The sequence below is a fragment of the Phyllostomus hastatus genome, unplaced genomic scaffold (genome assembly GCF_019186645.2).
Source record: "Phyllostomus hastatus isolate PE091 unplaced genomic scaffold, TTU_PhHast_1.1 phas_contig_5, whole genome shotgun sequence".
In the NCBI taxonomy this organism is placed as follows: domain Eukaryota; kingdom Metazoa; phylum Chordata; class Mammalia; order Chiroptera; family Phyllostomidae; genus Phyllostomus; species Phyllostomus hastatus.
This window is the reverse complement of record NW_025333897.1, coordinates 731,196-836,029: the sequence shown is the minus strand read 5'-3', so window position 1 is coordinate 836,029 and position 104,834 is coordinate 731,196. Positions and strand designations below refer to the sequence as shown.

The following is a 104,834-nucleotide window of genomic DNA, read 5'->3' as shown; positions in this document are numbered from 1 at the left end:
GTGAAGTGATATAATACAGAGTCCAGGACAAATAACACTCTTTTTATTACAAAATCTTTTATTACAAAATCATAAGCATGTAATTCTGTAACATAACAATAGCACGCTCAAGCATACCACATGACATTTTAGGTGAAATATTCTAATTAAAACTATAAATTTTTACACCCATATCATTACCCTACCAACCACACTCAAGGCAGGCCTTACTTCTGTTGCATCCTGTGTAACAGCTGGGGGTTGTTTCAAAATTACTCCACAGAACAGCTGAGTCACAGAGGGAAGAACTTGGGTCCCTGGACCACCAACTGTCAACCTGGATCATCTCACCTCTGGAGTACCCTATGAGAGTCAACTTTTTAATTAACTCATCATATTTTGAAGGCTCTTTGTTATAGCGACTTAACTTATATCCAGAATATAAAACAGATTGCTGGGCCCCACTCCCAGAAAGTCTGAAGAAGGGCCAGAGAACTTGTATTTCAAGTAAGTTCCCAGGGGCAACCGCTACTGCTGCTGATCTGGGAGCCACACTCTGTGAAGCACTGTCCTAAGTGATACAGGTCCTTACCACGTGTTGTTTCAGATGCCTGGCACTCATTCTTTCTCTTTGGAAAAATAGCCTTCTTCACTTTGAGTCGGGGGGCTAACCCCAGTGGTAGACTCCACACCTGGCCTATGAAGGAAGGGTCCCTTCCCTTGTGCCTTTGCTATTGGTTCAGGGATGGGCATTTCCTAGAAGCTGGATGAATGAGAGTCAGCCCTGGGACTGTTGCTGGACTGGATTCCTAGGCTTGCTGTACTGGAGGAAAAGTTATACTATAAATTAGAACATTATTGGACCAATGACAAAACTGGAATACAATGGTAGATCAGGAAAATTTTGTGTATTAATATTAAATTTACTAGAGTCAGTCACTGTACTGTGGTTACGTAAGAGAATATCTCTATCAGATTTCATTTTATATTTTTAATTTACTGATTTGAGAGAGAGAGAAACATCAATGTATTATTGTTTCACCCATTTATGCATTCATTGGTTGATACTTGTGTGTGCCCTGACCAGAGATGGAACCTGCAACCTTGACGTATCAGTACGATACTCTAACCAACTGAGCTACCCAGCCAGGGTGAGACTATCCTGATTCTCAAGAAATACACGGTAAAGAATTGAGGAGTAAAGCGCCACAGTGTGTGTAGCTTAGCCTCAAATGGTACAGGAGAAAACAAGGGGAGGAGGGAGAAAATGAAAAAGTAAAGGTGGTAAAATTGTTAACAATCGAATTTGAGTAAAAAGTGTGTATGTTCTTTGTACTATCTTAGTGTTGTGGGGGTTTTGTAAATCTGAAGTTATCTCCAAATAAAAAGCTAATTTGTTTTTTTAAAGAATCAAGAGTTGTAAAATTCTGGACAACAATCTCAACAAAAATAGAACCAGGGAGATAAGGATAAAGTGTTCTTTGATCCAGGTAGTGTTCCATATTCAACTGTAGATTAAACTTCACACCTGATTTTTAAAAGAGCATGTGGTAAAATTTCAAGGATTACTACGAAAAGAAAAAATATGGTGCATGGATCTCAAACCAGTAAAAGAAAGAGAAAGAGAAAGAAAACATAAGACACACCCTGGCTGGTATGGCCAAGTTGGATTGAGTGCTGGCTTGTGAACCAAAAGTTCACCAGTTCGATTCCCAGTCAGGGCACATGCTTGGGTTGCAGGCCAGGTCCCCAGTAGGGAGCACTCGAGAGGCAACCACACATTGGTGCTTCTCTCCCTCCCTTCCCCTCTCTCTAAAAATAAAAAAATAAAATCTTAAAAAAAAAAGAAAAGAAAACACAAGACAAAACAAAAAATGTTAGGGAGAAAAGCATAGGAAAAATGGGGATAACAGAATCGTGAAGTAAGACGATGAAAATAAATTCAGCCCTAGCTAGTATAGCTCAGTGGATTGAGTGCTGGCCTGCAGACTGAATGGTCACCTGGCCACATGCCTTCATAGGCCAGGGTGCTGGCCATGTCCCAGTTGGGGGCGTGTAAGAGGCAGCCAATTGATGTATCTCTCATACATTGATGCTTCTCTCCTCCTCTTTCTCCCTCCCTTCCTGTCTCTCTAAAGTAAATGAATAAAATATAAACCACCCTGTCTCCTCCTGCCCATACCCCCCCACACCCCCAGGGTCTCTTCCCTCCCACAACTAGAAAGACTCAGAATACCCAAGTCATTTCCAGTCCCCCCCTCCCTGCTCAGAAACCTCCTGTGTCTTCATCTCACTCACAGTACATGTCAGAGTCCCCTATTTGGCCCATGAGACTCTGCACCATCTTCTTCTTGTAACCCCCCTTTCTCATCTCCCCCATCTCCCCATGTGCATTGTTCCTCTCCAGCCACATGAGTGCCCTTGTGCCAGACATGTTCCCACCTCAGGACCTTTGCACTTGCTGTTCCCTCTTTCCACTTGGCTGATTTCCTGACCACCAACAGAGAATGGATAAGTACATTGTGTATAGTCACACAATGGAATCATGCATTGCCATGGGAATAACCTATAACTACACATGATAACAGGAACAAATTATACTATGTTGAGTGGAGAAGGCCAGACACCAAAGAGAATACATTTTCTGATTCCATTTGTACAAAATTCAAGACGGGAAAAACCAATCTGTGCAGCCAGAAGTCAGAATGATAGTGACTTTGAGTGGGGGCAAGGGAGGGGGTGCCTGATAAATGGCAGGAGCCACAAAGGGGCTTTCAGGGGGGCTACAAGTGTTTTCTGGTCTGGGAGTGGGTGGCACAGATGTGCTCAGTTGGTGAAAATTCACCACGCTATACACTTGTGGTTTGTACTGGTTTGCATGTACATCTACTTCAAGCATCAGTTTAGCAGAAAGACAAGCCCTGGCCAGTGTGGCTCAGTTGGTTGGGCGTCATTCTGCAAAACAGGAGATTGCTGGTTTGATTCCAGTCAGAGCACGTGCCTGGGTTGCAGGTTCAGTTCCCAAGGCAACTGATCAATATTTCTCTTTCACATGGATGTTTCTCTTCTCTTCCCCCTCTCAAAATAAATAAAGTATTTTGTTTTTAAGTTTTAAAACTCCATGATTCTACCTACCCAGCTTAAGAAACAGGACATTTCCAGAGCTCAGGCCTTTCTCTCCCGTCACAATGTGTTTTTACAACTGCAGGCACCGCCGCCGCCCCCCCAGCTCCTTCCCTCGGCTTACACGCAGTTCCAGACAGACCTCACAGGTTCCAGCAGAGAACTCAGACGGCCAGTGCGGGGGCGGGGCAGGAGGGACTGCCCCATAGAGCCCTTGCCCTAAATCCCGATGGGGCGCTTTGTAGGGGGCTCCCAAAGTGTTCAGGGCCCAGCGGTCTGCAGGTGGGACTCAGTGCCCAGCCTTCCCGTGAAGCAACCGTTGGCAATACAACCTGCTGGCGTGCGCGCGCGCTCTGTCTCTGTCTCTCTCCCTGCCTCCCTGCCAACCAACCTCTCTCTCCTCAAGAAGAAAAAAAAAAACTCGAAATTATTTACATAACGTTTTGTTACATCAGACTGAAACTGAAGGATCCAAGTTCAAACTTTGAATCTTTCAATAAACTTTGAATAAATAGTAGTGCATTTTTTTCTTTTTTTGGTACTGTAATGTGTATTTTTAAATTCTTTTTCTTTTTTTTTGGCTGGCATGATTTCACATATACAAGGTTCAAGAAAAGAAAATGTTCACTGTTTGCATTTCTTTTCTGGCCATTAATATTGTTCATTTCATTTCCTGATTGGTACTGGAGATAATTTTGTCAAATAGGGAATGGAGGGGGCGGGGCTTGGCCGGCCTCTGTGATGCCTGCAGAACATGCGAAGGTCAGGAAGGGGTGGTGAGATTTAGGAAGCCCATCCGGTGGCTGAAGGGGAGTGGGTCCCAGAGAAAGGCCCAGGCCAGGCAGAGGGGCGCAAGTGGGACAGACCCTGCAGACTCTGGATTGGGGGAGGGGGCACTGAAGGTAGAAACCACAGAACTTAGTGTGGGGTTGGCTGTGAAGGAGAGAGAGGGAAGGAGACACGGAGTGCTGGCTGGTCTGTGTGGCCTGGTGCCTGGACAAGGAGATGACTCAGCCTGGGGGACGGGGGTTGTAAACAAAGAAGAAAGAGCAGGTCAGACTGACCTCTGTGATGGAGAGCTTCCTGGACACCCTTCCTAACTCACTGGGTCCTCACAGCACCCATCTCACAGATGAGGAAATTGAGGCTCAGAGAGAGGAGGCCCCAGGAAGGAGTGCAGGACTAGAGCCCAGGTCTTCTACCTGACCCTATGTTTCCCGATCTTAACAAACTTCAGAGCTTAAACCACCTCTGATGATTGATTTTCCTCCCATTAGAAAACAAATACAGAAACATAAAAACCAAACACACTTGACTACAAAGGCTGAGGGACCTTTTGGAGCGGTAGAGCTGCCACGAATCCTGCTCCAGGTAGCTCTGCACGGCTCCATGCGTTTGTCAAAACCCAGAGCTGTGCACACGCCCGTAGCTTCTACTGTCCGCAAAGGAGAACAACAACCCCCAAACAAGGCAATGATCCCAGTTCAAACACAACAACTGTAAAAAGATGTGTTTGAGACACTGGGGAAAATTTGAATATGGTCTGGGTGTTAGGTGATATTAAAGTATTTGTTAATTTTGTCGATGTGATAAGGCATCGATGTGGTTAGGAAGGCACCTCCACCCCCCGTTTAGATGCTCAGTTAGTATGTGAGAACTCGCTCCATGCCCATCACTTGTATTCTGCTTCAGGTTTAGAAAAACGGGGAAGGAAAAGACAATGAAACGGCAAAATGTTGGTGGCTATTGAAGGTGGGCATTGGGTCCATGTGGGTTTGTTGTCTCTCTGCTTTCTGTATCTGTTTGGAAGTGTTCATGATCTAAGTGAAAAGTTCTGAAAATAAAATAAACAAGAAGAGTTTGTGTTTGTTAAGCACAATTTGGAAAATACAGAAAACTAGAAAGACAATACCTCTTTCTCCCCCTACGCAGCCCTCCCAGACCTACATCACTATTGTAGTTAACATTCTGACGTATTTCCATTCAGCCTTCTCTATTTTACCCAGGCTTTTAAAAGTGTGTGTGTGTTTTATATAATTGTGTGAGCAAATTATTTATACAGTCCCGCTTTTTTCCTTCTTACATCGTAAGCTGTTCCCCGTTCCCCTGCCCTCTCTGTGTAAACACGATGTCCAGTGTTTGCACGATGTTTACTCAGCGGGGCAGTGTTGCCAGACGTCCAAGCTGTTTTCAATTTCCTCCCATTATAAATAATGCCTTGATGCACATCCTTGTGCGTCCCAGAGGTGGGATTCCTGGGCCAAAGGGTGTGGACCCTTTGGCAACTCACGGTCCAAATTGCCTTAGTTTCTGCCTGACCCAAAGCTGAAATGACCTCATACAGTTAAAGTGAGATTTCACTGCTATTTGCTATTTCCTAAAGGTTTAATTTATGACTCACATTTATGAGAGGATGTCTTTTTTTTCCTCTCGCAGGAAACAGAGATCCATTCACACTAGCTCATGTTAAACGGGGGTTGAATCGGTCACGAGTGAAGCTGACATTCGGCCTGGACAAGCTATCTAGTTATGTCAGTTGTTGAAATACTCCAACATTTCTGTGTTGGTTGGTAAATCATGCTGCCTCAAGGGCCGCAACTGTCCCTTGCTGTGACGACTCCAACTGCTCTGGCCCTCCCAGGCCATCCCAGCACGCAGCAAGGAAAGTGTTGATGGGCCACAGTGGTGAACCTTTCTGACTGCTCAGGCCCAAAGTACAGGCTGTTACATATTTTCTTGAGTCTTTGATGCAAATCACAGCAAAACTGACTAAACTTGCTTAAACTTGAAAGGCAATTTGTAACTAGAAAACAACAGTTTGGCAATTGTCACCAAGGTCCCCGTTATTTTTCATCCTTCTGTCAACCTTAAAAATAAAATAGCCAGTTATAGTTATTTTACCAGCAAAAATTAGCTTATTTGGGAATAGCAGAAAAATTGCGATTCAGAACATGCAAACTATGGTGGACCACAGGCAAGTCTGGAGAACCAAAGAGAGGAGCAACATTTTATTGAGACCAAGGAGAAAGTTGGGAGGAGGGGGTTTATGAACAAAAGTCCAATGAAGGAGGCAAGGAGAGAGAGGGAGTGGGAGGGGAGAGGGGGAGGAAGGGAGAGGAGGAAAGGGAGGCGAGAGTGTTCAGGGTGGCAGTGGCTTTTCTTTATGAACCTCACCAGAGGACATTTTTTCACTGCTTTTTACACACACACACACACAGAGAGAGAGAGAGAGAGAGAGAGAGAGGAGGGTAAGAGAAAGACAGAGAGGAAAGGAGAGAGAGAAACATCCATGTGAGAGAGAAGCATCATGGGTTGCCTCTGGTATCCGGCTGGACTGTATGTGCTGTGCCCGGGGGTCGACCTGCAAACTAGGTACGTGCCCTGACGGAAGGAACCTTCAACCTTCAGGTTACAGGAGCAGGTTCCAACCAACTGAGCCATGCCTGTCAGGGCGACAGTGGCTTTTCATTGACTATGTGTGGTGGTTTCTCATCGGCTGGGATGTTGCTAGGCATGAAGAAAATCCTCCTTCCTCCTGCTGGGGTAGTTAAGTAAGCTTCCTGCACTTATTTGTAAATTAAGCTGACAGGAGTAGTATGTGAGAGACAGCTCCCCCTTCAGAGCTCCCCAACTCCACTTTGAAAGAGGGTTTTTTTTCACACCTCCGTTTCTTTTTTTCCAGTGGTATTTCCCAAGACGGCTGCCATCAAGCCTTGCATTTATCACAGGTGAATGAAGAGAACTTTTGTCTCCTTTTCCTGCCAAAGTAATGAGGCTGACTCCGATTGTCCAACTGATGTCACATGCCAGTGCCAGCCAATCACTGGCCTGGGGAAGGGGACTCAAGTGTCCTGATTGGCTGAGCCAAGTCACATGTTCCTCAATGGTAAGGTGAGTGATTACAATCTGGGGCTGAAGCCCCGGGGCCTCAATGGCCTGGAAACCAAAAGGTAACCGATTGGATTCCCAGTCAGGACACATACCTGGGTTGCGGGCTAGGTACCCAGGTCGGGGCGTGTGAGAAGCAACCAATTGATGTTTCTCTCGCACACCCATGTTTCTCCCTCTCTTTCGCCCTCCCTTCCCCTCTCTCTATAAATAAATGAATAATTTTTTTTAAAGCTAGCGGCTGAAGCCAAAACCGGGTTCAAATTCCACTCTTAGCCGATACTGTGGTCCTCTCTTCTGTTTCCCATCTGTAAGACAGAGATAATGATGACACACCTCCTGGGGTCTCTGTGAGGACTGAGCGAGTTTGCTCATTCCAGGCCCTCAGAATGGCGCGCATACGTAAGAAGCGGGTAAAGATCAGCGGCTCCCGCTGTCCCTATACGGTCTTCCCGTGTTCTCGAGGCTGTGGTTCTGCGCAGGCTCCGTATTTTTTGCACTCTGTCTTCTTTCCGGGTAGTGTTGCTGGACCACAGACCACTGCAAAACACAGTGGCCTATTTTCCAGCAATGGTGGGCCTATTATCTCTCACCATTCCTGTGGTCACATTTTTGGGAAGGGTCTGGGGTCAGTGGTTGCAGTCAGCTGGTGGCTGAAGTGGGGACAGTGAAGCAGTCATTTCAGGGCTTCTCCCCGTGGTCTCCCCACGTGGACTTGTTCGGGGTTCCTCCCAGAGTGGCCGCCTCTGGGCAGCGGGCCTTGCGTGGCAGCTCAACGTTTCATAATAGGAAGGGGCAGCCTCTCTTCTGAATCTAGTCTTGGGAGTCCTGCAGCCTCACTTCTGCCACCTGCTGTTAGTTACTAGCCATTCACCAGCCCGCCCAGATGCAAAGAGAGGGTGCACAAAGCCCACTTCTCAATGGGAGGGGTGTCAAGGTTCTAGAAAAATGTATGGGAGGGGAAACGTGATGGGAAATACGTGGGATGGGAAACAAAGAAGGGAAGCCATCTTTGGAAATCCCAGTCTGACTCCTCTTGGAACTACCGTGTGCTCCACCTGTGCATAGGCCGTGCCCTGCAAGGTCTGCCGGGGGCGTGGCCTGCAGGCCCCAGTTCTAAATGAAAATAATTTATTGACGAGTCTCAATTCCTTGGGATTTAAACATAACACAGCAGTCCCTATTTTCCAAAGTTTTCATTTCCATTGTTTTGGCTACCCGTGGTCAACTGCAATCCAAAAATATTAAATGGAAAATTCCTGAAATAAGCAACTCCTGTTTCTAAATAATGTGATGAGGTCTCTTGCCATTTGGATCTCTCCCACCCGGCACGTGAACCACCCCTTTGCCCAGGGTCTTCACACTGCACACACTAGTCACTTAGCAGCCCTCCTGGTGGCAGCTTGACTGTCGCTGACATCCCACTGATTCACAAGGGTCCTTGGGTTCAAGGAACCCTTACGTCACCTAATGGTGGCCCCAAAGCATGCGAGTCTGGATGCTGGCAATTCAAATAGGCCGAAAAGAAGCCATAAAGTGCTTCCTTTAAGTGAAAAGACGTGTATGTTTTTATGTGTGGGAGAAAGGGGGCCACAGGCTAACCCGACAAGCTCAGGGGAGGCCTGCGTGACGGCCGCACAAACTCAGAGACCAAAGCAGCCACACAGGATTCTCTGAAATTAAAACTTTCCAACTAAAAGCAGTCACGGGGGAGCAGTCATGTGCTAGGCCAGAATCTTCCCTAGCAAAAGTCAGTCTTTACGTTAATTGAGCCTGTCTGTTGTCTTTTTTGCATCCGTGATAACATACCTTTGGAATGTCAGAGTGATTTCCTACTTCTGGATCCCTCCCCACGACCACTGACCAGGACCGAGGCCACAAGTCTCCTCACTGTCACTGTCACCATGTTAATTGTGGACTGTCAATTGCTGTGTACCAATTGCTGATGTACAATAAGTGTGTGTCTTTCATTTGACTTTTCATCCAAACCCAGAGGGCCCCCCCAGGCTTTGCTTGCTCCTGCCTCCCCACTCTATCACCGGGAGGTTTCATGTAGCCCCTTATGCCTCCACCTTTGATTAGAATGCATAAAATAAGGTGCAAAACGGACATTTTGGGGAGCATTTGCTCAATCTGCTGAGGTTTTTGTTTCCCAGCAATTGTCAGTTTGGCTCAAATAAACTCATAAAAATTCTCTGTGGGTCTGAATGTTTCTTACATTGACATATGTATGTATATATGTCTAGGAAAAAACATAGGGAATATGTTTAGGGTTTGGTACTATCCACGTTTTAGGCATTCACTGAGGGTCCTGGCTTTTCCCCTGCAAAAGCCAGGACCCTCAGGTCCTGGGAGGGCTACTCCCAGGGAGGGCTACTTTCCCCTGTGGATAAGGAGGGGGTAGTTTCATTCTGTTTTTCAGTGACTGCTCCTCCCTGCTATCTATGCTAATTATATTTTTCCTTCTGGATCAAAGCTGAGAGAGGCCAGTAAGCCAGGACAGGTAGACTAGGAAAACCTAGAGAGAGCTGAATAAACTGGCTGAAGTTTACAGCCAGATCCGAAGGATTACCTCCCGAGAGAGATGACCTCCAGGCCCCAGTTGTGTTTCAGCTCCAGGCCCAGAAAAGCAGCAGAGCCAGGTAGGCTATGCCAGGACCAGCTGCAATGACTAACGACCCCCTGCCATGTCGCTGACCAAGAGTGGAGACCCTGACCCTGAAAGGGGACACCTGGAAAACTGATGAATATTCTACCGAAACCCTCCCCTGAGATTCCCACCTGTAAGAGAGAGATAAAAGCCTCAAGACCAAGGACCCAACAGGCTCTCTCTCTGGGGAGCAACCAGCGCCCTTCCCTTTGCCCTCTTCTTCCCCACAGGCACGCACCTCCTAAACTGACCAGGGGAGCAGTGGGCAGCGGCAGCTGGTCCCAGGCTGATCCCATGAACCTGTCTGCACAGCCCTCTCTTCTCTGACTTCCCAGTGAGCTCAGGCAGCCCAGCCCAGGCTCTCCTGCTGCTGCTTCTATGCTAGGCCCTTCCTGGTCTCACTGTCCCCAGCTTTAATAAATGTACCCTCACCCTGGCTGGCGTGGTTCAGTGGATGGAGCGCTGGCCTTCAAACCAGGGGGTCACAGGTTTAATCCCTAGTTAGGGCACATGCCTGGGTTGCAGGTCAGGTCCCCATTTGGGGGCACACAAGAGGCAACCACACATTGATGTTTCTCTCCCTCTCTTTCTCCTTCCCTTCCCCTCTGTCTAAAAATAAGTAAAATAAAATAAATTATTAAATAAACGTACCCTCATAGTCTTGTGCAATCTTTCCTGCACGATGTCAAGAACCCACACACTACTGGCTGGCCCTGGGCAGACCTGCTCAGGGTCAGGCTCACTGTCTGGTAACAAGGTTACAGGGAACCTTAGTGACAATTTTCACCAGATTCTCATTTTCGTTCATTCTAAAGTGCGGTCTTGGACACCAGATCATCTTTGGAAGTGATTGCTACTGTTCTTAGATGTGATGACGGTGTTTTGGGTGAGAAGATGGTCTCGTTCTTAGAGGACATGTGCTGCAGGATTTGGTAGCCAAGACTCGGGATGACTCAGCAGATGCTGGGTCCCGCGTGTGGGTGTGTGTTCGAGCATGAGTGCGGGTTCAGCGACAGAGAAAACAAATAGCATGAAGTGTAACAACCACTGGTTCTAGGCGGAGGGTATGTGGAGTTTATCATACTAGTCTCTCAACTTTTCCATAGATTTATACTCTTCACAAGAAATATTTGAGGGGGAAAAACTGCTGACACCTCACTCCAAGTTCACAGGGGAGAGAAAGGTCTCTTCTCTTGAGAACTCTACCCTCTGGCATTTGCTTTCTCCGCCCCATCCTTCTCTGAGGGAGGATGGGGTGGGTGGTGGAAGCTGGGCCAGCCCTGGGTTCTTGCAGTGAGTTCTTTGGTTAGGTGGCTGGTTCCTGTCCCTGTGACCTCAAACTTAGGCTATGGGGTAGTTGGCCACTTTTGTCCTTGGCTTTGGCCCTAGAAGCAATTCTGTAAGGTCCTGAAAAATTCCAATTTGACATCATATTACAGAAGTCTGAAGGGCCGAGACTCCTGTTGGCTCCCAGAAGCTGATGGCCATGATTCTCACCTAGGGTCAGGGCCTGCGAGACCTTTGGAAATGTGTGTGGAATGTTTTGTCATTGTCACAGTAACTTGGGAAAGGGCTGCTTTGGGCAGCTGTTCTATAACTTTTTGACTTCATCTCCGACTGCCTTCCCCAGCTCTCCAGCCCTCCATTGACAGTGTGCGCTTACCTCAGGGCCTTTGCTGGGAACACGTTCTCTCAGATCAGGTTGTGACTCCTGCATGTTGGCCAGGTCTCTGGTCAAATGCTCTCCTCTCAGAGAGGTGCTCTCTGGCTGTCCCCAGATCCCACTCATCACACTCTCCCCCTTCCTCTAGAAAGGAGAGTGTTGTTTTTTCCCCCTGCAAAATACTTATCATCACAACCAGCCATTGTATCACACATCTTCTTGTTTATCTTTTTTATCTTCTTCTTACGATATCAACTCCAGCAGAGCAGAACTTTTGCCCCTCTTTTCCCCTACTGCTACATCCCTACATCCTAGAATAGTGCCTGGCACATGGGAAGCGCTCAATTAGTATCAATGCATATTTCAATGTTCATATGTTCAATGCTCAATAGTATCAATGAATGACTGACTGGACAGATTTCCCGTCAGACAAAGCCCCTACCAGACTTGGAGCTCCCTGAGAGCAGGGCGGGTGTGTCACCGCATCCTCAGCACTCAATAACTGATGACAGAAGCCAGCACTCAGAACGTGCGTATAAATGGAGGAAAAGAATCCGCGTGTTGGGAAGGAGATCAGTGGTTGCCTGAGGCCTGGGTGGGAAAAGGAAGTGACTGCAAGTGAGCACCAGAGGTCTTTTTAGGGCGATGGCAATGTTCTGAAGTTGGATTGTAGTGATGGTTGCAGTCTGTAAAATCACTGTAAATCGTTAAAGCACTTAAAACAGGTGAATTTTACATGTGTATTATACTTCAATAAAACTATTAAATAAAACAAGGCAGAATATGGGTTGAGAGAGAGAATGCTCCGTAAGAGGTGCCCTGCAGGTCGTCTGAACCCTACTCTGTGTCCACTCTGGGCGATCCTGGGGACACAGTGGTGACCAAGACAGCCCTTGTCCCTGCCCTCATAGGCCCACAGTGACGGCCCAGAGGGTGGGGCCGGGATGGGGGAAACTGGCAGAAGGGTCAGGGTTGGGGCGGGGAAGCACCGTTGGACCGCAGGACTGGAGGAGTCAGGGAGGACCTCCTAGAGGAGCAAAATCCTGAGCCAGCGCCTGAAGGAGAATGTTGTTCATGACTGAGACTCCAATTTTTAAAAGACTTTTTCTGCGTTAGCCTCGGTCTGGCTGGGCTCTCGTTCGGAGCCGGTAGAATGAGGCCCCGCTGAGTTCCCGAGGGAAGGGCCACAAGGGGGCGCTGTTGTACCGCGCCCCTGTAGGATTGACCCGTGTAGCTCAGTGGGGGGGGCGGGGCGGGGCTAGGAGATTTTTTGTGCGGGGGAGACCTCGACCAAGGGAGCAGCGAGTGGCCCTGAGGCGGGAGGAAGGAGCAGCTGAACCGGAAAGGGGGCGCCGAACCAGCCTGATCTGCACGTCCATTCCAAAATGACCTCCAAGAAGGGGTTGGGGTGCAGCACTTTGCGTTAGTGGGATGAGGTCACCGGTAGGGCAGGGATGTCAACGCGGTTGTCCCTATGTCTATTTTGAGTCCAAGCCTGGGGGAAGTACAGGGTGGGAGGTTAGTCCCACATCTATGGTGTCTGTGGAGGGAGAAGCACCTGGAAGAGGGTGTTGCCATCGGGCGTGGGAGGGAAGATGGGGAAATTGGCTCAGGAGAGCCTGTGGAGGTCCCGGGGAGCCTGGATCTCCACACACGGGAACGTCTGCGTCTCCCGGACTGGTGTGTGGGGGGGTGGGGGACGGGGTGAGGGCTCTGAGAAAGCCTGCTCTGGTCACAGGGAAGGTTTTGGGTAAACATAGCCCTTGGCAGAGAAGAGGAGCTTGACTATGTCCCTGACTTTGTGCACCACGTGGCCTCACTTTCCCCATCTGTCCAGTAGTTGGAATCATCCCTGTCCAAGTCAGGCCTTTCTGCCCCTCTCATGCACCATGTGCAGAAGTGAATTGCTGAGCTTGATGCTTCTGTGCCCAGCCCTGCGCTGGCACACTGAGGTGACCAAGGGCACCCCAGACCCACCCCTCACTCAATGCAATGGGGCACCAGATAGCGGCAAGCCCCGCTGGATCAGAGCCAGGTTAGGGAAACAGAGGCAGAGATGTCAGGGCCCTGTAGGATCCAGGTTCGGGGGCAGTGCTCCCTACTCAGACTGAAGGGTCAAAGGTTTTTAAAAACTTTCTAAGGCCCTGGCTGATGTGGCTCAGTGGTTGAGTGCTGGCCTAGGAATCAAAGGGTCACTGGTTTGATTCCCAGTCAGGGCACATGCCTGGGTTGTGGGCCATGTCCCCAGTAGGGGGCGCATGAGGGGCAACCACACATTGGTCTTTCCCTCCCTTCCCCTCTCTGAAAAATAAAATCTTAAAAAAAAAAAAAAAAACCCTTTCTAGGGATTGTATGGGAGGTGTGGGGGGACAGGGTCTCGGAAGTGTCCACTTATAAGAGGCTTGAAGAATGAGTGGAATTTCTCTGGGAGAAGGTAGTGTCAAGTAGGGGTGTCCTTGGCAGAGGGAGTGACATCTGCAAAGGCTTGGAGATGATAAAGTGTGGCTCATCTCCAGCAGAGTCCTTTGCTCCCTCCCTGGTATCCTGGCAGAGTCACCTGTCATATGTCCCCGAGTCCAGGATCCACAGCTGAGTAATGGGCTGTAGTGAAAACTCCCCAGGTCAGTCCCTGGGCCCGTCTGCCTTGCAGCCTGGTGGACTGACTGGCCTTGAGGTCGGTGTGAATCCAGGCTCCCCACTAATCAGGTGTGTGACCTCGGGTGAATGACCCCCACTCCCCCACCCATCAAATGGGGACATGACACTGGGTCTCACCAAATCAACCACCTCATTTTAAAGAGCGATAAAGGATTAAGTATATAATTTACATATTAGATATTTAAAAATATATAACTTGTAGATTAACCCAAGGGGCCCAAGAAACAAGACAGACGTAAAAACATGCTGCCCCATCAAACGGCCCTTCGGCCTACGTCACAGAGCAAAAACTGACGATACAAGAATTTGCCAGCTCAAAGATATGCTATTCCAAACTTCATTATGTGAAGGGATTTTAATACTGAACTTATTAGCAGCAGATTATTGTTTTAATTCCTTGGTCAGAATCTGTAGAATCAGAAGTGGGGTAACTAATTTTGGGCACCCTTTACTACTCACCTCTCCAGCGCCAGGGCGGCTGCCACCTGCTGCTATGCTCTGACCCAGGTTATTAGGCTGGGAGACCCTCCTGTTTGAGGGGGTGACTCAGGAAGAAGGGCTGTGCGACCTCACCCCGCCCCGACACACACCCCCGCCTTCCTGAGGGGCACCATTATACTCTTCCTTTATTGGCTGTCCTGGTATAATACAAATCTGCAAGTTTAGATACAAAAAAAATCTGGAAATAAAAGATAGAAAAGTACCCGCCAGGCACCACTCCCCTTTCCTCTGGACCCCTCCCCAGCGGGCACCGACGTGAGGTAACTGAGCATCTCCTTTCCCTTCCCTCTACCCCATTTCCTGGGCCCCTAACTCGGCCCCTGCCCCCACGAGACCTTGGTCCAAGGAAGACGTGGGCCGTGGAGTGGGGGAGGGGGTAACAGGGGTGAGCACAGCATTGGCAGTGAGTGCAGTGGGCGGGCAGAGGGAAGCCCTTTGCTTGTGCTGTGCATGGGCGGGGGCAACCTGTGTGGGGCCCAGGCGAGCCCCTAAGTGGGCACCCCTCCAGCTCCCCATCCAACATGGAAGGGGGAAGGTTAACAACAGAAACTGGAAAATGTAGTTTGAACCGAGGGCACTCGGTGGGACTGTGGCTGTCCCCTGTGTCTGGGGCGAGGGCAAAAGGGCATCGCCAGCCTGAGTCTGGCAGTGAAATGGGTCCCTTAGCCAGGCTGGGTCCATCCCTGAATTCCATCCTGTCACAACCTGGGCATCACACTGTTGGTTCTGTCGTGGGTGCGGGGGCAGTGGAGAGGAGAGGTTAGAGGGGATGTTGAGGGGTGCACCCCAGGGAGCAGGATGAGGGGAGAGGTGGGGCCTCCACTCCCAGGCGTGGGGCACCTGGAGATAGTGGGGTGGACGGGGCAGCTCAGGCTACAGTTCAATCTCTGTCTTCTGCAGGTCGCCCGAGAAGGGGTTAGAAGGCTTCTCTACAGCGGGTTTGCCTTCTAATGCTGCCCACTGGGCCTCAAAGGGGTCCAACTCGGGGGCCAGGGCAGGTGCTGGCTCCGGGGGCCAGGGTGCCCCACTGGGGCGGGGATGAGCCTGGGCCCCAGGGGCACTGGGTGCAGCTGGGGGCGGGAAGGCCCCGGCTTTCCCGAGCAGCGTGGCGGGCTGGGGCTGGAGCTGGGCGGCCGAGCAGAAGGCATTGGCCACCATCTGTGAGGGTGTGATGCCCACCACGGGCACGCGGGGCATGGGCGGGTAGCCCAAGCTGGGGTAGGTGGGCACGAAATGGGGCTGCATGTGTGGGGGAGGCAGAAACAGGGCCACCTGGGCAGGCGCAGCATCGAAGGGCCCCACGGGGGCAGGGAAGGGCTGGAGGGGCGGGGGCACGGCGGGCGTTGAGGACAATGGTGGCGGAGGCTGCTGCTGCTGCTGCTGCTGTGCTCTGGCCGCCTGGGACACCTCTTCTAGCCACCGCTCGGCCTCCGACGGCGTCCGCCTGTGCCCGGGCTGGAAGGCGGCTGCCGGGGACATGGGCGGCTCACCCCAGGCGGAAGTCCCTGGACAGAGGAGAGAGGCAAATGAGGGCAGGTGCTGCATCGGAAAGAACCGGAGGCTTGGAGCAGATGCTGGGGCCTGGCCGAACCCTTCCTGGACCAAATGACGGTTTGGCAGTGCTAAGAAAACTCAGTTCTCCCTGGCTGGCGTAGCTCAGTGGATTGAGTGTGGGCTGCTAACCAAAGTGTCACAGGTTCGATTCCCAGTCAGGGCACATGCCTGGGTTGCCGGCCACGGCCCCCAGCAACTGCACATTGATGTTTCTCTCTCTCTCTCTTTCTCCCTCCCTTCCCTCTCTAAAAATAAATAAAAATAAAATCTTAAAAAAAAAAAAACTCAGTTCTGAGACGCTAAGTCCCCAGATGTACAAGTACAGGCCAGACAGACACGCGCCCAGGCCAGCTTCACTTCTCGTGGGTCAGAACCAAATCTGTAACTTCACTGTTTTCAGCATCACCCTTGGTTCCAGTATTTTGAGAATGTTTTGTTTTATGAGGCTAAGATTCTAAGACTCCATGAATCTTTCTCGGACTGTACCACTTGACACAATGAGTAAGGGTCCATGGTGTTAAGTTTGTGTTTTCTAAGATTCTAGGGGTTTAAATTTACATTGTTTGCCATTTGAAGGTGCTCCCTCAGTTCTAAGACAAGTGTTCGTTCCTGAGGTGATTCCCTGGTGCTGCTTCTCAGAGAGCACTCTTCCAAAGCTGTGAGATGCCAAGGTTTCATGGTTCCAGATCTGCTAGATCTGAATATCCTGTGATTCTAAGGCTCTAGGTTTCTAAATGCTATTACTTTAAGGCAGGAAGGTTTAAGAATGATCCCACGGGTGTAAGGTGATCCTGCAGCCCTCAGATGACCCATGGGTCTGAGCCTGTGGGATTCCAAGATTCCTGGAGGCCCTGAGGAAGCCCTGAATGGAGCAGGAGAGTGCAGGAGGCCCCGAGGCGCCCTCCCCAGGAGAAGGGTCAGGCTTACCTGTGGCAGCTGGCGGGGGCCCAGGGGCTGGCGCTCCTGCACGGGCAAAGGACGAGCTGATCTGTGTGCACAGAGCGTTGATGCTGTCACTGTCGCTGGCACCAGGAGGCTCCACCTCAGGCACTGGGGAGTCAGGGGAAGGTGGAGGTCAGTGACCAGGCCCACTCCCTGTCCCTGGCCCCTGGCCCTCCAGGGGCCCTCTCACAAGGTATGTGGGCTGGTGGGTCCATTCCACAGTAACTAAGTGGCCACAGCCACAAAAATGGCAACTCTGCGTATGTGAATGTGACATGTGAGTGGTACAAGTAGTGTGTGATGCTGGCGTAGAGGAGAGACCATTCCTTGACGTGGCCACTACTGGACCCATGAGCTAAACCAGGGCCAGAACAAAGACTGCGTCCTGTAAATCCCCGAGGAGACCGTCTGATCAGCCCCTGTCCTTTGTGGGGACCTGAGCTGCTTTCCCTCCTCCAGGGCAGGTCACGCCCCAGCACCCCTGTCTTATATAAACCCTTAGTGCTTGTCACATGGCTCGGGGAATGTCCATGTTGTCTTGCTGCTGCCCAAGATGCGCCTCATACGTAGGTTCCCTTAATATACTCTTGATGTGGTGACAGAGCTGTCACTCCCCCCCGATTGCTCAGCCCCAGGAAACTTCCCGAAAAACTGGATGGTGACAGTCAAAGGGACCTCAGATCAGGGAGGACCTCAGGAAGCACCTGTCTGCAGCCACACACCAGAAGAAATATTTGAAATGTTTACCATATATTAATTTAAAAAATAGGTTTAACCATGTCCGTAGCAAGAGCACAGACTAGTCAGAATGGATGTTGGCCACACTGTTGTCCACTGGCTGGGGATCATTTGTCCCACTTTGGGCGGCAGAGTGGGGCCCGGTCCACCCACCCGACCAGCCCGTGTGTCACGAGGGCAGAGATGTGTGGGTGCTGGGAAGACACCGAACAGGAGTAGTGGCCTCACAAGCCCCTGGACGAGCCAGGGTACCACCCGAGTACACGACAGACAACACAGGACCGCCAGGCGTGGTGTGCGGCAAGTGCCTGAGACGGCTCAGCAAGCGTGTGTCTCTAAGGGCACACGCGTGGGGCTCCAGTGAACAGGAGGAAAATTGACTGAGAGTCAGCAGGTGCGACATGGGGGTGCACAGGTGGGGGTGTTAGGTTTCCAGGTCAATTATATGATGGCTGTGTGTGTTAGTGCAAATGAGTGTGCATCTTCTGAGGATGTGGCATCTGAGAGTGACTGAAATCCAGGAGTGTGGCCACTTGACTGACTCCCAAGTGTGAGCCAATCTGCCTGTGTGAAGTATGAGTGTGTTCGCAAACTTGCACGAATCTGCATGTGTGACTTATGAGTTTGCATGAATCGGGTGTGTGGTTTGTGAGTGTAACTTGGGTATGTGATTTCTGGGTCTGTGCTTTCTAAATGTGTGTAACTACAACATCTGACTGTGCAACTTCCAATTGTGTGTGATAACGGTGTGCACGTGACTGTGTGACCACGAAATGTGTGTGACACCTGCGGCAAACTGTGAGGTCTGTGTGTGTCTGTGAGATTTGTGTGGGGCGAGTCACAGCCACACCAGTGAGCAAATGGCTGCAGGAGCAAGGCTTCCAAACACAGCCTCAGGAGCCGCCACCTCTCAGGGAGCCTGTGTGACAGCCCTGGGGGGGTGTGCTTAACGTCAGGTGGCAAAGGGACAGCCAAAAAGGCTTGCTACAGGACACGGAGTGAGCGCGCCTCATTCTCAACAAGCACGGGCATCTGCTCGGCAGTCACCTTCTGTAGCAGCCCAGCTCCTAGATACAGATGAACACCTCCCACACCAGTCCCCGCAGCCTTGAGGGGCGCACGTCTCCGGCTTGGTCTGAAGGCAGGAGAGCGGGCCAGACCGCAGGACTTTGCTGACAGCAGGAGCAAAGACAGCCCGCCTGCGTGTCTCCCTCAGGCAAGGCATGGCGCCACCTCTCCTCTCCTCTCCCTGCCCCACAGCAGATGTTGGTAATCAAAGACAATGCTTTAGTTCCCCACTGAACTCTGTGCTCACCTCACCCCTCACTTGGCCAGACCTCATGGCTCTCCTGGCAAAACAGGAAGACAGGACTGGTCCTCATAACTCCATCTTCCCTCCAAGCAAAACAGGACACTGTGGTCTCTCTCCTGGCACCAGCCATGGCAGACACTGCTGAGCAGTGACAGTGAGCACTGCCCTGGCCAGTCCTTCGCCCACAAGTGACATCACAAACCCATCACCGGGCTCCCTGACCTCACGATTCCAGTGCTCGCTCCTGCCTTTCACTGAATGGTTCCTCTGGCCGAATTCTGGCAGTCTGCCCTTGGGTGAAACATAACACTCCTATTGCCCTCTCTTTCTCCCCTGCCCACAGAAAACTCTGCTAATTACTCATGTGGTGTGCCACCTGCCCCTTCTTTTTCTGCTCGTGGCAGACAGTGTTCCAGGACTGTGATGTAAGCTGTCACCCTAGTCTCCATGCCTTAGACAGACATTGTTAATCGATCACAATCCTCCATTACTCCCTGCCTGAATTCTTCACTGGGCTGATCTCATGGCTCTACTGGCTATGACTTGAAGGGAGCACTAGCCTGTGGTGCCCGGGTTTCCTCCTGAACAAATGCAAGGCCTGGGTGCGGCTGCCCTCCTCCCCTTGCCCATGGCTGATCAATCCCGCACGCCACCCACTCTAGCCTTTCCCTACCTGCACAGACATCACTAATCCAGCATGACTTGTGCCATCTTCTTTATCCTTCGTCCATAGCAGACGTGGCTGATCCATCATGACTTTTCCTACCTCTCTACTCCCCCCGCCAGGGACAGAAACAGCTAACCACTCACAGTGTGCTCCACCTCCTCACCTTCGCGCACGGCAGATAGTGCTAACCAGTTTTGGCCCCCGCCACCTGTTCTATGACTCCTGTGCACACAGACAGCAGCATCGACCCCAGAGTCCCTGTTCCCTGAGCCCGGGGCTCACCTGTGCTCTTCACCTGGAAGTCAGTGCGGCGCTGCAGTGTGGATGGCAGCTCATTCAGCCGTAGGCTCAGCTGCCGTTTGAAGGGCGAGTTCTTCTGGCTGAGCGCCGGAAATCCGCGGAAGGAGCCCTGGCGAACCAGCTGCTCCAGGGGGGCGTGGCGACGGGGGATGGCAGCCGCTGGAGTGCCTGCAGCCACTGGGGTGCCTGCCTCAACCTTCTCGCCAGGGGATGTGGTGGCTGGTGTCGGGGACACGTGCCCGGGCTGGGCAGGCCCAGGAGCCGCAGTGGGGGCAGCTGCTGCCTCTGCTGGAGACATGGGGGACACAGGTGGTTAGACAGCTCGCCTTGGCATTTGAGGCCCCTCCCACCTGATCCCCGCGATCGCCCCCACACCCCCAGGCTGCCTTCCTCACCCAATGTATCATGCCTCAAGACAGGCTGGTCACGGCCTTCAATGTCCCTCACCCCCACCCAAGTCAAGACCACTTTCCCCAGGGTGCCCTTGAGGAAATGTCCCCCAACCTGACTGTCTGTGTTTCTTTAGCTTTCTACCAGCACCCTGTTTTCCGCTGCTGTTTCTCCTGTTTTTCCCCGAGACCTTCTGTCTCTTTTTCAGGCTAATTTATAGACACTTATTTGGTGCATGACCAATGTACCAGGGCTTGTTCCAAGTGCTTTGCAATTATTAACTCATTCCACCTTTACAACCACCCAATGAAGTCAATACCGCCAGTATCCCCATTTTACAGATGTGGAAACTGAGCCCCACCAACGGTAAATGACTTGCCTGAGCCAGGGCTAGCAAGAAGCGGGCTGACTCTGGAGTTGGTGGTCCAAACAATTAACCTAACCTGTCTCTCCTGGTTTGGTCTTTCCACCTCATGCTGTCTTTGCCTGTCGTCCTGTGTGCTCTTCTCTCTGTCTCTCTATGTCCCACTAGTCTTCCCACCTCAAGTACCTCCTCTCCTCCTCCGGTTGCTACCCATCCTTCCAGACCCAGCTTGGCCACTTCTTCCTCCGGAGAGCTTTCAAGTCTCCCCAGCCCCTCAGCCTGGCCTCCCTCCACTCTGGGACTGTTCTCTGAGAGACGCCTGTCCTCCTACTTGGCACCAGGTGTGCTCTTCAATGGCAGGGTCCCCTCACCCCTGCCAGTGCACAAATACCCACCCACCCTCCAATTAGCATCTCACCCAAGCTGCAGCCTGAGTGCCAAAGCAATTAGACTCAGGCTCAGAGAGGGCAGGGAAGTCACCCAGTGTCTCTTCCCCATCCTCCGCATTGAGGTGGTGATGCTCTCAGCCAGGCCTGGCCGAGGCCAGTGGAAACAGCCTGGGACAGGTTGGAATCAGGAAACTTCCCCTGCCCGCCGCCCCTCCCGCACAATCCCTTCACTGTGTGACCTCAGGGAGTCCCCTCCAGTTTCCCAACAGTAAACCTGAGATAAACATCCCTCTGCTGCGCCCCTCAGCCCCACCCCGTGCCTCCTCAGAGGGTCAGCTGGGGCAGTACACGTTCCACGCTTCATAATCCGACAAAAGCTCGCACACACTCTGTGGAGCGCGCACTGCTCTGCTCCCAAACGGGAAGAGGTCCCTGCACAAGTGCAGCGCCTGCACCCCACGAATGCGCCAAGGGTGGAACGCGGCCAGATGTGCTTGGCAGGTCAGAACGCACTCTGCGCTCTCATTTTGCTGTGCGCAGCTGTGGAGTGCTCTCTACAGTGCAAAGTACCTGGAAACTCTAATATCCTCTGGACACAGCAAAACTCTTTGCTACCTCTAAACCATATGACCAGTCTTTGTAAATTCTGGTTTCCTATATTAACAGTAAGGAAGTATCTGCATGCTGGGAAGGACCACGTTGGTACTCTGTGTGTTCCTTGTGAATAATAAAGCACCTATGGACCAGGCCCTTTGCCAAGTTCACTTTGCAATATGCTTTGCCAATGATAAACTCTTAGGATTCTGATAATTTGAACAGTAAAACACTTTGTAAGTTGTGCAGAACTGTGCGTTTGCAAAGAGCTTTACAAATGGTCATGTAGCTTATACATAAAAACATCCTTCGTAAACTCTAATATCCTAGTAAGTGATAAAAATTTCTGTTTTCCTAACTTTTTAGTTAGAAATTTTAAATGCACAGAAAAGAGGTAATAGAACAACGAGCACACAGATTCTCTTAACCAACGGCACCCAGCATCCACAAGTTACCATATTTGCTCTCTCTCTCCTTCCATAATTTTTTCTACCATTTAAGAGTAACATGCAGTCACCTTCACCCAAAGTCCTTCAGCATGCCTCTCCTAAAAACGAGGCCCATCTCCTACAGAACACAGGGTCATTTCTCACTTGAGGAATTTAACACGAATAACACTATTAGTACCGTTTCCCCAATGGTCCCAACTGTGTCCTTTATAGATATTCATACATATATATGTACATATTTATATACATAATTCGGCATCCAATTCAGGACCACCAACTGCATTTATCGATATCTGTCAAATATGTTTATCTCCTTTAATCTGGAACAGTTCTCAATGGTAAATTCTTTGTAAATATTAAGCAATGTTTTCCAAAAATTTAAAAACTAGAATCCACAAGAAAAAAAAATAAATTACATCATAATACTCGAGTTTATCAGTATTTTTCAGACTTTCTTGATGGCAACCCAGAGTAAAAAACACCTTTTACATGGCAGCCCACTCCACACACACACATGCACACACACACATGCAAATATACACCATGTTTTGCCATGTGTGATGTGCACTCAAGTTTTGGGCCCAAACTTTCAGGGAAAAAAGAAATCTTTTGTTTTAATTTTTAATCCAATTATTTATTTATTTATATTTAGAAACAAAACAGATCATCGTACTCCAGGGTATTATTTTTGCATATGGATATCGTTATTGCTTTCTAGAGTTACACTTTTAGTGCGTAAGTATAAATAAAAGAATTAAAAACATTTATGTAGATATGGAATTAGTACTACCCATGTATAATGCCCATCCTTATTTTCCCCTCAGAAATTTGGGCAGAAAGGTGCACATCAATCATGGCAAAATACAGAGTATACTGAAATAAAACTGTCTCTAAACTATACTTACCCTAAGTACATTCGATTATTCTAGCGTTTTCTCTTTTATTATTTATTTATTATTGTTGTTCACGTGCGGTTGTCCCATTTCTCCCCCACCACTCCCCCCTACCCTAGCCGTTCTACTTCCCACCCATTACTCTGGTGTTTTCTATTTCATTTTTCCCCACACAGTTTGAAAAGCCTGGGACCTCCCTGAGTTGGCAGGTACTGAAGCACTTGGTGAGCTTGGCTGGGATTTGTGGCCTATAGAATATTGCCCAAAGAACTCCTTCCACTGAAGCGAGCTTTGTAAACTGTAACCGAACATGGTGCTTGGTGCTCTGCTTTGTAAACTGTTGAGTCCCTGTGCCTCTAAAGCTTTCCCTGTAAACCGGACCCGGGCCCCACCTGGGCCCACTCTGCCCTGCTTTGCCCTCTGCTCAGCACCCACCTTTCTTTTTGTCCGGTGCCTCTCGCTCAGCGGGCCGCCCACCACCAGACAGGCGGAAGGAGCCCTCCCGGGCGAAGCTGGTGCGGCTGGCATCGAAGGTGGCCGTGACCCCACATTCCTTCTCCCGCCGCTGTTTCCGCTCCAGGCAGGCGGCAAAAGCACAGCCCACAGCGTGACTCAGCCTCTCGCCCTGTGGGAGGAGGTTGGGGCGGGGGTTAGAGACGCTGAATTGTGTGGACTGGACATCGCGGGCCCTGGGCTCCAGCAGTTAGGTGCTGGGTGACCCGGGCAGTACCTGTACCTCTCTGGGCCTCAGTGGATACCTGCACGGAGAGGGGTACGAATGACAGCCCCAAGTGAAAAAAGCCAGAAACAAGAGTTCAATAATATGGAGATTCCTCAAAAAAATAAAAATACAGTTGCCATACGACCCAGCAATCCCACTTCTGGCTATTTATCTGAAGAAAACAAATACTAACTCAAAAACACATATGCACCCCTGTGATCATTGCAGCACTGTTGACAGTAGCCAAAGTAAGGGAGGACCCAGGTGTTCAGCAACACAGATAAGAAGATGTGGTACATAGATACGGTGGAATGTTCCTCGACCACAAAACAGAATGAAATCTTGCCATTTGCAACAACATGGAAGAAACTAGAGGGAATTATGTTAAGTGAAATAAGACTGTCAGAGAAAGAAAACAACGATTTCACCTATCTGTGGAATCTAAAGAACAAAATAAATGAGCAAACAAAACAGAAACAGACAACGAGCTGGTTTTGCCAAAGGGAGCAGGGGGTGGGGAGATGGGAATGCAAAAAGAAAACAAGGGCAATGCTGTAAGCCTCCATTTATATTAAGTTCTTTTTTTATATTTTATTGGTGATGCTATTACACTTGTCCTATTTTCCCACCTTTATTCCCCTCCGCCCTGCACACCCCCTCCCACCCACATTCTCCCCCTTTAGTTCATGTCTATGGGTCATACACGTAAGTTCTTTAGCTTCGACATTTCCTGTACTATTCTTAACCTCCCCGTCTATTTTCTACCTACCATCTATGCTACTTATTCTCTGAACCTTTTCCCCCTTTCGCCCCCTCCCACTCCCCTGTTGCTAACCCTCCGTGTTATCTCCATTTCTGTGGTTCTGGTCCTGTTCTAGTTGTTTGCTTAGTTTGTTTTTGTTTCTGTTTTAGGTTCAGTTGTTAATAACTGTGAGTTTGTTGTCATTCTACTGTTCATATTTTTTATCTTCTTTTTCTGAGATAAGTCCTTTTAACATTTCATATAATAAGGGCTTGGTGATGATGAACTCCTTTAACTTTACCTTATCTGGGAAGTACCTTATCTGCCCTTCCATTCTAAATGATAGCTTGGCTGGACAGAGCAATCTTGGATGGAGATCCTTGCCTTTCATGACTTTGAATACTTCTTTCCAGTCCCTTCTTGCCTGCAAGCTTTCTTTGGAAAAATCAGCTGACAGTCGTATGGGAACTCCTTTGTAGGCAACTGTCTCCTCTTCTGTTGCTGCTTTAAGATTCTCTCCTTACCTTTAATCTTCGCTTATGTAATAATGATATGCCTTGGTGTGTTCCTCCTTGGGTCCAACTTCTTTTGGAGTCTCCGAGTTTCCTGGAACTCTGTTTCCTTTGCCAGATTGGGGAAGTTCTTCTTCATTATTTGTTCAAATAACTTTTCAATTTCTTGGTCTTCCTCTTTCCCTTCTGGCACCCCTATGATTTGGACATTGGAATATTTAAAGATGTCCTGGAGTTTCCTAAGCCTCTCCTCATTTTTTGAATTCTTTTTTCTTCATTCTGTTCTGGTTCAATGTTTATTTCTTCCTTCTGGTCCACACTGTTGATTTGAGTCCTGGTTTCCTTCCCATCACTGTTGGTTCCCTGTACATTTTCCTTTATTTCACTTAGCATAGCCTTCATTTTTTCCTATAATTTGTGACCATATTCAACCAAGTCTGTGAGCATCATCTGATAGGTTGTCTATCTCTTTGTCACTTAGTTGTATTTTTTCAAGAGCTTTGATCTGTTCTTTCAGTTGGGCCATTTGTTTTTTTTGCTTGTTTGTTTTTGTAATGGCGTGCTTATTACATAGTAAGGGGCGAAGCCTTAGGTGTTCACCAGGGCTGGGTAACCCATGTTGCTGTGTTGTGATGCTGTATGTGGGGGAGAAGTCCGAGAGGGAACAGTGCCACTTGCTCTGCTCTCTATGGGTTTTCAGTTACGTCCCTGACTACCCACAATCAAATTGGGCCCTTCTGGTGCTGATTCCTGGGTGGCTGGGTTTGTGTAACTTCTAGGACCCTGTGGGTCTCTCCAACAAATTCTCCTGTGAGGCTAGGAGTTTCTGCTGGCTCCTCAAGCCCCACAGGTGTTTTCGGTCAGAGGCTTTGAGGCTTTATTTCCCTGAGCTGGAACCCTGCGTTGCGTGCTCTGTCTCACTTCCCAGTTGTTCCTCCTGGTTTATCTGCACATGAATGTGGGATCGCCCAGTCCACAAGCCATCACCTCACCAGCTCCATCAGCTGCCGCCTTGCCTACCTTGGTCCTGAAGCCACTGCCTTGTCTTGAGTCCTCTTTGCCCCACTGCCCGCCTCCATCCCTCCTACCAGTCTGGATGAATATTTCTTCTTTAACTCCTTGGTTGTTGGACTTCCATACAGTTCGATTTTCTGTCAGTTCTGGTTGGTTTTTGTTTTTAAATTTGTTGTTGTTCTTCTTTTGGTTGTGTGAGGGGGCACAGTGTATCTACCTATGCCTCCATCTTGGCCAGAAATCCAGAAAGCCCCATTTACATAAAGTTCCAAAACAGGCAAAATTCATCTACTATGGAAAAAGTCAGAATAGTGGCTGTTTCTGGGGGGATGGGGAGGGGACCCACTGGGAAGGGGCAGGGAGGACGGATGGGTGGTCGTGTTCTAAAGTGCGATAGGGGTTGAGGTTCCAAAGGTGTATGCTGTTGCCAAAACTCAGCAAAGGTGTAACTGTGGTTTGTGGATGGTATGTGCTTTTTTCAAAATAAGAAGAGCTGGGGGGCTGCTCCCCTGGGCTGGTATCCCTCAAGGTCTGACTGTGCGCTCAGCTCAGCTCCACAGGGATAACCACGAGGCCAATGTGATCCCAAGAACAATGGCCAGATCAGGGGGTTCAATCAAGTCTTCAGGCTCAACAATCCAAGGTCAATTACCTGAATCAACCAAGGCCCACCTGGGAAGAAGTAAAAGAAAGGCTCCAAGGCACTGATTGAATTTGAAGAAAAAAATGAGTGAGAACTGGAGGAAAGACTTAGAAAAACACAGGGAGAAATTATTAGGTGGGAGTGGGAGCTCATCCAAAAAGCAGACAAAAGAAAAAAAGAAAAAGGCAAGAAATCTGGTAGGTATTTATCTTTTCCTCCAAGTTCTATTCTCCCAGCAGTTCTCCAGATTCTGTAGATGTGGATAAGAAACAAGGAAAAATGAAAAGAAGAAACCATTTACATAAATCTGCAGAAAGCTCCATGTCAGAGATTGAATCAGACAGTAAGGAGAGTTTTAAAAAAGGAAGAGAAATCAAAAGGTGCAAATGATACAGACTGATGCAGCCACTGTGGAAAACAGGATGGAATTTCCTCAGAAAAAAATTAAAGATGGAACTGCCTTTTAATCTAGTGATCCCACTGATTGTGCCCTAAGGATCCTGAAACACTCATTCAAAAGAACCCATGCACCCCAATGTTTATAGCAGCACAATTTACAACAGCCAAGTGCTGGAAGCAGCTGAAGTGACCATCGGTAAATGGATCAAAACAATTATGCATGACAAGAAGCTGTATAAATAGTTATTTTATTTTAAAAAGTGCTGAAAAAATATGAAATTGACTTAATGGTATGCATGCTGAAGTGTTTGGAAAAGTATTCTGGTATCTGCAATGGGGAAATGTATCAAAACTGAGATGGACAGGTAAGTAACAGAGTGAGCACAGACAGGTGTGAATGGCAGGAACTGGGTGGTATGTGTACAGGTGACTGGTTACTGTACAAGCCTTTTGACTTTGCTGTGTGTTTGAAAAACATTTTCTAATAAAACATTGGGAGTAAAAAACAACAGTCACTATTTCCTGAGTGCTGACTTGAGAGGCACCAAGCCAGAAAGCCTGGATTGATGCTGGCTTTCCAATTTTCAGCTGTGTGTTCTCAAGAAAACCACTTCATGCCCTGGCTGGTGTGGCTCAGTGGACTGAGCACCAGCCTGAAAACCAAAGAGTCACCAGTTCGATTCCCACTCAGGGCACATGCCTGGGTTGCAGGCCAGGTCCCCAGTAGGAGGTGTGTGAGAGGCAACCATGCACTGATGTTTCTTTCCCTCTCTTTCTCCTTCCCTTCCTCTCTCTAAAAATAAATAAAATCTAAAAAAAAAATCACCTCACCTCTCAGTGCCTGAGCCTCCTCATCTATAAAATGAGATGCTCCCCAACAGCCCCTACTTCACCAGGGTCACCGCAAGAATTAAATAAATTAACATATACAAGGTGTACGGCACAGAGAAATACCATAATATCTGTCAGTGTAAATGTATCCAGCGCAGGCTGAGCCCTGACTTACATCCTTTTATGAAATCCTCAAACAATGCCAGGAGGTGCACACTGTCATGAATCAGTTTTACAGGTGAAGAAACTGAGGCTGTTAATACACCCATCATGAGTGGCAGCATTGGGATTCTCATAAGATCTGTCAGACTTCTGTTTCCTAACCGAGATGCTCAGCCACCTCTTAAACTTGGAGACAAAAATCCTCAACAAAACACCAGCAACTGAACCCAGAAGCATATTTTTTAAAGATTTTTTATTTAATTATTTTTAGACAGAGGGGAAGGGATAGAGGGAAAGAAACATCAATGTGTAGTTGCCTCTTGCATGCACCCCCCCCACTGGGGACCTGGCCGGCAACCCAGGCATGTGCCCTGACTGGGAATTGAACCGGTGACCCTTTGTTTCGAAGGCTGATACTCAATCCACTGAACCACACCAGCCAGGGATGAACCCAGAAGCATATTAAATAGATTATGCACCATGATCAAGTGAGATTTATTCCAGGAATAAAAGGCTGGCTCAACACATGGAAATTAATCAATATAATACACACTCATAGAATGAAGGAAAAACCACAAGATTATCTTGACTAATGCAGAAAAAGCATTCAACAAAATTCAATACCCTTTCAGCGTAGGTAGATACAATTGGCCTCTTTGCACAACCACATAAAGGACAACAAATTTAAAACCAAAAAACAACCAGAATTGCCAGAAAATTGAACAGTACAGCAGTCTGACAACCGAGGAATTAAAGAATAAACTCATTCAGTCTGATAGGAGGGGAGGAGACAGGCAGCCAGGGTGGAGAGGATGCCCAGCAAGGCGGTGGCTGGAGGACCAGGTGGTCCACATCTGTGTGCAGATGAACCAGGAGGGACAACTGGGGAGCAAGACAGACCACACAACCCAAGGTTCTAGCGTGGAGAAATAAAGCCTCAAAACCTCTGGCTGTAAAAATCTGTGGGGGTTGCAGCAGTGGGAGAAACTCCCAGCCTCACAGGAGAGTTCACTGGGGAGACCTACAGGGTCCTAGAAAGTACACAAACCCACCTGCCCATGAATCAGCACCAGAAAAGCCCAATTTGCTTGTGGGTAGCACAGGAAGTGACTGAAAGTTGGCCAATAGCCAAGCAAGCAGCATTGTTCCCTTTCTGACCCCACCCCCACAGACAGCACCACAATGCAGCATGTTGCCCTGCCCTGGTGCATACTTAAGGCTCTGCCCCTTACTATGTAACAGGTGTAACGAGACAAAGAAATATAGCCCAGATGAAAGAACAGATCAAAACTCCAAAAATAGAGCTAAGCAATGAAGAGATAGTCAACCTATCACATGCAGAGTTCAAAACACTAGTAATCAGGATGCTCACAGAAACAGTTGTGTATAGCTGCAAAACACAGGAAGAGGTGAAGGATATGCAACGTGAAATAAAGAAAAATAGGGAACAGTGTCCCAGGTTCGATTCCCAGCCAGGGTACATGCCTGGGTTGCAGGCCATAACCCCCAGCAACCGCACATTGATGTTTCTCTCTCTATCTCTATCTCCCTCCTTTCCCTCTCTAAAAATAAGTAAATAAAATCTTTAAAAAAAGTGTTCTCAAAAAAAAAAAAAGAAAAGAAAAATAGGGAACCAACAATGAAGGGAAGAAAATAAGGACTCAAATCAACGATTTGGAGCAAATGGAAGAAATAAACATTCAACCAGAACAGAACAAAGAAATAATAATTCAAAATATAAGGAGAAGCTTAGGAACCTCCAGGACAACTTTAAACATTCCAACATCTGAATCATAAGCGTGCCAGAAAGAGAAGAGGAAGAGCAAGAAATTGAAAACTTATTTGAACAAATAATGAAGGAGAACTTCTCCAATCTGGCAAAGGAAATAGACTTCCAGGAAGCCCAGGAAGCTCAGAGAGTCCCAAAGAAGTTGGACCCAAGAAAGCACACACCAAGGCACATCATAATTACATCACCCAAGATTAAAGATAAGGAGAGAACCTTAAAGCAGCAACAGAAGAGGAGACAGTTACCTGCAAGGGAGTTCCCATAAGACTATCAGCTGATTTCTCAGAAGAAAGCTTGCAGGCAAGAAGGGGCTGGAAAGAAGTATCCAAAGTCATGAAAGGCAAGGATCTCCATCCAAGATTACTCTATCCAGCAAAGCTATCATTTAGAATGGAGGGGCAGATAAAGTGCTTCCCAGATAAGGTCAAGTTAAAGGACTTCATCATCACCAAGCCCTTATTATATGAAATGTTAAAGGGACTTACCTAAGGAAAAGAAAATTTTCAAAACTATGAACAGTAAAATGACAACAAACTCACAATTATCAACAACTGAACCTAAAACAAACAAAAAAACAAATTAAGAAAACAAGTAGAACAGGAACAGAAGCAAAGTAATGGAGATTGCATGGAGGGTCATCACTGGCGAGGGGAAGAAGGGAGAATGGGGGAAAAGGTACAGGGAATAAGAAGCATAAATTGTAGATAGAAAATAGATGGGGGGGAAGTTAAGAATAGTACAGAAAATGGAGAAGTTAAAGAACTTATATGTATGGCTCATGGACATGAACTAAGGGGTAAGGAGTGCTGGTGGGAAGGGGGTTGCAGGGCAGAGGGAAGTAAAGGGGAGAAAAAAATGGGACAACTGTAATAGTATAATCAATAAAATATACTTTAGCCGTGGCTGGTGTAGTTCAGTGGATTGAGAGTGGGCCTGCAAATCAAAGGGTTGCCAGTTTGATTCTTAGTCAGGGCACATGCCTGGGTTGCGGCCAGGTCCCAAGTTGGGGTCATGTGAGAGCAACCACATAGTGATATTTCTCTCCCTCTCTTTCTCCCTCCCTCCCACTCTCTCTAACAATAAATAAATAAAAATCTTTTAAAAATAATAAATAAAATCCAATACCCTTTAAAAAAATTCAATACCCTTTCATGATAAAAAACACTCAACAAACTTGGAATAGAGGAAAACTTCCTCAACCTAACAAAGGACATTTATGAAAAAGTTGCAGCTAACATCATACTCAGTGGTAAAATACTGAAAGTTTTCCCCTAAAATCAGGAACAAGAAAAGAATGCCCATTTTCTGGAGTAAAAATAGCCTCTTCCACAAATGATATTGGGAGATCTGAACAGTTACGCAAAAAAAAAGAAAAGAAAAGAAGAAAGAAAGAAAGAGAAAGAAAGAAACTCTATCACCAACTTACACCATACAGAAAAATAAATTCAAGGTCAACAAAAGACTTAAATATAAGCAGTGATACCATAAAAGTCCTAGAGGAGAACATAGGCAGGAAAATTTCAGATATCCCATGCAGCAATATTTTCACAGATATTGCTAGATGTCCCACCACAGATGCACAGATATCCCTAGAGCAAGGGACATAAAGGAAATAATAAACAAATGGGATCTCATCAAAATAAGAAGCTTCTGAATGGCTAAAAAAAACAGCATTAAAGTGAAAAGAGAACCAACCATAAGGGAAAACATATTTGCCAATGATACCTCGGACAAGGGTTCGATCTCCAAAATATATAAAGAACTCACACAATTCCACTCCAGGAAGACAAATGACCCAATTAAAAAATGGGTAAAGGACCTGAGTGGACACTTCCCCAGGGAAGACATACAGAGGACCCAGGGACATGAAAAGATGCCCAGTGTCACTAGCCATCAGAGAGATGGGAATTAAAACCACAATGAGATACCACCTCACACCAGACAGAATGGCCATCATAAACAAAGCAACACACAAGAAGAGTTGGAGAGGTTGTGGAGAAAAGGGAACCCTAGTGCATTTTTGGTAGGAATGCAGACTGGTGCAGCCACTGTGAAAAACAGTATGGAATTTCCTCAGAAAACTAAAAATGGAACTGCCTTTTGACCCAGCATTACCACTGCTGGAATTATACCCGAAGAATCCTGAAACAGCAATTCTAAAGAACCTGTGCACCCCAATGCTCATAACAGCACAATTTACAATATCCAAGTGCTGGAAGCAACCTAAGTGCCCATCAGTAAATGAATGGATAAAAAAACTATGGTACATTTACACAATGGAATTCTATGCAGCAGAAAGAAAGAAGGAGCTCCTACCCTTTGCAATAGCATGGATGGAGCTGGAAAGCATTATGCTAAGCGAAATATGCCAGGTGGTGAAAGACAAATAAATACCATATGATCTCACCTTTAACAGGAACCTAGTAAACAAAACAAAGAAACAAGCAAAATATAACCAAAGACACAGAAATTGAGAACAGGCTGACAGTGACCAGAGGGGAAGGGAGAGGGTTAATGGGGGAAAGTTGGGGAAGGTTCATCAAGGAACATGTATAAAGGACACATGGACAAAGCCAAAGGGGGCAGAATCAAGGGTGAGAAGAGGGGATGGGAGGTCAGGAGGGTGTGGGGAAAATGGAGACAACTGTACTTGAAGAACAATAAAACACACACACAAAAGAATATCCATTTCATCACTTAATTATAGAATTAGCTTTTTCATTTCTGTGAGACTCCACTGGGTTTTGATAGAGGTTACATTAAATCTATAGATCACTATGGGAAATATTGCCATTTTAACAGGATGAAGTCTTCCAATCCATAAACATAAGATGTTTCATTTATCACTTCATGATGTTTCATTCTCATCACTTCTATTCAACAGTATACTGGAAGTTCTAGCCAGAGGAATAAGACAGGAAAAGGAAATAAAGGCATCCGAGTTGGAAAGGGAGAAGTAAAATTATCTCTATTTGCAGATGACATGATCTTGCATGTAGAGAGTCCTAAATAATCCATAAATTGTTAGTGTTAATAAGTTAATTCAGCCCTAAGTGGTATGGCTCAGTGGATTGACTGCCAGCCTGTGAAGCAAAAGGTTGCTGGTTCAATTCCCAGTCATGGCACATGCTTAGGTTGCAGGCTAGGCCCCTGGTAGGGGGCGCATGAGAGGCAACCACACATTGATGTTTCTCTCCCTCTATTTCTCCCTCACTTCCCCTCTAAAAGTAAATAAATAAAATCATTTAAAAAATGAAAAAAATAAATTAATTCAGGAAAGGTTCAAATACAAGATCAATAAAAGTCACATTTATATACAGTAGCAGTGAACAATTCGAAATAAAATTAAGATAATAATTTCATTTGCAAAAGCATCTAAAAGGACAAAATGGTTAGGAATAAATATAACCAAGGAAATGAAAGAAATAAATACTGAAAACTACAAAATATTATTGAAAAAAGCCCTGACTAGTATGGCTTAGTGGGATGGGCATAACCCCACAAACTAGTCTTCGATTTGATTCCCTGTCAGGGCACGTGCCTGGCCACGTGGGTTGTGGGCCAGGTCCCCAGTTGGGGGCATCTGAGAGGCAACTGATGGTTGTTTCTTTCTCACTTTGATGTTTCTCTCCCTCTCTTTCTACCCCCCTTCCCCTCTCTCTCAAAATAAATAAAATCTTCTCAAAAACTACTGAAAGAAATTAAAGAAGACCTAAATAAATGAAACATCTTATGTTTATGGATTGGAAGACTTCATCCTGTTAAAATAGCAATATTTCCCATAGTGATCTGTAGATTTAATGTAACCTCTATCAAAACCCAATGGAGTCTCACAGAAATGAAAAAGCTAATTCTATAATTTACACGGAATTGCAAGTGACTCAGAATAGCCAAAACAATTTGGGGAAAGAACAAAATAGAACTTACACTTTTAGATTTTAAAACTTACTCTAAAGCTACAGTAATCAAAAAAGTGTGATACTGGCATAATGATAGACAAGTAGACTGATGAAAAATAACTGAGTGCCCAGATATATACCTGCATATCTACGGTCCATTGATTTTCTTGGAAATATTGGGGCCAAGACTATTCAATGGAGAAAAGATAGTCTCATTAACAAATGGCGCTGGGACAACAGATATACATATGGAAAAAAATGAAGATGGACCCCTACCTGACACCATTCCCAAAAATTAACTCAAAAGGGATCAAAGACCTAAATGTAAGAGCTAAAACTATAAAACTCTTAGATGAAACACGGGATTTTATAAATAAAACATTGAAGAAGGGGAGGGGCTTAGGAAGCCCTATCTTGTCATCAATGAAGTTCACTATACCCAGCCAAAAAAAACCCCTGACAAAACAAAAAAGAGTTGCAACAAATTTCTGGCCCCACATGCTCTTCCAGAACCCTGTCTCTCTCCCATCAGAAGTAGGGTCAGTGTTGTCTTTACTTCGTCTGGGAAGACCTCTGTCCTTGTCTGGACAAACAGAATACCACAGAAGCAATGCTGTGGTTTCCAAGTCCAAAAAGGCCACATAGCTTCCTCCTGGTTAGTACTAGGGTTAAAGCAATCTCAGTCTCTCCCCTCTCTCTCCTTCCCTCCGCCCCTCCCCATTTTGGAGCCCTGTGCCACCATGTGAGAAATCCAGCTTTCCTCAAGCATCCATGCTGTGGTCTCCCAAGTGACGCACACTGTGACTGCAGCAGTGTGAGAGACCCAGCGCCAGATACTCACTGAGCCTTCCCACACTCCTTACCTACAGAGACATGCAAGGCAATAAGTGATTGGAATTTTAAGCCACTAAATTTTGGAGAAACTTGTTATGCACAACAGATAACTGAGACAACTACTACGCTATTCTCCAGAAATAGCAGTTGCTATGGTCTCTGCATCTCAAATATCTCCACACTAGCCCTTGGCAGGCACCGATCTATGCTGACTAATCAATACTGACACGCCTGCTTTCAGGTCTGAAATGGTGTGAACAAGTGAGGACGTTGAGGGTATTGGCTCGTTTGTGGGGCTCAGAGCTCTTGGCAGTGGGGATTTCTGAAGCACGCAGGAATCCCTGAGTAGACTAGTAAGGTCTGCAAGGTACAGGAGTTGTTTCACTTGCCCATTATCTCCCTGCTCTGGATAACAGCACCACAGATTCCCTTTGGGAAACTCCTTTTCAATACTGGCTAAGTCCGTCTGGGTGTTCCACCCTCCCCCGGCCAAGGGGAAGCCAGGGACCCAAGCCAGGCCAATTCCATACCCTCTCACCAGAAATCGGACCGAAGCATTGGGAGGCAGGTTCATCTCACAATGGTGCCCTGATGGAACTGTCCCCTAGTGCAGTGGCTCCAGGCTGCCCTGCTCTCTGCCCTTTCTGATGCTTAATGTTCCAACTGTCCTTTGGTTTTTTTGTGTTCCTCACCCAATGATATATGTATTGATTTTAGAGAGAGGAAGGGAGAGAGTGAGAAACTTCAATGTGAAAGAAAAACGTGGATAGGTTGCCTCTTGTACCCACCCTGACCAGGGATAGAACCCTCAGCCTCGTATGTGCCTGGGGCTGACTGGGGCTTACAGGTTTGACTGGGGATCAAACCTGTAACCTTTTGGTGCATGGGACAACACTCCAAGTGAGCCTCCCAGCCAGGGCCACCTTTTGATTTTGTGAGATTTCTTATATCCTTCCATGAAATTTTTAAAAAAGATTTTATTTATTTCTTTTTAGAGAGAGAGGAAGGGAGGGAGAAAGAGAGGGAGAAAAACACTGATGTCAGAGACATTGATCAGTTGCCTCTCCTGTGTCCCAACTGGGGACTGAACACCCAACCCAGGCATGTGCCCTGACTGGGAATTGAACCAGCGACTTTTTGCTTCACAGGATGATGCCCAACCAACTAAGGCACACTGGTCAGGGCTGTGCATTTAATTTAATTTTTTTTTAATTTTCACCCAAGGACATTTTTTCATTGCTTTTAGAGAGAGAAGAAGAGACAGAGAGAGAACAGAGAGAGAAACACGGATGTGAGAGAAGCATCAACTGGTTTTCTCCTGAATGCACCTGGACCAGGGATTGACCAGGAATCAAACGCACAAGCCAGGTATGTTCCCTGACTGGGAATCGAACATGTAACCCTTCGCTTATGGGACAATGCTCCAACCAACTGAACCACTTGGCCAGGGCCATGAATTATATTTTAGATTTAAGTTAGCCAGATTAGTTTCTTTTGCCAGCAACCAAAGAACTGGCTGACGTAGGAGGCTGAGACTGTGGTTTCCTACAAAGTTGGGCAAGGGACTGAATTCAGGGTCCAGAGTTCAGGGCAGAATAAAGATTCTAGTTTCCACCATCTTTGGCAAGTAGAGAAGTGTAGCCATACTTTGGCATAGCAGCAACATCGAGAAGCCGAGGCTCTGATGCAGGGAGGGGAGCCACAACCGTGCTGCACTGCCTGCCTTTGGGTGTCTTCCACATGAGACAGGGGCAAACTTCTACTGCACTGAAATCACTGCTATTGGGGGCTTTCTGTCACAAGCCTCACTGTGAGGATGCTTCTGAAAAGAGCCCATTTGTTGCTTTCATCTGATTCTGAGGGGACCTTGACTTCCCAAAATATAAAGAAACAAAGACAAAATGAATCAAGGCTGAAGGAAGAGTCGGGGAAGGGGTATTGTTTGAAAAGGGCCTGAGGGAGCCTGCTGGGGGCAGGAAAGCCCACCACTTGGCCTGGGTGGGTTTATCCATAAGCAAAAATTCATGGAGCTGGACATAGAATGCATATTACTAGTGTATGTATATAATCCTCAATTAGAAAAGTTAGAGAAACATGAAGAACTGCTGATAATAAGGAGGACGATGATAACCAGTGTTTTCCTGAGTGCTTCCTATATCCCAGGCATATTCCAACACCTGTGTATTAACCCATTCAAGTCCACAACAATTCTCTAGGCTAGGAGCTCTGAGTACAGTCCCTTTTCCAGATGAGGACCCAGGCCTGGAGAGGAGAAGTGATGGCTTGTGTGACTCCACTCAGCAGGCTGGGGATGGAGCTGGACTGCCAGGGAATGAGAAAGAAGAGTCAGCAGGCCCTGGGCTCTGGTGATACTCACGGAGTCCTTAAGTGCCAGGAAACAGTGGCAGATCCAGCGGCGGGTGGTCCCGTCACGGCAGATATAAGAGAAAGCCTTGTCCAGGTTGCGGTCAGGAGCACAAAAGGAGACTTTTTCGATGGTCTGGTCCACCAGCAGGTCCTGTCACAAGCCAGGAGGACCAGGAGAGAAATGTGAACTTTCACGTATTCATTCAACATCCCATAGTGTCTGCTCCATAAGCCATCCTGACCGGGATAGGCACCTGGCAGTCATTGTGGATCCTGCTATGGACCCTGCAGGCATGGGACTTCCAATTAAGCACAGAAACAGGCTCATTACCAGGAGAGGGCCCAGAGTCACAACCAGGCCGTAACAAGGGAGGCACAGACACAGAGGTCAGGGAAGGGATGGGGAGGCACAGGGAAGAGGAGGTGCCTGTCCCAACCTGGGTGGGGAGGTAGAGTCAGGCAAAGCTTCCTAGAGGCAAAAGGCAGGGAACAGAAATTCAGGCTGAGAGAACTGCCTGTGCAAAGATGTCAATACTGATCGGTCATTAACCTAACTGTCATCATGGACTGGCTGCCTCCTCTAGAGGCCTCTGGGCTGGAGGCAGGGAATTCAAAAGTGACAGATACCCAGATCCTGGCCCCACGGCTTCCTGTCTGGCTGGGTAGACTGACAACACACACCTAACAGCTAACACTGGTCTGAGTATGCACACCACACCAGGTGATAAAGACCAACAGCCACGCTGAGCAGCAGTGCATTGGGAGTGTCCATGGGAGGGGTTAGGGCTTTGGAAGTCCTTGCACTCTGCGTAATTGCGAGAACCCTACAGGAAGAGCTCTGTTTTTATAGTAAAGCTCTATGACTCTGAATTCCTCCTCCCTGACTTCCTTTTCCTTCTATAAATATTCCTCCATGTTGGCCCGCAAGCCAGGCTGGCCATGTCTGCTTGCATTCGATTGTAACTCTTTCCCAAAAAAACCCTTTTCGGTGAGGAAACACCTGGTCGTGTGATATGCTTTCTCAGGTAATGGTAGCGTCTTTTATTATCCCCATTTGACAGATGACGAGACTGAGGAACAGAAGGGTTGCATTTTACACCCAGGGTCCCCCAGCGGATAGGTGGGCGAGCGGGTAGGCTGGAGCTGAGGCAGCTGCTCCAGTCTGCTCTCACTCACTGTCTATGTCGGCTCACAATTAACCACAGGACTCGAACCTGAAGTACGACTGTGAGGTGTGCCAAGATGTTCCAGAAGCCCATGGTGTAGTCTGGAAGGTCCCTGAGGGAGGGACATCCTAGCAGTGGGTGGGATAGCACCCTCGGCCCCATTCAAGCAGGGTGAGGAAAGGGGCCCTCTTCCACCCCCACGAGCCTCCTACCTTGGTCTTGTCATCCACCACTCGGAGCCCGTCAGCTGACACCCACAGGACTGACTTCACGGACTTCCGGCCCATCTGGGGGAAGGTGAGAACAGAGGGCGTGATCAGGGCTGTCTCTTCTGGCCTGAACTTGCCCCTCCCTGTGCCAGCCCCTCGCTCACCGCCTTCAGCTTCTTCACTGCATCTTCACACACGTGCATCCCCCTGGACTCCTCCACTTCCACGTGGCCCAGGTACTTGGGAGGGAGGAAAAACAGGAGGGCATGGAATAAGCACAGTATTCAATAATTCCTAGTGTTCCCTGAGCAGCTGCAATGCATCACACAATGTCCTCAGCATATCATATGTGCTTAGCACTCATTTACTCTGCACCTCAACTCTACAAGGGAGGTCCCCTATTTCCGTCCTAGATACACAGATGAGAGACTGAAGCACACCAGGCAGTAGTGATTCCCATCCTGCACCTGTCCCTGGGCCTTAACCTACCACTGTTGTCCTTCTGAGTGCTAGCACCTGCACCTCTGCACCTGAGGGCTAGCCCCAGCAATGCCTCATGGGAGTTGGGGTACACACACCCCAGCTTCCTCCTGCTATGGGTGGGTGGCTCTATTTCCCAAAGTCCCCAGTGGCATGAAACTCAGCTGCCCACAGCTGTAGTTTAGCTACCCACCAGTGATTGGCTGCCTTCCCTTCCTCACTCCCACCAGCATTTCCTGCGCCTCCCAAAAGGACCCCTCACACTCACGGGTTGCATCTGGAGATCTAGAAGAAGGGACCAAGTTGGGATTTGAACATGAATCTGCTATCTCCCGTATTAAAGCGTAGCGTGCATTGTAAAGTGTCATAGAGGGCTTTGCAAATGGAACAAAATTTTTGTGACCTTCCAGTGCCCTCTGGAAATTGTCAGCTCCCACAAAACGGGTGACCCAGGCAGGACATCCCCCAGGTGACATTTTCCTGGTGCAAGAGAAAGTGTGCTGGTTTTTAATCCTAACTCTGAAGGACAAGCTGTGGGGTCACGCATGGACAAGCTCCACAGCTCTTTGTGGATGCGCTGTCTCTGCAACAGAGGGCGGGACCTCACCCAGCTAGGACCGGCATGCATCCCACCCTCACCCATGCTCTGCCCACTCACCCTGACAGGGAAGCTGCACGTGCCCTTGCGCACCGCATCCTCGTCTGCCTGCCACTGATGGGGGCGTGACGCCTCAGGCACGTAGGCTGGCTTCCTCCGCCTCAGGCTCTGCCGTAACTTGTTCATGGTGCCTGGCCCCTCTGGTGACACAGGACAGGGAGTTGGTCAAAGGCCGGGGTCAGAAGACACACATAGTGCTCAGGGAGTGGACACAGTGCTCAGTAGGCACAGAGTCAGATAACAGGGGAGTAGGGTTACAGGGCTAGGGGGTCACTGGGTCAGACGACATGACATTCAGGGAACTTGGATCAGCAGCAGTCAGGGGACACGGGGGATGGGGATGACATCAGGTAGGGTCAAGACATGAGGCAGAGCACAAGAGTCAATGCGGAGATTCAGAAGACATAGAGCTGAGGGGCAGGGAGGTCTGGGATGTGGGTCACAGCTTTTGGGGGGTATGGAAATGGGGATGTGGCAGTCTGGAATCATGAGGATCCAACGTAATGGGAAGTCAAGGCAATGCAGAGTACTGGGTTATGGGGCACAAAGTCAGGGGTCACGAGGTCAGGGGCTGAGGTGGTCAGAAGGCACAAGAGTTGGGAATTGCCTGGGTCAAATGTTGGGGGGGTCTTAGAAGGTCCAGAAACTGAGGTCCAGAGCCAAGGCCAGAGAGTATGGACAACAGTGTGTAGTGTAAGGCATGGGACCCTGGGGCAGTGCACACCTGTGACTCCCAGAGGTATGGGTGAGGGTGGAGACGGCCAGCTACTAAGACAATCCTCACAAAAACACTGTTCACTGATAAGCCATCCTGACAGTCCCAGGAGGGTGAGCAGATGGGGACTGTGTGTGTGTGCGACTGTGTGGCTGGTGTGTCCCTGCATGGTGTCTGGGAAGGTGTCTAGAGCAGAACATGCCACTGCAGGGAGTGTGTATTTCTAAGGGCTGCACGGGAGGATGTGGGTCCAAGTGGTTGTTCCCTAGAGTGTGTGTCTGTGCATGCTGTCCATGGGAGATCTGTGTCCAAGAACATGGTGGTCGTCTGTGAGGATAGGTCCCTGAAGGTTGTTGCTGAAGGGTACGTATGTGTGAGTGGTTGTGAGTGTGTCGGCAAATGTTGCCAGAGAGGTGAGGATGTGTCTCTGAGCAGGAAGAAGTTGAATGTGAGGCTGCATGTCTGTGTGAGAGTGCGGCCATTGTCATTGGCGACTGTCTGTTGTCATCGATGAGGGTATGTATGAGTTACCCAAGAGACCATGCTGGTGTCCAAGACTGCAGCTGTTGTTTGTTGAGGGTGTGTCTGTCAGAGCATGTGGCTGTTGTAGAGTTGGGTCCACGGGTGTTGTTCTGAGGGTGTGTCAGTGTGTACCCGTGCATCTGCAAGGTGTGTGAGAATGTGAGGTGTGTGTTATTTTTTAGAGCTGCTCATGACTATTATTTGTGAGACGGTGTCTGCAGAAGTGTAGCTCTTTTTTGTTAAAATAATTTTTTTCCCAGATTTATATTAGAGAGAGGGGAAGAGAGGGAGAAAGAGAGGGAGAGAAACACTGACGTATGAGAGAAACATTGATTGGTTGCCTCTCGAACACCCCCTACTGGGGACCTGGCCTGCAACCCAGGCATGTGCCCCAGCTGGGAATCCAACCAACGACCCTTTGGTTCACAGGCTGCTTGCCTCTTGCATGCCCCTAACCAGGGACCTGGCCCACATCCCAGGCACGTGCCCTACCAGGAATCAAACTGATAACCCTTCGGTTCACAGGTTGGTGCTCAATCCACTGAGCAGCACCAGCCAGGGCTAGAAGTATAGCTCTTTATGAGGAGATGGGTCCAGAGGTGGAGTCTGTGAGGCATGTCAGTTGAGGAAGTCTGGCTGCTGTCTGTGGAAGCATGGGTCTGCACATGTTGTCTGGTCTCTGTGTGCAGGGTGGCCCTGGAGTCAGAATCTGCTCAGTGTCTGTCACCTCTGGTCTAAAAGAATCTGGGTGTTGTCTGGGAATATGTCTGCATGCTTATGTGACCCTGCACTTATGTATATGGGGAGGTTGATGTGTGTCTCAGTGTCCCCGTGTGTGTCTGAGCATGAATCGGGCTTGAATGGTCACTGAATGTATAGGGAAGAGGTTTGAAGGTGTCCACTCATGAGTGTGACTAGGCCTGTGTGACTGCAGGGACAGTTTCTCTGGTCATGTTAGTCAGACCCACCCACCCACTCAGTCCCTGCCCCATCTCCACCCGGTCACTCACCTGGATCCGTCCTGGAGGTTTCAGGGGGCCCCAGGGCCCCACAGGGGGCTGGGGACAGATGTTGCTCAGGCCTCCTGGGTCCACTCTGCTCAAGGGACAGAAGAGAAGGTGAGAGGCTGGTTTGGGATGGGCTTGATCCCCTACCTCATCCCCTCTGATGTTGGACATCAGCCAACACCACTTCATTTCACGCTCCCTGATGAGGGCTTGGTTGTCATAGCAACTGTTACAAGGGGGATGAGCCACCTGGCTGCAAGGGCCCAAGAATGAGTAAGTGTGTCTGGGGGCATTTGTTAGGGGATATCCTGGCCTCAGAAGGCCCTCAGTACCCACAGGGATGGTGTGAGGAGGAAGTGGCCTTGCCCTCTAGGCACATGTCCAGGGATGCACAAACATACAGTCAGGTGTCTGCAGGCGACTCATGGCTACAGTTGTCCCTAGCACTGGGTTACAGCTCTGCACATTTAGTTACACACAGACACAACCCCAACTATATACACCAGGCCACACAGACACACATGGAGTCACAACCACTACAAATATCTTGTCACATAGCCAAGTTCACAGATATACACAGTCTCACTACAGACATATGTCTCATATGCATACAGAGTCTCAGCCTGCCTAGGCACTGCCACACATACCTAGTCACATCAGCTGCTAGTGTGTGGTCACTTCTATTTTCTCAGCCACATACAAAGAGCTGGGCCCGTCATACCCACCCAAGTGGTACATGTACAGCTACACCCAGACAGTAACTTTTCCTCAGGCAGTCACCCAAGATACTCCCACTCAGAATCACACCCAGTAACAAAGACACAATCAGCACACACACTTGTCACACCCAGCTCCAATGCTGTCTGTTGACATCTGGTCATGGATGAATGCAGAGATACACACATCTGATCACACAGCCACACCCAGTCACAGCCACATGTGTTCAATCACCCACAGGCATAAAGCTGCACAAAGACACTCAACCCCTTGTATCAGTCACACCAACACACTTTTTGGTCACACACTGTCACACAGTCACGCATACCTAGTCATAGAGGCTCACATTTAGTCACAGTATCAACTAACTTAGATGGATAGTCCTCCATCCCCAATCACACAGAGACGCTGGTGGCCATGACCCATACACTATAGGGAAACAGGCTTGCACACCAAAGACATGCATACAGCCATCAAGAGACAACTATCCCCCAGGATGGCCACACTCAAGCATAGCCCAACAGTCGGCGGTTCAAAGTCACAGCCATCCACATTTCAGAGGTGGTTGTGCATGCAGAGTCACACAGCCTCAGTACCCACACTACCCAGCCACACAGTTATAGTGCCATCACCCAATATCCCACACCCAACCGTCCCACATCATAGCATCACAGAGAAACACATGGTCTCCATGAAAACACACAAGTCACAGAGACAAGTGGCCACATACTCATACAGTCACAGCCCCATGTGGCCAGATACACAGTGTCTCATACACAGAGCCATCAGGACACAATTTCTATTTCATGTACCACAGGCACACAGTTACGTGCATGCTCTGAAATGCAGGGACCCAACATAGCATTTATAGCTGTGCTTATGCAAAAGACACAGCTCCTGCCCTGGCTGGCGTAGCTCAGTGGATTGAGCACAGGCTGTGAACTAAAGTGTCACAGGTTCGATTCCCAGTCAGGGCACATGCCTGGGTTGCAGGCCATGACCTCCAGCAACCGCACATTGATGTTTCTCTCTCTCTCTTTCTCCCTTCCTTCCCTCTCTAAAAATAAATAAATAAAAAATCTTAAAAAAAAAAAGACACAGCTCCTCAGTCACCCTGTCACCAAATTATACACTCAAATACAAATAGTCCAGCATGCACGCAGACACACACACACCAAACAGCCACACAGCTACAGACACTCGCACAGCCTGTGACATTGACACAGGTACATATAGTCATCTGGGTCACAGACATGCAGGTCACAAACAAATACAGAAGCCCCAGTCACCTGCATGTCCCCAACATACACAGTAGCCTGATGCCATCACACATAGACACAGCTATAAAAACAGAGTCAGACATAGTGAAATAACCCACTATTAATGGTCAGCCAGGGTTTCAGACCCCAAGTCAAGTACATAACCCAAATCACACATTCATGATTGTAAATGCACACCATCACTCAGTATCAACACACAGAGCTAGATGCCATCATTTATACAATCCCAGTCACACACACAGACATGGCTCTGAACACACAACCAGTCACACAAACATACAAGTCACAGTGCCATCACACAACCCCAGTCACACAGGCACGATGTGACAGACTTCATCTATAATGGCAGTTACACACCCAGAGTTGCAGGGACATTGTGTGTCACACAGACCCATGTGTGGCACAAATATAAAACCAGTTGCAGGTATAACCACAAATGTTCAGTCACTGGAAGATTGCACATGGACAGAGTCATGGTCACCACTCCACTTACACACAGTTGCAACTCCACCCACATCTTCAGTCAGCCACATACACACAACACGTCCAACCCCAGACTTAACACATACACTGTCACATACCCAGTCACAGTTACCAAGGCACACAAACACAGGGTCACTAAAGATGGAACCACAGACACAAGTCCACAGTCACAATCACCCAAACACTCACACACAAAAAGTACAGGGTTCATGCACACTGAGCTGTTGTCATACACACGTATACAGTCACACAAATGCTGGGGTCACTCGCAGACACTACCACAATCACAAGACAGGTACACACACAGGATTCCTCATAGTCACCAGCTATAGCACAGACACACACACAGACAGTCATGCAAACACGGGGTCACACTCTTAGCCATCTCCCGGTCGCTTGCTTCCCCCCTCCCCCAGGTACCACACACAAAGCCGCCATCACCTCAGATGCTGCAGACAGACAAGGCTGCACCCGGTTCCTGGGAAACCTCTCCCCCACCTCCCAGCATGAATCCTGGAGCCTGAGGGGCCAGCACATTATCTGAGGGTGGGGCCACTCCCAGGCAGCTGGGCAACCCCAGGGACAAAGAGGGTGTCCCAGGGACCTATGCCCTGAGACCCTTGACCAAGGAGGGAAAGTGCCTGAAATTTCCCTAATTGTATTCAGGCTACAGTGGGAGTGGAGTCCCAGGCACAGGGACCTTATTTTGAGAAGGGGCTGTTCCTAGGACACCGCCCAAGGATTGGGAGGAGGCGGGTGGGATGCTATGCCCAGGACTCCTCTGAGGCCTGGGGACAGATTGTGCCTGAAATTGCCCTCAGCCTTGGCTTGGTAGGGAAGCTGTGCCCAGGGACCCGATCGAGACCTTGCCTTGAGGGTTGTTGTGCTCACAGACCCCCCTCAGGCAGGGAGGAGTCTGGATGGCGTCTGGTCCTGGGATCGCCTCCAGCAGGCCTTGGCTTCATCCGGGGGTTGTGTCCCGAACCCATCCCCAAAACCTTGCCTAGGGAGTTATGCAGAAAATCTGTCCCCTGTCCTTGATTTCCCTGAGGGGGAGTTCTGCGTCCGGCACCCTTATCTCCAGGACCTCGGTAAGGGAGGGCCTGTGTTTCCCAAGCTTTGGGTCGGTGGGGGGTTTGTTCGTGGACTCCCACCCAGGACCACCCTCGACAGCATTGGCACCCTCTCCATCCGGGCGCCGCGGCTGCCTCCAACCCCCCCCCCCGCCCCCCGCCACATCAGCAGCGGCGCCGCCCCCCTACCCGAGCCCCACTCTCCCGCCCTTCTCACGCTGGCCGCTGCGCTCCGGGACATCCAGGGCCCGGGCGCCCCCGCCTCCCGCGGCCCCCGCCAGGCCCGGATCCCCGAATGCTGTTGGTGCTGCTGTTGTGGCGGTGGCGGCGGTAGCTCTGTCCGACGCTGGCGGAGACCAGAGACCCAAGGATGGTGCGAGATGCACGCCCGCCAGCCTGCTCGGTTCCCCGAGATTTCCGTTCTGGGGGCAGGGGGGGAGCGCCCCTCCCGCCTCAGCTCCCTGCCCCGCCCCCGCCCACTGGCCCACCGCCTGCTGGATATACAGAAAGACCCCGCCCCCTCGGCCTGCAGGCCCCGCCTACACGCAAGTATAACCCCGCCCCCTCCCTTACTGCCACCGCCCCGCCACGCCCATTGGCCAGTCCCCGGCTGAGCTTGCACGTGAGCCCCGCGGAGTTTCCCCTTAGGTCTTTCGAAGCCTGGACTCCCTTTCCCTTGGTAACCCCTGACCTCAGGTCTCCTTCAGTTCTGTGTCCGAAAGAGTTGCTTCGGGAACCGTCTCGCCGCTCCACATCCTCAGATCTTCCAGCTAACCCCATGATTTTCCTATCCCGGCGGAGGCTGGCAGGAGCAGTGACAAGGCACTTTTTGCAAGGAATGGGAGGGGAATGAACAGACCCCGGCGTTCCGGCGTGCGATCCGTTTGGCACAGGCGGTGGGGGCGCCAGGCTGGGGACTTGGGCGCGGTTCTGACTGCCATGGCGCCCCCGCTCCCGCCCTATCCTGTGGGTTTGGCAAAGCATCTGGCAGGGGCATTATGGCCCATTAGCAAAGGCGAGGTTGCTGGGAGCCAGGGCGTCGGGGGTAGTGGTGTAGAGGGGGAGGCCTTCTCAGCTGCCGCAGTCTTACGAGCAGGTGGTCTGCACGTGCGGGAGGGGTTGGGGGTGGGAGGGAAAGGGGAGAAGGAGGTTCCCGGCAACAGATGGCTCAGGCAGTACCACGGCTTTCAGACAAGAGGGTGGGAGGGGGCTGGCCATCTGCACCTGGAGGCTGCCCGCGAGCTCCTCCTCCCGACCCAGCGCAGAGAAAAGAGCTGGGGAAGGGGAGGGCTGCTTTTATTCAAACTGAAGGTTCAAACACCCCCAACACAGAGAGGATGGATGAGGAAAAGACAGCTGGTCGAGGGATGAGGGAGGCAAAGGTGAGGGCTGCTTCCAACTAACACCCCTCCACTCTCATTGGCCAGATCTGTGAGAGACCAGAGACACAGGCGAGGGGCTCCCCTCTAGGTGAGTCTGCATCTCCGTTTGGCGTGCAGGGTGCCTGAAGCTCTCTCAAATGTTGGCAGAAATAAATTAATCCCTGGAGTTCCTTGATGCCCACTTTGGGGTGGGGAGAGCAGGATATGGGAGAGTGAAGTGGGGAGTTCCCTAGCCCCAGGATTCCCCAGTCTCCAGCAAAGGGTGCTAGGCTGTACTGGGAAGCCCAGGGAGTCGTCCCCAGACTGGAACAGAGTGGAAAGGATGGCCCTCTACTGGCCGGATTCCCAGGAAGGAGCTGTCTGAGGGGTCTGACCAGACCGCCCCTCTGGTTAGGAGGCTTGGGGCAGTGGCTGAGTCTGACGACCGGCCCAGTAGCGGTGGTAGGTATCCTGGAAGAGGTCCTGGCAGTGGATGTTGGCGCGGAGGCGGGCGCAGGTCAGGAAAGCCCCCGCCAACTTGCGGTGCAGGGCGTAGGTCTCCTCAGGCGGTGGGCGGAGCCGGTGCTGCAGCAGCACTGGGATGAGGCCCTGCACGCGCCGGGCAGTATCCGCCGCCCCAAAGTTGTAGGGGCCCTGGGTGGCGAAAGGCTCTCCCAGGATCATCACAGCCTCCACATGGGCATCGGAGAATGCCTACGGGTGGGGAAGAGGAGAGGTACAGCTCTTCACTTAAGCCAAAACTAACAAGCAGCTCTCAGCTCCCTCACAATGTCCAGTGTAAACAAAAGCCCCAGGCTCCTTCCAGAGCCCCTGGAAAGCAAGCAGCCCCCAACTCCTCCCAAAGGAAATGGCCTTTCACTCCCTCTCAGAGCCTCCAATACACAAACAGACCTCACTCTGTAGACCAGAGAAGCAGGTTCCATTCCCCCATTTGCTTTCTCCAGAATAGGTAGGTGGTGCCCATTTTCCCAGGGTTCCTGAGGCAAAGCAGCTCCCATTCCCCCCACTCCTCCCCAGAGGCCCCAAGTATGGAGCAGCAGTTCCTCATTCCCCGGAGTTCCCCAACAGAGTTAAGCAGCCCCCATGCCTACCCCACCCCTCCCACAACAGATTCCATACCCTACTCCCCCAGTGACTCCCAACCTTGGTTTCAAAGCCTGTGAGGAATTTGAGGTCCTGGGATTTCTGCAGGACCCGGTCTCTGTCTCCATTGGCTGCAGCCATCACCACCTGGTTAGATGGGTGTGGGGTACATGGTCAAAGGCTCTGTGGAGTTCAAGGGTTCATGGGTGGGGGGGGGGTCTGGGGAACTGGAGAAAGGAGATAGTACCCACTTTCCTTCTCATCTGCCTAGGGCCTCTCACCTAGAAGCCTCTCCTGCCTTGCCTCACCTTGCCCAGCTGTGTCTCACGACTGTCCTAGAGCCTGTAGAGTGGAGTGGTCAGGGGTTCTGCCTGCCTGGCTGGGAACTAGGCAGTGAAAGAGCACAAAGGAAAATAAATGTCAAATACTGCTCATAAGTCCAAATATTCATGTGGCCACGGATGCGACTATGACCTAAAACTGTACCCAAGGTTGCCACTGGACCATCTCTGGTCACCTGGTTGTCTGCTAATGTCTGCCTCCTGCACTGGACTTGGAGCCCTGAGATAACAGGAATCCTGGATGGGTTCAGTCCCATGTGGCACAGGCTTTGGCACTCAGGAGACCTTTAGTGAACTTTTGTTGAGCAAATTAGCTAAACACCCCTCCAGCCATGAGTGCAAATGAGGAGAGTTGAGGGTACAAGGGCAGATGGACAGAAAGAAGCTGCCTGGGCTCAGTCCCAGCTCTGCCACTTGCTGACTGACTCTGGGCAAGGTTCTTCGTCTCAGGCCTTTGATTTCTCATCTGTGAAGTGGGGACGTTGGAATTATCTTCCTCATGGGGTTGTCGTGAGGCTAAAGGAGGTGATAGCTATGCAGTGCTGAGCACTGTGCCGGCACGGAGGAAGCACCATAAGTATAATCAGCTACTATTATTAAGAGGTGGGTGTGAGGGTCCTAACCTCACACATGAGCAAACAGGCTCAGAGTATGCAATAGAAAGGCGAGGAATGGAACCTGGGAGATCCCTTAACCAGTGAGTTGCCCTTCCTTGAGAAGGAAGGGGTACAGATTAAATCTGTCAGTTCCACTCTGTCTCAGCTTCCATGCTCAAGCTTGTCTGGTCATCCGTGAGGCCTATATGGTCCTTGGGGGCCAGTGTGACAGGGCTTTTTTAAATTGGAAAAGACTGAGGAGGTGGCAGGAGAGCCATGGTAAGTAGTCTGGAGGTGGGGCGGGGGAGGGGCAGGGCATGAGGTGTCCCAACGATTGATCCAAGTGGCCTGCAGAGGACAGGCCCTAAGAAGCCTGTATATGTGGCAGGAAATGGGGGTTACCAGCCCCTCCTTCCTGTCCCTACCTCAAGGATGGCCCCACCATGCCCAGTTACCCAACCCAGAGCCCTGGGCCTTGCCCCAGACACCATTCTTCCTTTCCCCACAGCCTCCATGAGCTCCCAGCTGTTAGTCTTAAAGACCACCTGTTATTCAGAGAAGGTTTCCTAATTCTGACTGTGCCCCTCTCCTGCTCAAATCCCTCTCACGGCTCCCCTAAGCACCAACATGAAGTACAAGCTATGAAGCATGGTTTCTGAGACCCAGCGTGATTTGGTTCCACTCTCATTGCTGGCTCCTCCTCTGCCCCCAACCTACTTGCCCACTCAGAACATGAACTTCATTTTGGTCCCCTAGGACTTTACTTCTCAAAGTGTGGTTCCTGTACCTGGGTGTGTATTAGCAATGCATCATCTTATGCCAAACTCCAGACCAGAATCCGCACATTAGCAGGGTCATGGGGGGGTGAGGGATTTCAGTTACACATTCAAGTTTGAGAAGTGCTGCTTTAATGGGAATGTCCCTTCTCGTCTCTTAGCTTTGGTACATGTTATAGATCTGGAATACCCTCCTAGCTTCTCCCTTATGGTCTCCTCATCCCTCAGGTCTCAGCTCTGATAGCTCCTCGCTTAGGAAGCCCTTCCTGACTCCCTAGGGCTGGCCCACGCTTCTCTGAGCTCCCACAGTGCCCTGTGCCTCCCCATCCCAGCCCTGACTGCTCTGGGTCTTCACTGTCTGTACCCTCATTGGACTGTGAGCTCTCCTAAGGTGGGGACTTGGATTGGGTTGGTCATTATTGTCCCCGGTTTACCCAGAATAAGGCTGGGCACACAGGTGGTTTCAAAGAATGTTTGAATTGATGACTAAATGATAAGAAAACCCAGGTTGAATGTCCAACCTCACTAATCAGTGAGATGGTGTTCTCTGTGGCCTCTGAGACAAATTGACCCAAGTTAGTGGCAGGGACAGACAGCAAGTGAGGAAGCACTTCCTGAGGACAGAGCAGCTCTGTAGGAAGCAGCCTGCCAGGGAGGTATGTGAGGGCAAGGCTGGACACCAAGATTTGGGACAGTGTGGGTTGTGGGGAGGTGAGAGGATGGCTTTCAGAGGCCTCTCTCTTAGCAGGAGGCTAGTCAGGGTTGGAAGCATGGGCTCTGGACCCAGACCACTTGGGCTTGAATCCCAGGTCTGCTGTGACCTTGGGCAAGTGACTTAACCTCTCTGAGCCCCAGTTAGTTCATGTGTAAATTGGGGCTAAAAATGGTCCTTAGCCCATGGAGTTGCTGAGTGATTTAAGTCAGTTACTACATGTCTAGCACTTAAAACAGCACCTGGCATTAAGTGCTTGGCATTTGTTAGCTGCTATTAGCATTACTATCATTTCTTATTTCTTGATTCCAGATAGTATATTTCTCCTTCTCACCCTTGCCTCAGTATCTGGCTTGAGACTCGGCCCTTCAGACCACAGGGTTGGGGGAACTCACCTCAATGTAATGGTCTGTGAATTCGGTCCCAAATTCTCGGCTTGCACCAAAGTCCAGCAGGGTCACCTGGGAACAAGAACAGTGAAAGAGATGCTGGGAGTCCACCAAGGCTCCCTGCTGTCTATTGGGGATGGCTTGGGTCCTCCTGCCAGAGCCCCTGCCTGCTGTCTCCGGGGACTCCTAGCCTCTGGTCTCCACAATTCTAAGTCACCCCCACATGAAGCTGAAGGGACTTGGCTTTTATTTATTTATTTCTTGGTCATAATTGTTTTTTATAATAACACGTACTTTAGGCACAGGGGAAAAAAACCCAGAGAATAAGATATATAGAAGAGTGAACAGAAATCTCACCACCCAGCTTAAAATATAAAACAATACCAATCCAGGTGGGGCCTCTGCCCCACGTCCCCACCCTCCCTTTCCACCACTTTCCTGAAATTTTTATTAAATTATTATTTCCTGAAATTGGCATTGTATTTCTACATTTTCTGCATGTGTGTACCCATGAACGAGTCATGTTTTCTGTATTTAAACTTCTTATAAATGGTATTTATGGTAGTTATCCTGAAGATTGTTCCTGGTGCCCAGCGTGGTTTGACAATTTGTCCGCACTTGTCCGCACTGCTGTGTGCAGCTCTGGCTCATTCGTTCATTTCCTCCCTGCTGTGTGAGGACTTTGTTGCGTGAATGTATCATAGTGCACTTATCTGGTTGATGAACATTGAGGGTGTTTGTGGGTTTTGCTATGAAAAACAGCACTTAATTAATACACATGTAGGAGTTTCTCTGGGGCAGTGGGGTACGGACTACTGACCACAACCCATAGTAAGAAATGCAGATTATACGGGGCACCAGTGCCAATGCCACATAAATGAAAATGTCAAGCAAAAGTGTCCTGATATATTATAGCTCCCTTCCATCTGTAACACACTGATACTTTCTATTCTACGCCTTTAAAATAAAAAAGTACAGTTGAGACACAATAAATTGACATCAGGACTCGGGAAGTGTATCACCTCCCAAGGCTTAGGAGGGGTGCAGGGTGTGTGTGCACTTGAGGTGAATGCAGTGGCAAGGGACTGTGGCTGGAGACTCAGCAGGGCTGCTCCACCTTCAGTAAAGGGCTCAAACATGATCCTGAGGCTGTGGAAGGGATGGCGTGGCCCGAGCTGTGTCTGAGAAAGATCCCTCTGGAGACTGAATGGGGACAGACCTCGTTGTTGAGCAATTTGGCAACCACACACGCTGAGAGTCTTTCCAAGCAAACTCTCATGCCCAGACCTTTGGGCACACGGTGTTCTTTGCCAGGAGTGCTTTTCCCTGCTCTTCAGATGGCTATCCTCTCCTCATCTTTCTGGTTCCAGCTTTAATGGCACTTCCTTCAGGAAGCTTTTCTTGACCCCATCCAGACAGGACAGCCACTTTCCCTGGCTTCCCATAGCCCCCGGGTCTCCCTATCACTGTCACTGACAGCTCTGGCCTGAGCTACTCTGCCATGGCTCTAATTACTCTAGGTCCTCCACTGGACCATGAGCTCTGAGGTGAGGATCAGAGTGGTCTTGGTGTCATTATCAAGAAGCAGCAGGGTCTTGGTGTATTCTAAATGAGTGACAAGTGTGATAGTGATGACTGCCTTCCAAAAGTTGTGTTCACTTTTCTATACTGTCACATTGCCACTAGGAAGCCACTGCCTAGCCAGGAATTCCATTTCCCAGCATCCTTTGTACCTAGACTAGTAGTAAGAACAATTCTCATCAACAGAACAGTAAAAGGATTGATGTGTCACCTCTGGTCAAAGGAGTTAGGCAGGGGATTATGCTCTCAACCTCTCCTGCCCTTCCCAGGACAGCACAATCACCAAAGGGGAGGAGTCTGGGTCTCTGCCTCACCACAGGGAGGAGGGCTAGCCCAGCCTGTCACGTGAGTAGTAAACTACTATTGAGTTAAGCTACTGAAATATTGGAAAATATCTGTCACAGCAGCTGATGTGCCCTGACACACATCACAAGGAACTGACCTGGTGGCTGGAGGCATCATACAGGAAGTTAGCCCAGTTGGGGTCCGTCTGCATGAATCGGAACTCAAACAGCTCCCGCAGACACAGCCGTAGGAGCTGGAAGCAGATCTGGAGGGAAGGAGTAACAGACACCATGGAGTCATCTCCCCCTGTAAGCCCTCAGGGGCCAGGCGGGGCACAGTGGGTCGGGTATGGCTGACCCTGCTGGCTCTACCTGGGGCAGCACCCGCCCTGCTGTCCCACAAGACCAAGTACCTGGTTCCGGATGTCCTGGCTCAGGCCCTGGCACTGGTCCAGGGGGACCCCTCCGACCAGCTCCATGCCCAGCACCCGTGTTGTGCAGAGGTCCTTGATCACTGCTGGCACCCGGAAGAAGGGGTCATCAGCCAACAGCTGCCTGGGGCAGAGGGGAAGGGAGGGGAGGGGACATGGTGCAGCAGGCCCCTGTGGCCCACCTCAAGGTCTCCACCTCTGAGAAGTCCTCCATGGACAGTCTGTGTCTTGCCTTCCCTTCTCTCCTTCTCTTGCCTGTGTGTCCTGAGTGATGGTCAATACTTGGCAGGACTCACATTCATTCAGACATTGCATTCATTCATTCAACAAACGTCTCCATAAGGCCTACTCCGTGCCTGCCCCTCAGCTAGTTGCTGGAGACCCAGTTACCACTTCCCTACCGGAAATACTTCCATGATATCTGGTTGCCACCCCATGATAAGCTCAATGTATTAAGCTCCATAAACATTACTTTCACATCAACCTATTAATTCATCCAAAAAACAGTCACTGATAAACAAATCTCCAAGTCTGTAGTGATACTCGTTGGCTGCTCCTTGAAGTCAGGACTGGGAACACTGGTTAATTAAGGGAAAGCACCCTTCTCAGTGTCTGTCCCTGTGCTGGACAATGCTGGGGACCAAACAGTGGATGAGGCCCAGGCCTGCCCCTTACACACACTAGAGACCATGCTATAACAAATAGACCAATAGATTGAGCTAAGTGTGTCAGTGAAAGATTTGGGAGGCAGAAAATTATGAGGGAGGCCTCTGGTTAGGGAGCTGTGGGACAGCTGGAGAGAGTAAGGTGGGTAGCAGGGAGGCGGGAGGGGTCAGAGGAACCGATCTAGGTTTTATTCTAAGGACATTGGGGAACCTGTGGGGGAGGGCTCTCCCCCCCACCCATCCCACAGGGAGTGCTCTGGCCCAGCCCACTTAGAACCTTCCTCCTCCAGGACCCTCCAGGCTTCAGGCTTGTATTTTTGTGCTTGTTTATAAAATCTCTGATATTTGAACCACTCCTGGTGGGCTAGGCCCTGCGCTAAGCATTTAATCAGCACAATTCCCTTTTCACTCTTCTGTGAGGATACTATGCCAAGGCCACTATGTAGATTCAGGCCACCCAGACTACTAAGGGCGGATCTGGGGCTGGAGCCCACATCTGGGTCTGTCCAGGCCCACACCCCAGAATATTGCCTTCCACTGCCCTTTCTCTTACTCAGTATTTACAGAGCTTGGCTCGATAAGCGTGTGGGCTACACTGTGGAGGATCTCACTGAGGTATGATTAATTACTGCCTATCATGATGCTTCTAAGATGCAACCACACTGCTCCTGGTACCTATATAGTTTAATCATTTTCACTGCTGCATGATGATCCACTGATGAATATACCATAATTCATTTATCCACCCTGCTGGATGCATTTCAGAATTTGGGTTGTTTCTAATTTGGCTTGCTGTAATGAGCATTCTGGAAAAGTCTGGTGGTATATATTGCCATCAGCAACCCTAAAGTGTTTAGCCAGGAGGGCGACTCTTCAGGTGTATGTGAATATCCAGCCTTAACATGTGATGCCACACTGTTCTCCCAAATCCTCATCTCAGTATCTCCTCCTGCCCGCAGTATACAAGGGATGCTCTGGAGCCTTGTTCTCTTCGACCCGTGACACTGTCAGCTTGCTCAAGCTTTGTTAGTGCAGCAGGTATGGCCCATTATGCAACTAAGTGCCTGTTGACAAGATCATCCCCACCCTGGAATGAACGGTTATCCAACCCATTTCTCAGATGAGAAACCGACACTTTGAGAGAGGAAGTGACATGACCGAACTCACAGACAACACAGAGGATAAATGAAGTAATGAGTGAAGGGAGGAATGGATGAACAAATGGATGAAGAGGAAAAGAGTTTGCCAGCCCCACCCCATGACTCCAGTTCTGACTCAGCCTGGGAGGGAAGGAAGGAGGGAAGCTGGAAGGAAGAGGTCCTTGAGAGGCCTGCGTGGGGCTCAGCTCACCTGAAGTTCTGAGCAGAAGCCGCCTCACGACGGTAGTCACACTCCCAAGCCAGCTCCTGCAGCAAGGCCTGCAGGCTCTGCTCAGCAAACAAGCCTGATGGGGGCAGCTGTGTCAGTCCAGGAAGGCCACAGTTGTACCCGCCCCCACCCGCTCAGCCCCTCAGGTTCCCACTCATGGATGTCTTCCCGTGCCAATCCTGTCTCTTACTGTTTCTCTCGCTGTCTCTCACACCTTCTGCTCCAAGCCTTTTACCCCATTGTCTGTCCACACACCTCCCCTCTGTCCTCATACAACTGTGGGCTCTTCTTGGGTCTGTCTCTTTCACAGGCATGCACACCATCCCTAGGCATTTCTTTCCTAGTCACACACACCACCTATTCTGTCTTTGTCACACTCTCTCACATTCTCTCTCAATCCTCTGCCCCTGCCTTTCTCTCCCTCTCACACACACATACCCTGCTCCGTCTTCTTCAGGCTCTTTCTCAAAAGCTTTAACACAAACTCGAGGTCCCACTTACACTCTCTTACTGCTTCTGTGGCTCTTTTTCAGTCCCTCTCCACACACCTTCTGTGTGTCTGTTTCTGAATTTCAGTCTCAGCTTCTGTCTCTCTCAGACTCTCCAAGTTTGTTTGTTTTTTTCGTACACGCTTGTACTCTGCACTCTCCCTACCTTGGTGTCCTTTCCTGCTGTCCCAAACACACATTCACACACACAGGCACACCCTGCCCGAGCTGGTACTCTCTGACTCCCTGCACCTAGCCCCACTTCCTCTCTTCAGGGTGCCCGTCGTACAGGGGGCACCTCACCGTCGGGCAGGGCCACACTCATCTTGAGCACTGCCAGCAGGTTCTGGACGTCACTCTGGATGCTCTGGGCAACGCCTGGGTACTGCAAAGGGAGGAGTCAGGGGAGGATGGGAGTCATTCCTCTGGGGCAACAGGGTGACCACCTTGACCCACCCAGCTTCCTCTCTCACCTGGATCTTCACGGCTACTTCAGTCCCATCCTTCAGCATTCCCTGGTGCACTTGCCCAATGGAGGCGGCAGCAAAGGGCACCTCCTCCAAAGAGACCACCTTGGCCTGCCAGTCTCTGCCAAGCTCCTCTTCCAGAACTCTCTGGGGAAAGTGGTGGTAACAATCATCACTATGATTATAGGCAACCGAGCTCATACCCTGTGCTGAGTACATCACAATAACCCCAGCACTCACCACAGGCTGGGCCTGGGCTAAGCAGTTAGCTGCTGCCCCACTTTACAGATGAGGAAGGGGAGGCTTAGAGAGAAGTCTCTCAGTCAAGGTGAACCAGGCACTGGTGGACTGGGGGGCCCAGCCCAGCTTGGTATTAACTCAAAGTTAATGTGATAAATAAGTTAAAATTTATGGAAGGCTTCCTGTGGGCCGGATCCTGTTCAGAGTGGCTCAGGAGCAGCAGTAAGTGCTAAGGGTCACATGGCAAGTGGGCAGAACAGAGGTCAGCCAGCAGGTGCCAGATCCCAGATGGCACACCCTGACCCCGTCACTGGAAGGACAGCTCGTGTCTTGTGCACTCACTCAGTGCCAGGCACTGTGCCCACCTATTTACAGATATACTCCCCTTTAATTAAAATAAAAACGGTAATAATAATAGCTAAAACTTGCATGTCATTCATGGTATGTCAGGGCCCTTTGAGTGTGTTCATTATGCTAATTTATGTGGCCCTGCGGTGTGGGTGCTACTATCACTATCACCATTTCACAGAGGAGCACACTGAGGCACAGAGAGGTCAGGCCCGAGGGTCTGCAATCACACATGCAGGAAGTGGCAGAGATAGAGTTTGAACTCACCAAGTCTGACCCCCAACACGGTACTCACTAATGATTTAAGAGCTCACTGAGCCTGCCAGGGACCAGACTCAGTGCTCTATACCACCCTCTTTAATCATCACAACCCTCCTATGAGGAGGTGCCTCGGTGATCCATGTTATGGAGGGGAAACAGCTGCGGGTAGGACGGTAAAGCCATGAGAGACAGACAGGCGGAGCCCGCCTCCCTGGCCAGCCTCTCCTCACTGGGCACTCACCAGCATCTGCCAGCGGGGCATGAAGTCGGCACTCTGGCGGACCCGCTCAAAGATACGCTGCAGCTGGGGGCTGATGAAGCTGTTGTCTTGGGAGACAAGGGCACAGGGGACAAGGGAAGCAATGAGGGAGCAGGCAAGGGGGCCCCGGTGGGAGTACCTGAGGTTGGGGCTGGCTGGTGGGTGGGGTAGGGTAGAAGTGAGGCTGGTGGTTGAGGGTTATGCTGTACCCTGGATGCTGAGCATTTGGCCAACCTTGAGGGCGGCCCCCCGAACTGTACACAAGGTCTGCACAATCCGCTCGGCATTGGCCTCTGACAGGAAAGGGCTGGAGCCAGGCTGGGAGCCGCTCTCTGGGGTGGAGAGAATGATCATTAGTATTACAGCCATAAAAATAATCAGTATGACACCACCACACACCCACCGGAATGGTTAAAATGAAAAAGACAATGCCAAGTGTTGGCAAGAATGTGGAGCAGCCTGACTGCCAACACTGCCGATGATGGTGCCACGGCACACACCCTTTGGAAAACAGTGGCAAGTTTCTAGTAAAGCACACACCTATATCAGACGCTGTTCCTCTCCTAGGTATACCCAAGGGACACACATAAATGTGTTCACTGACAGATATTCCAAGAAGAGTCTTCGCAGCACTATTTGTAACAGTCCCAAACTGGCAACATCCCAACGGACAGTCAATACAATGAATGAAGGAACTGTGGAACAGTCACAGAGCGACCACTACAAGTGTGGAATAAACAGCCTATATCCATGCACAGCAACATGGACACTTCTCCTACACAGAACCTATAGGTATAGAGAACCAGACACACACCAAAATACACTCTCATTATACTGGTGTGAAGAGCCCAACTGACAAAGGTGATCTCAGGGTCAGCAGCCAAGACGGTGGTTATCCTTGGTGGGGGGAGTGGCCAAGATGGGGCATGAGAGAAGTTTCTGCAGAACCAGGGCAGCGATTCTCTAAGTGAGGTTGGGTGGGCCCCTGAGGATCCCTAAGGCCCTTCAGAGGGTCTGTGAGACTGAAATATTACCATAATATGCCCTAGCCAGGTGGCTCAATTGTTTGGAGCATTGTCCCATACACCACAAGATTGTGGGTTCGATTCCCATTCAGGGCACAGACATAGGTTGCAGGTTTGATCCCTGGCCTGGCACATGCAGGAGGTAACTGGTTAATGCTTCTCTCTCACATCAATGTTTCTCTCTCTCTGTCTCTGTCTCTCTCTCCCATCCTCTCTCTCTAAAATCAATAAATATATCCTCCGGGCTGGGAACCAAAGTGTCCCAGGTTCGATTCCCAGCCAGGGTACATGTCTGGTTGCAGGCCATAACCCCCAGCAACCACACATTGATGTTTCTCTCTCTCTCTCTATCTCCCTCCCTTCCCTCTCTAAAAATAAATAAATAAAATATTTTAAAAAATAAATAAATATATCCTCAAGGGAGGATTAAAAATATATTATCATAATAATATGAATGTTATTTGTCCCTTTTTTACTCTCCTTCTCCCACAAATGGTCAGTGGAGTTTCCCAGAAGCTCCAAGGCCTGTGATGATGCCGTTGCCCTGATGGCTGATGAAATGTGTGTATGTGTTCTTGTGTTTCAAAATTTTCAGTTTTAATCTCTAATACAGTAAGTATCCATATGTATAACCCACATAAACAAGCTCTTTGGGGTCCTCACCCTATTTTTAACAACTTTATTGAGAGATAATTCTCATACCATATAATCTACCTATTTAAGGTGTACAATTCAATGGCTTCTAGTACATTGAGAGTTGCGCAGCTATCAGCACAACCAATTCCAGAACGTTTTCACCACCCCAGAAAGAAACCCCTTCCTACTAGCAGTTATGCCTCACCCTGGTTTTCTCCAACCACTTCCTTCAAGCCCCAGGAAACCACTAATCTACTTTCTGTCCCCACAGATTGCTCTATTCTGGGCATTTCATGTAAATGGAATAATACAACATGTGGCCTTTTGTGTCTGGCTTCTGTCACTTAGATAGTGTTTAAGATTCATCCACACTGTAGCATGGATCAATACTTCATTCCTTTAAAAAATATATTTTATTTACTTATTTTTAGAAAGGGGAAAGGAGGGAGAAAGAGGAGAGAAATATCAATTGGTTGCCTTTTGCACACCCCAACCTGGGGACATGGCCCACAGCCCAGGCCTGTGCCCTGACTGGGAATTGAACCTGCAACCTTCTGGTTTGCAGATCAGTGCTCAGTCTACTGAGCCATACCAGGTAGGGCTCCTGCCTTTTTATGGCTGAATAATATTCCATTATGTGGATATAACACTTTTTTTAATCCGTTACTCAGTTTTAAGAGTGTGTAGGGGTCCCAAGACCAAAAAGTTTGAGAAATGCTGTTCTAGTTTCTTGATCTGGGTACATAAGTGCTGTGAAAAGGATATGAACACAGGTCTACATGTAAATTATATTAGTATTCAATAAAGTATCAATACACTTTTATTTTATTTAAAAAATTATTGAGCTCTTTATTGAGGGCTCACCCTGTGCTATGGAGAATTCTAAGTCTCTCTGGATTCTCTGGCAGAATCCCCATAATCACCCCAGGAAGTAAGAACTACCAATGTCTTAATTTTCAAGGTGAGAAAGTAAGAGATTCAGAGAGGTACACTGCCTAGCCCTGAGTCACACAGCACAGAAGTCGGAGAGCACAGTATAGACTCAGTCTGGCCTTACCCTAAAGCCAAATCTTCCACCTACCTCCAACTTTTTACTTTGGAAAAACTCCAAACAGACAGAAAAGTTGCATCATGAACACCTGCACACCCAATTCAAACATTTTAATATTGTGCCTCTTCTACTCTATCTATGTATGTGACCAAACACTTATTATTATGTTTTGCTGATCAATTTGCATGGCATTGCACTCATCCTGTGCTAAAAATAAGGATATTACCCTACAGAATCACAGTATTATAATCACACCTAATTAACACTATTTCTCTAATATCTACTATCCAGATCTTCCCAGTTGTCCCTGAAAGTCTTTTATAGCCCTTTTTAAATATATTTTTTTACCTTTCAAGTACAGTCGACATTCACTATATTAGTTTCGGATGCACAGCTCACTGGTTAGACATTTATATAACTTACAAAGCAATCATCCCATAAGTCTAGTACCTACCTGGCACCATACACAGCTATAACAGTATTATTGACTATATTCTCTTCTTTTTTTAAGGTTTTCTTTATTTGTGTGGCTGTCTCTCATGTGCCCCCCCCCCCCCACCAGGCACCTTGCCTGCAATCTAGGCATGTGCCCCAACCAGAAATTGAACCGGTGACCCTTTGGTTTGCAGGCTGGAGCTCAACCCAGTAAGCCACACCAGCCAGGACTTATTGACTATATTCTTGATGCTGTACTTTACATTCCTGTGATACAGTTATTTTTTTCAAATAGACATCCAATCATGGTCCACACATCCAATCTGTCAGCTATTATTTCTCTAGTCCCTTTTTAATCTAGAATAGCCACCCCTATTTTTGTTTTGGCCATTGTCATTGACTTGTTGGGGAATCTTATCCAAAGAGGCTGATCTCATTCCATCTCTGTTGGACCCAGACCTCCACTGGCACTCATTTCAGCCTTTGTCTCCTGCTCAGTGTTAGAACTCAACTCTGGAGAGCTGACATTTTTTTCTCAGATAATCTCAATGCATCAGGACCCTGACAGGGTTCCCACCCTGTCCTGAGCCCTTCACAGTGACCCCTAGAGGTGGGTATATTATCATCATCTCCATTTTGCACATGAGGAAATTGGGGCTCTGAGGGGTGAAGCCACTTGCCCCAGATCACACAGCCAGGCCAGGGTCCAAACCCAGGTATGTGACTAACTCACCTGACTGTAGAGATCCTCCCGTCAGGGACTTCTTGGCCACTTCGGCCAGCACTCCCAGGCCTAAGCCCACAGCCAGTCCTGAGGAGAGAAGAGCCTGAATGCCCACTTGCACAAGGCATTCCCCCCACCCACTCCCTCTCCGCTGTCTCTCTCTAAGCACACTTGTCTCCCAGCTCTTTGCAGCCAAGTCTCTATGTATCTTTGTCCCTAACTCTCACTACTATCCCTGCTTGGGGTTCCCTTCAAAGTGAGGCTGTCTCTTCCTCTATCCCTCTCTCCAGGCCTGTCTCCTGTGGCAGCAGTTCTCACTTAGGCTGCACATTTGAGTCATGCAAGGAGCTTTTATAAATATGGTGCCCAGGTCCTACCCCTGAGGTTCTGATTAAACAGATCTGAGTTGAGGCCTCAGAATTTGTATTTTTATTAAGCAAGCATTCAGGATGATTCTTGTACACAGCCATGGATAAGAAGGCTCCAAAATTATCTATGACTTCCTATGACTCCTGTTTTTCTGTCCATACCTTCTCTTCTTTGTGCTCACCTTTCCTGTCGGTTATTTCTCTCTATCCCCTCTCCTACACTTGGCATCTCTATCTAGGCCTCTTTCTCTCCATTCCTCCTTTTGATGTTCTCGATGGCTGATTTCCTCTGCCCCCTCTTGTCTCCTTATCCCTAAAGGTATGCCCAGTCTCTCCAACTCTTTCACTGTCACCATCCCTGAAAATAATCGTAGCTGGCATTTTCTGAGCACTTTCTACATGCCAGGAACCATTCCAAGTACCTTAAATGCTTTAATTCATTTTGTCCTCACACCCTCATGAGGTAAGGTTTACAGGAAAGCTTCCATTTTACAGAAAAGGAAATCAAGGCTCAGAGAAGTTAAGTAATTCATCCAAAGTTGAATTCATGCAGCAGAATCACTCCTTGAACCCTGGGCAGCCTGGTGTCAAAGCTCTAAGCACTGCATTTAACTTCCTCTTTATACTGTGAATTGCCGTCTTTAAAACTGAAACCATGATGTGCAGTAAGAAAGACACCTGCAATATAACTGGTAGAGACCAACACATATATGATGCTTCATAAAAAATATTTTCCCTGACTCTACAGGTGCACTCATATTTTCCATTCTATTCTTCTATTTCTTCTTTAAAGATTTTATTTATTTATTTTTAGAGAGAGGGGAAGGGAAGGAGAAAAAGAGGGAGAAAAATATCAATGTGTGGTTGCTTCTCGTGTGCCCCCTACTGGGGACCTGGCCCGGAACCCGGGCACGTGCCCTGATTAGGAATTGAACTTGGCAACCCTTTGGTTCATAGCCCATGTTCAATCCACTGAGCTACACCAGCCAGGACTATTCTTTTTTTTAATGATGGTTGTACCCACTAAACTATTTCATGCAGATTGTGACTGGAATTATAAATTCTGCTGCTAACCTGGGGTCAAGTCACTTCACTTCCTTAGCCTCCATGCCCAAATCTGTAGAATGGAAATAAACAATTATTGACTCAGTGCAGAGGGATTACACATATGGGACCTTGAACATTCTCCCAAGTTCTCAATAAATGTTACCTGCCCCACTATTTCCCTTGGTTTTTCAGGCCTTTGCTTTCATTCTCTTTTCATCTCTCCCTCCTGTCTGTCTCTGATTCACCTTCTTTTTTGCATCATTCTGTAAATGTGCTTCCTCTCATCTAGGTCACAGGCTCCCATAATCACACCTACCCCCAAAGTTAGCCAAGCGGCTGATGCGGGAGGCAGGCACCTTGCGTTCTCGAGAGCGGTCACTCAGCTGGAAAATGGGGAGAAGGTCTGAGGGTGGGAAGGCAGGTATAGTGCCCAGGGAGTATAACTAACCTGCCACCACACCCTCCCCCAAGCTCAGGGGGCCAAGTGCCTTCATGGAGTGTTGCTGGGTGGATGGGAAGCAATGATACCTGGGGCCGAGATGTCTTCCTGAGCCGGGCCTCCCGGGCCTTGGAAATGTCCTCCTCACTCAGGCCTCTGCCAGGCCCACCCTGATGAAGCTTTTGGGCCCAAGAACATCCACATGGCCTCTGCAAGAGATGTGGACATTGGCAAGAAGTAGAAGACATAGGGTCTGCCTGACCCTTTGGATTCCTCCCTGCCCCTTTACTCACTGATGCCCCCCTCAGGCTCTTCCCCTTGAAGAACTCTCCCCAGCCTCTTACCCAGCAGTGGGGCCCAGAACCCAGGACCCCACAAGGCAGACCAACAGTCCGGCCCAGTTGTCCACAGGTCCCCCGTAGTAGGCCCCCAACCTCCAGCCACATGGCCTAGGGGAGAAGAGGAGGAATTGCTCGGGCAGGAGTGGTGGGACTGATCTCCTTGCCTTGCTCCCCTACCCCAAACTCTCACATTCCTCCGTGTTCACCCTAAGATTCCCACCTAGCAAAGATTTCCTCCCCTGATACAGGTCCCTCCAGTTTCTCCTGCTTCCCTCTCTCTTTTCTAGGAACCTATAGTTCTTCCCGCTCAGCTCCCAAAACTGACTTTCCCCCGTCTCACTCCAGTCGTTGCTAAGGTCCTTCCCCGTTGCTAGACACCCACAGATTCTCCAGGGCTACCTCTCCACTTCTCCGAGCCCCCCTCGTAGCCAGGCACCGCCTTCACCTCTGTTGCTAGGCACCCACAATTCCTCTCCTGTACCCCCTACTCCGTTACTGGGTACCTCCCCCCGTTGCTAAGCACCCACTGCTCCTAGGCTCCGGGTCCGCAAAGCGTGAGGCCTCTTGCACTTCCTGGAGTCTCACACCGGACAGTTAGCCAATGACGGAGCAGCAGCTCGCTGACTGGCACAAAGAACTCCCTGCTGCGTGTAGGAGGCGGGGCCTAGGGTTGGGCGTTAGGATCCGCTGGGGATTGTAGGTAGGGGCCACGCGGGGAACTCAAGCATGCGCTTTTATGCCCTTCCACTCATTTCAAAGTGCCTGCGTGCAGCGGACCTTTCTGTTCCTTACACCGTTTTCTTTGCAAACAACTCTCTCCATTACAAACTCCACACGTCTCCTCTGCACGAACATCTTGCGAACCTCCTTTCTTATTTCTACCCCCCAGCAGGCTCAAGATGTCTCCTTCTAACACCCGTCTTCCCAACAAACATTTTCCGTGCACATGGAGCCCCTTCACTTTGCACACGCACCCTCTGCTTCAAACACCCACATCCTGGCACCCAGCCTCCTCCCTTGCTCATATAAACCCCCTTCGTTACTGGCCAATTGTCTTCCTCTTGCACCCTCAACTCTCTTCGCTGTAAACAAACTCCCTCACACTCAGCCCCTTGCACACTGGGCCCTTGTTCCTTCATACTTCTTGCTTTCTCCGCTCCCCGCCGACCTGCAGGATGGCCTTGAGTGGGACTCCTCTCTTTCCTGTAGGCCTGACATTTCCCAGAACACACTCAGTCAAGATTCCCAGTTCTGAGTCAGGATCCTTGGCATCTCAGAACACCAGCTCCCAGGCCATCTGGGTGTGTGTGTCAGGGCGGGAGAGATGAGGTGGGGGAACAAGACCGCTTAAAGTCGGCTCCCCCCTCCCCCACAGCAGGCTGACTCACCCCTCTTCTCACAGTCTGGAATAGAAGCAGCTGGCTGGGTCCTCCCTCTCTCACTGCTGGGAGGAGAATAGGATGCCTCCCCCACAGAACCCCGGGACCCTGTCTAACCCCTTTGTCAGAAATCAGATGTCCCTGCCTCTGTCTCTGTGCTATGTGACCTCAGAAGAGCCTTGACCCTTTCTGGGCCCCATTTTCCCAGCCTGACTGATGCGCTACAGGGTCCCTGATAGGACTTCTCATTGGTCTGTAAAGAGATGACTCATTTTAGAGCCCTGGGCCTGTGCCCAATGACCCTCCCACAGGTGACTCAATTTCAAGACAGAAACCCCCCCCCCGCCCCCCACCGCCCCGTCCCCTTCCAGACAGAAGGGTCTGACTCAGGATCTGAGTGGCAGCTCACTCTTGAATGTAAAAATATTTTAAAAGTACCTATGACAATAACTAATTTACAGGACTGTGGCAGATGGTGCCAAGACTGGTGACGCATGCTTCACATGCATGAGGTCATACAAACAAAGGCTACAGGCTGGCAGATCTCTGAGTCTCAGTGTCCCCATCTGTAAAATACGGCCTTGGCATCACCTCTTGCTCAGTGTTAGTGAGAGAGAGATGCAGTGAAATAGTGTGAAGAGCACAGGGCCTGGCACAGAATCAGAGAGCTACACACAAGAGAAATTTCTTATGGAAAAATAATTCTTTACTAATTTCTATTAGGCACTTACCATGTGCTTTTCTAGGCACTGGGGACAAAGCAAGGAGCAAAAGCAAAAATCTTTGCTCTTTTGGTCCTGGCTGCTGGTGAGGGGCACAATAAACAAAATAAATAAGTGCAGGCATACCAGGTTTTATTGTGCTGTGTTTTATTGTGCTTTGAAGATACTGCTTTTTTTTATGAATTGAAGGCTGTGAACACCTTGCCTCAAGCAAGTCTATAAACACCGTTTTCCCAACAGGCTCAGATGATGCTTAGCATTTTAATTTTTTTAATATATTTTAATTGATTAGGCTATTACACTGGTCTCCTTTATTTAAAGATTTTATTTATTTATTTTTAGAGAGAGGGAAAGGGAAGGAGAAAGAGAGGGAGAGAAACATCGATGTACAGTTGCCTATCACGCACCACTTACTGGGGACCTGGCCTGCAACCAGGCATGTGCCCTGACTGGGAATCAAACTGCGACCCTTTGGGTTGAAGGCCCATGCTCAGTCCACTGAGCTTCACCAGCCATGGCAGTTGTCCCATTTTTTTTTTCTCCGCTTTATTCCCCTCCACCTTGTATCCCCCATCACACCATCATTCTCCCACCTTAGTTCGTGTGCATGGGACATATAAGTTCTTTGGCTTTTCCATTTCCCATATTATTCTTAACATCTCCCTGTCTATTTTGTACCTACCATTTATGCTTATTCCCTGTACCTTTCCCCCCCATTCTCTTCCCTCCCCCTCCCCACTGATAACCCTCCATGTGATCTCTATTTCTGTGAATCTGTTCCTGTTCTAGTTGTTTGCTTAGTTCTTTTTTTTTTTTTTAGGTTCGGTTATTGATAGTTGTGAGTTTGTTGTCATTTTACTATCCACAGTTTTTAATCTTCTTTTTCTTAGATAAATCCCTTTAACATTTCATATAGCCCTGGCTGGCTGGTGTAGCTCAGTGGATTGAGCACCCGCCTGCAAACCAAAGGGTCATGGTTCTATTCCCAGTCAGGGCACATGCCTGGGTTGCAGGCCAGTTCCCAGCAGGGACCATATGAGAGGCAACCACACATTGATGTTTCTCTCTTTCTCTCCTTCCTTTCCCTTCTCCTCCAAAAATAATTCTCCTTCCCTTCTCCTCTCTCCTTCCCTTCCATTCTCCTCTAAAAATAAATAAATAAAATATTTAAAAAACATTTCATATAATAAGGGCTTGGTGATGATGAACTCCTTTAGCTTGACCTTGTCTGGGAAACATTTTATCTGCCCTTCCATTCTAAGGGATAGCTATGCTGGATAGAGTCATCTTGGATGGAGTTCCTTGCCTTTCATGACTTTGAATACTTCCTTCCAGACTCTTCTTGTCTGCAAGATTTCTTTTGAGAAATCAGCTGATGGTCTTATGGGAACTCCTTTGAAGGTAACTGTCTCCTCTTCTCTTGCTGCTTTTAAGATTCTCTCCTTATTTTTAATCTTGGGTGATGTAATTATGATGTGCCTTAGTGTGTGCTTCCTTGGGTCCACCTTCTTTGGGACTTTCTGAGTTTCTTGGACTTCCTGGAAGTCTATTTCCGCCCTTTGCTGGATTGGGGAAGTTCTCCTTCATTATTTTTTCAAATAAGTTTTCCATTTCTTCCTCTTTCTCTTCTCCTTCTGGCACCCCTATAATTCGGATTTTGGAACATTTAAAGTTGTCCTGGAGGGTCCTAAGCCTCTCCTCATTTTTTTTTTTTTGAACTCTTGTTTCTTCATTCTGTTCTGGTTGAATGTTTATGTCTTCCTTCTGTTCCAAATCATTGATTTGAGTCCTGATTTTCTTCCCTTCACTCTTGGTTCCCTGTTCAATTTCCTTTATTTCACTTTGCATAGTCTTCACTTTTTCCTCCATTTTGTGACCATACTCAATCATTTTTGTGAGATCCTGATTACTAGTATTTTGAACTCTGCATCTGATAGGTTTGCTATCTCTTCATCACTTAGTTGTATTTTTTCTGGAGCTTTGATCTGTTCTTTCATTTGGGCCATGTTTTTTGGGGGGGGGGCGGGTCTGGGAGCACCTGTTACATATAAGGGGCGGGTCCTTAAGTATCACCAGGGTGGGGCAACCCATGTCACTGAGTTTTGGCGCTGTCTGTGGGGGTGGGGTCTGAGAGGGAACAATGTCATTTGCTCAGCTCTCCCGGCTTTCAGTCACTTCCCCCACTACCCACAAACAATTTGGGCCCTTTGGTGCTGGTTCCCAGGTGGGTGGGTTTGTGAATGTTCTAGGATCCTGTGGGTCTCTCCAGTGAATTCTCCTGTGAGGTTGGGAGTTTCTACCTCTGTCTCAATCCCTACAGGTTTTTTTCAGTTAGAGGTTTTGAGGCTTTATTTCCCCATGCTGAACTCTAGGTTGCACAGTCTGTCTCACTCCCAGTTGTTCCTTCTGGTTTATCCGCACATGAATGTGGGACCACCTGCTCCGCCTGCCTCCACCTTGCCCAGTCCTCCAGCCACTACTCTACTGAGAGTCCTCTCCAACCCAGCTCCCCCTCTCTGCCCCTCCTGCTGGTCTGGATGAATGTTTCTTCTTTAACTCCTTGGTTGTCAGACTTCCATACAGTTCAATTTTCTGGCAGTTCTGGTTACTTTTTGTTTTTAAATTTGTAATTGTCCTTCTTTTGGTTGTGCAAGGAGGCAAAGTGTATCTATCTATGCCTCCATCTTGGCTGGAAGTCTGGTTAGCATTTTTAATCAATGAAGTATTTTTTAATTAGGGTATGCACATTTTTTAAGACATAAGACTATCACATACTCAATAGAGTACAATATAATGTAAACATAATTTTATATGCATTGGGAAAACAAAACATTTCTTGACTTGCTTTATTGCAATATTCACTTCATTGTGGTGGTCTGGAATGAAACCTACAACATCTCTGTGGTCTGCCTGTGTGTTTAATAAGAAGATATATGTTAAAGAGAAAAATAAATCTGAGAAGGGGGTCAGGGAGTGGAAGGAAGATTGTGAAAATAAATAGGGTGGTCAGAGAAGGCTCACGGAAGAGGTGACATTCAAAGACTTGAAGGAGGTGAGGGAGGGAACTATTGGAATATCTGAGGGAGGGGCGTTCCAGGCAGAGGGAACGAACAGTACAAAAGCCCTGTGGTAGAAGATGTCTCAGAGAAATAGTGGAGGCCAGTGGGCAGAATGAGTGAAGGGAAAATACAGAAGAGATGAGATCTGGAAGATAACTGGAGCCAGATTACATAGAGTATAGTGAATCATGGTGAGGACTGTGGTGAATGGGATGGGAAACACGGAGTGTTCTGAGCAGAGAAGAATCATAATCTGACTTAGAGAAAATACTCTTACTTCCAGCTCCTCCTGTAACGCCTCAGCCTCAAAAGCAAGTTACATCATCCAGTAGGGTCCAAAAGTTCAGACTTTGGGTTAGGTTGGCCTGAGTTCAAATCTACACAATTTAGATATGTGATCTTGGACTTTGCTTTACTATGCCTCTGTTTTCCTGACCATGGATAATGATGATCCCTACCTTAAAAGGTATGGGGTATAAAGAGGTAAGTACATTGCGTGGCTCAAAGCAAGTGCACAAATGTATACATTATAAATAAATTAAAATTCCCATAATAAGGGAATTTCCCTTGTTAATTTCCATGAGGGAATTATCATTGCTATATCCTTTTTACGACTGAAGAAACTGAGGCTCAGAGGAAACAAGTCTGTTGAAGCCAGGATTTGGCTAGGTTATCTTAGCTTCAGAGATAAGGCCCTGGCTTTGCCCCTCATCTAATCTTCCTCTGACCTTAAACAAATTCTTTCACTGCTCTGGGTCTCAACTTCCCTGTTGGTAAAGTGCTTGGCTCTTGTGGAATTGAACACACTTTTTTTTAAAAAAAGATTTTATTTACTTTTAGATAGGGAGAGAGGGAGAGAAACATCAATTTGTGGTTGCCTCTCGCGCGCCTCCTACGGGGACCCGGCCCGCAACCCAGGCATGAACCAAACAACTGGGAATCGACCGGTGATCCTTCAGTTCACCAGCCAGTGCTCAATCAACTGAGCTACACCAGCCTAGGCTGAACACACATTTTTCGAAACAATCAAATAATATTATGTATCCTTATTTTACAGATGACAAAACTGAGCCCTGGTAGGCAGTGTAAGTCACTCGTTCAAGGTAACACAGCTAGGAAGTGGGAGAGGCGGTTTGAACACACGTCCTTGGGATTCCCCAATCTTTGGAACATCGTCCCTGCCCTGTGGAAGAAAGGGCCCGCTGTTAGACCCGTCTCCAAGTTGTAAGGAGGCTAAATTGGCCACTCGAGGGTGTAAGGAGGTTAGCTTAATCGCAGGGATATAGGGAGGGGCCTCACGGCCCCTCAGCTAGAACCCCAGACCCACCCCAGAGGAGTACCAAGTGCTGGGAATCCACGGAGCTCAAGGGGAGGGGGCAGGGACAGGAAAGACCCGCCCCTTACGCCACGTCCTGTTAGGCGGAGCCTCAGGCCTCCCCGCCCCGCCCCGCCCCGCCCCGCCCCGGAGGGGGAGTATCGGTTAACCACTGCTTGGCCTGGTGGGCTGGAGATCCGCGGGCCGGAACCTGCCTGTCGGGGCTCCGCAACCACACCCCTCGTGGGATTTAAAGGGCCAGGAGGGGACGATTTGGGCCGAAATCCGAACCAAGGGAGCGGGCATGAGGCGCTGCCCGTGCCGGGGGAGTCTGAACGAGGCCGAGGCCGGGAAGCTGCCGGGGTCGACCGGCATGGGGCTGAAGGCGCCGCGAGGGGGGCGGCGGCGGCAGCCCGGGCAGCAGAGACCAGGACCCGGTGCCGGGGGCCCGGCGGGGAGGCCGGAGGGGGGCGGGCCCCAGGCCTGGACCAAGGGGTCCTGCCTTCATTCCGAACGCGAGAGGGCCGGCCTCGGGCCTGAACAGGGCACAGACAGACAGGCTGATCCTGAAGCAGCTGGCCTCCGAGCGGAGACGGAGCGGCCCAGCCAAAAGACGGGGCCAGACAGGTCCAGCCCCAGGACACATCCAGAAAGGAGGAGCCACTGGTCAGAGCTGGAGACAGCCGGGCCCTGGACGGAGACTGGGGCAGATGGATTTTGTACTGATCCACGCAAGTCCGATCTTCAGTGTCAGCCAGAGAGGGCCAGACCCTGGACACAGCCAGGCGTTGATGGGCCATGGACAGAGTTAGAAATACATGGGTCACAGACCCAGCCAGAGAGGTCCAAGCCCTGGGCTGATAACCGGTCTACCTACCAGAAGAGGTCCAGCCTTCGGACTCGGTCAGAGGGGGCCTGTCCCTCAACAGAGCCAAGTGTTGATGGTTCCTGGAGAGAACTGAACATCGATGTCTCCAGAACACAGCAGGATCCTGAAGACCCCTGGGCAGAGTCTTACACTGATGGCTCCCAGATACAACAGGATAGTGAAACAGCCTGGAAACAGGTTGGCACTGATGGTTTCCCAACACAACAAACTACTGATGGCTCCTGGGCACAGACTGGCACTGATGGTACACAGACACAAGAGACTCATGGACCCCAGACAGAGCCTGGGACAAACTGCCTTTTGGGGGACCCCAGCCAAGATGGCCCATTAGCAGAACGAGAACCTGGGGAGTTGGTGACTCACCTGTACTCTCACCTGGAGTATAGCTCCATGATCCCTGTGCCCCGCCTCATCATCACTCCTGAAACCCCTGAGCCTGAGGCTCAGCCAGTGGGACCCCTCTCCCAGGTTGAGGTGGGCAGTGGCGGCTTCTCCTCCGCCTCTTCTTTCGACGAGTCTGAGGATGACGTGGTGGCCGGGGGTGGAGGTGCCAGCGACCCCGAGGACAGGTCTGGGGTGAGTGGGACCCATCCTGCCCTTAAGCCACATCCTCTCAGACCCCTTGTCCCCCTGCCTTTCCTTTGAGAAGTTCTCTAACAACTACCAGCAATTTCATCTCCAGACACCTCTTCCATCCACTTACCTCCTCCCTCTGACAGCTGGGTTACTAACCTACTCCAGGCACCCTCCTCCTAATCTTCCTACCCCCTCACCCACTGCCTCCTCTTTCCCCCTCATCTACTGTGTCCAGTCCTGCAGTCTCAAATGGGTGGCCACTGGCCAACTTCATGCCACCCAGGAATCCTATGATGGTGTGAGTCTGCGTGTATATACACACATTTTTTTTTTCCAGCAAAGATCTATGACTTCTGTTGGATCCTCTGGACCGGGATGTGTGACCCCAAAATCTGAAGACCACTAGTTTAGGGGAGTAGAAAAGGTGGACTTTCTACCCCAAATTTCCTAGTTTGGTGCCTGTGGCTGCCTTAAGGTGTTCTGTGCCTTCACCAACTTTAGCCCATTCGCTTTTGTTGGGAGTGAGCCCCCAGCTTTGATCAGATTCACAAAGGGCTGTGTAAACCCAAAATGCTGAGGGACCCCCTGAATGTAACCAGGGATCCTCCAGTCATCACATTGTTCCCCAACTTCCCAGGGGGCCTAGGTATACTCTTGTTTACCTCCTCTATCCTCACCCCACCATGGGTGCGGTTCTAGCCTGGTGATTCAGGAGGGTTGGCAGGGCAGGTTCAGGAGAGAGCGAAGATTCAGATGTGGGAGCCTCCTGTGGGTCTGCCCGATGGGTCTTCCCATTGCTGTGGGGCCCCTGGCTGGAGTCCACCCTGAGCCTTCCTCACCCTGCATGCCTCCCTTAGGTGTGTGCTCACACATGTGGCCACAGATGTGAGAGGCAAACCTGCCTCAGCCTGCCTATGCCGGAGCAAGGGAGTTGACCTGTGGGCTGTCTGCCATTGCCATTCCCTTTGCCTGCTCTCTTACCTCCTTGGCATCTCAGAGCAGCTAAGCTGGAAATGTGGGAAAAAAAAAATCCATTCATGCTCAGCCCTGTGTTAACCTTGCTATATTAACTCCTTTAATTCTCACAGCAGCCCTAAGAGGTAGATGCTGTTATCACCTCATTTTATAGATGAGGAGACTGAGGCACAGAGCAGTTAAGACAGGTCTCCAAAGTCACACACCTTGGAAGACACAGAGCTAAGGTTTCAGACCCTTACTGAGGCACTTTTCTAAGTGCTTTATATGTGTTAACTCTTTTCCTATGGCAGCACTATGAGGTTGGGATTATTATTACTTCCATTTTACAGATGAGGAAACTGAGGCTCAGAGAGGTAAAGTCACTTGCTCAGGGTTGGCCAAGTCTGATTGGATCCAGAACCGAGGATTCTAATTCAGTTCTGGCTGAGTTTAAAATCCAGTTATTTTTAACCTCCGAGGTGTGCGGATCTGTCCCTAACTTACTTACCCCCAAGGTCTCCCTCTCTCCAGTATTCTCTCATCCTTCCATAACCTTCATGGCCCACCTCTGATAACTTTTGAACTTTGCCTGCTTCAGTGCCTCTGATGATTCCCCAGGGCCTTCCTGATAGCGATCAGGAGTTCAGTCCTGTGTTCAGAGCTTCCTGTCTCCAGGCCTCTTACCATGTTCAGCTTCCCTTCACCCCCCACCCCACTATTGTAACAAAGCCGGAGTACACACTGTTCCTCGAACACCCTGCGCCATCCTGCCTCCATGCATTGCTCAAGCTGCTTGCTGTGGAGAATAGCCCCACTTCCGTCTCTCTTCATTTTGAAATTCCATTTGACCTTAAAGGTCCAGCTAGTTTCTTCCTTCCCTCTTTCCTCCTTTCCTACATTCATTTCACCCTCCTAATCAGACAACAGACAGTCCCTGAGCCTCTGTTATGTCTGGCGCTATGTTGGCTTTGCTAGGGACAGAGCAGTGATTGAGACACTGCCCTCATGGAGCTCCCGGGGCCGTGGAGGAGACAGACCTGTCGCCAGTCTGTGACAGCTCAGAGCGGTCAGGGCTGAGATGGAAGAAGACCAGGGGGGTGTGGGAGTCCAGAGGAGGTGACTGGCCAGACCTGGGGTATCAGAGGGCTTCATGGAGGAGGGGGCATCATGAGACCATCTGAGGGAGCCCAGATTAGCCATCAGATCTAAGCAAAAAGAGAAGATACTGAATCTGCTTATAATAAAAAAAAAGGTTTCAACCAACCTCCTTCAACCCAAGCAACATTTTTTGAGTACCTTTTGTGTGCTGGTCCATGGGCTGGGACACAGTCCCTGCCCTCAGAGCTTGTTGTCTAGCAGGGGTGTAGTGGGGGTGTGCTGGGTAAGTCCAGGTCAGGGGGTCAGGCCAAAGGTAGAACTGTATGATTTAGGCAAGTGACTTTACCCCTCTGAGCCTCTGTTTCTTCCTCCATACAGTCAACAATTCTCCTGGGATTGTGTGTTTAGGATTAAGTAGGTTATGACACTGAGTCTTTGTCATTAAGCCTGGAATGTTCCAGGTGCTTAGTAAACAGGAACCTCTATTAATCACCTCCTCTCCACTCCCGGCAGCTGGAGGGGGTAGGGAATAAGCTCTTCCTGAATCCTGCAGTTTAACACCATGACTTTGCCTGACCTTTCCACCTCGATTAGATGTCTGCTGGTAGCTGGGCTCTGAGGGGGTGGGCGAGAGTGTGGCCTTGACCCTGGGATGGTGGGGGGTAGGAAGAACAGGCCACACAGCTTCCTTCCCTGGAGATGACCCATTCTCCCTACCTGCTAAGGGCCTGCCCTACGCTTAGAGCGAAGAATGAATTCTGCTCTGTGTGGATACGCATGCGTGCACCAGAGTCAGACACCCAGTCCCTAGAAGTTCTTGGTTGAGTCAACATGAAACAACTAAATCCTTGTTTCCTGTTTGCTTCCCTGGTTTTGTTGCTTTCTCTGTCTCTCTGTTGTTCTCTGCTTCTGTCTTTCTCTTTTTCTGTCATTACTTAGTATCTGTGTCTCCCATTCTGTCCTTCTGTATTTCTCTTTTAGTAACTCTGTGTCTGTCTGTTATCCAGAATATGTCAGGATTTGCTGCAGTAACAAAACCCCAAAACTGAGTGATTTGGAACAACAAAGGATGGTTCTTGTTCACACTTCACAGTGACCGTGATCAGTGGTGGGCGAGGGGCTGAGGAAGCCTCCATTTCTCTTCCACCCTTTTCACAACAGGGAAAAGAACATGGAGAGTCACGCGCTGGCTTTAAGGCTTCCACCCAAAAGTGACACTTCTGCTTGTGTGTCCCTGGCCACAGCAAATCAACACCCCTACGTGTGAGAGAACAGGGACATGCCTGTGAGGGGGAGGGCTGGTGAGCAGCTCTCACGACTGCTGCAGTCTCTTTGTCCATGTCCCTCTGTCTCTGTCATCACTCTGTCATCTGTCTCAGTTTCTTTTCTTTCTGTGATTTGGCCTCCATCCATCAACGCCTGCCTCTGTCATTATCCTGGGAAGGTCTGACTCTGTTTGGGGACAGAGATGAGGCTTTCAAGTTTTTGGTGTGTGTATATGCATGGCGGGGAGGATTGAGGGTTGCTTGTTACTGCAACAGAACCTGACCTGTCTTTACTCATTGGAGAAGGGCCAAGAGACTCAGATAGGAAGGAAGTGATGACAGGGAGAAATGGACACTCTTCCCCGCCTTTGTGGAGGCCTCTAGGAGAGTCTGTGATTGCTGGACTAGTGGGCTTGGCTCAACCCAACGAGCCTGGGAGCAGTGCTCCAGGAAGCCCCCGGCCTTGGAAAGGCTGCAGGTCCACCTTCTTGCCCTCTCCTGGCACTACCTGCATCCCCTTCTCTCCCCGGACTCATCCTGACCCTACCCTGCTCTGCCCCACACAGAACAAACCTTGGAAGAAGCTGAAGACAGTTCTGAAGTATTCGCCCTTTGTGGTCTCCTTTAGAAAACACTACCCTTGGGTCCAGCTCTCCGGACATGCTGGTGAGAGCAGGGGGCAGTGGATGGCAGGGTGGACAGGGCTGGGCAGGGATGCCTGGGCTGGGACAGAAAGCTGCAGAGGGGCTTGCTGTAGTTCCGTTTCCCCATCTGTAAAATGGGCTTTGTGCAAGTCCCATCTATTGGGGTTGTTACTGCAAGTGCTTAGTCCTGGGCTGGGCCATTTATACATCAGGGTTGAGGGCTCTTCCCTGTGATTCCAGTGTTGGTGTTGGGGTGTGTGTGTGTGTGTGTGTGTTCTCTACCCTAGAGACAAGTGGGCTGGGCTTACATCCTAGTTCTGCTCTTTATTTGTGGGTGACCCTGGGCAACTTACTTTCCCTCACTGGGCCTCAGTGTCCTTATCTGTAACATGGAGATAATTGTCCCTCCCTTGCAGAGTTAACTGAAGGGTTATTATCAAAACATATATTGAGACTGAGACATAGGCCCCTCATATATGGATATTGTTATTCCCTGTCCTCACCCTGTGTCCAGAGTTCAGGAGGCCCCCGACAACCCACAACTGTAATAATGTTTTCTCCAGGGCCTGGCACAGCACCTGCTGCACATAGCGGCACAATGCACAGCATATGCCTCACAGACAGCGTCTTTTGTGAAGGGCTAGATAATAAGTAGACTACTCAGCTCTTGGTGGCAGTATGAAAGCCGCCGTAGATAATACACAAGTGAGTGCATCTGTGTCCCACTAAGACTTTATTTACAAGAAGGCGCAGTGGGCTGGACTCAACACACCATGCCCACCTGCAGAGAGAGACAGGAGGGGAACCCGTTTGCTTTGTTCATGTGTAGATCTGAGTCAGAGAAAAGGCAAGGCCCCCCCGAAACTGTAAACACAGGCCTGGTATCAATGTGTGTCCTAGTTTCTATTACTGAGTTTAAAACCAAACAAGCAAACAGAATGCTCAAAACTTAGTGGTAGGTAAAAACCAAAACTTAGTGAAATAAAACTACCATTTTATTACATTCACAGAGTTTGGGGTTAGGGCATCAGACAGGGCGTGGCAGGGGTGGCTTACTGCTGCTCCACGATATCTGGGAACTCAGCTGGGCAGGCTGCAGGCTGCAAGCTGGAAACCTTTGGAGGGTCATTCAGTCACTTGCCTGGTGACTGTGGCAGACTGTTGGCTGTGTCTCAGTGGGGACTGCTGGCTGGAAAGCTTACGTGTGGCTTCTCCATGTAGCTGCTTGGGCTTCCTCACACTATGGTGACCTCAAGTAGCAAGATTTCTTAAATAGCAGGTCAAGACTGCAAAGACTGCAAAGTATCTCTGCCAACACACTGGAAGCTGCACCTCTTTTTATAACCTAGGGGAGAAGAAGGAGATTCCACTTCTTGCTGGGGAATGGAAAAATTCTAGAAGAGTATGTGGGACAGGAGTTATTATTGTACCATCTTTTGAAAGTATAATCTGGAAATACAATTCACCTCAATAAGAATTGTAATTCTAATCTTCACTATGTGCATGGTCCAGGAAATGCCAGATTTGTAAATTAACTTTGATAGGCCTCAGTCATTAGCAACTGGGACTTCAGGCAGAAGAAAATGCATAACTGCTCTAGCCAGTCCAGCTCTCCACTTAGATTGCACAAAAATTCCCACAGCTGATTCTGAGCACGCAACCCAAAATTACAAAGTAAATGAGGGCACAATCTGCTGTGAAGAGGACTGTGTTTAAGCAAAGAGTAGAAACGGGCCCTTGCCTTGCAGCCCCAGTGAAGATTTTGAGAGTCGCAGGGAGCGGGAGAAAGTATTGCAGAAGAGTCAGCACAATGACAGTGGCCAGCCTGATGCCTACAGGAGATAGGGGTGCTCTTGCTCACACAGTTTCTGACCCTCTCACTGACTGTGCTGCTCACAGGGAACTTCCAGGCTGGAGAAGATGGTCGGATTCTAAAGCGTTTCTGTCAGTGTGAGCAGCGCAGCTTGGAGCAGCTGATGAATGACCCCCTGCGGCCTTTCGTGCCAACCTATTATGGCATGGTGCAGAAGGACGGGCAGGCCTTCAACCAGATGGAAGATCTCCTGGCGGACTTCGAGGGCCCTTCAATCATGGACTGCAAGATGGGCAGCAGGTGTGGTCAGGCACAGCCATGAGGCACAAGTGGAGGGTCAGGGTGGGCATTTTTGAAGATAGGGCCAAGTCAACCTGTAAAGTGGTTGCACAGCCCTGGCTGCTGTGACTCAGTGGACTGAGTGCCAGCCTGCAACCCAAAGGGTTGCCGGTTTGATTCCCAGGCAGGGCACATGCCTGGGTTGAGGGCCAGGTTCCCAGTAGGGGGTGCTCTAGAGGGAACCACAGATTTCCCTCCCTCTTTTTCTCCCTCCCTCCCCCTCTTTAAAAATAAATAAATAAAATCTTTAAAGTGGTTGTACACACATTCCTACCAGCAGTGTGTGAGAGTTCCAGTTGTTCCATCTTCTCATCACCACTTGGTATTACCTATCTAATTAATTTTAGGCATTCTGGTGAGTGTTTCATTTTGACTTTATTTCTGGTTTTTTGATGACCAAAGAAGTGTTGAGCATTGATTGGCTATTTGAAAAGTGCCTGTTGGAATATTTTGCCCAATTTCCTCTTGGGCTTTTTTCTTTCTCCTACTTCTTTCTTTCTTTCTTTATTTTTAGACAGAGGGGAAGGGAGGGAGGGAGAGAGGGATAGAAACATCAGTGTGTGGTTGCCTCTCACATGTCCCCTACCAGGGACCTGGTCCGCAACCCAGGCGTGTGCCCTGCCTGGGAATCAAACCGGCGACCCTTTGGGTTGCAGGCTGGCACTCAGTCCACTGAGTCACACCAGCCAGGGCCCTTTTTACTGCATATTTTTCCCATTACTATTTAGTCCCCTATGCCTTTTCCCCCTCTTTCTTCTTCTTTTTTCTTTTTATTGAATTTATTGAGGTGACACTGGTTAACAAAATTATACAGGTTTCAGGTGCACAGTTTCACACCACATCTGCACACTGCATGGTGCCTTCACCACTCCAAGTCAGGTCTCTGTCCATCACCACTTATCCCCACTATACCCTTGTCTTCTTTTTGGTTTCAAATTCTTTATATGTTCTGGGTGCAAGTCCTTTGCTGGAGATGCACATATACCTACACACACGTCTCCAACCTCCCATTTCACTCTCTTAATATTGTCTTTTGATAACACAGTACTTTTAATTTAGTCCAGTTTGTCAATTTTTTTCATTATGGTTAGTAGCTTTGTGTTTAGGAAATGCCTACTTTGTCCCATTCTCTGTGTCCCAGGACCTACCTGGAGGAGGAGCTGGTGAAGGCTCGAGAACGGCCCCGGCCCCGGAAGGACATGTATGAGAAGATGGTGGCTGTGGACCCCGGGGCCCCCACCCCTGAGGAGCATGCCCAGGGGGCTGTCACCAAGCCTCGCTACATGCAGTGGAGGGAGACCGTGAGCTCGACCTCCACCCTGGGCTTCCGGATTGAGGGCATCAAGGTGAGGTCCAGGAGCTGCTAGCCTGTCACTGGAGGTCTGGGAACTAGGCCTAGGTAGGGCTTCTTGGGGAGCAGGGGTGTCAGGGAAATTGGACAAAAGCAAGATATGGAGGGAGTGCAGGAGACTGCAGAGGATGACAAGATCGGGCCAGGAAAGGTCTTGCTTCCCTCATCCCCACATCCATCAGCGACCGAGTTTTGTTTCTCTCTCTGAGCACCCCAATTCCATCGTCTTCCCTCCCTTCGGCCCTGTCTGGGCCTGGCTCCGTCTTCCCTTCCCCAGCCTCCTCAGTTGCATCATCCAGTACAGCAGCTAGAGCGGGACCCCTTCCCCCTTATGGAGAAAGATTTTCTTCTTCCTTTCTTCCTTCTTTAAAAAATTTTTTGTATTGATTCTAGAGAGGAGGGAAGGGAGGGAGAAACAGAGAGAGAGAAACATCAATCGGTTGCCTCCTGCACATGCCCTGACTGGGTGTCAAACCTGTGACCTTTTGGAAACCAGCCAGGGTGCTTGCTTTCTTTTTGTAAATTAAATCTAATTGTTTGAATAAGTATTCACACTGTTCAAAAGTCAAAATAATATTATAAAAGGGGGTATAGGAAAAATCTCTCCCCCAACCCCACTGGTGTCATTCCCATTCTGTCCCTTTGCCCCTCCCTGTTCACAGGGCACCGCTCTATCAGCGTCTTACATTTCTTCCTGCAGATACACACAGCTGCATGGCATGTCCCCACATTTCCTCCCTTTCTTACCCAAAGGGCAGCATTGTCCTAGAGAGTTTTCTATATCATTCCATAGAGTCTCTTTTCTTTCCTTTTCCCTTTCTTCCTCCCTCCCTCCCTCCTTCCCTTCCCCCCTCCTTTTTCCTTCCTTCCTTCCTTCCTTCCTTCCTTCCTTCCTTCCTTCCTTCCTTCCTTCCTTCCTTCCTTCCTTCCCTTTCTTTCATTCTTTCTTTCAACTGCAATAGCTCTTTGTGGATGTGCCACAGTGCCCTATTGATGGCTACCTGGATTGTTTCCATGTTTTCCATTACAAAAACATCTTGGTGGTGCAGTTTACAAGTGTGGAGGTTTAGCTGTGGACCAGACTCCCAAAAGCAGGACTACTAGATCAAATATGAAGTGCGCTGGGAATGTTGCTAGAGAATGCCACCCTTCTGTAGGTGCTGTACCACTGTGCTTCCCACCAGCAATGTGTGAGAGGTCCTGTTTCCCCACAGCCTTGCCGGATATAAGTTGTTTATCCAGCTATGTCATTCTCCTATTTGAAACCCCTCCATGGCTCCCTAGGGCCCTCAAGAGACGTTCCCTGGCCTAGAGGGCCCTCCAGGGTCTAGCCTCATCTTTCATCCCTCTCTTCCTCCCTGCCCACCTTCAGGCCGCAGTGAAGCACTTTATTTCCTTGAAAGGGTCCTGTTCCCCTGGTTGGCTCCCAGTCTTTTCCTGTCTCCTTTTAAATTTCACTTCCTTGGGAAGCCCTTCCTACTAGATGAGAACCCTCTCTTTACCTCCTCATAACTTCCTGTACTCCTTCATTATTCTTATCTCCTTTCGTGATGCTCTTCTTCAGTATCTGCTCCCTCATCTGACTGTGTCTGTCTTGTTACCTCCATGTTAGTAGTGACCAACTGGCACAGCACAGTTGTGTGACTCAGGTGGCTCTCTGTGCCCCTCTCAGACATGAAAAAGAACATTAGCCTCATTTACTGAGTGCTTGCTTGCTATGTGCCAAGCATTCTACATACCCAATGTCCTCTCATCCTCACACCAGCTTTTAGCAAGTAGATACCGACACAATTCCCATCTTTCACACAAGGAAACTGAGGTTGAGTCAGGTGAAGTGACTCACTTAATGCCACCCAGCTTGGAAGTAGCAGAGTCACAGTGCAAAGCCAGATTCACCCCCTTCCAGAGCCCACTTGACTAGACTGGCTCAAGCAGGGGGTTCAAGGTTAGACTTGGAAGGACTAGCTGCTCAGAGTGTGCTTTGGGGCTGGGTTGATCTGAGCTGGGCAAGCGGGTTGGCTTCTGCTGAACAGTAAGTGAGTATGGAGGCAGTAGGTGGCCCAGGAGGTGCCTGAGGCTAGCTGGTGTTGGGCATGAGAAGGAAAGTAATGACACTATGCCTTCAACCCTTGCTCTGCAGAAAGCCGATGGGACCTGCAACACCAACTTCAAGAAGACACAGGAACTGGAGCAGGTGACAAAGGTGTTGGAGGACTTTGTGGATGGGAATCGTGGAATCCTGGTGAGTGGGACACCCATGCCCCAAATTTAGCAGTTTAGGGCCACTGCCATTGTTGTTGCCCCCAGTGGTGGTCTTTTCCTCAGGGCCGAGGTTGGCTGATACTGGCTGGTGTTGCTCACCATCTGTGGTCACGGGTGGCTTGGCCAGGGCTGGCTGGTCCAGATGGCCCTGCCCACTTGTCTGGTGGTCTTGGATCGTGACTTGGCCACTTGTCTCTCATGATCCAGCAGGCTCACCTGGGCTTGTTATCACAGTGGAAGCAGCTGGCCAAGAGAACAAGTGAAAATGCAAGGCCTCTTGGTGGCTAAGCCACCATTACTTCTGCTGTGTTTCTTAGCCAGAGCAAGTCATAACCAACCACACCTTAAAGGGGAGCAGACTCCACTTTTTAAAAATATTTTTAGTGATTTGAGAGAGAGAGAGAAATGTTAATTTGTTGTTCCACTTATTTATGCATTCATTGGTTGATTCTTATATGTGCCCTAACTGGGTATCAAACCCACAACCTTGGCACATGGGGTGATGCTCTAACCAACTGAGTTACCCAGCCAGGGCCAGACTCCACCTCTGGGTGGGAGGAGCTGCTAGGAAGTATGGGTATTCAGTGATTTACTAACCTTACCCCTGTCTGCACCACCCCAATGTATCCAACCTCCCCTCCCACTTTCCCCACAGCTCCCCTTACCCACCACAGCTGGTATAGGATAAGGCCAGGTCCCAAGGCGGGGAAGGGCCCCCAAAGTCCCTATGCTAACCAAGAAACTCTCCCTCTCAAACAGAGAAAGTACGTGGCACGCCTAGAAGAACTTCGTGAAGCTCTGGAGAACTCCCCCTTCTTTGAGACCCATGAGGTGCGAGCCCCACCGCCATGGGAGCAGAGGGCCCTGTGTGTGTGTGAAGTGGGGGTGGGTTGGGGTCCAGGTCACACTGAGGAGAAATTGCTGAAAGAATTAAGCAATTAAAATGAGACTCCATATTTGGGGGTCTGCTTTTTCACAGTAGGCAGTACAGGGGATTTCAGGGAGGTGGGTCAGTGAGGAGCATGGACTTGAGCCAAGCAGCCTGGGATGAGGTTGGCTCTGCTATGTGACTTCTCAGCTATGTGACCTCTCAGGCCTTGGTTTCCTACTAAGGTGGGAAGGAGCAATGCTACCTTCCTCACAGGGCTGCTGAGGCGTGAGACGAGCAACTGTTGAGTGCCATTTGGAGCATGGAAGTGCATTTAACATCTAGCTCTTTTTTGTTTGTTTTTGAGAGGGAGAGGGAGAAACATTGATTTTTTTGTCCCCCGTATTTACGCATTCATTGGTTGCATCTTGTATGTCCTCTGACTGGGAATTGAACCTGCAACCTTGGTGTATCAGGACGATGTTCTGATCAACTGAGCAACCTGGCCAGTGCTAACTCCTAGCTCTTACAGTTACTTTGTAATCATAATTTTTTACAGTTATTGTTATCTGCATTCCTTGTTCAGTGGCTCTCTCCCTCACCCTCTCCCTCTTCTGCAGCCTGTTTCTTCGGAAACATTCATCACTCTGGGGCTATCTCAGAGAGTCTGGCAAATGGTGATAGCACCTCTTGCATCCTTTCCTCCCTTCCTCTGTACAGGCTCTTCCCACACCCCCACCCAACACTGCTCACCTCCTTCTTCTGGTATCACTGACTTCTGGGAGAGCCCTGATCTGAAAGTCCGGCTGGCCTGGGTTTGGACCCCAGCTCTGCAGGCCCGTCTGCTGGCCTGCAGGATGGGGTCAGGAGCACCTGCTGCATCCTGGGCCACCTGAAGGTTAAGTGGATTAACAGAGGGAACGTGTAGCCCACAGGAAACCCTCAATGTGTGCCAGCTGTTACCGTCACGTTTCTTATCAGAAGTCACCTTCATTGACCTTGTCACTGCCTTTGTGCTTTACAAGTTGCAAAGAGGAGGCCAGGGTTGGGGGGCACACATCTCATCTGTCTTTGTGTTTGGTGTCATCCACTCGGTGACTTACATTTTAAAAGATGAGTTGCCAGCATTTAAAATGTGAGACTTTACACCCAGATCAGGGTTTCCAGTTTCCCTTGGTACACTGGGAGACGTGGTAACACTGGGCCACTTGCCACATCCCAACAGCCCCCCAGAGTGGGGTGGCATCTGCCTCTACTCACAGACACCTGTTCGAGACAGGCACCTGCTATCGGCCCCTGTCATCTGGGCTCCCTGGGCTCCCTGGCAGCTGTGGGGTTCCAAACCAGGTTAGGAAAAGGGAGGGTTGTGCAAACATGGAGTTAGGTGAAGGCAAGGAAACTACTGTTTCTAATTAGAAAAACAAAAGCAGCATCTTTGAGGGCTGTGGGCATGCCCCACAGGCCCTTGCTAAGTGCACGGATCATGGAATGCTGTGGACAACCCCAGCAGGTAGGGCTGTGGTCATCACCTCCATTCTACAGATGAGGAAACTGAGGCCCAGGGAAAGGAAGCCACTTGCCTGTGGTTACCAGCAGCAATCTGCCAAGGCTGTGTAGTTGCTAACTCTTTCCATAGAGAAGGTGTGAACCACTTTCTTAGTCCCCACGGGCCTCTCCTGACCCATTCAGGATCCTACAGGCATTTGAGTTTGTAACTCAGCTTGAAAATGGATATCAGTTAACATCTGTGCATTTGCTATATTGGCACCTGTTTTAAGTGCTTTGTGTGGATTAATTCATACATATAATATGCCCAGCAACCTTTTAGGTAAATGGTACTATTACCCCATTATTCCCACTTTGTGTATCAGGAGACAGAGGCACAGAGAAGTTAGGTCACCTGCTCAAGGCATAACAGCCAATGAGTAGCAGAGCCAGGATTTGAACCTAGGCAACTTGTCTCAAGTTCATGCTGTCACCCACCCTGCTCAGATGCCCCCTTGGGGATGGGACCTTCGTGATGCTTGCTCTGTCCCTGACTGCTGCCTGTCTCCCTGCAGGTGGTGGGCAGCTCCCTTCTCTTTGTGCACGACTGCACTGGCCTGGCCAAGGTTTGGATGATTGACTTTGGCAAGACAGTGGCTCTGCCCGACCACCAGACACTCAGCCACCGGCTGCCTTGGGCTGAGGGTAACCGTGAGGACGGTTACCTCTGGGGCCTGGACAACATGATTCACCTTCTTCAGGGGCTGGCCCAGAGCTGACCCACTTGCCTGCTGCCAGGTTTATTTATTGGATGGTACTCAGCTGGCTGGAGGAGCCCCGAGCTATGCAGGGGCCTGAGGTCGACCATGGAGGTCCTGACCTCCCAGACAGGAGAGGTGTTGTACACCACCCAAGCCCAGTGTAGAAGATCTGAAGGGCCTTGGAGACCAGGTAGTGTCAGCTCTTTCCTGATACTGGGTTTGTAAGGGCTAGAGAGGTGACGTGACATGGCTGGATCCCACTGAGTCAGAACCAGACTGGGTCCTCTGGCCAGCAAGGAAGATTCCTGAGGTGCCGCTGGAGGTAACAAGTAAACCACACCCTGAAAGAACACGGTTCAGATGCTGCAGGGTGCAGGGTGTGGGCCTGACATGGCTATTACCATATGAATGACTCTAATCAGGGCTCGCAGGCCTCCTCCTGCCACCAGCAGGCTCAAGGCCAGGGACCAGGCAGCTGCTTCTGTGGTGCTGGGAGGACCAGATTGCTCTGTGGACAAATGCTGGAGCCAGCGTGTCTGTCTGGAAGCGTTATGGCCCATCACTTGGTCGGGGCCCTTCAAATGCTGACTGGAGGGAGTGACGCCATGGGACTGGCCTGAGAGCTGACGCTGCTCTCCTGCCTCTGCTCCTGGGAGAACTCTGCTGACACCCTGCAGACCAAAACCGCAGCCACATCCCGTGCCAGCTCTGCGACCAGCACAACCTCATTCCTCCTCTGGTGCCACCTCAGCCTCAGGACTTCCCATGTCCTCCCCTTACCCTTTTAGTTGCCCTTTATTTTAGCTGAGGTGGCAAGAAGGGCTTTCAGGGGCAGGGAAACCAGCTTGGGTATCAGCGCTGCCTTTCTTGAGTATCCCCCATCCCACCCTCGGCCCCTGCTGTGAGAAGTGCCTGGCTTGGGCCAGATGCTCAGGGTGGGTGGGGCTGCTAGCTGTCACCACAGGCTCACAACCTGTCCAAACCAAAGACCCCAGCATCCCGAGGTGCGTGGTGCCCCAACGCACTGTTGTACCTGTAACTGGCCTCCTGGCCCACGGGGCTGAAAAGCACCTCTGGAAGTCAAAGCTCTAACATGGTCTTCCAGCACTTGGGAGGCACACTCGTTTTCTATTGACCTTTATACTTATTTATGTAAGTAGTTGTTAGACAGATGGGGCAGTGCTGGGGACCTGGCGGCAACATCCCTGAACTGCCATCCCCTCAATGACGACTCCCCAGTAAACAGGACGTTCAAAAGCCAACTTCATGGAAATTTTTTTTTTCCTTGCATCTGGGGTGTGGGCTCAAAGCACATAACTTTGAGCCTGGGTAACAGGACAGTGACCGGTTTGGAGTACAGACGCAGGCTTGGAGTCCTCACTGAGCTGCTCTTGTGCCTGGCTCTGTGCCAGCTCAGGCAGGACAGCGCACGGGAATGCCAAACTGCTAGGGCTGGGAAGGGGGGGCACAGGTGGAGGGGGTTCCTCACTTCTGGTTAGAAACACTAGAAAACCCAAAACACTATTTATATACTGTAGTCTCTCTAAAGTTCCCTTGCACCACAGACATGGCAGTGACCAAAACACGCCTGTTTTGGTCACAAATATTCAACAGATATTCATTCATTAAACTAACCTAAAAATATGTATCTATTTATCTAGGTATCTATGCAGGTACTAACCTGGTTTGAATCCCGACCCTGCCACTTGCCAAGCAAGGTGGCCTTAGCCAATGACTACACTCCTCCAAGCCTGTCTTTCCATCTGTAACGTGGAAAGGACCGAGTACCTTACATATGAGACTGAAGCATGTAATGAGTTAACAAGTGTGACCGGGTTGGCACACTCCATTGCTCTCAGATGCATGTCTTTTAAAAAAATCAGAACACAGAGGGAACCTGTGATGAGTCAAGGTGGTATAGGGGTTCAGAATGAGTCACCCCAAGATGTGCCTCTGTGGTATGTGGGTTGAGCTAGGGTAATCAAGACTGAAGGCTCCTCCCCCCGAACTACCTAGAACAGTCTGAATGAGGGGCCTTGCCCATAATGAGATTATCAGACACTTTTCTGACCCATCTATAGAGCAGGGTGAACTTCTAATTGCTCCTATCATCCTGCGGTGACCTTCCTCCCTCTGAGGCCGCAAGGTGAACCTTAGCTCAGAATGGCATGTATACCTCCTTTTCCCTGTCTTGGAACCTCTCATGTATGTGGGGTTCCCATTATGTACATATTAAATTTGGTTCTTTTCTCGTTAACCAGTCTCACGTAGACTTATTAGACCAGTTGAAGAACCTGAGGGAACAGTTACAGATGATCATCAGCAGAGGGCTACAGCGGGTGCACTGGGGTCCTGAAAGGCCAGTAGGGCTGGTGGCAGCAGGTGAGCTGGGACTGGGAGGTTAGTTCCTATTCTCTGAGCAAAAAGGAACTGCCACAAGCTTCTCTGGAAGGTTGTGAGGAGCCCAAGTTGTTTCTTTTTTGCTCCCTTAGCCCTGACCCCACGTGAACAGGTACTGGCAGGCAGCAAGGTGCCCGGTAAGGAGGCAGATGTCCAGAGAGCTGGCGGTTCAGAAGAGGGTGGCCACCAGTGAGAAGCGGTGGATGCAACACTCAGGTGGGGTGGATGGGACTCGGTGTCTAAGCCGTTGTCCCCCCTGGGAGAGGAACCTTGTCTGTCTGGCTTCTGGCTCTAACCCCAGCCCACACAGTCGGTGCCCAACGCAGAGGATGAGGATGGAGGAGTTGGGATGAAGCCCAGGCTTAAGAATGAATAGAGTGTGGGGTACCCTGTGTGAAGGATCTCTCACTGGAGGTCCACAAGAGACCCAGCCCAAGCCCCTGGGTAGTCACAGAGGAAAACCTGCGGTCTGGATCCCATCACCCCCAGTTCAGGGCTGTGGCAGGCTGGTGGCTGGAGTCCTATGGTCTGAGGAGCACAGCCTGGCCACAGAGGCCAGCCTGTACTCCACCAGCAGGCACCACATAGGTCTGGCCATCGGTGGCTCGAGAGGGTGAGAAGTCTGTCAGCTGCAGGTTGCTATCCCGGACCTGGTTGTAGTCCCATAGCTGATAATGCCAACTCTTGCCCTGCTTGGCGAGAAGGTAGACTGCTCCCTGCGAGTCTTCCTCCGGAAGCGGTGGTGGCTGACAGGGCATGCCGGGCACAGGGTGAAACAGACCTGGCAGCTCAGCGTCCTCAGCATAGCCGGAGCTTGGCACACACTGCACACCGAGCAGTACCCCTGTGAGAGGGAGAGGCTGTGAGTGGGGGTGCAGCCCTCCAGGGAAGGTGCTGCCGGTCCCCACATGACAGAGAAGTTAATGGGGTCAGCAAGCACACAGTTGGGCTGGGATTTGGAGCCGGGGTGTCTGGCTCCAGAGCTGCAGACACTTTTAAGTCCTGCCCCCTACAGCCTGTCAGCACTGGGAGGTGGAGAGCTGACATTAAACAGAGCAAACACTGTCACCCAGTCGTCTCCCGCTACCTAGGAGGAAGATGCTAGGAGTGGAGCCCTCAAGGCCAGAGCCAGGAGGAGGTCCAGCAGAGCCTTGACCTGGGCCACCTGATGCATACAGATCCCTCTTCCTTGTAGGCAGGTGAAATGAGGACAATGCTGATCACAGCTAACACTTACCGAGATGTGCAATGTGCTAGAGACCACTGTTTGGAGGGTTTTCCATGCTCTGCCGATAAGGCAACCCTATGAGGAGGGTTCTGTTGTCACCTCAATTTCCAGACAGGCACATGGAAGCCCAGAGGCAGGGCCTGGAAGTGGCAGGACTGAGCCTGGAGTCCAGAACGTTGATCTAAAAATCTGCACTCTGGAACCAGCTCCTACAGTGCCCCGAGGTCTGGCTGGGAGTAGTGAAGGGGAGGAATACAGGCCCAGCAGTCCTGAGCTGGGCTTGTTTGTGGAAACCCCAATTGGCAGATACTGAGGCGCCGCTGCCTGCCAGGTCCCTGCTAAGTACAGCATCCTGTGCGGACAGGGATGGCCCAGTCCTTGTCCCTGCCTCAAGTACTGGGGAGGTCCCAGTGAGTACAAGGGTGAGAATGTGAAGAGGGATGATGCAAGGCTGGGGAGATCCAGGGTGAGCACACAGGGACATGGGAGGGGGACTCACCAACGCTCACTGCCCAGTGGGCCTTGTGGCCCTTCCTCTGACATGGCTCGTGGTTGAAGTCTTCATCATAGCTGGTGATGGAGTTAAGGCCAAAGCTGTGGTGTGGCCTTGGGGCTCACCCGCCCCCCCTGCCCCCCGTTCCCGTCCTGCCCTGGGATACGGGACGAGCAAGGGATGTCCAGCAACAAGGTGCTGCAGGACACGGTCCCTGTTGGGACCGCCTAGGCCACCACGGAGCAGCTCCACTTCGCAGCCCAGTGCCTCCTCAGCCAGCCTGCCCATGTCAGCCACTGTGGGGACACAGCAGACACAATAAGGGATCACTGTGTGCTTGGTACCATTTCAAGGGTTCACACGGGTCGATGCCTCTCATCCTTGCTGTGAACGTCATCTCTTGCACGGATGCAGAAAATGAAGCACAAAGAAGGTAAGCTGTTCATGTAGGACCACACAGCAGGAGGTGGCAGAGTTGGGCTGGGACCCCAGGCAGCATTGCTCCAGAGTCTAGCTTGTAACACTTGGTGGGGGAAGGGCCTAAGGAATGGAATAAGGCCCTCCCATGTACCTTGTCCCACCCAGCCTCTCTAGTCTATTGCTGGTGAAGAACGCCAGGCTTGTGAGCCTTTTGCACCCAACTCACCGGAGAACATCTCTCCCTGGGCTGTGTAGCCTCTCTCCATGGCCATCTGCACGAGTCTCTCTAGGGGGATGCCACTGGGGGGCACCAGGAGAGTGCCTGCCATCCACAGGGCCACCAGCCCACACCTGGGAGAAACAAGCCCAGCCCCTCAGTGCCTGAGTCCACGGCCCCCTCTGCCCTGGAAGCTGGAGTATGGGGAATAGATTGGCTGCCCCAGGGGAGTTCCGTTCCCCTCTCCCAGGGTGGGGAGACAATGCCCTTTCATGGCAGAAGGCTGGCCAAGTACTGAAGGTGAGGAGAAGGGAGGGTAGGGAGACATGTCCCCTGGGCTTCCAGGATGAGTAGCTAGCTGCCAAAGCAGAGTTGGAGACTATGGACCAGGTTCATTTGTTCTTTCACTTGCTCACTGATTCCAACCATTTACTGTGCATGTGCCCAGGACCCTGACCTGGGAAGTTCCCCCTCTCCTTCCACTCCCCTTGTCCTCCCCAGGCTACTGGGATGAGATGAACCCACTCCTCCCACCCTCCTGGGTCCATCCTCAGTAAGCACAGCAAGGTCAAAGGCTTGGGACACATGGCGCTCCCAAGGGCTTGGGGTTCCACATCAGGGCACGTACTGAGGGCCTTCTTGGATGAGGGAGGGCAGGTCTGCACAGAAGAGGATCCAATGCAAGTCACTTCTGAAACTGAATCAGAGCCAAAATCAGGTCACATGAGAACCAGCTCCTACAGTGCCCCGAGGTCTGGCTGGGAGTAGTGAAGGGGAGGAATACAGGCCCAGCAGTCCTGAGGCCTGAGCTCAGCTCCGGGCTCAGTCACCGACTTCCTTCACCTGACAGGGCACCTCCCTGCCCAGTCTCAATTTCTCATCCTCTCAATGGGAATGACCCTTTCACCTGCTGCTCCCTATTCCTTCTCCTAATTACTGAAGAGGTAAAGGACAGATGTGCAAGAGCTTTGCAACTAGGAGCCAGTGATTAGAGAAAATTTCTTGGAAGATTGTCTCTATACCCAAACTCCAATTTTCCCCTCTCAAACCTGTCTTGCAGGCTGTTAAATAAGGTGAAAATTCCTTAACTCAGCTTTGACTAAAAACTAGGTAACAAGCTCCAGGCTGAGAGAGCATCTTGATAATGAGCCCCACCCTCCTGCCACTCAGAGTTGCCGGATCCCAATCAATTCCTCTACCTCCGGGGCACGGGAGAGTCAGGGAGATGTGCTTAATTTCTATTCCAAGGCCAGTGAAAGGGCCAGGCCAGCGAGTGGGGCTGGGGTGGGGGGTACCCTCCTGATGGAACGAGATGACGCTGCAGCATGGTGGTTAAAAGTATGAAGCCCCACTCCCAGAGTTCAAACTGGGCTGTTCCTCTGTTAAGCACTGTGGCTAAGTCACTTCACTGCCTTGAGCCTCAGTTTCCTTATCTGGAAAACAGGGTAATAGTTCCTACCTCATGGAATTGCTGAGAGGATTAAATAAATACTTAAAAACAGTGCTGGACATCTATGGTTGGGGCATTTAGGAAAGATTATCAACTTCCCTAGAAAGCTAGAAGTTTCTTATGAATCTGGACTAGTCACTTCTCCCTCTTCCCCTCAGCCAGGCAATTGTTAAGTGGGGTCCACACAGCTCAGTCAGGTCTAGGCCCCTCCCTTCCTGCTCAGGTCCCTGGGTGTTCCAGCTTCCTCCTTGGCCCACAGGAACCAGTATCACTACCTCCTCCATTCCCTCGCTGTGCAAAGCCCTCCACAGGACAGTTGCCTTCCTTCACATGGCCCTCCATTCCCTGCCCAACTGTCAAACCCCGTGCTTGTCACTGCCCCTGTCCCGTTAAAGAACATATTTTCATTTCACTCTGGGTCTCTGCACAATGTGGTTACTCACATCCCACAGCTCTGATAACTTGCTCAATAGCATTCAGGGGTCCTCTTCAGGCAGGTCCCACTGATCCCCAGCCTGGGCTGGGCACCCCCTCCGGACTCCCTCATCACTCCCTCTGCCTACTCTTCGTTGTCACCATCTGGTAGAGGGAAGGGCATGTTTTTCTCACTGGACTAGGTGCTTGTGAGGGCAGGATCCTTCTTCATGGCTGAAGCAGTCAGGCTGTCTGACCTTGAGGAAATGGGAAACCCCAAGAGAACATAGAGGAAGAAGCTATGCGGGGACAGGTGGTTCGGTGAGCCCCTGGATGGGTGGGGCAGGGAACACAAACCCTACCGGGCCTTGTGAAGCTTTAGGAGCCTCTTCGTGTCTCCTCTGCTCCCGGCGGGTGGGCCAGCCTTCTCCAAGGCTTCTTTCAGAAGCTGGCTCTTCTCTAGGCCGAAAACATGAGGGGGAGCAGCACCCATGGCAGAGGGTGGAGGTGGAGGTGGCAGTGGTGGTGGTGGGGGAATAAGGGCCTGGAGACTTGAGGAAGAGGGTAGAGAGGCTGAGTCTGGGAGATGTGGGGGTAGGGGAGGTGGGATGATGGGGACCTGGCCTGAAGGGTTTCCTGGAGGATGGATTGGGGGCTTTAAGGGAGAAGAGTATGAAGAAATCATTCTGGAGTCTATGGCATGCACTGGAAGGAAGAGAAAGAGGATTCTCCAAAATGGATTGGTCTCAGGGATGGAGATTTTGAAAATTTTAGGGCAGAGTTCCGGAACTGGGGCACTGAACAAGGGCAGTGAAAGGACCAGGGCTAAAATTTGGAACCATGGGAGCAACGATAGGGCTGACTCAAATCAGTTCGTCTCTGAGAGTTGACAGGGTGGTGTCCTTTAATCCAAAACCAAATTTGCAGTTGGTCTGCCAGCCTGAAAGAGGGAAATTGAGTAGGAGTTAATTTATTATCTGAGCTAGATTTGGGAACTTGGAGGTCAGCTTTTGGGATATGATGGCTCACACTGGCGTGAGGCACTAAGGGTGGGATTTAGAGGCCCAAAGCTAAGGACCAGGTAATAATTTAGGTTGTATTCCAGTCCCCCGCGTTCCCCACCCCATACACCGCAAGCCCGAATCTGGAAGCTATGAGCTGACCTTTAAGTCTGAGGTCAAGAGGTCAAAAGGACACCTGGCAGGAAGAATGGCCTAGTTGTGGAGAAGATTCTGGAATTAAAGCGCAACAAGAAAGGCCTGTAGGACAAGGAAGGCTCAGAAATCGAAGGCCGTTGGGATCCAAGATACCGCTGGGATGCGGTATGGAGTTAAAAAGTAAAACGCACCTCCCCTTCCCGCAAAATGTCGGTCGCAGCGTACAACCTCTGCTATTCAAATAGTAGAGACTCGCGTTGCTTGTCCGCTCCTTTAGCGATCACGTGACCGAGAACGCCGCGCGTAGGGGGAAAGGTGGGGCTCCCAAAGGACTGCCTCCGGAAGAGACTGCAGCGTCAAAAGTGCACTCTTCGTGATTGTCCGAGGTCAGAGGCGGGAACCCAGGGCGTCTTTTGATTGGCAAAGTATATGACGAGATTGATTGGCAAGATCTGGCCCGAGATTTGATTGGCGAAGGCGGGAAAGATTACTCTGATTGGTCAAGTTATCAAGTTACCGCGCAGGGATTGGCTTGAAACACAATAAAGGCGGAGCCAGGAGAGGGTGCTTCGGTCTTGGCGTTCGGAAACGTACCTACAGCTCGTTCTCGGACCTGTGTCCGTGTTGGTGAGTAATAGTGGGTGCAGGCGCCCAAGGGCGGCCAGAGCGCCTGGCACCCGAGTCTTTACCAGCCCTGTGTGGGGAAACGGTTTTCCCGTTGCGCGTGGCCAAGTCTTCACAAAATTGGCCCTCTTTCCTTAACTGGCACATACATCCGGGTTCTTCTCCTGGCCGCCCTGCGAGCTCGTGGGCCAATGGGGATCACCACTTAGTACGCTCCACCTATTAAGTCGCTCAGAGCAGCCTGGGACTCGTAGTAAACCAACCTCTGGAGATTTCCCTCACCACGCGGGAGGGGAACTGGCGTCCTGCGTTCGCTTTGTTTTCCAAACTGTGGACCATTTTCCTTCCTTCCTACTTTGCCTGACTTCCTTGTGGAAGGAAGATCCCCGAGTAACCCGTTAAGCCCGCGTTCGGATAAAAGATTTTTAGAAACCCGGGGCTGAAGGTACCTTTTTCCTTTCAGTTCTACCGCAGCACCTTGCTACATGGCAGTTCCCGAGGCCCGACCCAACCACACTATTTATATCAACAACCTCAATGAGAAGATCAAGAAGGACGGTGAGTTCTCAGCGGAGTGCAGACTTCATGCCGTCTCACACGAGCCGGCCCCCTCGTTTATCACCAGCATCCACTTCTCTTCCTCGGGCATGTCTTTCAGACAAAATATTAGAGTTAACCCCTCGGTCTTTGCACATGTTGCTTCCTTTGATTTTAACACTACCCCTGTTTATTTTATCTTCCGTCTACTAACCCGGTCACAGTCGCTCATCCTTAAAGGTTTCAGCTCACAGTCCCTCTCCTCCAGGAGGCCTTCCCCATCTGCTTTCCTTTCAAGAGGAGCCTGCCTGATTTCCCATAGGCTTCATCCCCCCACCCTGCAAAGTCCTGATGATTCTGGTCTGTCATGGGTCTGTGTATTCACTGGCCTGTGAGGTCAAGAACTGGGACTGGCTTGGTCAGTGTTGTGTTTTCAATGATAGCCCACAGTGAAAATGTTTAATTTCAAAGTTTTCACAACAAACCTGCAGGACGTAGGTATTGTTCCAATTCCTCAGATTAGGACGCAGATTCAGGGGTGATGTGACTTCCCCAAGGTCACACAGCAAAGAAAAGAGGTTCAGGTCATCAGTGTGGAATTCTGCTAAAGAAGCTGTTTCTTAACATCAGGCATTTTTTCATTTCCTTCAGCAAGTCATTATCTTTATTGAACTATATTTACTATATTTAAAAACTGGGCAAAATCATATTAACTTCTTTGTATGGATGTTTTGGGGATTAAATTAGCTAAGACTCCATGTGGTGCTGTTTTGTTTTGTTTTTTTAAGGTTTTATTTATTTTTAGAGAGGGGAAGGGAGAAAGAGGGTGAGAGGAACATCCACATACGAGAGATACATAGATCCGTTGCCTCTTGCACACCCCGTGCTGGGGACCTGGCCCACAACTCAGGCATGTGCCCTGACTGGGAATTGAACTGGTGACCCTTTGGTTCACAGGCCGGCACTCAATTCACTGAGCCACAACAGCCAGGGCATGGTGCTTTTTTATGATATCCAGCAATTAGGGCTGGATAAATGTTAGCTCTGATTATCACCTCAGGAAAATTGTGGGAAGAACCAAAGAAGCTTGTTGGATTAAGTTTGAGGTTACTGACAAACTTGCTGTTGAAAACAAAATTAGGCATGTAAATTGCCTGTGTGCTTTTAGGGCATCTTGCTCTGGCAGTACTTTTTGGTGCTGGGGACACACTGGTGACTGGGACAGTTCTGGTCCTACTTTCATGGAGCCACAAGTCCCGTGGGGATGAGAGACCTGCTAGGAGATGGTGATAAACCAGAGTAGCCAGGGGGAGCACAGGGCTGAGATTGGGCACTGAGAAAGAGGGAGTAATTAAGTTTCACAGAAAAGGAGATAGTTTGGAAAAGATTTCCAGGTGGAGGAAGCAGTACAGTGGACCTTGAACGACACAGGCTAGGGGGCACCGACCACCCACACAGTAGAAAATCCACATATAACCTAGGTTGACGCTCCATATAGTATTTATGTCGCAACGAGGGAAAAGAATGTTCCTAACCTGGACCAGCATGTGCAAATGTCTAGGGCAGCAGTTTTTCAACCGGTGAGCTGCAAGAATTTTTAAAACATGCAATTGCTGACTATTTAGTCAAGAGTACTGATCTCTTTTTTTCATAGATCGTCAAATAAAAAAATGACAATGCCAACACAATAATAGCTGTCTGGTGTGAATGAATCAAAATTATACCTTTTTTTTTGGCGTCAGGTTGGCAAAAAATATATTCTTTGGTTTGTCACACAATTGTAACTAGTTTATGTGTGCCACGAGATGGGAAAAGTTGAATATCATTGGTCTAGCCACAAGAGCCCTGGACATTCTGGGAACTGCAAGTAAATTGTGTGTGTGCCTGAGGCCTACTACTGGCCTGTGACTTCCAGAGAAGATTCCAGTGAGCAGTGCACTGGTGGCTCTTGGGGCCTGTGGGCTGGGTGAGGCGTTAGGCTCTGTCCTGAGGGCCTGGAGAGCCAGGCAAGGAACTCAGTTGTGAAAGATCTTCCCAACAGTGGAGGGAGGGGGCTAGGTGGGCAAATGTGGAGAGGTCCAGGTCTAGGGAGGCAACTGAGGCCCAAACTGGGTTCATAGGGATGGAGAATGGAAACAAAACCCAGGAATGTCATCAGAATTTTTTTTGGTTAATTGCTTCAAAACACTTTTGCTTCCCCTCTATTCCTCCCACCCCTACATATTTTGTTTTCTTCTGTTGCCTAGTATGTTTTTCACCAAGTATCTTCAGCTCAGATACCCACTTTGCATAAGATTGTATTCTGTTCCTGCTGTCAAGTAAGGTAGTTTACTAGAGAGGTGTGGTGATTCTATGTTTAGATGCACTTGGGTTTGTCCCAGTCCTGGCTCTGTAGGGGCTTCCCAGAACCCTTGGGGACACTCCTGGGTCAGTAACAAATTCTCTGAAAACCCGTTTACATGTTAGCCAAATTGGGACCGTTAAAGTTGCTACCTCATGGGGCAGTTGTAAGAATTTAGTGGCCTCTTTTTTTGTTTTGTTTTAACAAATCAAGAGATGTTATTTTTTAAAAATCAGGAGTTTTTCCCCTGGCTGGTGTGGATCAGTGGCTTGAGTGATGGCCTGTGAATCAAAGGGTGTGGTGGGTTTCATGTCCAGTCGGCTGGTGCCTGCGCTCTGGGCCAGGTCTCCAGTAGGTGGCGCTCGAGGGAGAAACACATAAATGTTTCCCTTTCTCCCTCCCCTCCTCTCCATCTAAAAAGAAGTAAATAAAATATTTTTTTAAAATTCTGGAGTTTTTACTTGGTGAAAAAGAGACCAGACCCAAAATGAAGTCTTTAGTGACTTCCCATGAAACAGTGGTATCTTTATGCATGCAAATAATTTCGGAGAAGTTTGTGTGTTGCAGTCAGAACTGAGCATGGAGATATTGTGATGAACCAGTGTTTCTCTTCAGAAAGAAATCTAGACAACAAGTAAACAAAGATGATGTCAGCAGGTAGAAGATGCTAGGAAGGAGAGCAAGTAGGGTATGAGGAGGGGAGTGACGTGGAGGCCGTTTCTTCAGACGGTGTTTAGGGGAGGCCTGTGAGACCTGGGTGACTAGAAGGAGACAGTTGTGTATACATTAGGAGAAAGGTGTTGCTGGTAGAGGGAGTGGCTGGTGCAAAGATCCTGAGGCGTAATTGGTATGATGGGCTAAGTAAGAGTCAGGAGGCCAGTGCGACTGAAGATGCCGCAGTGAGGTGGAGTATGGGGAGAGATGAGGTTGGAGAAGTTGGCTAGAGTCACATGGCACAGGCCCAGTCCAGGTGCTCCAAGGAAAAGAACTGCTTGAATTTGCAATATGCTATCTGTACGTGTGACCTGTGTTCCCCACTGCAGAGCTGAAGAAGTCCCTGTATGCCATCTTCTCCCAGTTTGGCCAGATCCTGGATATCCTGGTGTCACGGAGCCTGAAGATGAGGGGCCAGGCCTTTGTCATCTTTAAGGAGGTCAGCAGTGCCACCAATGCCTTGCGCTCCATGCAGGGTTTCCCGTTCTACGACAAGCCCATGGTGAGCACAGTGGGTGTGGAGGGCATGTGCGTGCCCTTGTGTGTGAGGTGCTGCTGGAGACTGAGTGGGCTTGTACCTCCTGTTACCTGTAATGCAGCCCCATAAGGACAGGACTTTCTCTTGGCTCTTCATAGCACTTATTGTTCATTGTACTGGCGTAGGGGGACACACAGTGACTAAGGAAGCCCCCAGCGCTGCCCCCTCAGACCCACAAAGCTGTGAGAGAGACGAGCCTGTCACCAGATGGAGACAGCCCAGGGTCGGGGGGTTAGGGCTGGGATGCAGAAGTGCACAGAGCTGGGCAAACTGGGTGGGCTGCAGATGTTCCAAGGCAAATGGACAGCCAGGGGAGCTGTAGCCTTGGAGTTCTAGAGTGGCTTGAAGTCCCTGCCCTGAGCTGCAGTTCTGCCAGATCACTGGCAGACATCTCTGGTTCTTTGGGCCTTTTCTTTAATAGATTTTGAAATGTGCCTCCCTGAACCAATTTTCTTGGGGAGATGACAGCAAAGCATCAGTGCCTGCAGGTCTCAGGCAGGTGACCTCAGTGGGGGAGGTGGGTCATGTGGGTGAGTGTGGGCCCTGGGGCAGCAGAGCAGCCTCGAGCCCTCTCATCTCCATTGATTTGACTCCTTTGTTGCCACCTCTGAGTCTGTAGGCCCAGAGTTGCCACATCTCCAGTGACCTTTCTGGAGTTGATAGGAATTAACTCTCGAAGTTTAAAAAACATAAACCTTTTTTTTTTTTTAAGAGATTTTACTTATTTATTATTAGAGAGAGGGGAGGGGAGGGAGAAAGAGGGAGAGAAACATTGATGGTGAGAAATATCAATCGATTGCTCCTAGGTTGTATGCACCCTGACCTGGGACCAAACCCACAACCCAGGCACGTGCCCTGACTGGGAATCAAACCAGCAACCTTTCACTTTGTGGAACAACTCCCAACCAACTGAGCCATACTGGTCAGAGCTAATAAACCATAAATCTTTCTGTGTTGACCTTCCCCCACTTTTTTTCCCAAGTCACTGCTTGAACCATATTGAGCACCTAGGTATGTGTGAATTTTGTCAGGGAGTCCTGTTAACTCTATTTTCAAAACACCCACCAGCTGCCTATTTCTCATCCCTCCCATGCTGCCGACCTGGTCCCAGCCACCACCATTCCTTGTCAGTACTGTGGCAGTGGTCTGCCCATTGGCCCTCCTGCTTCAGCCCCTGCTCGCCACAGTTTGTTTGTTCTCCATCCATACAGTGGCCACAGTACTCTTTGTGAAACACTCCCCTGCTTAAAACAGCTCCTGGCTTTCTCAGGGAAAGACAAAGTCCTCCCCATGGTCCTCAGGGTCCTTGTTGCTTCTGTGACCTTATGCCTTTCCTCCTCCTCATCCACATTGCCCTCCTTGGTCTTCTTGAATACCCTGAGCAAACCCTAGCTCTTTGATGGCTATTTCCTCTGCTAGCATGCTCTTTCCCTAGATGTTTGCAAGGCTCCCACTCTCTGTCTTTACACTGTTGTCACCTCGTTGAGGCCTTTCCTGGACACCCTATCTGGAAAATTCAATACTTAATGTTTTTCCAGTTCACTTCTTAATCTTTGTCTTTTCTTCCCCACTGAAGAAGCTCCATGAGGGCAGAGCTTTTTGAGTTCCCACAAACAGCTGAGTGGATGAAGTTTAGATTGGGAGACTAAATGCAGGGATGACTGGAAACCCCCTGTCAAGTGCTCTTGTCCTGGCTTGCTGCCTGGTGCGTCCACCTTTGGCCTGATGCTCAGGGCTGTCCCATTTTCCCTTCAAAATTTTAATAACCCACTCATTGAACGCCAATTAGCCATGTGTCGGGTACTGTTCAGGTCACTTTAACTAAAGTAGTCCTTGTAGTCTTTCTTTGAAGTGGGAAATACCACAACCCCACTTTACAGATGTTGAAGGTCAGTGATTTCTTTCATATCACTCACTGAGCTCCTGGTAAGGTCTGCTTTTACAGCCAAGCAATTGGCTCTGAAAGCCACTCTGAACCCTTTGGCTCTCTCTTGGCAGCGCATCCAGTATGCCAAGACTGACTCGGATATTATTGCCAAGATGAAGGGCACCTTCGTGGAGCGGGACCGTAAGCGGGAGAAGAGGAAGCCCAAGAGCCAGGAGACCCCAGCAGCCAAGAAGGCTGTGCAGGGTGGGGCAGCCGCCCCTGTAGTGGGGGCTGTCCCAGGCCCTGTCCCGGTAAGCTAGGGCCCTCTTCGTCAGGCACTTCTCTGCTAGGAGGCCTGGCCATGCGGTGGGGTGGGGAGGGGTCTCTGCTTGGGGTTTCAGACATCTCCCCCTTCTATTTCCTTATGTAGATTGGGTGCCTGTCCCTGCCTGCCAGACTCTTTTCTTAAGATCTTTCTTTCCTGTGTCTCAGTCTCTGGTTTCTCTCTCCCTGACCTTGATGTTAGCTCTCTGTGTAGAAAATTGAGGAAGCTACTTAATCAACAGTTAGGATTAATAAGTGAGTTTAGTTTATTAGCAGGGTTGCTAGGTATGAGGTCAATATGGGGGAAAAAAAGTTTTATTTCTACATGTTAGCCACACACAAGTAGACTGCAAACTGAAAAATAGCTGAGGGGTCAATCCAACAAAAGGTGTGAGCAACCCCCACCCCCCTCTCTGAAACTGCAGAACGCTGCTGAGAGAGACTGGAGGTAGGCTCTGCAGAGGGCCTGAGAAACTCCCCACTGTCCAGATGTCAGTTCTTCCCAGACTGACGAAAAGTCAGCACAGTTCTAATCAGACCCCTGGCAGGAATCCTGGGGACACTGACATCTGTTTCTCCGTGTCTATGGAAAGGCAAAGAAAGATAAGTGAGAATAAATCGGGGTGGGGGGTGCTGCTCCAGTGGTCAGGATGGTGTGGAATTAGCGCACGGGTAGGAAGATGGACCAGTGGGACAGGAGAGAGTCCAGACACAGCTCCGCATGTGTGCTTACTCAACAAACGATGAAGCTAACACTGCAGTCCGGTGGCAAAGGGGCGTTTTTTTCCTAGTAAATGATGCTGGGCCAGTTGGATGTCTATAAGGAAAAAATTAGCTCTACCTCAACTAGATATAAGTTAATTTGAGATTGATCTGAGTGTGACAGCTAAAACAATAAATATTGTAGAGGAAAATGTCTTTGTGGCCTTGGTGAGGGCATGAAAAGTAGGGGTGTTCTGTAAACAGGATACAGAAACATGTAGTACAAAAGAAGAGATGGATGAATCGTATCCACTTCAGTCCCAAGTCTCTGGGACCCACTGAACTAGGCATGCACTGATGCCAACTCACACACTGGCATCCGGAATGGTGTCCAGGTTACTGTCCAGCTTCCCCACTCTTACCTTGTCGCTACTCTTCACCCAGCTTTCTGTCCACCTTTGTTCAGGTGTGATTCTCGCTCTGGCCCCTCCGTCCCCTCAGTGTATGTGCTGTGTGCCACTGGGCTGTCTCCTCCTCCCCTCACTGCTGCCCCTCTCATTTCTTTCTGTACCTGCCTTGATCCTCCCTGTCCATATCTGCTTTATTTTTAAAGATTTTATTTATTTATTTTTAGACAGGGGGGAGGGAGAGAGGGAGGGAGGGAGAGAGAGGAAAACATCAATGTGTGGTGCCTCTCGTGCGCTTTCCACTGGGGACCTCACCCACAACCCAGGCATGTACCCTGACTGGGAATTGAAACAGCGACCCTTTTGTTTGCAGGCTGGCACTCAGTCCACTGAGCCACACCAGCCGGGGCCCATCTCTGTTTCTGTTCTTTCTTTTTTTCTCTGTAGGTCTCTGGATCCATTTCTTTGGTTTTACCTTAAAATTTATTTTTAGAAGCAAAAGTATAGCGTTCTCGTTAATAGTGTTTATTTCTACTCTTTTTAGTTAGCAATTGTTAATAATTAGAAGTTTTCCAGTTTTTTTCCCCACTCATTTGTAAACAAAGTTAGGTCATACTGGCTAATTTTTATATATTAGATTTTTTTTTAACTTTCTGATTTGATGTCTTTGACCCTGGGTCTGTTTTGCTCTATCTGTTTTTCTTGGTATCCTTTGGGCCTTTCTCCCTGTCTCATTCCTCTAATAACCTCTTCTCTGTGCCTCCTAGTGACTCTGAAAGCACATTTCCTCCCACTTGCTGGCTGCCGCACTCAGTCCAGCACTCCCTTTCTTTGCAGGGCATGCCACCGATGACGCAGGCGCCCCGCATCATGCACCACATGCCAGGCCAGCCTCCCTACATGCCACCCCCTGGCATGATCCCACCTCCAGGCCTTGCACCTGGCCAGATCCCACCAGGCGCCATGCCACCGCAGCAGCTTATGCCAGGACAGATGCCACCTGCTCAGCCTGTGAGTGTCTGGTCCCCCTGGGATCTCATAAATAGTCTGGACATGGGAATCAAAGGGGACTGGTCGGGGCACTGTTGTAGGTCAGGTGGTCTGGGCAGGCCTTCCTCAGGAGCTGCTGCTGGGCGATAGAGATGAGGCCCTGGGGCAGTAAGTGACAGGCATGTTTGTTGGAGGAGCCTCGGAAGGTCAGGATGAGGCTGGACCAGAGGCCAGCACCTCGATTCTTATTCATTGAACTTATGCCAAGCAACCGCTTCTGGGTGTAGCAGTGCTGTCATGTGGCTCACAGTCTAGAGGGGGCAGAGCAGGGTAAGACAGGCAGCACTAGGGGGCGGGGGCCTAGGAAGCAACTGAGCAGGGTTGTAGGAGGAGAATAAGAAGGCTGCAGATCCCCCTCTGGACTCATGGGCTCCTATCTCTTTCCCACAGCTTTCAGAAAACCCACCAAATCACATTTTGTTCCTCACCAATCTGCCAGAGGAGACCAATGAGCTTATGCTCTCCATGCTTTTCAACCAGTAAGTGGGGCTGGGGCCAGAGGGCAATGGCCAGGAGGTGGCAACATGGGGACAGGCCTCAGAATTCTGCTGATGGAGCCTGGCTCCTGCTAAGGCTTTGCAGGCAAGAAAGGAGGAGGTTGAGGCCAGACCCCACAGCCCATGGGGTGTGGAGGTGATGAGGTTGGGGGTCAGTAGTGGCCAGGGTGTATGTGCCATCCTCCACCCTCATGGGGGTAGGGGTGGAGAGACTCGGGGCCTCATTTTTCCGGTCTGTAGGATGCAAAATACATGTAAAAGAAGACTTACATGATCTCTTTGAACACTGGCCAGACTAGCAGAAGTCAGCACACTGAAACAGCAAGTGTGGGAGATGGAGAGGTTTGAGCCCCATACTCTGCTGATGGCACGCATACCCTATGGGCATTGCTCGGGGTAACCGTTCACTGCTTAGTGAATTAGGGGTGTGCTTTCACCTGCTCACTCTGCTTCTGATTATATATCCTAGAGAAATATATAGTGTATGAATATAAAATGTGTTTATGGGAATGGTTGCCCACTCACCTTGATTCAGGTAGGTGCTTTAGTGCTGCTTCCTTCTGGAGGAGCATCCTCTGCCAGCCTTGCTGTTTCTCCTGGAGGCTGACAGGACAGTGGAGCAGCCAACACGCAAATCCACCGTCTGTGCATGGCTGACAGTGGTGATGACTTTACAGCGTCCTGGGCTTTCACACCCATGAAGTAGGAACTGGGGCTCTGCACTAGGTGCTGCTATTGTTTCCTCTTCTCTTCTGGGAAGGGAAGAAGGAGGTCCTTCGGGAGCGGCATGTTCTCATGGGGGGGTTGTTATTACCAGAAAGGCACTAAAGAAATTATTAATATGAGCCCCAAGGGGGTGTAGAGGGGACTTTCCTCACAGTGGTCATGGTGGAGGATTGCTCAGGTCAGGGGAGAAGTCAGAGGGCGATGCTCACCGCCGTGCCTGTGCTGCAGTTAGAGGGAACGGAGAGTGCCTCGGGCATGGTGTAATAGTCCTGAGAGGAGATTTGAGAAACTGGGTAAACAAAAATACGAGGTCTGCCCAGAAGGTATGCAGCCATTTAATATGAAAAAAATAGTGGCATTTATTGAAGAAGATTCAAGAAACATTATATATAGGACAATGACACCTTGGTCCCCTTTGAAGTAGGCACCTTGGGACCTCACATAGTTCTCCCAGTTGCCATCAGCTGCCCTGTATTATTTTCCTGAACCTCACAAACAGTCTGAAATCTCCCCCCTTTCAAAGGTGACTTTAGTTTTGGGAAAAGCCAGAAATCACAGGGCACCAAATCTGGGCTGTAGTGAGGCCGAGTCACCTGGATGATTTGATGTTTCAACAAAAGACTACAAAAGACATGATGCGTGAGTGTGTGTGTTGTCTTGTTGAAGCTGCCAATCACCAGTTGTACGTAGCTGCGGCCTTCTGAATCATCCAAATAGTTTCTGTGGAGGAATGTTCAAGTTTAATGCATAATTTGATACAGGTGTGTTGTTCTACTCAGTTATTTTGAATACAACAGCCACACAATGCACATGCTCATTCAGTGGGGTCTGCCACCCACACTGACTAGTACAGTGAAGTTGTCATTGTTCATGCATGCACATTCCAGTCCACTCTCCTTGGCTGCCAGGTTACATTGAGGTTTCACAAATAGTTCTCGTTATATTAACAATGGCTGGAATTTATCCAGACAGACCTCATAATACCACACACACATTTACCACGCCCACAGAATAAAACATTTTGTAAGAACACTGATGGAAAAAAGGATACCCAGTCAAGGTGAGAGTGGTTGCCTAGTGGTTAGGGAAGGGACTAGGGAATGAGAAGAGGGAGATGAAAGAAAAAGCAAATTCTAAAAGGGTGGTGGTGGTTTCTGGAGCAGAGGTAGGTGGGATACAGTTGGAGTAGGTGGTGGGGAGAGCAGTGTTTGGTAGCATGACCTAGATTATGGTTGGTGGGTATTTGTGTTAAAACTTCTCATTAAGTGATATGTTCATATTGTATGCACTTGTTTCTATTAGGGTTTCTCAACTTAGTGGTATATACATTTTGGGCCAGGTAATTCTTTGTTATTGTGGTTGTCCTCTGCATTGTAGGATGTTTTGCAAACGTCCTGTCCTCTGTCCACCAGATGCCACAACATTAGAGGGAAATGCTGATTGTAAATCTTCTTGGTCTTTCCCCTCCTTTCAGATTCCCTGGCTTCAAGGAGGTCCGGCTGGTTCCAGGGCGGCACGACATCGCCTTTGTGGAGTTTGACAATGAGGTTCAGGCAGGGGCAGCTCGTGACGCCCTACAGGGCTTCAAGATCACCCAGAACAATGCCATGAAGATCTCTTTTGCCAAGAAGTAGCACCTTTTCCCCATGCCTGCCCCCTCTCCCCTATTTGGGACCTCCCCTCTTCCCCTTGGCTCGGCCCCCTGAAGGTAAGTCCCCGTTTGGGGCCTTCTTGGAGCCGCATGTGTGAGTGAGTGGTCACACAGCATTGTACCCAGAGTCTGTCCCCAGACATTGCACCTGGTGCTGTTAGGTTGGAATTAAAGTGTTTTTTTGATGTTTGATTTTCTAAACCATTTGTCGTTTTTATTTTCTTGTTCTTCATGGTTCTCTTTTCTGCATATCAGAATATCCTGAATTTTTGAACCTCTCAACCTTGGGAAAATAGAGTATGTAGTAGTAATGTTGTCCAAGCCAAAGTCACCTTTACTACTTTGGCAGATTTCTGTTTTATCTCAGCCAGCATTCAGTGTAGCAAAGTGAAACCCAGGCTACCTTGTACCGTTGGGCAGGTTCTCTGTTACATAAGGATGCTACCTGGAATGTCACACCATTCACTTCGTGGGCTTGTATGTTTGTTCCTGTAATTGTCTAACATAGAGTGGTAAGGAAGAGATTATCCTTCACTTTTTTCTAGTCCTCACAAAAGTACCTTCTGTTATAGCAACAATCCCATAGCAACCATTCTAGGTACTTCAGGGAGAAGGGAGGGGATTGGGTGCTCATGAAATACTGGAAGGGTGGTAGGAACAGCACTCTGGATTTGAGACACTTGAGTTCAGGTTTGTAACCCTTGACTGAGCTTCATTCAGTCTGGAGTTCAGAAAGGTGCCGCTGCTGCTGCTGCTAACAGGAGGCCCAAACTGATTCCATCACACATGGGAAGGTACAGACCCGACACTAGTAAAGGAGTGTGGCCACTTCAATCACAGCTGACCTCTCTTGCCTGCCGCCACCAGCCAGAAGACCCAAATTCATCTTCATTGCTTTAGCTGCGGGGGAGCCTGGGAAATGCACTTTGGGGCTAGATAATTGTTTCCAGCTAAAACTATGGATAAGGGTAAATGGAACTCAGGACCTTCCTTAGCCATCTGTCACACACCTAATGGAGAATTTTATATTACTTAAGACCTTTTCTTGTACCATATGGGTGGGAAAATTCAATTGTTTGCCAGAAGTAGAAGATTAGCCACAAAAATAAATACAGTAAGACAGTGTTAAGCACTGGCTGGTGTGGCTTAATGGGTTGAGTGCCAGGTCTGCAGTAGGGGGTGCATGAAAGGCAATCACACACTGATGTTTCTCCCTTCCCCTCTCTAAAAATAAATAAAATCTAAAAAAAAAACCAAAAACCCCTGACTCTTACTCTGTG

The 104,834-nt window shown here is 49.6% G+C and overlaps 5 protein-coding genes across 14 annotated transcripts; 2 read left to right on the top strand and 3 right to left on the bottom strand.

Moving 5' to 3' along the window:
- Positions 1–14,234: 14,234 nt before the first annotated feature.
- Positions 14,235–45,749, bottom strand: NUMBL (NUMB like endocytic adaptor protein). Of its 2 annotated transcripts, none has more exons than XM_045846746.1 (10): positions 45,495–45,749; positions 41,728–41,812; positions 39,481–39,620; positions 38,507–38,581; positions 38,346–38,420; positions 36,978–37,118; positions 23,490–23,679; positions 19,958–20,260; positions 16,944–17,066; positions 14,235–15,967 (listed from the first exon to the last, which is right to left on the bottom strand). In XM_045846746.1, the coding sequence occupies exons 1-10, from the start codon at positions 45,516–45,518 to the stop codon at positions 15,336–15,338; spliced, it is 1,788 nt and encodes a 595-aa protein (XP_045702702.1). In that variant the 5' UTR covers positions 45,519–45,749; the 3' UTR covers positions 14,235–15,335. The 2 variants fall into 2 exon arrangements, with proteins under 2 accessions (XP_045702702.1, XP_045702701.1); XM_045846745.1 differs by having other exon boundaries at positions 14,236–15,967; positions 19,958–20,263.
- Positions 45,750–46,556: 807 nt separating this feature from the next.
- COQ8B (coenzyme Q8B) lies at positions 46,557–63,593 on the bottom strand. Of its 6 annotated transcripts, none has more exons than XM_045846742.1 (15): positions 63,542–63,593; positions 63,018–63,122; positions 62,763–62,882; positions 62,551–62,617; positions 60,829–60,922; positions 57,183–57,280; positions 56,931–57,016; positions 55,847–55,987; positions 55,677–55,758; positions 54,868–54,961; positions 52,835–52,976; positions 52,580–52,687; positions 50,563–50,628; positions 47,803–47,889; positions 46,557–47,352 (listed from the first exon to the last, which is right to left on the bottom strand). In XM_045846742.1, exons 2-15 carry the CDS (start codon positions 63,117–63,119, stop codon positions 47,050–47,052), a joined length of 1,590 nt encoding a protein of 529 aa, XP_045702698.1. In that variant the 5' UTR covers positions 63,120–63,122; positions 63,542–63,593; the 3' UTR covers positions 46,557–47,049. The 6 variants fall into 6 exon arrangements, with proteins under 6 accessions (XP_045702698.1, XP_045702693.1, XP_045702694.1 ...); XM_045846737.1 differs by having other exon boundaries at positions 57,158–57,280; positions 60,829–60,906; XM_045846738.1 differs by having other exon boundaries at positions 57,158–57,280; positions 60,829–60,906; positions 63,538–63,592.
- A 6,064-nt stretch (positions 63,594–69,657) lies between these two features.
- Positions 69,658–85,059, top strand: ITPKC (inositol-trisphosphate 3-kinase C). Its single transcript, XM_045846666.1, has 7 exons — positions 69,658–70,954; positions 74,841–74,940; positions 76,818–77,031; positions 78,212–78,416; positions 80,562–80,663; positions 81,443–81,514; positions 83,612–85,059. The coding sequence occupies exons 1-7, from the start codon at positions 69,794–69,796 to the stop codon at positions 83,813–83,815; spliced, it is 2,058 nt and encodes a 685-aa protein (XP_045702622.1). The 5' UTR covers positions 69,658–69,793; the 3' UTR covers positions 83,816–85,059.
- A 1-nt stretch (position 85,060) lies between these two features.
- CUNH19orf54 (chromosome unknown C19orf54 homolog) lies at positions 85,061–91,907 on the bottom strand. Of its 4 annotated transcripts, XM_045846667.1 has the most exons (8): positions 91,768–91,888; positions 91,583–91,651; positions 90,782–91,359; positions 89,184–89,252; positions 88,565–88,689; positions 88,085–88,214; positions 87,925–87,995; positions 85,061–87,041 (listed from the first exon to the last, which is right to left on the bottom strand). In XM_045846667.1, the coding sequence occupies exons 3-8, from the start codon at positions 91,102–91,104 to the stop codon at positions 86,719–86,721; spliced, it is 1,041 nt and encodes a 346-aa protein (XP_045702623.1). In that variant the 5' UTR covers positions 91,105–91,359; positions 91,583–91,651; positions 91,768–91,888; the 3' UTR covers positions 85,061–86,718. The 4 variants fall into 4 exon arrangements, with proteins under 4 accessions (XP_045702623.1, XP_045702625.1, XP_045702624.1 ...); XM_045846669.1 differs by lacking the exon at positions 91,583–91,651 and having other exon boundaries at positions 91,768–91,907; XM_045846668.1 differs by lacking the exon at positions 91,768–91,888 and having other exon boundaries at positions 91,583–91,761.
- A 204-nt stretch (positions 91,908–92,111) lies between these two features.
- Positions 92,112–103,755, top strand: SNRPA (small nuclear ribonucleoprotein polypeptide A). Its single transcript, XM_045846685.1, has 7 exons — positions 92,112–92,203; positions 92,664–92,758; positions 96,122–96,294; positions 98,329–98,508; positions 100,468–100,641; positions 101,071–101,159; positions 103,378–103,755. The coding sequence occupies exons 2-7, from the start codon at positions 92,686–92,688 to the stop codon at positions 103,535–103,537; spliced, it is 849 nt and encodes a 282-aa protein (XP_045702641.1). The 5' UTR covers positions 92,112–92,203; positions 92,664–92,685; the 3' UTR covers positions 103,538–103,755.
- Positions 103,756–104,834: the final 1,079 nt, after the last annotated feature.

Bases quoted from the DNA above. Each gene is read 5' to 3' on its own strand.
- NUMBL (XM_045846745.1), bottom strand. From the start codon at position 45,518: ATGTCCCGGAGCGCAGCGGCCAGC. The intron at 41,813-45,494 runs GTGAGAAGGGCG...TCCCTTGAGCAG, and splicing joins CCCGGAGCGCAGCGGCCAGC to AGTGGACCCAGGAGGCCTGA. The intron at 15,968-16,943 runs GTAAGCCTGACC...TCCTCTGTCCAG, and splicing joins GCCCCCGCCAGCTGCCACAG to GGACTTCCGCCTGGGGTGAG.
- ITPKC (XM_045846666.1), top strand. From the start codon at position 69,794: ATGAGGCGCTGCCCGTGCCGGGGGAGTCTGAACGAGGCCGAGGCCGGG. The intron at 80,664-81,442 runs GTGAGTGGGACA...CCTCTCAAACAG, and splicing joins ATGGGAATCGTGGAATCCTG to AGAAAGTACGTGGCACGCCT. The intron at 81,515-83,611 runs GTGCGAGCCCCA...GTCTCCCTGCAG, and splicing joins CCTTCTTTGAGACCCATGAG to GTGGTGGGCAGCTCCCTTCT.
- CUNH19orf54 (XM_045846669.1), bottom strand. From the start codon at position 91,104: ATGATTTCTTCATACTCTTCTCCCTTAAAGCCCCCAATCCATCCTCCA. The intron at 89,253-90,781 runs GTAGGGTTTGTG...GCTCTGATTCAG, and splicing joins CTAAAGCTTCACAAGGCCCG to TTTCAGAAGTGACTTGCATT. The intron at 87,042-87,924 runs GTGAGTCCCCCT...TCCCTCTCACAG, and splicing joins CCACTGGGCAGTGAGCGTTG to GGGTACTGCTCGGTGTGCAG.
- COQ8B (XM_045846737.1), bottom strand. From the start codon at position 63,119: ATGTGGCTGGAGGTTGGGGGCCTACTACGGGGGACCTGTGGACAACTG. The intron at 62,883-63,017 runs GTAAGAGGCTGG...CATCTCTTGCAG, and splicing joins GTTCTGGGCCCCACTGCTGG to AGGCCATGTGGATGTTCTTG. The intron at 47,353-47,802 runs GTTGGGAGTCAC...CCCCACCCGTAG, and splicing joins TCACAGGCTTTGAAACCAAG to GCATTCTCCGATGCCCATGT.
- SNRPA (XM_045846685.1), top strand. From the start codon at position 92,686: ATGGCAGTTCCCGAGGCCCGACCCAACCACACTATTTATATCAACAAC. The intron at 96,295-98,328 runs GTGAGCACAGTG...CTCTCTTGGCAG, and splicing joins CGTTCTACGACAAGCCCATG to CGCATCCAGTATGCCAAGAC. The intron at 100,642-101,070 runs GTGAGTGTCTGG...TCTTTCCCACAG, and splicing joins AGATGCCACCTGCTCAGCCT to CTTTCAGAAAACCCACCAAA.